Source organism: Telmatherina bonti (assembly GCF_933228915.1).
Source record: "Telmatherina bonti genome assembly, chromosome: 8".
In the NCBI taxonomy this organism is placed as follows: Eukaryota; Metazoa; Chordata; class Actinopteri; order Atheriniformes; family Telmatherinidae; genus Telmatherina; species Telmatherina bonti.
The window spans coordinates 11,279,625-11,423,803 of record NC_136626.1 but is presented as its reverse complement, the minus strand read 5'-3'; the positions used below and the strand labels follow the sequence as shown (position 1 = coordinate 11,423,803).

Here is a 144,179-nt window from a genome sequence, read left to right as displayed (position 1 = left end):
TCTTGGCATGGTTCTTTCCCTGGTAGTGAGCCTGTGCAACTGCTAGTGAACTGAAGGAGGCATCGCACAATTTACAATAGTCGTTCTCTGTTGCCAAGATGACCCGGGGCGCCCCCTTATATAGTGCCTGCAGACACAGGACAAAGCAGTACAGTGTTTGTTCTTTGAGGAGTTAGGGAGTAAACATTGAGAAAAAAAAAAAATATTAAGGACTACTGAGGTTTTCCATATGTCATCCTGATTTTAACTAGAAAATGTCTTAATGTTATCAGTTTTGTCGCTTTGGACATTTATTTTGGAGGCTTATTTCAGGTTTAAGATAATCTGGATTAAAAATGTGCACCTTGTTAATGGTTATGAATGTGTAGAGAGAAGGATGCGAGTTTCAGCTGTTGTGGGACTTTCCAGTTTCATCCCACCTCCTCACAGGAAACAACATCTATCAGCGCAGAGATCACCCTGCACCCACGTCCCCTGCTAAAACCGTAACATTCAGGTAGGTCAGAGCTGAGAAGCTGAGGTTTGGGCCTCACCTGCCTTCCTACGTCACTATCACCAGATCCTGAGCTGACAGCCATCTGGCCGGCCCCCTCCAGGGCTTCTGGGATCCTGATGGCTGGTGGCTGCTGACTGCCAGCGTAGAAATTTCTCAGCTTTTTACTGTGATTCTTTCCCTTAAAAGAAAGCAGCAAAATGTTGTTTATGTGGCTTAACATTTGTTGCATTGCACATATATGCATATGGATTTCAGCTGACCTGGTAGTGAGCCTGTGCCTGCTGAGCAGAGTTGAGTGTAACGTTGCAGAGTTTACAGTAAAGTGGTTTACAGAGGTCTTCCAAGCCCAGAGACTCCTCCTGATCCTCCAACCCCAGAGAGGAGCCCTCATCCTGGGACTGTTCACTGGCTGGAGCTGCTTGACCTGTTAGGGGACCACAGATGAGGCTGGAAACCGGGGCTGGCAAAACAGAGGGTCCTGGGGGCCTCGGAGGCATCTGTGAAGGGTCAGGGCCTGGAGCAGGAGGCGATGATAAGGGACTGGGAGGGAGGGTAAATCGGCCTGCTCCAGGTGCCACTACAGGTGGGGGAACCAGTGCCTGGGCAGGGTTCAGTAGTGAAGGCCCCAGTGGCGGTGGGAGGTCCATGGTGGGTGGTACTATTGCTTGAGTTGGATCTACAGGTGGGGGCCCCAAAGTGTGTGCCATTGGTGGAGGCCCCAGTGGTTGAGTTGGAGGCATTGGTGGGGGAGCTAAGGTATGTGTTGGTGTAATAGGGGGAGGTCTTAATGTATGAGTAGCAGCTATATGAGGAGGCCCCAGAGTCTGGGCAGGAGACATAGTTGGAGGCCCGATTGCCTGACAAGCAATAGGTGGAGGGACGAGAGGCTGCGTAGGAGCCATTGGTGGAGGTCCCAAATGGTGCAGAGAGTCCATGTGTCGGAACGGCTGCTGGGGATGACTGAAGAGACTTAAAGGAGGCTTCAGAATGGTGTCTGGACCTGTGGGTATCAGAGGCAAGGCAATGACTTAAAGCCAGTTGGACTCTGTAATAAAGAGTTTTTAATTTTTTAATTTTTAATTTTTGCATTTTTTAATACTTAGGTGGTCTTTTAGCAAAACAAGTTCATTCATATAAAGAGCATCTCATAAATAAAAGCAATTCGGCAATTAAGAAGGGCATACAAAACTCATAGAATGTATAAAATCATATTAAAGAACTACATTAAGATTATTAAAAGCAAACAGCAGTCTAGATAAGTAAACATATAATGTGCAGATTTGTCCATGTCTAGTCTGGACTCTGGTCTGGACCAGCTGACCTGCATTTAAGACCTGCAGATGTTTCACACTCTTCATGGGAACTCCAGTTATCCAGTCTACTGGAGTTGAGCACACGGATAAGTTTTTCCTGATCACTTTGGAAGACAAAACTTTTAATTCATTTGATGTTTTTGAGCTGATAAGAAGCTGCCTTGTTGAAGTCTTTGATGATGCCATAATGTGGCTCTTGAAAATTAGATGTGAGTCTATTAAAACTCCAAAGTTACCAGCTTGGTTGGTGACTTTAGGACCTCGAGTTTAAAGGTGTACAAATACCAACCCTCTTCTCTATGTCACCAAACAAAATAATCAAATAATCTCAATTTTATTTTCAATTTTAAGCAAAAAAAAAACCCAGTCATTTAAGAGAACATGTAATCATTTTAAGCTCCACTTTTGGAGTATTTTTGTCCATATCAAAATACATTGTAGTTCCAGAACAACCTGGTGATGTGATTGTATTTATTTTGTTTTAGAACCATCATAAAGCTGTGTTCTCACTAAAATACTCTCACAACACTTAGCTCAGATAATTGTGTTCCTCCCGGGACGAATTGTGCTAAATTTGGAGCTCTACTGGATTTGAGCGAACGTTAGAGATGTGACTGTAAACTGAGACGATCAACAAAGTGAACTTTGCACTAAATATACATTAGTGCTTTACCATTTCCACTGCGAGCATGCTGATGCTGATGTTATCGTGCAGCTCTTAGCACTGCTGCACTTAAGTGCAGCCTTGTAACACAGCTACAGTGACTGTGATGCTTATTTGGCTAAAAAACACACACACAAAGGCAAATATCAAGGCTTTATGCTAAATTAGTTCTACCGATATTCAATAAGTCAGAAAAGGCTGAGCCAAATGCATGATGTATTTCTTCATGATATTGAATAGGACTGATTGAAACTACAACTGAAATGCATGAAGATAATCTTTTAATGTAGGGTTAAGGATGACCTGTTCTTGCAGGTTTAAGTGCATGTTGCACATTAGTCAATGTCACCCAGCTGTGGATGCAAACATAATGCAATGTTAACTCAATTAGAAAGTTAGTGTTCGTGTCAGACTTCAGATATTGTCTATAAACAGATGTACAGTGATTAATAACGGCACAGATTTCTTGAAGCCCTGAAGCAGAAGAGATGTAAAGAGAAACACACTCTCGGACAGTGGAGCTTCACACTCCAGTGGGCATCACCGGGATCTGGCTGAGCCTGCAGTGCCTGCAGTCATGCATGCAGGACATTACATATATACACACACAAACACACACATAAGGAGAGTGACAATGAAGACCTCGCAGCCTGGAGGAGTAAGACTGCTTGGATAAGCTGATACAGACCGGGAGTGTGTGAGTATGTTCATGTACTTTGAAGACAAAGCCTGAAATCAGGAATGACCCTGCACTGAATTGTGTGTATTGTGTGATCTGATGGTCCACTGTCTCAGAGCATGTGTGTGTGTGTGTGTATCTGTGTGTAGAACCAGACACACTGTCAGGTCAGTAGAAAGCCAACAGTTGTGTCAAAACTCACTTTGCTGGAGTCTTTCATCTGGAATCCAACTGGACGCCCCAATAGCAGTGAATCATGAACCCAAAATAACTCCTTGGGGTGTTTGTGTTTCCGACTGCTGCTCGCTGTTATTTTGTCTGTCCAATGTCCAGCTGCCTGTCTGTCACCTGGTCTGGCTGACCTCAGGAGAAAGGTATGCTGGACAACACACTGACCTTACTATCAGTCATATCAACTGCAAGATGATCCCAGCAGATGTCTGGTGCCAGTGAAGTAAGCTTATGTGGCAGTCGGTATAATTAAATTTCACTACTTATTGGCACAGCACATGTTGTTTTTATATCTTGCACAGCGATGTTTTCTCATTCCTGTTTTTAGAGCACCTTATTAGGAAGTATTCTTAGTCATCCGCAGGGAGCCGGAACAGCAATTTATTTGTAGTAAACACAAGAGGGTTAGTATTGGCCACTGTGGGTGGATAGTTACAGTTCCCAGAGCTTCATTAATCAGGAGTGCACTGCAGAAACATCAAAACAAATGGCAGATTTAAGATCAAAGATGCAGGAAGAACCTGGGAAAGTGTTGTTTTGATGTTGCAATGATCCTAAAAGGAATTACATGAACACTGTAGAAATAAAAAAGTTAATGGAGTTCACAAACGCTATTACAAAAATGAATTTTGTGCTGTGGACACTGTGTACTCCTTGTTGTTGATGAATGACACAAGCTCTGCTTTCGGTCTTAACACCATCCATCCAGAGCCAGAACCACTGATCACCCTAACCCTTTTTTTCCCCCCAACAACAGCCTCATCACAAACCAACAACCCTGGCTGAAACAGCAACGCTTCAGAAAACCCTCCTTAATCAAGTCAGCATATACAAACACATACAGACAACATTAATAAGTATCCAGCGAGATGGACTTGATTTTCTCCATGTCACCTTCAATGTAAGACGAGCTGGTGAGCATTGCTTTAAAGTCTTATTTCATTGTGTTGACTTTTTGATGACCTGCTCTCTTTCTCCTTTGAGAACCGCCTCGTATATTCAAAGTAACTTTACACTTTCATATCATGTAGTTGATACTGTGTCTAAAAACAAAATAGAAGTCAGGCAGGGTCAACAGGAGCCAGCCATTTTCACCACGATGGCCTTTGAAACAATCTCATTTTACATTTTCATCTCAGTCAACATTGACAACTTTATTAAGAGTAGCATTCCACCATTTTGCTCATGTCACACGTCTGCATAAATATTGAGTGTTCATTTGCATGAAGTTTCAGCTTGTGCCTGTTTTTCCTCAGCAGTTTACACTCTATTCGTATTATATTACAAGCTCTAAAGACCCCCTAACATATGATCACATGTCACAGCCCTGATAGTCAATCTGCTTTGAAATTCATAAGATAAAATTGTCAGCTAACATTATTTTTCCTGCTATGAGGAAGAAACCTGAAATCAGTCGCACTAATGCTATACACAATAACTATAGGCTATGTTTGTGAAACCTGGAATGTGCAGCCAAAATGATTGATAAATGCAGAATTTCCTACTATCATAGTACAAAACAGCAGTATTAGAGCAAATATTACAAGCAAATTGTATCTTTAATTATAGAAAATGTCTGTTTTTCCATATTTTCTCTATAAATATTGCAGAAATCAAAATTGTCCTCTTAACTTTGTTTCTGTTGGCATCTTATAGATTTAATGTGTGCTAGATGGGTCAAGGTTAGCTTCCTCCTCTCATGGGAGACTTGGACCTGGATCTGTGGCAACGCTGTGCAGTAACAGTAGCAGAACCTATTCACGTGGCCACAACTCCAGACCTTGCTGCAATGTCAAAAAGAAAACCAGGAGCCTTTTTTTTTATTTAATAGTTTAAGAGGGAACTAAATAATTTTTGTGAGTCAAAATCATCCTTCTGCAATTTCACCCTAAAGCCCAAAGCAGCAAGTCAGCAGAATATTTATAACACTGTATTATCTGCCACATATTTTGTCTGATATTGTCCTTAGATGCCCCAAAAGAGGCAATCAGAGTTGAAGAAAAAACCAGATAAGTATTACTTGATTTTAGTTCAGAGGTGATTCATGAATCAGACAGTTGTCAGATGTTTTGACACAAGAGTTTGTAATCTGCTGCTCGAGAACATGGAAACAAAACACTCCTCTTTTGAAGCCTTTTAATTTCATGGCCTCCACGGAGAATTTTTAAATAGGCCAAGTGTTCATTTTCTCTAGAGTTTCTCTAGCCGTACTGTGTTGTGTCACATCAATTATGGAGCGATGAGAAGCACATGCCTCCTGCACTTATTCCATCTGCTTCGCTGGGCACTGGACAAGAGCAATTCACAGCAAAAGAAACAAATATACTTCACTGCATTTGCAATTCACTCACTGTATCACTGAAGCTAAGTCCAAAGCTTCAACTCTTATATCTAAATAGTTCCTTTATCTTTCCTCTATAAGGTGTAAACCTTAACATAAAGTGAGAGCTTTTCCTCTTTCAGGACTCTGAACACAAGTCACCTGGTCTATTCTTTATGCTGCTGTGATTATATTGATTAGAAACCATTCCCCACGTACAAAACATTTCTAGCAATCTTCCTTGTGGAGGGTTAGATGTCTTGCAGGGAAGAACATTTACTACCGTTTTTGATCGTTAGGCATTTCCTTTAAAAGCTGATTTAACATTTAGACTGCGGCTACAACCGAAACAGATAGAACTGATTAGAAAAAAAAAAAAAAAAATCACATTTTAAAAGATTCATTCAAGAAATGCTGCCAAGTTAAGCTCCTTGAGTGACTATTGGAACAGAATATGGTTTATTTTCTGATGACTCTCTCACTATTTGATTTGCAGAAGGGGTTATACAAGATGATAGATCATTCTGAATGAAGGTGACAAACCCTGCAATGGCATTAAAACGACCAAGTGGATTGATGAGTTTGCTGTTGCAGATTATAATTCGCATCCTTCCTGCCAGCCTCTTTGCAAGTGGATGAAGAAACACTTTCTGTATAATTGCTACATGACGTCGTCAGCTGTGCAGATCAAGCAATTCAAGGGGCGCAGAAACGATTTCTTCACTTGTTCTGACCACTTGACCTGCCGGCTTCCATGCTTGTAGGGAAAAAGATCATTGCATTGGGGTTATTTCATATTAAAGTCAGATATCCAACCAGGAGTATCCCAGAGCATGACACGTAGGGCTCTCCTGCAGTGCAAGAGACCATCACACTATATCGACAACCAGATTTTGCATCGCTGCATCTGTGCTGAACAGAATGGTGGCTGGTGCACCCCTCAACATGACACTGTGGTATGACAGCTGCGCCAGGGCAACCCGTCTCAACACCAGCCTTCCTCCGGACCATCTGCATTTGTCTCGCGTCAGATTTTCTCAATCCTTGCACATTAACGCATGACACTCCTGTCAGTCAGATGAGGGAAGCTCCGGATGGCAAACCTTTTCTTACCTGGCAAACGTGCAAGATAATGGCTGCTGTCACCGTAGCTGACTGGCGGTGAAGTGTAGTTTCTGCAGTATTCTGCACTCTGGTAGTATGCTGCATCCCCGCTCCTCAGCTGCAACGCCATCATCACAGACACATCCCTCTGCCAACTTCTCCTCTCCAAAAAACCGGTCGGTCAGGCAGGATGACAGTCCCTACTAACGCGCAGACACCGAGGCTTTCACCGGAGGGGAGACCTCCGGAGGAGAACAGAAACCACAAGGTGACAGGCAGAAGAAATGCAGGTTAATCACCAGCTTGGAAACAAAGTGCATTTGTATGTTCACATGTAACATCGACGAAGAGCTCGACATTCGCCAGATGAGATTTTTTAAACTATTAAATATTGTCTGGGTTTCCTCGGCATCCCTTTCCCCGTTGGTACGGTCCATTTCCGATGCCACTGCTGCTTCTTTGCATGGATGGCAATAATGATACAATATATAAACATGTTACACCTTTGTGGTACACGCAGATCAGCCGAGCTGGCAATCTGAGTCAAATCTGCATGATAAAACAGCCGGGGTTGGGTCACTGGAGAAAATGTAGCTTGCAACTACAAGTTAAATAATAACAACAACAACAACAACAACAACAACTAATAATAATAATAATAATAATAATAATAATAATAATAATAATAATAATAATAGTTCTATCATATTACATTTTACTTTTCTGTAATAAAAATATTTTTATAATATGTTGAATCAATCAATCATTACAGACTCAAGGTCCAAAGTTCTACAGAAAAAGAGCAAAGAGTTGGACTCAAATGGATCAAATCAAATCAAATGTTATTTCTTAAGCATTTTCATGCACAAGGCAATGCAACATGCTTTACATTATACAAGTAATTCATGCATATAAAGCCTTCACACAACAGCAAATTTTAAACACACCAAATTTCTTTCACAAAAAATAGCAAATACACACACACACACACAGTGGTGTAGTGGACCCTCAAGAAGTGGGTATACTCTCAATTTTTGCCCTTTTTTAAAAACAGAAAAAAGTAGCCTAGAAAAATGCTGTTTCAGAAAAAGTGACAGGTAAAACTACTCTATTTAGTTTACTCCAAAAATCCATCAGTATATTTGCTCCTTGTCACATAATTATAATAATAATGTGTAAGGATGTTTGTAATTGTAAAAGCAGCATCACAGGAAGTTTAGAAGTGAGTATACTCAAAGCTGACTGAAAAAGAAGTAGGTATACTCCATGTACCCACGCATACCCTGGACTACATCACTGCACACACACAAACAAACACACACACATGTGCATCCACTCACCCACCTCTACCCCATTTTCCATCAAATCCAAATCCTCATTATTGAGTGAATTTAGGTATAAAAGTATCATTAGAATAAAAACATTTGGCTTGGCGCTGCTGTGAGGAAACTATATCTTGGGGATCCATTCACACCAGAAACCAGCCTAACCAGCCTAGCCACGGTCAAACAGCCTCCCCACCCGACCCGCCCAGGCCAGGGCACGTTAGGGTCCACATCACAGCCACAGGGATGCAGTGTCGGACCCTCACAGCTATTCAGACCTGGACAGTCATCACAGCAACAACCCTGTATACCAAGCAGATGAAGCTACCAGAGTCAAGGATCCCCATGAGGAAATCCTGGGAGGTTTACTCACTTTCATGTACTACTATCATGTTTTAGCATGGGTGAATTATAAAACATCAGGCTCCTGGGTGTCAACTTATGAAAGCATCATTTTGCTGCCGAAAAGAAAGAAACAAATAGAAAGAGACACAAAACAAGCACAAATCAAGTCAAAACTGTGATTGGTGGCAAGTTTATGTTTATAAGACTGTATCTAAGAGGCATTTTGCACAATTCCCTGATACTCTGTGATCTTTTTAAATCCTGTTTCAAGTCCATTTTTCATTATTTGGTTTCTCATTTAAGTAATTTTATGTATCTTTGTCGTTGTAATGCATAGTTTTGCCTCTGTTTCTCTCGAAACGTTCCCTTTGTCTCATCGCAGATGTTTTTGTCTCTTCTTAACCGTAATCTTTTTCCCGTGGTCATTTAGTATCTTACAATCATATGTTTATGCTATTTAAAAACCATAAAAGTAAATCGGAATTGGTTTGAAAATGACAGGCTTTTTCATCTTCTACATGTATGTTACTTACACAATTTATGCCATTTTTCTGCAAACTCTGGATCTTTATATTACTATTACTATTAATACTGTAAAGTATTTAAATTTATATGTCCACCTCACTGCTGATCGGAACACCACAGCAACATTGCTCTATAGCAGTGTTTTTCAACCACTGTGCCGTGGCACACTAGGGTGCCGTGAGGGATTATCAGGTGTTCCCTGAGAAATTACCCAATTTCACCTAATTGGTCTAAAAAGCAGCTCTGTGTTCATCTAAACAGGCCCCAGTGAAAGACGATAAAATTCCTTTTTCTTGTGTTTATTTGATTCCTATTCAGGAGGCTTTGATGAGATGGACTTTATATGAATAATATGGACTTTAAAAAAAAAAACAACAACAAAAAAAACATTTTAGTTTGTGGCGTGCGTTGTGATTTTTTTAGTGAAAAAAAAGTGTGCCTTGGTTCAAAACAGGTTGAAAAACTTTGCTCTATAGGATGATCGGCATGTTGAGTTGTCAAAGCTCTTAAGATCTGACTCCAAAACATTAGCAATGCAAACAAAATGTCCAGTTTTGAGACGTCCTGCTAGTAGTGCACAGCCTTGAACTTTTCCATATTTATAACAGCTTATATTAAACATTAAACGCTTTGAAATAAGGCATCATAATATGTTAATCACGTTCACCTACAAATGCAAAATGACTCAAGGAAAATACCTTCAAAACATAAGAAATAATTTAAGTCCTCCCTGCATTCCTCTGTTTTCAATTAGAAATTCATGGTTTGTGCACCTATAATGTTTTCATTATATTACTACATTAGTCACAACATTATCTTACTTTTCTTTTTATATCCTACTCCTAGCACTTATTTACTTATTTGTATTTCTATCTTACAATGTGTTTATGTATATTCAATGATCTGCATTTCTTTATAGACTAAGGATAGTACCCTCCTTATTCTTGCTCAGCTCCCTTTTTAATCCTCATCAACCTATTTGTATGAATCTCTGTTTGGTGGAACATAATTCATTATTTTTACTACGACTTTTACTGCTTTAACCTGATGAGCATTTTGCACACACAGTATAAAAAGTACTACATAAATAAAGTTGAACTGAATGACTATAGTGATGGAGTGCAACATATTTTCTTTCTTTCTTGTTTTTGTAGCCTTTTTATATTTATTTGATCCGTGTCCTGTCTTGCAGTTTGCACTGTCGTAAAGATTGACCTTTCATCTTTGTGTTTTTCCCCCCAAATGATTTTGTTTTGTTGTACAACCAAGTAAAAACAACGCCCAGAAGAAACCACGTGTTTTATTTCCCCGTTTTCTATCTTGTTTCGATCGTTTCATGACATGGAAACGTGTGATTAAAAAGCTGTGGTTTGTGGTTTAAACCATAACTGAAGAGATACCTCATATCACACCGAAGGAGCTCTCACTTTCACTGCTGGCGTGTGTGTGTGTGTGTGTGTGTGTCAGAGGAAGGGAGGAGGGCCCCAGACAGACAGCGTGGCCGCATTGTCGCAGTAACACAACTTGTCCAGTCGACAACACACTTTCAGCTCCTCACAACATCCTCAGGTGGAGCCTCTCTGACTGGACATGCTGTGTTGACTCTCTGTCACTGTAAACCTTACTGTCCACCATACCAGAGGGTTTACCGTCGGCGTGGAGGAACCGGCTGCCCCCGCGGACTGCTGGCGCCGAAGCTGACCGATAACGGCTTGCTTCGCCCGGCGCCGGGAGCCTCCGTCCGGCCGCTGGGGACTGGAGGTGCTGGCTAGCTGGAAGCTAGCTGGCTTTAGCCAGGAATATCCTTTCACCCCAGCGACCTCAAACAGCTTTGACGCCTAGTCACACGGGTAATTTATTTCACCAAATTGCCTAAATTTACACCTTCCTGTCGATGCATGCTCTGCTTTGTATGTTGGGAATGTGTTGTCTAACAAGGGGATGACAGGCTTAGCATTAGCCTTTAGCTGAATGGTCATACTGGTGGATAATAATCAAAGTATATGTTTGTTAACTGGCAGAATGCTTGGACTGGTTTTAAAGTGGTCATTTATGTTATTTAACAGTATTTATTAAACACAGGATTGGTGAAGTGTAGATGTCATGTCTGAGCTGTCACTTCCAAACACCCATCTTTTGCTAAGCAGCTAGCTTGTGTGAATCAGCTGCTATGCAGACTGGTGTTGATGTTGTCTTGGTTTGTGTTTCCTCTCCTCCCTACATTTTTTTTTTTTTTTTTTTTTTTTTTGCGACAGCCTGAAGATGGATTTAAAATAAAAATGAAGGGTGGAACTGTCCCATCATCAACATAGGAGGGGTGTCTCTCAAAGGTATGTTTGAGATATTTTTGTCTCAATCACACATCTTTTGTTGACTCTCAGTAAACAAACACATTGTTCACCAGTGACAACTTCCAACTAACCAGAGGCTACTGAAACTTTTTTTTTTTTTTTTTTTTTTTTTTAAAAATGACATTACTTTATCACAATAGTGTCTCATGAACTGCTTTGTGAGAAATGTGGTGCAAATGGCTAAATCCACACATTTATTAAGCTGTATGTTGTATAGACTTGGCATATGTTTGATCTTGCCAGCCTGTCCACAGAGCTATTGTGCAGTTGTGTTTCCATACTCAAAGCAAGCTTGTGTCTAGGCCAGTGTTTCCCCACTCTCCACATCCTGTGTTTTGAGCAAGCTTCCTCTTTTGTCCAAAAGTGTTTAACTTGCATTCTGATCAGGGTCACAGATTGCAGAACTGCTCAAAGAGTGGTTTGTTTAATCATGAGGGGGTTTCTGGTGGATCTTGTTTTTGCATAAATTAAAAAATATTCAACATATTCTCAAACTGTTGAACTTCAACTACATGGACAGTGTTTCGTCGGCTGTAGCTTTTTGTCTTACTGATCACTTTCTACAGCCTTCAGTCCATTTACTTGAACAAGTCAGCTTAGTATTTACATGTCATGAGGTTTTGTATATTTTATATTACATCTTGCATTAATCACTTCATCTGATCACGGATAATTTTAACATACCAGAGTGCTGTTTTTAATTGAATATATCTGGTTTTCCAGTGTATCATTGTAGTTATTTTTCTCTCATGTTGTCTCTTGAGAAAATTAGATTAAATATTGTCCAGATGTCAAACACGTTTATGATTTCTGGTTCCGCTCATAAAACTGTTATCAGTATAGCTACTCAGAAAACAAAAACACCAATAATAACACATGCCGGTAATGTTTTAAGTTGCAATATTGTGCTTTCTTTTTTTCATCAGTGCGGGTTGTTTCCTTGAAAAAAATAGTCAGATTTTAGATTTTAATGTTTAAACACCTATTATGATCATAGCTGAGTAACCACTGACATTGCACACCCAGATACCAACTTAAAAAAAAGTAGGATAGGACATACACACATCTTTTGTCTTGATTCATAATAATATTGGTCATAAAATATATTAAAATCAAGGAACAGTCTTGTGAAAGCTTACACAAGCACACATTTAGTCATTACTGTGTATTAATCTGTAGCTGAGTCACTGTGTTTTTGTGCTTTATGAGTGTTGGACCTTAGCAGTTCGCTTTAAGTGGTTTGTCACTGAGGCCCCCGATGACTCCTCACTTCCCAGCACTTCATGACAGAAGGCTAAATGAGCTACTGTTATCGCGACTCATAAAATCCAGCTACTTTCTTTCTTGGCATGTTTTCTGTACTAATTTTGAAGTACAGATGTGCACCAATCGGTTACAACAAAATGACCACCTGCCTACCGTTGATTGGTCCGCCTTGTGCAGAAAAAAAAAAGTTGTGGACATGAGCCATATGTGTCGTACTTGAATCGTAGCAATAGGTCTTTGGACCTTGTAGGTTGTTTAGGTGAGGCCTTTGTGGATTAAGCTCACTTCCTACTGATGCCATAAGATTGGAAGCTGCGCTGAGCACTTTAAGTCCTTCCTGAGCATTTTCATTTTCCTTTTTCAACCCAGCATTTTAAAAAATTTTTTATTTTGTTGCTTCAGGGGCGGCTGCTGTAGGGAGTGTTGTTGCCATATGGAATCGGAACAGGGGGATAAAATTAGTTCCCAGAAATGTTTAAGTAGGTGGGCAATGCCAAGGAACATCCATATGAATGCAAAGTGGATTCATAATGTCCTTGTTCATAAAAATAGTGATGAAATGTTACCAAAACAATAGTGTGTTTGCTTGGACTTGGGAAACCCAGCTTTATTCATTTTACCAGTCAGTGGTTTTAATGTTTTGCCTGATTATTGTATTGTGGTATTGTTCTCAGTGCTGGCTGACAGCGTCAATATCTGGCTGATCATATAACTGATAGTACAAATCCAAAAACACACGGCAAAATGTCAGCATTGTCACAATAGATAAAGCTGAGATATCATGGTTTATCTGTGTTGTGTCTGATTTGAAAAATGTCAAGAAAATGAAACGTTTCACTGTTATTTTCTGTCTGGCATGAGGACATTATTTTGTAAGCACCATAGTTTTATTTATATGTGAATGGAGGGATGGGTGTGTGTGTGTGTGTGTGTATGTATGTATGTATGGATGGATGGATGGATGGATATAGTCAGTTAAAAAAAAAAAAAAGCTAGTTTGTGGTTCTCAAAGAGACAAATATTTTTAATGGAGACAAGTTTATTATTTTCTAATTTAGCATTCATCTTTAGAAACTCAGAGTAAGGTACAACACACCTTGTAAATTTGGATGATTTGAATGTGTCTTGTTGGGTCTGATCGAGCTTTTATTAGAAGATAAGTGGACAGACTTGCTCTTTGCTTTTACTTTTCAGTCTTTATTTATTGCCAAAACAAACTTGAATGTAGATGACTTTGGAGTAATCCTCATTGTTGGTGGTTATTTGTGATGGGTATATATGATATATATAAATAGAAACTGCAGATATTGGTTTGAGATACTTTTTACAGTTCCACCCTGATATGTACTTCTCCAAAACTTTGTCCCTGACCTGTTTTGTTATTTCAGTGAGGCCTCACTGGATTGAGTTTGTTCAAATCAAGTCAAACTTTATATTTCTAAAGCACTTTTCATTTCAGAGGCAACACAAAGTGCTTTACATGTTCTTTATAGTGTCACTTGATCTGTTATAATGCACATTATTGGATCTTTTATAACAGATGAATACATTTTGGGAACTGCAAATAATTGCAGTTGCAAGATTGATAGTTATTTTTCCTTAAGTGATTTTGTCAACTTTTGTTGTTGTTTGTTTTTGGGTAGAATAGAATACAAACAGTTTGGTTACACTATTAAAGTATCAATTCATAACTTGACCATACCTAATCTTCAAAAGGGAAGTGCCCTCTTTCCTCTTTGCATTTAATGACACAAGTCACACAGTGTTCATTGTTTTAACTTGTTTTTCTGATCAGAAAGATATGAACAGATAAATGACTCATATTTAAAACATTTCTGTCACATAGTTTGTAACAAAAATAAAGTTATTTAAAAAAAATATATCTTTAAGGATTTCCAGTCTTAACCAGAGTGACTGGTTGTAATCATAAACAAAGTTTAAGTGGCAGTGCAGCTCTTCTGGCAAGTTATTATTTTGCTTTCAGTTAGAAATACGTTTAACTCTTTAGAGGTTAAAGTGTGATATTCATCGTCTACTGATGCATAGAAAGCCTTGCTTATTTGTACACAATTGAGCATGTGACTTCTACATTTCTGTAATTTATCAGTCAATGTGTAAAGTTTTCCAGTGGTACGTTATTTGTTTCTCATCCCACAAAGAAAATTTAATAGACTTTGTAATTATGACATAACTGTCAGAGTTTCCCATCTTTGTCACTTAACAGCATAATAATGTTGTGACAAAGATGGGTTACTCTGCTTGTTGAACACATGACTTTTGTTGTACTCTTTTAGATTTTAATTTACTGAAGTTGTTTAACTTCTTCTTATGTGGTTTAACAAGTGTGCTTGCTCTGCTAAGTTCATGTAATAGTCTGAGCCATGGTGGGTACACACAGATTTAGTCTGCATTTTTGTCAACTCTTCAGCCAAAAACAATTCACGCTGGTGAGGACTCATAGTTACCAACAACCTTTACTAACTGGATCAGATTTTTTCTTTTTTAACACTTTGCTACCAACATTGAAAAAATGGCTTAATAAGGCTTTTTAGGTCACATGACTAAAACACGTACTTCCTCTTACTGTAAAAGTTGCACGCTTTCTAATGGTCTATGTTAGTTGATTTATTCTTCTTTTCCAGTGGCAATGCAGAAGAATGTAGTAGTCTCAGCAACAGCTTGAAGTAATTGTGTTAGATATTTAAACCTGACATCATCATTGGGAAAAAAGTAGCACAGAGTTTGCAAATTTCAGGGCGTCAAAATTACAACTAAGTGCTGTTATTTTTTAGGTTGTGCTCTGCAGCTAAATTGTGTAACTGTGCTGAGAGACTAAGAGGAAGATGCCACCCAGGCCATCATCAGGGGAGCTATGGGGCATCCACTTGATGCCTCCCAGGTATTACACGCTTGCTTCATTGATCATAAATACAAATCCACTTGTATTTCTGCTTCGACAAGTGCTTGATTAGCTGAGTTATTTTTCAACTGACAGAAAAATGTACAAACTAATGCAGCTTTTTCTGCTTGTTTTGATCATATGATTAAAAATTAACAAGAAATTCTCATTAAAACGACCATAGAGACACAGCAACAAAACGGTCTCTCATTAACATAGCATTGGTACATCTGCAGGATCCTGGTGGACTGCCTGCTGCCCAATGGGATGATTTTAACCCTTGAATGTCTCCGCGAGGCCACACTCAATACCATCAAACATGAGCTGTTTAAGGAGGCGAGGAAATATCCCCTTCATCATCTCCTACAGGAGGAGACATCCTACATCTTTGTCAGTGTTACACAGGTGACAACTCTAAATTGACTTTTTTCAAGAAAGCAGAAATCTGTCTGACATTTCCAGGTCAGCCTTAACTGCTAACAAAATGAATAAGTTTAGATCAGATACGGGTCTTACCGAGCAAGAAAGGTTCCTTTTTTTTTTTTTTTTTTTTTTTTTAAAGATTTGTGGAAAGCCAATGTCGAGCAACTTGAAGGCATTATAAAGTGGAACAAGTTCAGCTTTAGAAATATTTAAGAAGCGTTATGTTTTTCATTTTTCCAGCATTCATTTTGCACCTGGAGGATTTCCAACTCCCACAGTTATCCATCAGTAGCTTTCATGAATAAAAGCTAAAAAAAAATTGACCTCACCCCTTTCTTTTTCCTTCACCAGGAAGCAGAGCGCGAGGAGTTTTATGATGAGACCCGCAGACTGTGTGACCTCCGACTCTTCCAACCTTTCCTCAAAGTCATTGAACCAGTTGGCAACAGAGAGGAAAAGATCCTCAACAGAGAGATAGGTGACAGGTTCTTTTACTCATTGTACCATTATAAGTCTAAATATTTGCTCATTTCCATAACATTGAATTCTTTTTGGGAAAAACAGCATTAAAGTGAAAACTCTTGTGGATTTATCTGCAAGTCAAGTCAATACAATACTCACATCAATGTGCAGTAAAAGTGTTTATTTGGGTCTTCGTTCTACTTTTCAGGTTTTGCCATTGGTATGCCTGTGTGTGAGTTTGATCTTGTGAAGGATTCTGAGGTTCAGGATTTCAGGAGGAACATCCTAAACGTTTGTAAAGACTCAGTGGAGCTGAGGGATGCCAGTGGACCCCACAGCAGAGCGTTGTATGTTTATCCGCCCAATGTTGAATCGACACAAGAACTTCCCAAACACATCTATAGCAAACTTGACAAAGGTAGGCAGCAGTTCTTGTCTTAATTTATTAATTTCACTTCCCAGTGAGGTATCTAATGAAGTACACTCAGCTGAAATGCTACCAATGTGATGATATTCTATTACTTAGACAGAATATAAGAATTTCATTGCATTTTATTGCGGAATAATTAATGTAGGGTTGCTGTTTCTGTGTAATTCCCTTGGGAAAAAGAGTTTTTATTGACTTTTTTGGTCAGCTTCTATGCCTGTTTGTTTCTGTCTGTCTTTTGCAGGTCAGATTATTGTTGTAATATGGGTGATTGTTTCCCCAAACAACGACAAACAAAAATATACGCTGAAAATCAACCACGACTGTGTGCCGGAACAGGTAGGATGGAAACACCATCCATCATAGCTTTTTTTTATTATTATTATCTTTGAATGTTGAAACACTTGGTTATCTGTTTAAATATATTCACGCTTTAAGAAAATATACTGAGCAAACCACCAACACTGCCGGTCCAACTTCTAATGCCTGCGTCTACATGTCCAAAAGGTGATTGCAGAAGCCATTCGAAAGAAGACACGCAGCATGCTGCTGTCCCCTGAGCAGCTGAAGATGTGTGTTCAGGAATATCAGGGTAAATACATCCTCAAGGTTTGTGGCTGTGACGAATACCTGCTGGAAAAGTACCCCATAAGCCAGTATAAGGTAAGAAACTTTAGACTTATTTAAGTGACTTGTCATTTGTGGCTTAAGTGAATGAAAAGTGTAGAATCTGAAACGTAAGAGACACGTGGTCGGACTTATTTGTGACCCATCTCTGCAGAGACTCAGAAATCTGTCAACTATGTTCAAATGCTGCAGTTCAATAAAAACAAAGTGGCCTGTTATTACAGACTTTTAGGATGATATATACCAGAAATTTCATTTTCCATCCCTTATTTCTGCTCAGCTGTTGTGTTTTTTGTTTGCATTGAAGTGCCGGAAACATTTGCTTCTGTGCAGTTTTAAAAGCTCAGAGCCATATCACAGACATTTACACGGCACTGTTGACTTTATGGTCACTCAGCAGCTGCTGGAAAATCATCAGTTGACATTATTGATTCCAGGTTAGTCACAGTGTAACTCAGTCATCCCTGCATAAACTTTATATCACCTGTTCTTGTCTTTGTCTCTCCCTCTAGTACATCCGTAGTTGCATCATGCTGAACAGGATGCCTAACCTGATGCTAATGGCTAAAGACAGCCTGTACTCACAGTTGCCTACAGATAACTTTGTCATGCCATCCTACTCTCGACGCATCTCCACGGCAACGTCATATATGAATGGCGAGGCAGCTTCCAAGTCGCTGTGGACCATCAATGGGACTCTACGAATACGAATTTTGTGCGCCACATATGTTAATGTGAATATACGGGACATAGACAAGGTGGGAACATCCAGTGTTTACAGAAAAATGCCAGAATTTTATCAATCAATTAAAACAAGAGATGCTTGATGCTAGTCTTTACTATATTGATGATATTCTAATATGAATATAACATGACAAGATCAGGAAAAACCGTAAGGGCTTTATTTTAATATTAAGTAACAAAAAAAACGTTATATTTGTTGAACTTTTGTGAAAATTCACAGATAAAGATGAGTCTCAGAAATACAGAAACGTGTTGAGTGAGACTAAAATGTTTTGTAGCTGTATCAGTTTGTTGTTTTTTCAGTTGTTCTCTTTCCCATCTTCCTACTTCCTCACATCCTGTAAAAGCAAACAGTCATTGTTGAGGTGCTCTGTGAACAGCTTAAGCAAAAGGAAGCAGTTGTGTTATTTTATGCTGGTTTGTTTTCTGGAGATGTTTTTAAATGGGACTCAGCTACCAGACTGAATACAGCTTAAAAGAATGAAGCATTTTGTGCGGCATCTGGTGCAGATTCTAAGTATTGTATTTCCAGAATAAAGGACAGTTTGAATTTTAGAGATAAAATCATATTTTCTTATTACTCCTAATATTCCTTCAAATTTCTCTTATTTTTGTCTCATCTTTGCTTACAGATATATGTGAGGACTGGGATTTACCATGGAGGTGAACAAATGTGTGACAACGTCAACACTCAGAGAGTACCCTGCTCTAATCCCAGGTAATTTATCATCCTTCATTCAATTCAGTTCAAGTCATCTTTATTTGTATGGCGCCACTTCACAACAATGTTGTCACAGGGAACTTTACATACACATCATTTTAAGCCAATTCATACATATCCTATAATAGAAACCAACTGATTGCATCGAATCATGACTTTGATCCAATCCCCCATCCTGAGCTGGACGCGGCAACAGTGGGAAGGAAAAAACTCCCCTTTAACAGGAAGAAAACCTCCGGCAGAACCCGGCTCAGGGAGGGCAGCCATCTGCCTGGACTGGTTGGGGTGGAGACGACAGGAAAGACAGAACAACATGTACAACTGCACTTATTCAGGAAGACCTGCGGAAAAAAGGAGAAATAAGTTAGAGATGATCATATTGTCATATATTTATTCATTAATACATTAGAGAAATAGAGCGAGGTACTTCTCAGTGCATCAGGTAACATCCCCATTGCTACATAAGTAATGAATGGCTAGACTACCCATAACTATAAGAGCAAAGAGCATAACCTGGATAGTTGGGACCCGTACATGCAGACTCCAACTCAGGAGATGCTGATATCCTAACTATAATAATCATGAAAAAGGAAGGTTTTCAGCTCGATCTTAAAGGTGTGGAGGGAGTCTGCCTCCCGAACCCACAGTGGGAGCTGGTTCCATAAGAGAGGAGCCTGATAGCTAAAGGCCCTTCCTCCCATAGTACTCTTTGAGACTCTAGGAACCACCAGTAAACCTGCAGTCTGAGAAAACAGTTTCACAACAATGAATTTTAAAAGACAGGATACTTTCCTCTCCAAAGTTGACACAGTTTGTTGATTTATTTATTTATTTATGTTTTCTGATATGTCTTTGTTAAAAAGGAACAAAAGCACTGCAGCAGCCCTTTGTTCTTACATTAGTTTTTATACAGTACCTCCATCCGAGTGGATCGGTGGACACTCAAGTGGATCAAGTGCTTTTATAACCACAGGAAGATTTTTTTCCTTAATATGCACACTTAAAATGCATGACCTTTCACTGATTACAATAAAAATAGCAAAAAGAAATCAAGTAGACCAGAAAAAGGAACCGAAAGCTTTTAACATTTCATGTTATTCTACTGCAGTAATCCTCTTTCCAGTCTGCACCACCAATTTACATTAAGCAGTCGGAGGCAGGAGGGTAATTTAGGAGTTTATCCCTGGTAGTAACACTAAACTGCTGTATTGTATTACTGTTTAACCTGTCTGGATTGCCACTTACACTAGAGGTAAAGGACATTCTGTTGTGGCAAATGCCCAGTCGGACAGTCTCTGATTAAAAGAAAAACTTGTGGAACTTGGAAATGTGAAATTTGTTTTGCAGAGTGTTTTGTAGTAGAAAATACACAGCGGTCAACTCTGCTCAGGCTAAATGTCCACAGTTGCAGAGTTGGTGAGCATTCAGTTTAATTTTAGGCATTTCCCTTTTTTATTTAAATCACCCTACCACCCTTCTGATGGCATGATCTTTTGCACTGTAAAGAGATTCGTCTTATTGATCATCTTTATGTCTATAATATCTTTTCCTCAGATGGAACGAGTGGCTCACCTATGACATGTACATCCCAGAAATCCCCCGAGCAGCAAGACTCTGCCTCTCAATCTGCTCTGTCAAAGGCAGAAAGGGAGCCAAAGAGGTAGGATAGAGCACATCGAAAGACTGGCCACCTTTCTCAGACTGCGTTGTAGCTATTACCACCTCAGTAAGATTGCAGATTTGTTTAACCAGTGGCATCCTAATTCATAGATCCATTTATATCTTCACAGAAACATCTGTCTGTCTCGCTCACAGCCCCACACTGATGGGTACTTTTTCAGTGCAGATTGAATGACATGCAGTCTAAAGAATGTAAAAGTCCAGACTTTGCAGACAGCTTGATGTATTCTTGGATGCTGACAGTAACATAAATAAGAGAGAAGCATGGAGGAAGTGCTGAGACCACAGCTGCACAGGGTTATCTTCGTTATTTCAACGCTTAGGTCTTTGTCTACTTTAATTTCTGTTTTACACAAAAGAGCAAAGATGATGGAGAAACAACGAAACAGAAGCAAGAGCAGCCCACATCTTAGACTGTTCTACATATTTCTCATACTGCCCCCCAGTGGAAACAAAATGCCAATCCTTAAAGACGTGTGTGAAGCTAAAATCTTTTTTAAAAAAAAGAGAAAAAAAAAAGTGTCAAACTATTTAAAGCTTTAGATGTTTAGCTGCCATTTGTTTGTGTTACATGTGATAAAAACTCCACGCTGTGTCTCAGTCTGAGTGTATGCGTCCGAGGTGAATGGAAGCCGTGGTGTCTTCTTTTGGCTCTGTTTAATTACTAATCAGTCATGAGCTCCGTGGTGGCAGAAAACATGGCATGAGACGCAGAGAGCAGGGTGTGCAAGCAGCGGATGGCTTTGTTGTGAATGGAAAGAATTTACCTAAAAGCTATTTAACCACATAAATGACAGCAGTCAAAAGGAGTTTGATGAAGTTTGATAAATTTATGCTGAATGTCACATGTGTGAGCGTGTTCCTGTTATCCGGTCTGATATTTGAAACGGACACCCCTGGTGGTTGATTTGTCTTTCATCCGCATCTGTTTGGAAAGCTGTAAGGGAAAGGTGTGTGTGTAACGTATCAGTGAATGCCAGTGATGGATATTGTAACAGACACCTGGGGTGACTCCTGTCTCCTGACGCGCAGTGCTAGGTTGATGTCATGTTAGCAGGTGCTCTTTCGTGCCCCATTTGAATAAAAAATAAACGTAATTCTTTCGCAGCCTTTTGTTCGAACACATGCTGATGGAGAGGCACATTTTGACTTGCCATCTGCATGTAACTCTGTCTGTTGCTCTTTTGGCCTGTGGTATCTGTTTTCATCTCTGTCCTTAGGTGAAAAATCACTTCCGGATATCTAAAGCAATTTCCAGGCCTTGTTAAGATTTAAAAGATGACTTTGATAGAAACGGATTACTTTACAGTGTCTCACACACAGATAAGCCGCAACTTTCCTTGACATTTATGGTCCATTGTTGAAGCTGTGTCAATAATTATGATGTGGACCTCTTATTTAAACTTTCAGAGGCTTGACTCACAAAATAAAGTAGAACTGGTTTGTAGCTTGGAAACTGGAACCAAAACACGTCCTTTTAAAATGGTTTAGATGTAATAAAATTTATTTTGTGCATGCAGATTATCACCAACTTTCAAAACATCTTACAAAGACTTAGCATCCACTTATTGCTTCAATAGTAAAGATGAAATCTTATCTTTGGGGACTGGGAGGGTGTTAGCTTGGAAAGTAAATTATTATTTTAAAGACTTACTGAAGAAACTAATGAAAAAGGTAGGAAAATCTACAAATCTTATCTTAGAATGTGTTGTCTGAGTTTCTTCTGTGTTGTTGAATTACTTTTAGAACAACAGATTGATTCTTATTATTTATACGAGTTTCACTGAGAATGATTAGTGTAAAACTTTAGTTCTTCCTTCAGAAAACTTAAGACTTTCTAGAAAATTTTCTTATGAAGTCAACATAGTGCACAATAATTTACTGTCTGGGTTTGTGTGTGTGTGTGTGTGTGTGTGTGCGTGTGTGTGTGTGTGTGTGTGTGTGTGTGTGTTGTTTTTCAGGAGCACTGTCCACTTGCTTGGGGTAATATCAACCTGTTCGATTACACCCATACCCTGGTGGCTAACAAGATGGCGCTGAACCTCTGGCCCGTCCCACATGGCCTTGAAGACCTCCTAAACCCCATTGGGGTCACTGGATCCAATCCTAATAAAGTATTCATATGTAATACCTTCTCTTTGAAAGTAAAACAAAACAGATAAATACATGTAAAAGACTAAATTGAAATAAATAAATGAAATTGCTGCACATTTGTTACAGTGAAAAATTGTGCATAAAGAAGCGAAAGCTTTACTTTTTAAGAAATACTTTTATACTGGTTTATGAAAGACGGCAAATAATTTAGTTTAACTACATTTTTATGAATATATGTTGTTCAGGAAACGCCATGCCTGGAGTTGGAGTTTGACCATTTCAGCAGTCCCGTCAAATATCCAGACATAAATACAATAGAAGATTATGCAAACTGGATCATCTCCAGGGAACTGGGGTTTAACTACAACCTCTCAGGGCAGGTATAATACATTTTTGTTTCCATCTAGCTGATTGAGTGTTTTATAGTTTTTCTGTATGAAAGAAGGACCAAAGCACACAGATGTGAGGCTGCAAGACTTTTTTTTGGAGTGTACAGGTTGTATCTTTTGTGGAAGACTAACACTGATATTATGTATCAGACAAATGATATAGGCCAAGCATTTTAATTCTAATATAAGAAATCCATTACAAGTGTCAAATATCTGTTTTATTTTAGTTAGACTATTAAAATTTCTCAATAAGAGGGTTGCTGATAAAAGGTCTTCGAAATTTCCCTTTTCTTTAGACTTATTTGCAGATTGATCTGTTTTGCCTGTTATAACCTGTGCTGTTGAAGACATTGAATGCATTTGGATGATCTGTTAAATTAGACGTGATCGTAGCCTGAAGATATTGTCTCACTCCACATTGCATAATAAGGGCGCTCCCAGCGTTTGACACACTCACACAAGATGATTAACTCAACACATCATCTCACACTATTTACAACCTCTCACATGGTGCCGTGTAAGCACAGATATTTGTGTTGTGCATGACACCCACTCTCATGTAATTATAGTAGAGGTGGTTTTGCATATGTAGTGTCTTGTATTAGTGTTTCATATGAGATATGTGTTCACAGCCTTCAGTTACCATGACTGTAAATATGATTACATTTAGCAGTATAGACTGTCTAGAAGTTATGGCGGATGCTGCAGCCAATTGCTTTGATTTCAGCTGCTGTTTTTCCACGGTGTGTTAGGTTTTATCATGATGAAAAGCTGCAACTATGAAAGCCACTTGTTCTTTAAAGCTCTAAACCTTCTTAACTCCAAATCACAGAAATGGTGAAATGCAACGAACATACAGACAGATTTCTGTAGTTACTTTCACAGATGACGTGTTGAGGACAGAAGGGGTCGGCATTGGTTGTCCGTGAGTTTTAGTGTGGTTTGGAATAGCTGTCTCTGGCCATCCTCTCTTGACTGGAAAATCCCAATACAAACCCAAACACTGAAGTCTTTATAGTTTACTTTGGGCACTGAATTGATCGATAATGTGCAAATAATGGGCTTCATAACATGGACTGTTGTCAGATCAACAGTTTACTACAGAACTTCACTTTTACTTGAACTGAGTTCCTCTCCACACTTTGTTCGTGACTCAGTAGTGCCAGTATAAGTTACTGTCTTCAGTTACTCATGATGGTGTAGATGATGCTGTGTCTTATCAGATTTCTAGATGATGTGTTGCTTGAGAGCTGTGACTTCTGTGGTGTTAATGTGACATGCGGTTGAATATAATTTGCCATGTGAGAGAATGTGAATAGTGCAAGTTGATGTGTTTAACAGTTCAAGCTGTGTGTATAAGGAAGGTCCATCGTGTGCTACATAAAGTGATGATATTATGTGGCTTTATAAAGACTAGAAAAATGTTTGATCTTGTCTCAAGTATAATTAAAATCTGGATTATCCTCTTCAAGCAGGAGGCGACTACTTTTATAGAAATGTGGCTGGTTTGGGGATATTTTGGTGGGGAAAAAAAAGTAAAACAACATTAGAAGGTATAAGATAAACCATGTTGCTGCTTTGTGTTCCAGCTGCACTGCAGCATCGTCTCACAGAGCATATAAACATGACAATAGAAAAAATGTATTATTGTGTTCATTTAGATCAAGACTTTTAAAGTACTTGAAAATATATTAATCATACTAAAACTGTATTACACTGTAGCTCTCAAAACCACACAAGATAAAACAGTTTTAGGTTGACTTTAGGGCTGTGACGATATGCTTTTGTCCCGATTCGATTCCAATTTTTTGGGTGCCGATTCAATTTAAATTGCAATTATCACAATTCTTAAATATTGCTGATTTTTGTAGATTAAAATAAAAAAACTGAAATGTATAAAACTTTTTTTTTTGCTTCTCATTTTTCTTGATTTCAGTGAGGAAAAAACAGCACAGTAGCCAGACCATCATTTTGCTGCGATAATGCCCAGAAGATACGTAAAAAGATCAATTAAAACAATAACATTGACAAAAAATTCACAATGGATTATTTTTATTTATTTAAAAAAAAAAAACAATTTTTAAAACTATGAAGCAAAAAATCCCAAATTTCGATTTTTTTTTTTTTTTTTTAAATCTATTTTCCCACCCCTAGTTGACTTACTCCTGCAGATATGCACTCATCTAGACTCAAAAGTACCTACGTACTCTACACATTCTTCAAAGTTGTTTTTATTGTGTTTTCTGAAAAAAGGAAAGTTATTTAGTGTGTACTACTATAGCCAAATCCCCAGCAAAGCTTCTCTCGTGTACATATTCCTTTGTTTCATGGCTAAATGTGTCAAAAACTGAGAAAAGCAATCCATTTAGCTCACCTGTCACCATGCAGCCCCTTAAAGCATTTTGCTCAAACAAAATCCTGATTTTTGTCCCATTGTATTGTTTGACAAAATCATGAAGTCACTTTAAGATTATGTAAAGTCACTGATGTTGGTTCTACTTGCATGGAAGAGGATTCCTAAAAGATTTTCACACATAGCCCACAACATATTTTCCACTGTAGATATTTTGGTCGATGAAGTATGAAACAATGCTTTCGGCTGCTTGTAGTTTTCTCTGTTGGGGCTCATTTTAAGTGGCTCTGACACAATGTTCTCTCTCTGTTGTGTACTACTGACTGTTCCAGTGTGGATTTATAAAGCTGGTCATGTAAATAAAAAGTGTGTCGCATTTGATTTCTGCTGTGTTTCAGAGCAATCGTGTGGCCAGAGATCACGCTCTGACAGAGAGTGACACTGAACAGCTGAGACAACTGAGTAACAGGGACCCTCTGTCAGAAATCACTGAACAGGAGAAAGACTTTCTCTGGAGATACAGGTTTGGAAACACACTAATTAATCATATAGCGCATAATTATGCTTGGTCTACATTTAGCCGGAGGAGTTAAATACATCCGTGATCTAGTGCTCCACATGTAATAGCAGGACGAGGAAATAAAAGCAACTCAAAGAATGCAGCATATAGCACTCATCTGCTTTTTCTTTCATTGATAGGCACTACTGCATGAACATCCCTGAGATCCTTCCCAAGATCCTTCTGGCTGTCAAATGGAACTCCAGAGATGAAGTAGCACAGGTAATGCATTTTATACATGCATATTGTATGAAGTCTCCGTCTCTTTCTGTCTATGGCTGTACACATACATACATACAGTTCTAGACAAAAGTTTGGACACAAATACTCATTCAAATTGAATGGGTATCCAAATGTTTTGACTGCTACAGTATATGCATTTTTTTTTTCTTTCATCACTTATGTCAGTACTACCATGGGAAACCTCTTGTCTATTTTTTAACCCTATTTCATGACTGGACATCTATAAATATGCTAATCTGCCCGTATCTGTCTCCCTCCCTATGTTCCACTCTGCTTAGCGCTTTATGGAGGTCATTCAGCCATAACTATTTGAATAAGAGAATGATTTTCAAGAACAGTAAGCTAAATTATACAAGGTTACACGAGACCAGAGCTATATTATAATTGAAATGAATTAATTTCCTATTGCTTTCTACCAATGAGATTCCTGGCCAACCGCTTGGAGGTCGGCCAGCTCTGGCCCTGGTGACTCTTCTGACTGATGGCTCACTCATTGCTGAGAGCTGCTGCTTTCCAGTTGGCCTTTGTTTTAATGTCCTCTCCACCTATCTTTTGCCAGCTTCTCGTGTAGCTTTTGCTAGTTTCTCATTTAATCAGTTTGATCCAGTGCTTGTAAAAAGCCCCACTCAGCTTCCTCCCATCGTCTGTGTGGAGCATACTGCCTGGGTGATGTTTCCTATGTGAGACTTTAGGTTGTTCTGTGCAGATTCAAAGCAGAAACCCTCAGCTGTAATGCTGAAAGCTGATATTGTTGAGAGCTGTCTTGTCACTCATGACAAAACATCTCATCAACTTTTAGAGGGTTACCCTGTAACTTTTGGCCACTAGGGGCTCTAAACCTGAAACTTCTCACAGGTTACACAACACCGTTGCAAAATTAGGCAATAAAATGTTCACACAAAGCAAAAACATTACTCTGAGTTATAGTTTTGAGCATTAAATGAAGCAGTAACTTGGTACAACTCATGTACATGACTATTGTGATGAAAACGTCAGCTTTAGTCGTTAGCTTATGGGACATTACATAGTACTGCTTCATACTGAACAGTGTATGAAAACCATGAAACTAAACCAGGTTTGTTGCTTATTGTTCTGTTACTTTATTATTTACATGAATCATAGAGAACAAATTTATTGCATGCAAACCAGCCCAACTAGTGCAAAATGGTTAGGGAGTCACATTAGCTTTGGTCTTTAGACAATTAGCTTCACATTGCCATTAAAAGTGGAGGGAAATAGTAGCACAAAGCAGAGCCCTCTGTGTTTATAGACAGGGAGCCGTAAAGCAAAGCGCTCCAGGTCACATGACCCATGAGAGATGGATTGCTCCTGCAAAGTTACAACGACTGGTTTCTGAAGAGGGCAGTCCCCTCGGAGCACCAACACCCATCAAACACTGTATATTGACCCCAGACGTTATCCATTTTTACTCGCATTAGGCTGATGCTTGAGTCAGCGGTTATGCAGTTTCCCTTTTAACACAGATAAAAAATTTTCCTGTTAGGGTCATTTTAACAACAGCTTTTTTAGTTTGTTTTGTGTTTTTCTTTTCCAAGAACAAGTCCGTACTACTACATGGAAAGCTGTGTTTTAGGTTCACTTTTAAACATTTTGGTTCAAATTTTAGGTAGTAATTTTGTATTTTAGTCCTTTAAATGTTTGTCAGATTAATTTGTGGTGTTTGGTTTGTGTTTTTCTCAGATGTACTGTCTGTTGAAGGAGTGGCCATCTATCCGTCCTGAGCAGGCCATGGAGCTGCTGGACTGTAACTATCCAGACCCCATGGTCAGGCACTTTGCTGTACGCTGCCTTGATAAATACTTGGCCGATGATAAGTTGTCCCAGTATCTGATCCAGCTTGTGCAGGTAGGTTTCAGTCAAATATTAATAAAATGAAATCTATACTTCACTGCTCCTCAGACAGTGCTTCATTCATGTACTGTTGCTCTCAGGCAGGAATGAAAACAGACTATAAACCAGAATCTTGAGGTTTATGGTCAGTTCTTGTGAAGTGGACACATAAAGTGGTAGTTCTTTAAGTACTTACAGGAGCAGTGAAGAAGTTTCTGAAGTTGCTTTGTGTTCAACACATCCACTCTGTAATGCTTCAGGTGTTTCTTAAATAATAAATGACTCAAAACAATCCTCTTTATTCACCATATTTTTTTCAATTTAGGTGTTAAAATATGAGCAATATCTTGACAATCCACTAGCCCGTTTTCTCCTCAAGAAGGCACTGACCAATCAAAGGATAGGACATTTTTTCTTTTGGCATCTCAAGTGAGTCATTCATTCATTCCCTCTGTCTCCATGGGAAGCTTAAAAATACGTCTCTCCATTCTTTACCGTCACTTTGTGTTCTCCTGACAGGTCAGAAATGCACAATAAAACTGTGAGTCAGAGGTTTGGGTTGCTTTTAGAGGCTTACTGCAGGGCTTGTGGCATGTACCTCAAACATCTGAGTCGGCAGGTAGAGGCCATGGAGAAGCTCATCAACCTCACTGACATCCTCAAACAGGAAAAGAAAGATGAGACACAAAAGGTAAGATGAGGAAACTCCTAAACACACTGGGACATGTTCATTTTCTGTCTCAAGACTGTTAAGTACGTTGCAGTCATGCTTCATTATGACATATGGCTTTTGCATTGCTCCCTAGTAAAGCTGTCTACTTCCATACCTGAATAGTTTTATTGTCCCACTACTGCTTCTTGGATTTGTTAGTTATTTGCCTTCATAGTTTCAACAGTATGTGTGTGAATATTTGTTGTGTACACATTCGGGCTGTGACAATATGCTTTTGTCCTGATTTGATTCGATTCTGATTTTTTGGGTGCCGATTTGATTTAAATTGCTATTTTCACAATTCTTTGATATTGCTGATTTTTGTAGATTAATAATAAAAAAATGTATAAAACTTTTTTTTATTTTTTTTATTTGCTTGTCATTTTTAGTGATTTCAGTGAGGAAAAAGACAACACAGTAGTCAGACCATCCAATCTGCTGCTATAATGCTTAAGAAGACAAGTAAAAAGATCAATAAAAACAGTAAAAAAATGATGCATTTTGTAATGGATTACTTGTATTTATTTGAGAAAAAAAAAGATTTTTAACCAAAAAAAAAAAAAAATCTATTTTAAAATAGTGAAGCAAGAAATCCCGATATTCAATTTTTTATTCAATTTTCCCACCCCTCGTACACATTTACATGCAGAGGATTTACATAGTTTTGGTTGTGTTTGTGTGCTCTGAAGGTCCAGATGCGGTTTCTTGTGGAACAGATGAAAAGACCTGACTACATGGACGCTCTGCAGAGCTTCACCTCTCCTCTCAACCCAGCACATCAACTAGGAAACCTGAGGTCAGAAGCAATAAAGGAGCTGTGTGTTTTCAGTAGTTAGATGTGTGTAAACAGTGAAGGTGGAGGAAAAAAGTCAGTGTTTGTAATAACTCGGAATGACTTTCCTTTGTGCACAGGTTAGATGAATGCAGGATCATGTCATCAGCAAAAAGGCCATTATGGCTGAACTGGGAGAATCCCGACATCATGTCAGAGCTGCTATTTCAGAACAACGAGATTATCTTCAAAAATGGAGACGGTAACACACACAACGCTCAAACACACACACACACCAGCACATTCCCTAATAAACTTTGTTTTGAACTTCTGTCTCTCCAAAGCATGAAAGCATAAAAGCACTTACACATTTTAAAAAGCTTTGACTCTGTTTAAACTGAGAGAAGTTCGCTCGTCCTGATTTGTCCTCTAAAACTAGGAAGCATGTTCAACGCTAGTGTGGACACAATGCTGTTCAGAGGCTGCAGATTGGAACAGTCACAATAACTAGTCTTTACTTTGTGTATCTGTTTAATCTGTGTCGTATTGTCTTCATTGTGTGTGTTGTAGACCTGCGCCAGGACATGCTGACTTTGCAGATCATAAAAATCATGGAGAACATTTGGCAGAATCAGGGACTGGACCTCCGGTACTCATTTCACTCCAATTTCCCAGCGACAGTTTCTCAGTCTGCTCATTCTTGATGTACTTTTCAGGTCTAAGCAAACATCCTATATGTTTTTTTTGCAGGATGTTGCCTTACGGCTGCTTGTCTTTAGGGGACTGTGTTGGTCTCATTGAGGTGGTCCGCAGCTCCCACACCATTATGCAGATTCAATGTAAAGGAGGCCTGAAAGGAGCTCTGCAGTTCAACTCAAATGCTCTACATCAGTGGCTAAAGGACAAAAACAAGGGAGAGATGTGAGTTTTCTCCTGATACTGAAGGCTTTAGAGACTTGTGTTCATTATGACTCAGATTTTAAACAAAATCTTTTCAGGAACCATCTAAAACTCTAATTTATTTTTATCTAACGGTATCACCACTCTGAAAATATTTGTGCATATATCTTCCTATGTGCAGGTATGACATGGCTGTGGATCTGTTCACGAGGTCTTGTGCTGGCTACTGTGTAGCTACATTTATCCTGGGGATTGGAGACAGGCACAACAGCAACATTATGGTCAAAGATGATGGACAGGTAACACATTTTCACACACAACACTTGGTATGAACTTCCCTTTGAAATATTTCAGTCCCAGAGGGATCCTCATGAAATCAAAGCAAAGTGAGAGAGATTCCACATTGTTACACTTATGGTCTTACAAATCAAACTAACAGTGTTTAATTAATACTTTATTTACGCACCGACATGTGATGTAAATGTAGCTCAGATTTTGTGGATCTTTCGATAATTGTGGCTCATTTACCTCAGAATTACCCAGAAAATCTTCTTTTAGGAAACTTGCTTGATTCAGGTTATTTTTCTTTTTTAGGAATTATAATCTACTTAAAATGACGAGATGTAAGCCAGTTACCCAGTAAGAGAATCACTCTGAGTATAGATAAAACTAAAGAAGAAAGGATTTAAAGAGACTAGTTTGTGTCCTGTTTTTCACTCTTTCACTCCCCTTCAGCTGTTTCATATAGATTTTGGACATTTCCTGGATCATAAGAAGAAAAAGTTTGGATACAAGAGAGAGCGAGTTCCTTTCGTGCTGACACAAGACTTCCTCATCGTCATCAGTAAAGGATCACAAGAGTGCGCAAAGACCAAAGAGTTTGAAAGGTACTTCAGGCTTTTACCTCTGCTTTTCTCTTCCTTTTTGTCCTTCATGTTGAAAAGCAAAGGCTTTGACAGCCACCGCTAAGTGTTTTCACTTCCTTCAGTTACCTATGGGTCTGGATGGATAACCAGCATTATGTGGGTCACATAAAGGAAACTTTTTACCACTGCAGAGATTTTCCTCTGTCAACATTACCTCGTTTTCCAAGGGAAAGTGAAAGCAGAGTACAGGGACAGTTTGGATGAAAGATGACAGGAAACTTGGAGCCATCTGTGCAGAGACCTGCACAACTTTCCAACAAGTCAGTCGAGACATTTTCCCAGAAGCCGGCGTGTTTAACTAGTTTGTAAAAGTAAAAGTTTTATAAACACTGGAGAAACTGAAAGTCTACAAATCCCTTTAAGCTTACAATTAATGGAGCTCTGACCATTACTTCCTGATTTATGCTAAATCATAAAGAATGACTGGATAAAAGTGTGACAGACTTCTACCTTTTTACAAAAAATATAAAGAAACAAATCAATAGATGCACATTTGAAATGTTGGTTTTAAAGTGCATCTGTGAAACATCGTGCCATCTTAATTTCATCCATCTTTTCAGGTTCCAGGAGATGTGCTACAAAGCTTACCTGGCGATCCGACAACACGCCAACCTCTTCATCAACCTGTTCTCCATGATGCTGGGCTCTGGCATGCCTGAGCTGCAATCATTTGATGATATTGCTTACATTAGAAAAACACTGGCTCTGGAGAAAAGCGAGCAGGTGAGGAGGCTTTTTTTTTTTGTAATCTATTCTGTAGACTGGCCCTATTTTATTATTTTGTAGAAGTGGAGCTTGCAAAAGCATCGACGCTCCGTTGGTGATTTTCTCATCACAGACTGGGAGAAAATGTAGCATTTAAAACCTGCCTAAAGCCAATCTTCCATCAAAGCAGAAGCAGCTGGGAAGCTCCACGGTGGAAACCTGTTCATAGGAACCTCTATAAGCTGTATGCTCCCCAGAGTTTGGCTTTAAAGACTAGTGATCAGAAAACAAGTTGCTGCTTACAGAAATGCATGAATTAGGCTTATTAAAGATGAAAAAAGTCCTCTGGTCTCATGAGACTGTCTGGTCCAAAACCTTCCATCAGTCAAGAACCAGCAGCAAAAATCAGACAGAAAAATCATGTTGGTGTCTATTCTCAGTCACCCAGTTTATAGTAATCCTGAGAGTTAATATAAAGCTGGTTTTTGTTCTTTTTCAAACAAACTTTTCTTAAGGACATTAATCAAATAATTTTTTTTATAAAGCACTTTTCATATAAAAGTAGCCCAAAGTGCTTTACATAAAAACCATTCTGGCACATTGAAAACAAGAAAACAAGTCCAGTTGCCTTCAAGATCCTAAAAGATTATGGGAAATAATGGATGATGCTTAATGCAGGGAAATTCCTGCTGACAACCTGCCGCAGGGATTTTAAATGGGGATAGATGTTCAGCTTCTAGTGGGACAATAAGCCGAAGCATCCAGCTAAAGCAATGCTTCAGTGGTTTAAAAGGAAATATTGACGTGTTAGATTTGCTTCGTCTAATCCAGGGGTGGGCAAGTCCGGTCCTCGAGTGCCACAGTCCTGCAAATGTTAGGAGTTTCCCTGCTGCAACACATCTGATTCAAATCAATGGCTGATTAGCAGACTTGTGCAGAGTTTGATGTTAAGCTGTCGACGACCAGAGTTGCCCACCCCTGGTCTAATCCCAGAGTCCAATCAGGAATCTGTGGCAGTGTTGTAAACCAGTAGAACACACCCACCTTGCTTTCAACAATGGACAAAAATCCCAGTTCCTAGATGTGCAAAGCTCGTAGAAGCGGACCCTGAATGACTTCTTGCTGACAAACGGTAAAAATGCAAATCTCTTGAAAGCAGAAGGTGCAATCAGAAAATAAATAAAAATGGACACTTTTTCTTCCACTTAATTCAGACTAATCCTTTTGATAAATTTTATACAATAAACTTTATTAACTCTCTATTTTCTACATGGTGCAGGAGGCGTTGGACTATTTTATGAAACAGATGAATGATGCTCACCATGGAGGGTGGACCACCAAGATGGACTGGATATTCCATACGATTAGACAACATGCACTGAACTGATACCTCACACACCAACAGTCCTCCAGTCCCACCACCAAGTATTTATTTAACCTACAAAGAAGTGTCAAAGTCATTCAGAGACTTTCATTTGCCTTTTGAAGCAGAAACGCTAAGAGCCCTGCGATGATGGACGATTCCACTGGGACAATTTTTTTTTTTAAGCACTTTTTTGTGAAACATGGTTCCTGATGGTTTTTTTTTTTGCATTTTCATATTTTCTGGTCTTTGTTCCAATGAAGTCTTGCACAATCCTTTGCTTCTGTCAGGGTCCCCACCCTGACCCTGTGAAGATGGGTCTAAGCTGAAAGATGCTTGTATCCGTGGCTACTATGCATTTTTTTCTCTTCCTTTTTTTGTTTTCTTGTTTTGTCACCAAAAGGAACAAAATTCTCATCTTCTGCTGCTCTTTAAAAAAAAAAAAACAACAAAACAAAAAGCATAAATTGGACAAATACAACTTAAAGAAGCTGCATCTGCCAAGGTATTCATGTAGCCACAAAGTAAGTCGAACTTGCTACCACTTTGGCCATATATGGACGACAGTTGGACTCAATCTCATCGCTACTGAGGAGACAGCAGGCACAAGGAATTTATTCTAATTTAGTCTAATTTATTTTATTTAAAACAAGTGTTATATTTTGGTTAATGGGAGCTTCTCTGATGTCTTCCACCATCCTGCCTCTAACATTTGTTTTGGCCTTTATTTCCCACCTTCATGTGACATTTAAAGGCTGGAAAATCGCAGAAGAGTCTTTGGCTTGTTATGTGCCATTCTACAATCTCCCAGCCTCCCACAGTCTTCCACAGCCTCAGTGAAGCAGCACTCTAACTTCGGGATTATTGGTAATGCAGTGTTAAACACCTGCATCAATATCAGGGTGACGATGCCTCTCCATCGAAAAAAAACAGCACTTAAAAATGTTAGAATGACAAGTAGATTTATTGAATTTATTTATGTATTTAGTTGATTTCCCATTGAACAAAAACAAAAGCCGAACTCTGAAACTTGTTTGTGTGTAATTGTTGGGGAATTTTATGTGTTTGTGTTTGTTCCAGCTTCTTCCACCTAACAGCGCTGTACTCCGTTTTTCTCTCAGAAATGAAGACTGCTGATGCCTTTCTTACACTTTCATGCTTGTAATTTGGCCTTATTAGTAACCCAGTTTTTTTTCTTATTATGGCTTGTTTGCAGCCCTGTGTGGGAATAATTTGTTTTGGACAATAAAACGGAAAGGGTGGAGGTGCCAGTCTAAAGTTTAATCGGTAATGTGACCTCTGGGTGTCTCTCTTGTTCCTATGGGGAATGTCATGTCTTCCTCCTGATAAAATGCCTTGGCAGCACATCACAACACTCCACAACACTGAAACCTGTTAAGCCTGCGCAGCTCTGACCTAGGTGAATCCTAGCAAGCCGACCCTGACACGACTGTGGAGCCAAAACGTACGGCAGTGTTCAGGGACGCCCAGATTTCACTCATTATGCATTATTTGTATTGTTGATGGTTTTCAGCTTCTATTAGAATGCCTTTTGTTCATAGACAAAGTGCTTTTTAAACGTGCTTATTAGACATTTATGTCTTTTTTTTCTTCAACAGACACTACTGGCCTTATTTCAGAGACTATTTCTGCAGGGTGATGAAGTCAAACCCTACATATTATTGTGAAAAGCTGATTTATGTGTTGTTGTTTTAACAATAGAAGCATTTGAGACTCATGCTTTTGCATCATTGTAGTGAAATTGTATTTGTGGCATCATGTTAGTTGAGTAACAAATTCTTTAAATTTAATGGCGTCTCCTTTAAGTGAGCTTAGTAAGGACAGAGCCCACTGAGCCATAAGGGTTTTTTCTCCACCTAAACCTCCAGCGTCACTCACTCGAGGCAAAAAAAAAAAAAAAGTAAAATAAGATGATGGAACTACTAGTCAAAATAATGTAAAAATGTGTTGCTTGGCATGCAGCGTAATCACTCATCACATGATTAATCAGCAGTTTGTCCAACCTGGATCATCTAAATGTACTCCAGGGTTCAAATTAAGGTAATTTTGAAATGAAATGAATATTTTTTTTTTATGTGGCAGGTGATGACAGCTAACACAGGGTTACAGCTTGAACAATGCCTGGCTGTTTTTGGTATGAAATTTAGCCGACAGTAAACATCCTCCTCAGCTGCGCTGAGCAGCTCTCATGGTGAGGAGACAGCGTTTCATATGAAACGGTGCACCCTGTGATCTCTCTGTGTATGCAGAGAGACGCTTGGATGTATAAATGAAGCGAGTTTCTCGTCTTATTGACCACACAGCGTGAAAAAGTTCCAACTGATTGTATTGAAAAGCCAAAGTAGAGGTCTGTTCTGATGTGGCACGCACGTGTGATGCCATATTTGCGCTTTATCATTGGCTTGAATGTATTTAATTGCTAACATGGACCTGAAATGCACTCATCTTTTTTATGTTTTTGAACTGTTTACATCATGTTTTTCTAAAGTTGGATGCAGTGCCGCTTAACACCACAGATCGTGAGCGGAGAGCGCTTTGCCTTTTTGCTATTTTCCTCAATTAATGTGACAAAACAGGCAGCACAAAGTCCTGTAAATACTCGCTGGAGCTGCAACCTGCAGAAGGGATGCCAGTTCAAGACTTTAAAGAATGAAAAGGAGAAAAAAAAAAAAAAAAAAGCTTTGGATGACGATAAAAAAAACAACTTCTCCATGCCTTTTTGTCCAGCAGAAAACTTTAGGCCAACAGCCTATGCATGTTTCTAAAGCAGCATAACTAGTATGTATGACGATGTACATTGTGAAGCAGCATTAAGCAGTATGTATGTACAGCCGCAGTCTAATCTCTTTTCTATGGTTGGCTTAGCGTGTGAGATTCCTGTCGATGTTATCTTGTCTGTCCTTTTCCAGATGTTCTCTAAACGACTGCGTGGTGCATTTAATGTTCTGCGCAGGCAGCAGAGCTTCATTGGCAGGTCCCAATGAAAGTCCACAGTTTGTTCATGTGGCTGTGTGTGAAGAGACTGACCGTTATGGCGTGTTTAAATGTTTTGTAAACTCTCCCTCCTCCACCACCACTGGCAGGTTTATGCTAGACGAAAAACAAAAAGGAAAAAAAGGTTTTTGATTAGAAACTGGTTTCATTCATCCATAGTGTGTGTTTTACTTGTAATGTGGAGAATCAGAACCTCAGCGGTATATTCTGTCTGTTTTACGCCTGGATTGGGACGGAGCATGAAAGCAAAAGTGTGTATTTTGCATTGTTTTTGATACTGGTTGCAAAAGCTATTTGCAGAAACAGTCTTGCGTTTCTGCGAAGAATCAGCTACTTTGCAAGAAATGATGGACTAACATTGTGATCAGATGACGCGACATTTGCAACAACAAATTATCTCTAATATAGATTCTCACATTTTCACATTGTGTGTTTGAAGGTTGTTCTGTAGCTGAAGTGGTGAAAGTTTCCCTCCCTGACTGTCCCACTTTGAGGTCCCACCACATGCTACGTCCTGTTTGACCATCACAGGACCCAACAGTGACAAAACAAATTTAGCTTGAATCCGATTCAGTGCAATATCCACCCAGTAAAAGCCACCTTCCTGAAGCCTTGTGTGCTGTTTTAGGAACTCAGACAACTCGTCTCCGCTACTCTTTATTCATATAACAGTTGGGTGTTAAGGTTATTTAGCATGAAAACAAACCTTTATATGAGGAGGGAATCTTCTGGGTTTCTGTTTTACTCCTTCATTGCTTGATTTTCCTGTTAATGAGTCTTTAACAGGCTCATTAAATTCATTGTGATAATTTTGAATTCTTATTATTTCAATGGATAAAATATGGCAAGTCAGAACATTTATCATTTTATCTAATTTCCAGGCTCCTGAACTGTCTCATATCCTTAACAATAAAATGATTTGGTGATTTATTTTCTTTTTCTGGATGCAGTTATCCAAACTAAATTGCACCTCCTGACATATTCCTCCATTTGCCATGCAGTCAGAACCTTATTGGATGCTATGAAAGAATGTACAACGGGCCAATGTATCGTTTGTCGCAGCCTGCTTGCATGAGACTGACAAAAGGTGAATATTCCTTTTGCTATATTACGTTTGTTTTTGTTTTAGGCTGATAGGCAGCCATGCAGACGTTTCTACATTAATGCCTTAAGTTTGATCCCTGTAGTTTGTAGGAGAGGTTCAGTCCGACCATTTTTATTTATGAATGTGTGTGTGTTTCGTTTTGGCTTACTGGTCTCAGAGTTGAGGTTTGTACCCTGACCGACTGGTCATCTGAGTGTTCTGTAAAGATGTACAAATAAATTTGTTAAACATTCACTCAGCTGTGTTTGACTTGAAATGTTTCCATTTGCAACATGGTTTCCAGGCCTTTTGAAAAAAGAAACTTTATTAATAACGGCAATATGTTGAGAGTTTTTGGCCATATTTGTTTGAGCTTCTCTAATCCTGATATGTTTGGGTTTATTTTCAGCGTTTTTTCTGTTTGTGTTCATCTTCAGGTTGATTTAGCGTTTTATGTGTGGATTCCTGGGAGCAACTTCCCCGTAATGACAGCCAGTGTTTTAGATGCCTTTTTAATTATTTCTGTTTGCAAATTTGGTTTTTCATTCCTTCAGTTTTCAGATGTGGAAAAACATTTAAATTCACACATAAAACCAAAACACACTTTTATTTCTAACTTCACATTTTACATGTTCTTATTTCCTAGAGGACTTTAATGCTTTTTTTTTTAAACTGATACAAAGCTGCTTTTTCTTGCCAAACAAGCAATTCACAGAGAAGCTTACGTAGTATAAAGTTCAGTCGTTGCGTGGTGATTTATGAAGCGTTGCAGTGCCAATAAATGAGGTTGCTCTCCTCTCATTTCACTCCTTTTAGTAGGTTATTTTATCAACCTTTTGCTTTTATAATTTATCTAGTTAACATAATCTTAAAAAAAAAAAAAAAAAAAACCAAAAAAAAAAATCCAAGCTGACGTGTAAAACTTTTTGGTTCACAGCAGATGTTCTTATTTTTTCTTTCCTTCTCTAATGCATCACAGTTTCCAGCAATGCACTGAGATACTGTTGGGTTTTAGAGATGTGTACAAATGTACCTGTTGGATGTTTTCTAGTGAGACTGAGCTAAATAAAACATCTGCCATGTTGTGAAGATTTAATCTACAAGACAAACATCCAAATAGAAATCTGGAGAGGATGAGATATGAGATGTACTTTTTCCTTCTTCTTTTTTTTTTTTTCTTTTTTTCCCTGTAATAGGAAAGTGGCTTTTTGAGGCAAATTTAAGACAGCAGGTCGGTATCACTGAAGGCTCCATCCACAGGAGGCTGTGGGGACGTTGCCTTCGTTGGAAGCGCAGGATCGGCTGGCTGAAAAGGTTTCCAGGATTTGGCTGGGCAGTGGAAGGGGTTGTCATTCACAGCGTTGGGCGAGGCAGGTGGTTTGGAAGCGGTGGTGTCCTCCTCTGAGGACTCTTCTTTGGTTGATGCCTTTGAGGGCGATGGTGAGGGTGCAGACATCACAGAGTGAGGAGCAGTGGTGGAAGTTCTGAACAGTATGGTCCTCAGTGGAGACCAGCCGGCTGGACGGCGCTTTGCAAATAACTAAAGACAATCCAAACAACATGCATGAATGACTGGACTTCACTGAACAAAACCTACTCTACACATTTCTTCTCATAATTATTATTTCATATAAAAACCATTGAAAATCAAATTTCAATTTATGGAAAAATGTTGCTCTTCACACAAAAAGGGATAAGCTCCAGCTCTAAGTGGTATAAAAATAAATATTCAGCATTTTTACTGTTGTATGGTGTATATATGTATATAATATATATATTTATATACATGCACTGTTGGCTTTAGAGGTTAAAGATGTGAACTTTGGGCCAGAGGACAATAAGCTACATTACATTACTTTCAATAAAGAAAAAAAAAAAAAAAAAAACCACAAATAAAGAAACCTTTCCATGTAAAGGTACTGTATAAACTATTATTACAGAAATATGCAGAAATTGTACATTTGTGTTTGGGTTTTTGTTTTTTTTTCCTGTTTTACAGTATTTTTCCTTTGTCTAGCTGCTGGAAAATTACTTTTAAATCTATCTAATTTAGCGGTGTACGATGACCTTCTGCTGCAGTCAGGATTGTTTGTAAAGGGAGCTCATCCAAACAATTCCTTTGCTTGTAACTATAAAGAATGAGCATGATTTCATGGCTGATTTCTGTTGGCTTTTTAAACTGGGAATTAATGGCTTGCAGCCACAGCTAAAGAGGCTTAAGACTGAGCCATCATCAGTCTATTTCCCTGATCAGCAGTAGCAGCGTGACCAGTAACCCACCATTAAGGTTTTGTTTTCTAAGAAGGTAAATTCTGTCATTTATGCTGGTTTAACAATTCATGTTTACTTGCTCTGTTCCCCTAATGTTCCCCGTACTGCTGCAGCTTTAATGTGGATTTCACCCTCACTTCAACCTCTCCATTAAACAGCTGTTGTCAAGTCTTTGCTAATAATCCTTTAAGTTTGGTTTTAAAATGTCAAAGCACAACCGCTAATGTGGACTAATCCAGCTGCAGCTCACCTCATAAACGCAGCCATTAGTACTTTGTTACAGGAATTTAGGAAGAGAGAGAGGTGGAGAAGCATCAGAGCACTAAACACTAAGACTGTGTCCCAGAAAAGTCAGAAACAATAAAAGCACTTGCATCTGTTTGGCCATTATGTGAAACTCCACTCACCATGGGAAGTGCACCTTGTTCACACTCCACATTGGCCTCTGGTTGCTCAAATCTCCACGGCGCTACATCCACCGTGGAGTTACAGTTAACAAACTCCTGCAACACACATGACACACCATGACAAGGTCATCCAGGTGAGCAACGCTGGAAACGCTTTGTGGAACCTGGACATCACATTTACCACGTTCTCCTCATCGGGGACGCAGCGCGCGTTGAGGTCTTTGTGTTCAGCTTTGGCACAGGTGGTCTTCCTCATGTCAAATCTCAGCTTGAACCTGAACCCTGCAACCACCTACAGAGATTAAAAAAAAACACAAACACACACAAGAAGCAGAGCAGAAAGAAAAGTTTGTGACATTGTCCTCCTTCCCATCACCTCCCCACCTTTACAGCAACCTGTTCTACCTGTCTGGTGGCGAAGCCAACTTCATGCAGGGTGAACAGGTGAGTCGAGTCTGAGGCTAAGTTGTACTTGGAGATTGAAGCAAAAAGTGGGACCTTGAGATCCTCTGAGGTCTCGTCAATCTCAACAGGGCAGCCCAAACAGGAAGCCTTCTCCGAAACGATGAAGTCGTCTGAAATGAAGAAGGATAAAACAGAGCGTTGGACACAGAAGAAAGAAAGATGAGTGGAGACAGCACAGGGAGACAACCATGAGTATGTCATGTATGCAGGAAACACAGTAAACAAGACAGACAGCTTCACCATTGTCACCAAATATAAACGGCACAAAATGAATCAAACAAGAACAAACGCAAATTCAGGCTTGTACATCAACAAATGCTGCAGAGCTGCTAAAGCTCCCTGTTGCAGCTTGGGTCCTGATCTATGACCCTTTGCTGCGTATCATCCATGCTTCACTCTGCCTTTCCTTTCTTTTCTTTCCAAAAAAAACAAACAAATAAAGCCATTAAATCCCAAGAAAATAAAATAATAAATTGGAGAAAGCAACAAACAGCTTTAATCTCTGTGTAGTTTAGCAAAGAATGAGGTGCATGTTACAAAATAAAATGGGCTAAATGATTATTAATAGCTAACCCATACAGTGACATACAGTTTCTGAGACATTTGGGATCACTTTATGGTTCAATCCTGTGGGACACAATTTGATATGGTCTTCTGTTGCTTTAAAATCACCAGAAAGCAGAAGATTACACTTAAAACATTTTTGACACATCACATGGTAATAAATTAGAAATATCCCTAATAAAATGCGGTACATTTTTTATGTTAAATCATTTTAAATGGCTAAATAGACTTCCTATTATAAAACTGGAATAATCCTAGCATTTTTTCATGGATTGGGTGTTTATATGTTAACTCAGTTCACAGCTCTTTGTTTTAACACAAACTTTTATTAAGTTAAGAAGCTGAATTTCCGCCCTATGAAGAGACATGAATGTCCACGCTGCTAAAAAATGAGCAAATGCATGAAAGAGGTTTTTAAATGTTCAAATAGTTGTAGGAAAAGCTTCTGTGGTGCATCCAGTATTCAAGAGACATTCAGTTTTATCGTGCTTTGTACGACAGCAGAAACTGTGAAAATTACTGTCAGCAGCCTGAAAAACTGAGATTTTGGGTCGATGTTAGCTCTAATTGACAAGATGAAAATCAAATGGAAGCTGCAGCACGTCCTTTAAAACTAGCATCTTATAATCTCTGACTTCAGTTCAAGCAGACTGGTCAGATGTGTCATCACTGACTGGGGAAACGTATGAGTGGACATGTCTGTCTAATTAATTATTCCCATGGCTAAATCTGCATTCAGCTAATGAAGAGTTAAGAGTGATAACACTACATTTATCCTGTTTCTTCCCAGTGGAGATTTAAATGAGATGTGTTTCACATCCAGACTCTGGAGAAGCCGACAGACATGTCAGCAGGGCAACTCTTCAAATTGTGCTTTAAAAGCTATAAAGTAGAGACCAGCTGAAAGTGTTTGCTGTCCGCCCACATGGAGACTGGAAAGGTTAACAGATTAAAGTCTACATGATGATGCTGCCTTCTGTGTTGTGAAAAGTTCATATTGTGCTTTTCCTTATTTGCAGACAGAGTTGGTGTATTACACAATCTGTTTTCCCTGCACCCACAAATGCACATTTTTCTCACTGACTCACCGTTTCTGTCAATGAAAAAGAGATTTTTCTCTAATAAACAGGGTCACAGGGAAGCACCACAGACCCCTGCTGTAGGACGGTTAGTCTCCATATTGATTAAACTGCAGATATGATTGATTTCAGTCCTGATCTGAAGACATTTTATGTAATTAGTCTTAATATGTCAGTATAAATATTTCAAAAGTGGATCTAAAGAAGTTTTTATAACAGCTTATTTTAATTAGAAACCTTACACTGTAAAAAATGTGAACTGAGATTACTTAATAAAATTATGGCAACAAAGTGACACTTAATATAATTGAGTAATTTTAAATTTCTAAATTTTGGCTAGAATGTATTGAAAAAATTAACCAGATTTAAATGAAAAAATTAAGTAGATGTTATTTGACAGATCAGAGGAAATGTGTTGCATTTAGTAGCATTATGTCAAAAAAAGATGTTGAAGTAGCTTAATTTACCTGGAAATGTTACTTAAGATCTACTTAGTATCTGTGCACAATTACATTGAATACACTGAAAATCTCAGACAAATATATTAAAATTCACTAAATATCTAGGAAAGATGTATTTACAATTACTTCATTTGTTAGGAAATTTTAAATTGCATTTACTCAATTTCGGAAAAAAAAATCTCCAAAATAATTACTGGATCTGTAGATAAAATTAAATTAAAGTTACTAATTACCTGAGTTTAATTAATGATGTGTACGAGGAATCTAAATAAACAATGAACTCATTTAAATGTGTAAAATAAATAAAATTTATTGACATTTTACTTTTCTCTTGTTTAATTTAATATATATTGAGATATATTTAACAACACTGTCACTTTGTCACCATTATTTTCTTAAGTATAATTTATTTAACACATCTTAGCTCCAGTTCATTTCACTTGGGCCAGGAGTGACTATAATTTGATCATCTCTACTAGTAAGAGCGAAGCTGGCTGTTCCCTCATCATAATAAGCTAACTGCAGGAAAACTATCAATTTCCTTACATCATTTCTTACCAGAAAAACAAAATATTTCATGATTTATTTAATTCGTGTGTCTCACTGGTCTCGCTGATAGTTCTGCTGGTTATACTGGTGTTATCAATGTTTATAATGCAAATCCATCTGATCCACCTTGTTCACTCACCAAGCAGGCACTCCACCTGTTTCGTTTCAGTTTCTGTCTCTGTCATGTGGACTGTAGCGTTACACGACAGAGGCTCCTGGAGGAACAACAGGACACATCATGGTTTAAATGTTTTAGCATAGCAAACATTTAACCCTTTCATGCAAAGTGGCCCCACAGTGGACGCTTAATTACAAGCTTTTTTCTTGCATATTCATGAACGAGGATGGTAATGTAAATAAACCACTTCAGTGGATGTTAGTGAGTCATCCAACACGTTTCCACTCTCTGGAGAATAAATAAATATATAATATAACTGAACGTAATGCAAATTACATAAGTTTGCCTTTGTGATAAACAGGAAAAGAAAATGATACAGCTATATGTTATACAAGATTTACATAATAAATCTTTTTTAAAAAAATAAATATTATATAGAATACATTAAAATACATCATAAGTCATGATAAATTCTAAATATCACTAATAAACAAGAAAGTATTGCATGTTTGTAGAGGTAAAATACTGTATTTAAAAAAAAATGTTGCATTGTTTTTATTAATTCATGCATGAAAGGGTTAAGATTATTTATTCTTGATGTTTAACATAAATGAATGGAAACGTGTGTGTGTGTGTGTGTGTGTGTGTGTGTGTGTGTGTAAGGAGAAAATGAGTGTTAACTCCTCTGTTAGTGCAGTTACCCTGCGTCCAAATTGCAGATAGTCACAGTCAGTCCAGGGTGTTTGGCTCCCTGCTAGGCAGTTACTCCTCCTAGTGGAGAACTCCAGCGAATACACAGAGTCTGAACCGTTTTCTGTCTGCAAGCACACACACACACAACACACACACACACACACACAATACACACAAGCATGCGCAATCATGTACCAAAGCTCAAAAGGTCAGAGCACATTTTCCAAGAATCTTTAGTCACAATCTCGCAGTTCTTTGGTCCATGTTTTGTCATCAGTTTGCAGCCCTGAATCATGCAGACGAGTAACAGTCCCAGTTTTAGCTGCAACTGACAGATGCAGTTTTAATCAACAAACTTTAACCATTTCGTAGAAGAACAAATTTGTATTAAATTAAGCTGTGGTGACTCAAATAGTTTGTTACGAATGAGTAGTAAAGGAACAATGGATTCATTGCTTAGGGTGCCTTGAGAAGTGTCGAAATCATTATTATAACAACATCAGTGAGGAAAGACATCAGCAATTATCTGAAAGAAGAAAATATTGTTGCTGCCATTAATCTAAGTATAATAATAAGGTCATTTTTAGGTAATTTCTAATCTATTAGCTCATCATTCTACAGCTGATTTTCCAACAAACAAGCATCCTACCAAGTTCATCTCATAGTCAGACTGAGAAGTGCTCAGAAAAACGGCAAAAGACTGAAAACTTGATATTTAAGAAGAAGTCATCAAGTTAAAATAGCACAAGTCTGGCTTATTTAGAAGTGTTGCAGGAGAACTGCTTGTTTCTGTAACAGAACATGGGGGTGTTACTTAGATGTGCTAAACTGTCTCTGAACAAACCACAAAACTTAATGTTCTTCAAACTGATGAAACCAAAGAGGAGATGATTGGCAACAGCATCACGTTTGGCAAAAGCCACACGCAGCACAGCAGCACAAACGCCTCAGACTGGCTGTCGAACATGGCGGTGGAAGTGTGATAGTTCAGGTTGTTTCGCAGCAACAGGGCCTGGAGTCTTTCCAGTCACTGAGTCAATCAGGAATTCCTTTCAATAACAAAATATTCTGGAGTCATAAGGATGTTCAGACCCACTTAGGCTTGTCTGAAATCCATTTATTCAGTAAATAGTGATCCAAACTTCATAGTAGATGTACAACAATAAAGATAATAAAGAAAGGAATCAAAATGCTGCGATGTTTCTGTCAAAATCTGGACCTGAAATTGGTTGAAATGTTGTCGACAGATATTAGGAGAGCTGTGCATGAACAAATGTTGTGAACAAACAGGAGGATTTTTCTGTTTGACAAAGTATCCAGATCAGGTGACTACATGAGTCACATTGTTAGTGTAACCCTCGTACCTTCTTGGCTGATAGTATCTGAAACAGAGCCAGCGTGTAACCAGTATTTAGCTTCTTATTGAATGTCTGTATGGCGTTGCTGACCGCCTTCTCCACAGTGGGATCGTCACAGAAGATCAGGACGCCAGCCTCAGCCTTCACCACCTCCTGGACAAAGAGGAAGAAAACTGAAAACTAAAACAGTAATACAAACAGAGTTGGCCGGAGAAACCGGAGGAATAAAGTGATTAACAAGACAGACTTACTCTTGCATTCATGGGGAAAATGATGCATTTTATTTTAGTTTTACTCTTTCTAAAGAAAAAATAAAATCACCTGCAACTCAGCAGTAAACATACCACCAAGGACACTGAGTCTACTTGGCTTAAACGCAACATTTACTTTGACTCATTATTTAATTTTTACGTAATTGAAACTTTTAATGCTTTAAAATACTTTTTTGTTAAACTCCTAAAACAGATCTTACGATACTAATGTTCAATTTAATCTTCATTTAACAAAAGCCTTATTTTTGGTTCTTTAAATCCTTTTGGTGAAAAAATGATCTAATTTTATTTGTATAAAACAGGATTCATGGATTCAGTTTTATTGTTATCACATAAACAGCATTTCACAAGAAACATTTGCCTCCAATGGTGCTGAACTTTACACTAAAACATGGTATGACCACTTTAACTTGAACAAAGGACCTGAATACTTTCTCTGCAGTCCATCAATGATTATGTCATTAAGGTTTAGATCCTGCTTTTCAACAGATGAACGCCGATCCAGAACTATTTGGAAATAAGCAAATAGTTTTGTAACTTAGGTTTCAGTGCATTTAGCTGGAGGTTGAAGTATTAATGAATGTAAATGCTGCCAGTTAACTGTCTTCCTGCAGTCTAACAACTGTCCCCAGTGAGCTTCAGCAGGTGGTGGAAGTAACATAAAGCATGCATTAAACATATGGCCTGGGGCCAAAACTGGCCCCCTACATGGTCCAATCTGGCCTGCAGGGTGAGTTTGGTAAATGTAAAATGAACATAGAAAAACATGAACAACATTTTGTAAAAATAACTGTAATAATTTAATTATCCACATGATGTTGCATATTTTATGATTAGATATGAACATTTACAAGGTAGAGGGAGAATGTGTAATAGTTTCTTCTTTTATTCTGGGGGGATATGGTCTTTTCTGTTGCTGCCCCAAGCCTCTGGAACTCCCTCCCACAACACATCAGAGACCCCCCCTTACCTACATATTACTTATGTAGGTAAGTAATATGCAAAATAAACACTGTATAAAATTCATTTAAAAATATATATAAATAAAGATATAAAATAAAAATGTAATATGTACATAAAAAAACACAGTGTTACTTATATTTGAATTGTAAATAATTTATTATAATTGTATATTTTAAACATGATAAAACTATAAAGATTTCATAGATAAAATGTTTATAAAACACACACATTTATATATGTATATATTCATAACCTTTTATAAATATTAAAGGCTAAATATTTTTTATATAAATATTAAAAAATATAAATATTAAAAAATATAAATATTATAAATATTAAAGGATATATATATATATATATATATATATATATATATATATATATATATATATATATATATATATATGTATATGTGTGTGTGTGTGTGTGTGTGTGTGTGTAAAATGTGTGTATTATGAGTTTTACATGTGCTACATATCATCAACTCGTGTGTTTTATCTGGACAGTGAGATAAAGTCAAGTCAGAGCCTCGTGTCCTTGTGAGGAAGTTACTCCCTTGCTTTGATATTAGCTGAACCACATGACAACTTCTTCTTTTTTTTCTAAAATTAAACTGTGAAATTTGAAGCAACTTGACAAAAGTTATGCAATTAAATTATTTTTTAGCACATGTATGTTACCACTACTTCTGCCACTGCAACCCTAGATGTATGATGAGTTCTAACTTTGCTTTGGAAGCTGTAAATCCAGCTGGAAGCCTTTCCTTACCTGCCCAAATGCAGAGCTGTGGAGGCACAGCAGGCCCAGCACACACAGCCCCACTCCACTCCTCATGGTCTGGTCCTGATGGATTCTTGGCTCTGATTTGCTACAAATAACACACCAACTACTGAACACTTTCAGCCACAAGTAAACCAGAAAAACGCGTTTAACGTCTAAATAACAATTCTCCAAACAGAGTTGTAGAAGTAAAGAGGAAGACCTTACAGTTTGTGAAGATGGAGGCCTGCTGTTGTCCTGCTGAACTCAAAGAGGGAAAACTGGACGCCTCTCTGCTTTGCAATGGACAAATGCAGTTCTCCTGAAGCTGTAGGAAGGAGATCAAGGAAAAATGATGACACATTGAGTGACACAAACACAGAGGACAGGAGGGCACAGAGGACACACACACAATAATGCTCACCATGCTCAGTCGGTAAAAGGAGAGTAAATGTTTACTCTTTCGTTTACCCTCCTACCTGCCCCGTCAATACGACAGTATCAAAGACAAAGAAAAGATGAAAAAAGACAAATAACTTCTTTATTGTGACACCACGGACACACAAAACGTACCTATCTAAACACAAAAGCGAGTTTCACTGGTCAAAATAAACAGCAGCATAAAAATCCTTCTGTACATGTTTACAGGCCATGTTGTGCGTAGTTGGGGGTTTGTGTGTTTGTGTGCTTTAAATGGTACTTTGTCCCTGTTTATCTTTAGCCTGCGCCACTCTGATTTCCCCACAGCTCATCTGTCAAACAAGGTTAAACATGGTCAAACACATTTGTGGCGCAGTGTCACTATCTGCATGCATCAAACAGGCTTTCTGCAGGATGTCACCTGTCTTTGAGTTCACAGGGTGCCCAAAGATCAACCCAGATGTCCACACATCTTCAATTGTTCTCTCTCAGCTCATAAATCTTTCAGTCTCACCCAGAGAACATGAAATATGTCACTGACATTTTGGGAGAGTTTTAAAGTAGAGATGATTTGTAAGTGTTACTGATGTTAAGAAGATGCCATGAGGTTTCACAAAGACGTCCAGAGGGTCATGATATTAAATATGGAAAAACTGATTAAATTGGTGTCTTTTAAAGGTCAGCAATATCAATTTCAGGCTATTCTTTAATTGTTTAAACACAAAAAGTAGGACTTATTACTTTTGTCATCTCTAAAATGTGAGGTGAGAATGAATGTTTTTCCTGTTATATTCTCCCTGTTTGTGTTGCAGCATGCCAAAGCGAAGCTCCACTGAGTGGAAGCCGAGGCTGTCGCTGTGTGATGCTCGCTGTCATGTAGTAATCACTCATGATTCAGCAGCTGTGAGGTTTATTGGTTTCACTGTTAAACTGACTTTTTTTTTTACCATCAGTGGTGTGAGTGTTGACTCTGACAACTCCACCTTCATCACTTCCTTCAGCTGGTAAGTCGTTAGGTCTCACATTCACAAGTCAAAACCACATCTGCTGCTTCTTCGCATTTGCTCTCTGTTTGCATCCTCCAGCTCAGTTCTACTTTAACTATGGTGCTAAATCTTCACACAAGCCGATGGCCTCTTTTTTTCTTGGCAGCTTTTGTGCCAGGTGAGTTTTATAATATTCAGATTCTACATAATTCATCTTTGGTTTATCCTTCCTGATAAATTTCAGCCTTTTTAGTTTTAAAGGCAGACTTCTCACAGAGCAGCAGTGAGTTGATGATTATAGATGCAAGTTTTTATGCCTTACGGTAACAGATAAGATATTTTTTTATGTCTGTCACAACAAATATTCTGTATTACAGATGCAGGTGACTTACTGCTCTGGTTTCCTCTCCCACATGTTGGTTTAGAGGTCGTCAGTTGTGCTTCGTCTCACTCACAGGAAAACATAAAAAAATCGTTTCTCATGCGACGTTACTACAGTTACAGCAAACAAACTTCATCTAAAAATAACTCTGATACCCAATTGCTATGATTTTATTTATTAATTTTAAAAAAAAAAATCAGGTTTTTCTTTGTTTTTTCATCATCTGTTGTTGTTAAATTACTGTTATTGGGATTGTTTTTTAGTGCAACAACTACTGGCAGTGGTTACAAAATAACTGTCAAACACTCCGATGATAAAACCTGACTTGAGGTGAAAAATGTCTGACGTTATTTCACTTTCCATTTCACCATTCAGCTGAGGGTTTGGCTGCGTTCCCAAACCGACCCTGCTGCTCCAGCCCTGCAGGAACTCATAATTCCCTGAGTTACTGGTTGTCACTTTTCTGCATCCAGAAAAGATGACACAACACTGACTTAAAAATTTTTATTATTACTTTTTTATAGTTTAAGTATTCACTAAGTTGGAAAATTAGGCGGGTTGTGTGGCAGACAGCTCTGCAAACCAGTCAAAATGTTCTACTGGACTCTAATGTGAGCTATTACACAAAAACTGAGTCAAATCAAATTAGCATGTGGTAACTGACGCAGGGTCCAACCAGCAAACAATCTGAGGAAGTGGTTTCAGTCCATCAGCTGAGTAAAGACTAAACACAGCATGTCTATATATCGAGTGGGCCACAGACCTTGTTTTCAGTAAATGTCCCCCTCTTCCACTCTAAGAAATAGTTCCTGTAAGAACATAAAAGCTAAATTCTGCCTTCATATGTTGATGTAATTCATACAGATGTTGTCTGTAGCATGTTGCACAACTTTGGTTTGCACTTGTATCATTACAAAATTAAAATTCTGTTAAAATACTCAGGAAAGAAAGTTCCCTTGATGATAAAACATTACAAGGTTGTCCTTGTAATGTTTGGCTGTAAGTTCATGTTTGATGGGTGTATTCAGAATCAAAACAGGAAGCTCAAAATTATTGTTATTATTTTTTTTTTAAATTAAATTTTTCAAAAAGTTATGACATGGGTCAGTTTTTACAAAGTGTAATCATGAAGATGATCATTAAAAAGTAACAACAACAAAGAGATTAACCAGTGTAATACAAGGGGAATCAACCAGTGATGTAGTTGTACAGTTTGCACAGATGTAAAGTTTTAGTATGCTTTAGGTTAGTACAGTTTAATGTTTGGATCACATGAAAATAAATACATAGATCAAGAGGGCATTTTTTTCAAGTATTTCATTTTATGTATGTGAAACTGAAGCTCAACATGATGTTGGATCTTAATACATGAGCAGATTTAACTATACTTAAAGCATCTAAAAAGGAAAATAAAATGCGGAAGAGACTTCTCTACCTGAGACAGATCGCAGGGACTTCACTGTGAAAGCAGCTTCTTTCATTTTACAGATGTTTGGTTTAGTTCACCATCAGTCTGCTCTCTTACGGCAGTAAAATCCTTATCACTGCATTTTTGATGATTTTGTTCCAACATAACTGGCTCCTTCCAGACAGAGAAACTGGTAAATTGTTATTATTCTGTTTTTTAATGAAGCATCAACGAGTAGCAGCCCAGCTTGTGTCTGCTCCCCCCACTTTACCAACTCTGACATTGTGTGATAAAATATAACTCTGTTATATTTAAACTGATTACACAGCGACATCTTAAAGCTATTTGCTGCAGTACCACATCCTCACTGCTGCTTCATGCAACTTATTCATGATTAATGTAACTATAATAGTCATTACAGAGAAAGTTACTGGTCTCCTCTTGCAACAGGTGTCCACCTCCAGAGAAATGACAGCTCCGTCGAGTCTGTGTTTGACTCTGAGCTGCCTCCTGGGGCTGAAATTTACCGACCTGTTCTGCAGCCCTCTGAGTCCGTCGCTACACCGGGTACACACAAACACACATTCTTACAAGCATTTCATACGTTGAAATATGTAAAAAAAATAAGAAAGTAAATTCTCTCATTTAGAGTTGTGGGGCATAAAAACCAGCATGTATTGCAGCTAAATCAGAATATTTACATAAAATTAAAATTTTAAGTTTGACATTTTTTATTATAGATAATTCAATATTTGAGCTATTATATTAACTTTAACTTTTTTTTATTTTATTTTTATTGTTAGTGATGAGATGTGGTCAAAATGAGAGCAGGGGCCACATGAAATACTGTTTTTTTGTTTTTAGTACTGTTTCATGGCCTCAGCCTTTAATTAGTGATAAACATCATTCATTCTACACAGAATGACATTCTAATGTTGTTAAAACTGTGAAGACAAATACCATAACAATGTATGTGTACTTTTATACAGCAGATCATGAAGTTGATACTTATTCTAGGAAAAAACTGCAGTTAGTTATGTGATTGAGTTACATTTATTCCAGTGGGACTCACACATTCATACTTTGTCTTGCTTCAGATAAATAAATAGATCCAATCATTTCTCCACCTTTTTCATTTTAATAAACGTCTGGAATCCTGTGACATCATGTTTAAATATTCTGGTTTATATGTTTAAATATGACCAAAGTCAAATTAGTTTTATTGCCCCAAAGGTGAAATTAGTTTTCAGCCAGGAACAAGTTAGACATGATCACACAGACTCAAAGCTCACTGAAATATTAAATGAAATAAACGGAAATGATGAAGTGCATTTCATAAAAACTGATTAATTAAAATGGGGATGTTTGATATTAAATTTTTTTTAACCAATATACAACTTAAAGATTTTGTTGATCTCTTAATTTCCTATAATTTCTGATATCAACTGATACTGATATTTTTGGAGCAAGTTGTGCCAAACAAGCAAACATATCTGGAAACCGTCCATCTCTTATACTTGTCATTTTAAGTTTGAGATATATAATATGTGCATGTTGTGTAAAAGTTGTGCCATTAAAAAGTAAAAATCGATACAGACAATTTCCAATATTACATTTTAATGTTGATATCGATATGCCGATAATATCAGACATCTCTAAATCACACTAATAAGCTGATTAAATGGAACAATCTGTGGGCTGCAGAATTGCAGCTAATGATAGCAATCAAATTACAACTGTGATGCCTAATATTTACTCATCCAGACTACAGGAAGCACAGTAAATGTGTTTGTTTATATTTATTCATTTCTGATTTAGTGGGGGGGCAAACAGTCTTAACCTTGATGTGGGACTTCTATATCAGAGGTCTTCGTTCAGACATCTGCTTTTAATAACTAACCTGATTATGTCTCACCTCCATTTATTGATTCGCTCAACTAATTGTTATGAGACGCCTTATGTTATGAGATGGTTATTTGGAATTTACACAAAAAATATCACACTTCACATTTGATATTTGACGTTTCTGGGCTTTTATTGTGTTTGCAGGAACTTACATGCTGAAAAACCTGCTTGGCGTGCCGTGCATCAAAGCCACCATGGGAGCAGAGTACATTGTCACTGAAAGCAAGGTCCGAAGCTGCAACTTGCTCAGCACTTTGTGTGTGTGTGTGTGTGTGTGTGTGTGTGTTTGTGGTACCTGCCAGTGTTGCTGATTCAATACCATTATGTGTATTTGCTTTGACATAGGCACTTGTATTCCTCCTCATAAACTGTTTATATCAGCATCTCTTTTTAAGCTGCCAGAACTCGGTTTCACAGTTCATACTGTTAAAATCTACAAGCACTCACATCAGCATAAATATATCAAAGAAAACACACTTTACTACAACACAGTTTTTGTAGATCAGGTATAAAAGAAATATTTCTCATACTGCTTTTTCAGAACACCTGGTATTTCAACCTGGACCCATCTCGAGTTCAGATCAGTGGCTACTGTGGAAAAGAGGCGGCTGTCATCTCTCTCACGCTACCCAATAATGCTGCCAGTCTGCAGTTCACCTTCACAAAGGTACAGACGTCTTAATGGACATGCTGCACGTATTCAGGTCTGAGTGACAAACCTGTGGAATAAATTTTGGGCCACTCTGGAGTAAATCTGAATTCTTTATATATAAATGTTTAAATATGAAACGTGAACATACCAGTTTAAATTGCTTTAAAAAACTGCATCTGAATGATTGTTTTTGATATTGAATCTATGTTTTTTATGTGTATTGTTGTAGAATTGAAACTGTGATTCTTGTATTTGAAAAATTTGGTTTCCTGATTCATTTTCATAGTTTATTTTCAGTTCTTTCCATTCAAAGTCAGTTCTCAAATTCAGTCTTTTGTGCCACACATCTGGGACTTCTGTCAGGCAAATCAAGTCGACTGCAGATGGAGTAACTTCATAACGATATTCCACAAACACAGATACATGGCTGTGTCTGGATGGCTCCACTACTCCCTAACCCGTCATTTACCATACAGGTCTCCACTGTATAGCAGACAATATGGTGAACCCATGCTAGTGATTCGGACATGAAGCTGACTATTTTCACCTTGCAGCAGATCACTTGCTTACCAGCTGTCACCACGGCAACCACAACGTGCATGAAGATGTCGTTCCAAATCCAACCCAGACTTGTGTGAAAATATTTTATTTACTTGAAATGTTTTTTTCTTTTTTTTTTTTTTTTTTGCATATCTAATTTATTAAAAATGATAAAAGATTGTCTATTTTTTTTTAACTGACCTTGATGTTTGCGTTACTTGCGGGTAATTTTGTGGATAATTTTGATACACTTCTTTTTTTCTCTCTGAACATTTCTCTCTGGACATTCGGACATGGCTTGACCTCAAAGGCTACTCTATAGGGAATATTCGGACACAGCCTATGTTTATGGGTTACTCCATGTGCAATGGACTAGATTTTCCTGATGCAGGTCCCAGATGTGTGGCACTAAAGATTGAATTTCAGAATAGACTTTGAATGGAGAGAACTGAAAATAAACTACAAAAAGGAATCAGGGAACAAATTTTTTTCAAATACAAAAATCACAGTTTCAATTCTAGTACAATAATCATTAAAAACACAAAGATTCAATATCAAATACAGTCATATCATTCAGCTTTTTAAGGCAAATATTCAAACTGGTAAGTTCAGGCTCAAATTGAGTGATTCACATTCAGATGTAAATAATTCAGATTCATAAAGGCACAAGTTTTATTCTCTTCAAACTGGAGTTCATACTTTAGGTCTGCAATTTATCAAGGAAAGGCTTAAAACCTGAACAGTCAGCTCCACTTTTTTTTGTTTTTTGCATTCCCAGGAAAAGAAAGAAATCTATGTCACCAAGCTGACTGCTCACTTGCTTCCTCAACCTGTTTGCAAAGGATGCTTCAGTAAGAATACAGACAGATTTCAGACAGAAGACAGCTGGAAAGATAACATAAAAATACCTTAACTATTATTTCCTTACACTCCCCTCCGCACAGATAAGACTTACTCGGGTGTGTTGGGCCATGAGAAGCTTTTTAAAACTGCTGACGGCCAAAGTTTCTCGTGCAAATCAGAGTATCTGCTTTTGGCTTCGTCTGAGCTGCAGATCAAGCTGGTACCTCTGCAGATACAGGCCTTCAACGTGCCCAAAGGACAGTACGGAAAAGGTGACCGAGACACACTATTGGATGGATCATGAGAGGATGATGAAAGTAGCAAGAGAAAAAATGTACTAAATACCCATACAAAAGTAAAAACTTTTAATACACCAAATAACTTAATGTTTTCAGTTTTCTTTAAAAAAAAAAAAAAAAAAAAAAAAAAAAAAAAAAAAAGCGATTTTGTAGAATCACATATCGTTTGAAACTTTCTTTAAACTTGGCAAACATCTGATGCAGAATTAGTAAATCCAAACATCTAAAACTGTTTGAATTAACTCAAAAAAAAAAAAAAATTCTGTGTATTTAACCTGAATCAAGGACCTAAATTTTACTGACTCCTGTTTTCATGTTTCAGAGGTGGAGTGTTGGGCCGATTACAACAAGCGAATCATCCCCATCATCATCGGATCCATAGTGGTGGGCCTCATCCTGATCATTGTGCTGAGCTTCCTGTTAATCAGAGATCGGCAAAGAGAAGGCTATGACAGACTTTGATCTAGTTGGGAAACTGGTTGGAGATTTCCTCCATATAAAGAACTCATCCACCAGTACAAGAACCTGTATTTAGCATGTTTATGTTTTTTTTATTGGTTGGATTTTGAATTTAGTATATACTATTTTATCTATTTGAATCTTCTAATAATAATAATAATAATGCTAATAAGAGTTTTATATGTATTTTTAAGCATGTTATTGTATTTCAGAATTGCATTTGTCTGATTTTGGAAATCTAATAAAACGGGAAGGATAAAAATGAAAATTTATTTGTTGCACCTTTACTTGTACGAGTAATAAAAGTGAATGAATGAATGAATGAATAAATAGACTAAAATCAGAGCTAGACTTGTTCTGATTCATGTCCATAAAACAAAATAAGAAAATAATTAGAATAAAATTACCTATGTGATGTAAAAATACTTTATGCAAAACACACTGGATGAACATCCAGATCAAAAGAAGAAAAAATCATGTATACACCAGGAAGTCTTCAGAACTTTCCTTTTTATTTATTTATTTATTTATTTATTTTTTCTTTTTTTTTTAAAGCAAACACCACTACCTTAACACTAATTACAATGATGATGGTCAAGTAACTTTAAAAATGGGCTTAGAAAATAAGTTGTTCTTTTAAAACATACCATAAAGTATAAAACAACTATTTTAAAGCAGGTGTTTTAAGTTTTGATCTGTAATTTAAAGGCGCTGTTTTTCTCGATAAAATTATGTATTGTTTATAAAAATGTTTCTGAGAGGCTAAAAAATCATTCACCGCCTAGTTGCAGGCCACAGCGCCCCCTACCGGTAGACCTGAGCAACAGCATCGTCCTCCCCGCCTCCACATTCCGCTCTCTGATTGGATATTGCCACTACGAGTCCTCGGTTAGGTCATAAATAGTTTTTAAAAAAATGTGAAATAAAACGCGTCATTGCGTTTTGTAATAAATATTATAGTTTTCTCGTCCATATTATCTTTAATTTAAGTCTAATGCTGTTTATATTGCGAAATAGAGTCCAGCTGTATATTAAGTTTTTTTTTCTAAAATAACCACTTCGCTTTTTCCTCGTCATTTAGCCTATTAGCGAGCTAGCATCGCTAGCCTCCTCAGCTGGTAGCGATGGCTGCTGTTATTCTGACTTTTCCAACTTTGCAGGGCCTGAGGATTTTCACACAGTGAGTACACCTCTGCACCAGTTTACTGACCTGAAACAACTGTCATCTGACGGCAAACTGGTCTATAGACATTTAGCTTTCTTAGTTTTAAGGTTAGCTTTTCAGTTTGTAAGCCAGTGTTTATGTTTCACCTGAGCTAACCACTCAGATGTGTAAGACTTAAATATCTGCAAGGTTTCATGACAGGTTTCTAACAGTCTTGAAGTAGAGTTGTTTTATTCGTGCAGCATCCAGACACGGTGTAACATTTTAAATCGTGGGAGCAAGAAAAGTTAGATATGATCTGAGCAAGGTTAAATAAAGGTAGCAGACTGACAGGCAGCAGGCTAATGTGGCTGCTCCAGCATACCTTTGCAACAAGGTTACTTAGCTTGGGTTTTATGCTATAATTACTTCTGTTTAAGGTTCTTATCACAACAATGTGAAGAGTTTAATCTGTTCAGGGTTTAAGTGTGTTTCTTTAAAGTTATTATTATTATTATTATTTCGTCTCCTTAGAAAGCTGTCATGGACCAAAAGAGGCTTGAGACTTGTTTCAGGAGGTGAGTATCTGATTCTGGATACCGGTCTGAATCCAGTTTGCCTCTTATGAACAAGGATGACTGTAAATCAGGGTTTGCAGTGAGCTCCTTTATTCTATGATGAAGGATTACTGAGAAGGGATGTAGTTTGTGGAGGTAGTTATGAATAGCACATTATGAGAAAAGCTGCGGTGTGAACTAGCTAGTTTGATAAATGGACACCTGCATGACACTTTACACCAGAGATCAGTAACCCTGATCCTCTAGCGCTACCATCCTGACCCTTTTACATACAGGTGCAGAAGATGATGACAATTTGTTGGAGAACCTTTTCATTTGAAGTGTGTTGTACCAGGGAAGCACTTAAATCTGCAGGATGATGGCCTTGAGGACTGCAGTTGGTATATGTTAGGGGTGTGACAATATGCTTTTGTCCTGATTTGATTCGATTACGATTTTTTTGGCCGGCGATTTGATTCCAATATTGCTGATTTTTGTAGATTAAAAACAACAACAAAAAAAGTATACAACTTTTTTTTTGCTCGTCATTTTCCTTAATTTCAATGAGGGGAAAAAAAAACAAAAAAAACGCAGTAGCCAGACCATCATTCTGCTGCTATCATGCCCAATAAAAAAACAATAAAAATAACAAAAATCTTATCGTGCATTTATTTAATTTATTTGGACAAAAAAACCAAAAAATCAATATGATATATGTATATATATATATATATATATATATATATATATATATATATATATATTTATTTATTAGGGGTGGGAAACTCAAATCAGAAAATTGGGATTTTTTTGCTTAACAATTTTAAAATCGATTTTTTTTTTGCAAATATATTAAAATAATCCATTACAACTTTTTAAAAATTCTTTTCATTGATCTTTTTACTTGTCTTCTTGTGCATTACAGCAGCAGAATGATGGTCTGGCTACTGAGTTCTTTTTTTTTTCCAAACTGCAATCAAGAAAAATGACGAGCAAAAAAAAGTTTTATTCATTTTGTTTTGTTTTTAATTTACAAAAAATCAGCAATATTGAAGAATTGTGAGAATCGCAATTTAAACTGAATCGGCAGCCAAAAAGTTGGGATCAAATTGAATCGGCACAAATCCATATCGTCACAGCCCTAATATATGTGTGTATGCATGTATGTGTGTATATGTGTGTGTGTATATATATATATATATATATATATATATATATATATAAATAAATAATATTTTTTTGTTCATGACTTGAATAATTAGTTGCTCTTCATAATTACTTCATAATTACTAAGTAAACACTTAAATAAACTTTACAGGGGTGGGAAGGATCGAAAAGGTTCTGATCGCCAATCGAGGCGAGATCGCATGTCGTGTGATGCGAACAGCTAAGAAGATGGGCGTGCGCTCTGTGGCTGTATACAGTGATGCAGACAGACACTCCATGCATGTGGCCATGGTGAGACTGCATTGATTTATGATGTTTGTTCATACACAGCACAGGTATGAGTTCAACAGCACCGGTAGCTGCTTTAATGGCAGCTACAGAGCAGAGCATCATGATGTACATCTACTGATTCATCAGTTTTAGGCTGTTTGTTCATTTTTTTTTCTTTCCAGGCAGATGAAGCCTACCACATTGGTCCTCCTCCTTCCCAGCAGAGTTACCTCTCAATGGAGAAGGTTTTGGAAGTAGCCAAGAGGTCAGGATCACATGTAAGTGATATGGTTTTTTCTTCCTAATGAGAGATCCACATCTCTCTGTGAACATTTTTCCTCTGAAACTGCACTGCGTTATTTCTTTTTTGATTTCCACATTCCTTTTCTTGTAATGGTGTGTGTTTGTGTGTGCAGGCGGTCCATCCTGGATATGGTTTCTTGTCGGAAAACACAGAGTTTGCAGAAGCCTGTAAACAGGAAGGGATCATCTTCGTTGGGCCTCCTTCTTCTGCCATCAGAGACATGGGCATTAAGAGGTAACACATTTCTATTCTATTCTATTCTATTCTATTCTATTCTATTCTATTCTATTCTATTCTATTCTATTCTACAGTCATTTAGCAGATGCTTTTATCCAAAGCGACTTACATATGAGTGAGAACAACACAAGCACGAAATCAAACAATAGAGGACATCGTAGGAAGGTGCTAGTGGACTTTCCAGTTGGACGCATGTCCTTACATGAAGTGCTACCGTTTTTTGTTTTTTTTTTCTCGTTTTGTTTTTTGTTGTTTACTCCCTTCCCACCCATAATATTACCTATGTTATAATACAAAAGAATCAATACCAAAATATTTGTTGCAAAGAACTGGGCTAAGTTCTCCAACTTTCCAACAAATATAGCTATACAAAGTGTTGAAGTGCTCCTTGAAGAGCAGAGTCTTAAGCTTGCTCTTAAAAGCAGACAGGGACTCTGCAGAGCGGAAAGAGTTTGGGAGATCATTCCACCATCGTGGCACAACAGAGGAAAAGAGTCTGGCTAGTGATTTAGTCCCACGTATTGACTGTAACACGAGGCGTCTTTCACTGATGGAACGTAGCTGTCGAGAGGGAGTGTAGGTCTGGATTGGGGAGTGAAGGCAGACGGGAGCCGTTTGAGTTATTGTTTTGTAAGCCAGAAGCAAAGCTTTAAATTTGATGCGTGCTGCGACCGGAAGCCAGTGAAGAGCGATTATCATGCGGAGTGACATGATCTCTTTTGGGTTGGTTGAAAACCAGATACGCTGCAGCGTTCTGGATCATCTGCAGAGGTTTAACAGATCATGGAGGCAGACTTGCCAGTAGGGAATTGCAGTAATCGATGCATGAGATGACCAGAGCCTGAACCAACAGCTGAGTCGTGTGTTCTGTCAGGTATGGTCTGATTCTCTTGATGTTGTAGAGAGCAAGTACAAGGAGTAGACGTAGGCACAAGTGTGAAATTTCTAAGATGTCATTGCTGAGGACTGGAAATCTTTGCACTAGTAGAACATATGTGCATGGAAAGGATATGCAATAGATTTGCACATCCTTTCCATGTGTTAAACAGTTAAAAATGGGTACTAACAGTTAACAACAGTTAAAAATGGGTACCAACGTCACTTTGTGTGCTTTTTCAGCACATCCAAACACATCATGTCAGCTGCTGGGGTTCCAATTATTGGTGGCTACCACGGAGAGGACCAGTCAAACGAGAGGCTGCAGGCAGAAGCTGCCCAGATTGGTTACCCGGTGATGATCAAGGCAGTGCGTGGAGGAGGAGGGAAGGTAAATGAAAGCAGGAAAGCTTGAATAATGCTCACAGTGTGACTGCAGCATGCTTAAAACAACTGTTTGTCTTTTAGGGAATGCGCATCGCCCGGTCCGACTCCGACTTCTTGGAGCAGTTGGAGTCAGCAAGACGAGAAGCCAGGAAGTCCTTCAATGATGATGTCATGCTGATTGAGAAGTTTGTCGAGGACCCCAGGTACTAAAACCCTCAGCATGAATTATTTGCATTAACAAAACTATTTTTTGTGTTTAAATGTCAATCTTCTGCAGACACGTAGAGGTTCAAGTCTTTGGGGACATGCATGGTAACGCCGTCTATCTGTTTGAGAGGGACTGCAGCGTCCAAAGGAGACATCAGAAAATCATAGAGGAAGCGCCGGGGGTGAGTGATGACTGAAAATTTCCCCAGTCGGACTAAACCAAAAGTCTCCAAGTTGTAGAAAAAACTTTGTTTCTTTTGGACAAATAACCAGTGAGGTTTTTGTCTCTTTCCTGTCCTTAAATCTTGACCCAGATGAAATGTCACAATTGTAAGTTTTCCTGTAGGATTAGTCAAAGAAAAATGATGATGTTAATATTATCACAAATATTATGCATTGATTAATTTCACAACACTACGAACGTACAAAATTACATGAAAGCTCCTTACTGGTCCTAACATTTTATTTATTTTTATCTTTTGATGCAAACAAAGCAGTTTTACAACACAAAAGTTAAGAAGTCTCATTCTAACTAAATCTCTTCTGCTCTGTAAACAGTAAATAATAAATCCTGCTTACTAACTCCGTTTCTCTCAGGGCCTCCACCTGGACTGGGAGGTTTCTTCTGTAAATGACATTACAGAGATGTTTATGAACATTTTTTGTGTAAATGGTTTGGTAAACTTTGAAAAGCATGTAAAATTCATCTAGTTAGTTATTTATATTGTTTTTTACTTCTAGCTGCCTTTTAGCATAACAGCTGCTGTGTGAAACGTAGATAATCCTGGAAAGGATAAAATAATGAAACAAGAACTGGCATCTGGATTTTAACTTGGTTTCTTCTTCTACTGTCACCGCACACTGATGGAAAGAAAAAGGCTCTGACCCTGACGCTGAGTCCATCATGTCTGAACAGTTAAACTCTCCATAAAACAGTTTAAGTTTTTCAGTTTTTCCAGTCACAATTATACAAAGTTTGATAGTTGTAAACAACTCATTAACATTTATTTTTCATATTAATAATGCCAGATAAACAATGTAATTTACCACACTGTACTTAACTGGACTTAAGCCGACAAGATCAGGTGGTGAAACATGCTGGATGAATTTCCACCTTTTAAAACAACGTTTTCATGGTTTGTTTCATGCCAGTGAGCCGTCCTCCACCTGGCCATTTTTATTTATTTATTTTTTTACAGCCAACTAAAACTGACAAGGTTGACTTGATCTGTTCGTCTGGAGGAAATGACTCTTCTTGTGATGTGCATTCCCACTCCAACACGTCTCTTCTGCAACTCATATGCAGATTTTGTATAACTTTGTTTGCATTCTGTGTGCGGGAATCTGCTTTTATGGTTCAGGCATCATTTTTTTGCCGAAAGTGATGACATTCAGTTAATTAATCCTGACATTTAATATTAATATGAATTGTCTGTTAAATCAGGGTAGACACAAGGTACAAAACTTTCTTCAGGACATTTTATAGCTTTATTGAGACGTAGCATCTTGAGCTGGATAACTTAAACCTGTTGAATACTTCCTCTGTATGTTCTTCCATGTCTCGTGTCCTTTTTCAGCCTGGAATAAGCCCCGAGGTTCGGAGGAAACTCGGAGAGGCAGCTGTCAGAGCAGCGAAAGCTGTCAACTATGTCGGAGCAGGTGAGACACAAACGTCCTCGTATCATTACAGCTACTTCTCAGTGAACCGTTACCACATTGTTGTGGTCCTCTTGTAGGTACGGTGGAGTTCATAATGGATGCCCAGCACAACTTTTACTTCATGGAAATGAACACCCGGCTGCAGGTGGAGCATCCTGTCTCTGAGATGATCACCGGAACGGACCTGGTGGAGTGGCAGCTCCGGGTAAGATGAGAGAGAAGAGCTAGAAAATGGAGTTTTTATTAACACGAGTCACGCTGAAAGAAAGTGAGGATGCTTCATGAAACTCTCCTCCAGGTGGCAGCAGGGGAGCGTCTGCCGCTCCTGCAGGATGACATCACCCTAAGGGGACACTCTTTTGAGGCTCGTATCTATGCTGAGGATCCCAACAATGACTTCCTTCCAGGTGCAGGGCCTCTTCTGCATCTGTCCACGCCTCCAGCAGACCAACACACACGCATAGAGACGGGAGTCAGGGAAGGTGGGGAACAAACCCAACACTCTGGACATTTTCTAACCAGAGTTAAAGAGCAGCAGAGTGAAAACAACTGCTGTGTTTTGCTGAACGTGTATTTGGTTGCAGGAGATGAAGTGTCGGCACATTATGACCCAATGATCGCCAAACTTGTGGTGTGGGGAGAGGACCGATCTGCTGCCTTAAAGAAGCTGCGGTATTGTTTACGCCAGTACAATGTGAGACGCTCAAACGGCGATTTTTACACGACTTCCTGTAAAACATGGCAAATGTTCTGCTTCTAAGCCTCTCCATCCTCTTTGTCTTTGTCATTTCTTAAGATTGTGGGACTGAACACCAACATCGACTTCTTGCTGAGCCTCTCGGGCCACCCGGAGTTTGAAGCTGGAAACGTGAGCACCAGTTTCATCCCTCAGCACTACGCCGACCTCTTCCCTGCTCCCAGAGCTCCTTCTGGGGAAACGATCTGCCAGGCAGCCCTGGGCCTGGTGCTGCAGGAGAGGAAATACACACAGGAGTTCACACAGACCTCCACAGGTGAAGCAGGAAGGTGATGCTCCACGTGAAGGCAGATGTATGCTAACAAACTAAACCTGAATGTCTCTGTTATTTTTCAGATCCTTTTTCCCCATTTGGCTCCAGCAGCGGCTGGAGAAGCAATGTGCAGTTCAACAGGAACATGATGCTGCAGCTGGGAGACAAGAGTATGTAGCACACATATTACTTCTAATACGGCTGTACCAGGATGCAAGCTGCATAACAGCTGTGCACCTCTAGACGGACTGACTTTTACATCATCGGACCAGAGATGCTGGATCAGTTCAGGAACAGTTTCTTAAATTGTAAGAATTCAGGTGTTGTCCTGGAGGTGTTTCTGCAGACACCGGTCCGCAGAAATCATCTGGGAATTCTCTGCCCACCTCACAATCCCATCTGTGATGAGGCAAAGACATCAGGGTTGTAGGTCTTGTTGGAAAAGTCTGCAGTGTATAGGAACAGATGGAGGAGCGTTCCCTGCAGTGTCTCTTTCCTGCGGTCTGACATGCGGTCCCGTGTCCTGACCAGGATGTGAGATGCAGATCCACCTCTGGGTGCTCCAGCTTGGTCCTCAACAGTGAGAGCTGTATGGTGGTGAAAACAGCAAGATGTTCAGCAAGTATAAGAATAATAATCATAACAGAACTGGAATCGTCTTTCATTATAGGTGAAATTTTTATTTAAACGGAGGAAATTCCCTTTATATTGACAAGAACTCAGAAAACAAGCAGATTTGTACATTTTTCACATTCCTGTGTATAAAAACATGAATTACGTGGTCAGTAGTTTGTTAAAACGCTTCATGTGAAGTGTTTTTATGAAGTCATCTCAGCATCAACATGAGTGTTTGAGGTAGAAAAGCTTGAGTTTTCCCTTCATTTCTGCTGTTGATTCAACTTGTAACAAATTATTTAAAAATGCAAATCTGCCTCATTAAATACTCGACTTTCCAGTCACAGCAGTAGCTAAAGAAAAACAGTAAATACAAACGGATATGTCTACATGCGTTGCATTTTAGTAACAGGAAACCTTCGCTGTTTAAAGAATGATATTTCTGAGGTGATGAATGAAAGCTTATCTATGAAATGGAAAAGAAAAAGTTAAATGTGTCTCTGTTAGCAGCTGAGTGCGTTTGTGATGGATTCACAACGACATCAGATTTAATTAAGCTAAAGGCTGATCCAGTTTGAGACAGTTTGCTAATGAACACTTATTCATTATTCAGCTTTTCTATTAAAATGTCTCAGCAAGACCAAAAATAAGTCCTGATGCTCAGTCTGTGTCATGATGATGATCTTGTTTTTTTTTTTAAATCTTGTTTTTATCTCTAGAAGTCAATGTTGTCATCACATATAACAAAGATGGAAGTTACAGTATGCAGGTGAGCCATCATAAAATTATTATAATTTTTATTCATTTCTGAGGAAATGTTGTGTTTTCTTCTGCTTTAGAATTTCTATAAACTTTCTAATGTTTTAGTTTTGTTTTCATTTATACAGTTCAGCTAGAAAAGCATCAATAATTGTTCAGTTAGACATTATTTACCGTCTTTGAGCCATTTATCTATAGATGGTGATTAAAAGGCTGGCGAGGAATCTTGTCTCATCAGGAGTTGATGTTCCAGTTTATTATCCCCTCATACGGATCATATGAGCGTCTCCTTTCAGGTGGGGGAGGAGCAGTACCACGTTACAGGAGAGGTGGAGGTGGAAGATGGAGCTTCATTCTTGCACTGCTCGGTAAATGGAGTGAAGTCCCGACCCAAACTGGTGATCCTGGACAACACAGTGCACCTGTTCTCTCTGGTACGTTGATATCCCCGCTTCTCACCGCAGAAAAACCTGCTTCCATGTGGAGACGGATGCTTTTTTTTCTTTTTTTCTAAAAGCTTTTTTCAAAGTCCTCCTACTGCATCTGTTGTGTCATGAAAATGACAAAACATAGAAGAAGAATGTTACTCAATGCACAGCATTTCTCAAATGCCACGGTATAAATGCATAATGATAATTTCCATCTACAGGTTTGACAGCTATGTTCCGTGTGTTCCGTGCCTCTATTGCTGAGGCGGCCAGCCGGAGCTGTGGCTGTAAGGTCGTTGGTGCCTGTCGTGGCGGTAATCCCAGGACTCGTTGGTGGACACCAGCAGTGAGGGATGCCGTCAAGCTGAAGAAGGAGTCCTATCGGGCCTTCTTGGCCTGTGGGACTCTGGAGGCAGCTGATGGGTACCGGCGGGCTAAGCGGCATGCGGCTTCGGCTGTTGCCGAGGCAAAAACTCGGGCATGGGAGGAGTTCGGCGAGGCCATGGAGAAAGACTTCCGGACGGCTTCGAGGAGATTCTGGTCCACCATCCGGCGGCTCAGGAGGGGGAAGCAGTGCTCCATCAATACTGTGTACAGTGGAGATGGGGTGCTGCTGACCTCAACTCGGGACGTTGTGGGTCGGTGGAGGGAATACTTCGAAGACCTCCTCAATCCTACCAACACGTCTTCCCATGAGGAAGCAGAGCTGGTGGACTCAGGGGTGGACTCCCCTATCTCTGGGGCTGAAGTCGCTGAGGTGGTCAAAAAGCTCCTTGGCAGCAAGGCCCCGGGGGTGGACGAGATCCGCCCGGAGTTCCTTAAGGCTCTGGATGCTGTGGGACTGTCCTGGCTGACACGCCTCTGCAGCATCGCGTGGACATCGGGGGCAGTACCGCTGGATTGGCAGACTGGGGTGGTGGTCCCCCTTTTTAAGAAGGGGGACCAGAGGGTGTGTTCCAATTACAGGGGAATCACACTCCTCAGCCTCCCTGGGAAGGTCTATTCAGGGGTCCTGGAGAGGAGGGTCCGCCAGATAGTCGAATCCCGGATTGAGGAGGAGCAGTGTGGTTTTCATCCTGGTCGCGGAACAGTGGACCAGCTCTATACCCTCTTTGGGGTCCTGGAGGGGGCATGGGAGTTTGCCCAACCAGTCTACATGTGCTTTGTGGACCTGGAGAAGGCGGTCAACCGTGTCCCCCGGGGGCTCCTGTGGGTGGTTCTCCGGGAGTATGGGGTACCGGACCCCCTTGTACGAGCTGTCCGGTCCCTGTACGACAGGTGTCAGAGCTTGGTCCGCATTGCCGGTAGTAAGTCGGATTCGTTTCCGGTGAGGGTTGGACTCCGCCAAGGCTGCCCTTTATCACCGATTCTGTTCATAACTTATATGGACAGAATTTCTAGGCGCAGCCGAGGTTTTGAGGGGATCCGGCTCGGTGGCCTCAGGATTGGGTCCCTGCTTTTTGCAGATGATGTGGTCCTGTTGGCTTCATCTGGTCGTGATCTCCAGCTCTCGCTTGAGCGATTCGCGGCCGAGTGTGAAGCGGCCGGGATGAGAATCAGCACCTCCAAATCTGAGACCATGGTCCTCAGCCGGAATAGGGTGGATTGCCCTCTCCGGGTCGGGAGTCAGGTCCTGCCTCAAGTGGAGGAGTTTAAATATCTCGGGGTCTTGTTCACGAGTGAGGGAAGGATGGAGCGTGAGATCGACAGACGGATTGGTGCGGCGTCTGCAGTAATGCGGGCTCTGCGCCGGTCTGTCGTGGTGAAGAAGGAGCTGAGCCAGAAGGCGAAGCTCTCGATTTATCAGTCGATCTACGTTCCTACCCTCACCTATGGTCATGAGCTGTGGGTCGTGACCGAAAGAACGAGATCTCGTATACAGGCGGCTGAAATGAGTTTCCTCCGTAGGGTGGCCGGGCTCTCCCTTAGAGATAGGGTGAGGAGCTCGGTCATCCGGGAGGGGCTCAGAGTAGAGCCGCTGCTCCTTCGCATCGAGAGGAACCAGTTGAGGTGGCTCGGGCATCTGGTCAGGATGCCTCCTGGACGCCTCCCTGGTGAGGTGTTCCAGGCACGTCCCTCTGGGAGGAGACCCCGGGGAAGACCCAGGACACGCTGGAGGGATTACATCTCTCGGCTGGCCTGGGAACGCCTTGGGATCCCCCCCGCAGAGTTGGCAAATGTGGCTGGGGAGAGGGAAGTCTGGGCTTCCCTGCTTAGGCTGCTGCCCCCGCGACCCGACCCCAGATAAGCGGCAGAAGATGGATGGATGGATGGATGGTTTGACAGCTAACTGGTCATCTTTACATAAGTGTTACCTGCTGGTAGCGTTCACATAAAGTAATCGTGGGTTAATTCCTTCAGTTTGATACAGTAGTTTCTCATTCACTAATCTAAACAACACAACGTTTTTTTGAGTCATTCTGTTTTACTTCCCGCTTGTGTCTCAGGATGGGAAACGGGGTCCTTGTTTGTAGGAAGAGAGCCTCCTTTCAGCAGAAGCCTGGTAGCAAATCCCCATCATGCAGGACCCTTTTCATCCAGCAGTCTGCAGTGAAGTGCTGCTCTCAAAGCTGCGGCTGCTTCCAAACACAGACTCCACCTGTTGCTGTCAGGCTGTCGTTTTATTCAGAAGATGTAAACAAATGTAGTTTTCCCTCAGAGCTGAAGAAGTATTTCTTGTGCGACATACTGGCATTGGGAATGGCCACCATAGCTTTAGCTTCTTCCCTCTTATACAAAGCGTGGCGTTCTTCTCGTGAACGTGCACAAGCTGGAGAAGATGACCAATCACTGAGTCCCGTCCCCGGGACGTTACTAGAATCTCGAAGTAGAAAAAACTCTAAAACCACGCGTTTCTGTCGCCATGGAAACCGAACGGCGAGAGTGCTGGAAAGCTCAAACATGTGTTTAGGTGATTAAAAAAACAAAAAAACCCAGATCTGTTCACATGTCCGATGAGTATTTAACACTATAACACCGTAGAAAGCTCAGAAAACTAGAAATAGTATCATAAGACTGGTCCTAACTGGTCTGTTTCTGTTCCTCTCCAGTAATGCTGCATGTTTACAAAGCAAATTCCTCTTGTTTAGAAGTAAGAAAGCCAAAAGATGAATCAGTAGTTCAGACTCTGTTCACTAGTGAAGTAAATATGAAACAATCTGCTTTGAAAGAGATCTCCTTCTTACCAGCAGCAGCTCATTTATACGTAAAGCCACAGACTCTGAAACGGCCCGTCTGAAACATGGAGTCTGCAGGGAGGGGGGCTTCTATCAACTCAGAAAACACTTGGTTGGGTTTTAGGGAACCTTTAAAGCACAGTCCTACTGTTTCCATCTGTCCTGCAGGAGGGGAGCTCCCAGGTGGCGCTTCCTGTGCCGAAGTATCTGGCCGGCGTTAGCGGATCGGGAGCTCAGGGAGGAGCTGTGGCCCCCATGACTGGAACCATAGAGAAGGTGAATTTGACTTTAAGGGACATAAATCTCAGTTTCTGAGAGTATCGGATGATTATCTTGTGGTTAAACTTAGTTCTGCTCATTATCATTCACTTTGTTACGTCAACAAGTCGATAAGGACACTAAAATGTTCTGTTGCTTCACTAAAATCCTCCAAAATGTGCACAGGCACACTTTCAGTCATCCGTCGGGTCATGTTATCACAGGCGGACAGCTCTAGGTACACATGTTCACACCTGGTCATAAAACAGGTCAGACAAGCAAACCAGAGTGGAAAAACGATTCAGACATCTGGAAAATGAAAATCCTTTTCCATATTTCAAGATGGATTATCCGTCTCTTTTGACAAATGTCTGACTAGAGGACAACAACCTGAACCTGAAGTTCTGGCTTTGTCGGTCTCTCCTGATTTGTTCTCGTGTGTCAAAGAAACGATCGTTAAAACAAACAGTCTGCAGAAGCAGGTCTGAACGTTGCTGCTGAGCATTGAAAGTGCCATCATTCAGGGTAAATGCACTGCCAGCATCTTTCTGCTGTTAATGTATGCATGCATGCATGCATGCATGCATACATACATACATACATACATTAAAAAAAAAAAACAGTTTAATTGAACTTTTTTCACAATATCTGCCATGATGTATTTAAATATTTCAGATAGAAGTAAATGTAATGTTTCCGCTACAGTCAGATGTTTTCTGTTCCTCTCAGTCAGACTTCTGCACCTGTTGACAGGTATTTTGTCCCACTGTTCAACAAAAGTGCTCTAATTTGTCCAGGACCAGTTTGTTTGTTTGTTTTTCTTTCTTCAACTCAATTAAATGAAAAAAAAAAACAGTGTCTTATATTACTAAATTATATTTTTGCAAATATTTTTAGTTTTTGTTCCTTTTTTAAGTCTCCAGTTATTTGAGTGACTGTTGTAAATTCAGCCTTTTATTTAATGAAAGATATGAATACATATGAGCACAACTGTATATATAAAGTTATTTTAATTTTTAAAAAAAAAATCATTTAAGATAAATCAAAATTTGCAAACATTTAAAACAATTGACATCAGAATCACTTTGATTATTGGTTCCGAATGTTGGCATCCGTTCATTTTTGAGGTTGCATCATGTGACCTAGTTCAGTCATTGGTGAGACACTGTTCCAGTGCATGTATACTGGGACCAGCTGATGGGAGTCACTGATGACTTCTGGAGTATGACTTGTTGTTTTTCTCCACTGAAGTGGCAGCCAGTGTGATCCGGCAGCAGCAGCTGCAGGATCGAAGCGAAAAATGTCCAGACAGACTTGTTTTAAGTTACTGCTGTTTGTGTTTAGGTGCTGGTGAAAGCTGGAGATAAAGTGGCCGTCGGAGACCCGCTGATGGTCATGATTGCCATGAAGATGGAGGTGAGGGATCCATGCTGGCTCTGCCTCACACACACACACACACACACACACACACACACACACACACACACACACACACACACACACACACACACACACACACACACACACACACACACACACACACACACACACACACACACACATCTCAGGAGTCCATCCTTGGCTATAGGTTGAAGGCAGCCTGTCTACCTGCACACAGATACCTGAACCTGCTTCAAAGCTGAGGTGAACCTTCCCCCCTAGCCTCCATCTCCCTACACACACACACACACACACACACACACACACACACACACACACACAGAGTCTGTCTTTAGTGTGTAGTCACACTGACTTTGTCCTTTGTGTGTCTGCAGCACACCATCCGTGCACCCAAGTCGGGCGTGATCAAGAAGGTTTTCTTTAGCGAGGGTTCCCAGGCCAATCGCCACGCTGCTCTGGTGGAACTGGAGGAGGAGGTGGAAGAGGGGGAGGAGAGCAGCCAGTAAAACACACACAATCAAACCCAACAAGTGTTTGTTGGGGGAGACTGAAGATGGAAAATCTTGTTTCTGAGAGTTTGGGTCAGTCTGGGATGAAAACGATCCCAGCTGGTGTCTAAATGGAGTCAGAAAGGCCAAAAAGCACGACGTAAACATGCAGCATCTGATATCATCTAATGTACAGATGTCATTTTATTCTCTGCGATAAACACCAGTTTTGCATCGTGCATATTTTCAAACGGAGATCTGTTTCTGGTTTTTGTTTTTCCTGGTTTGCAGCGCGTCACGACGTTCCTCCTGCGTGTCGTCTCCGTCAGCAGTAAAGCGGGATTTTCAGTGTTTAGTTGCTGCTTCACGGTGGTTCAGAAGCATTTCGGTCCAAGCTCTTTCCTTGTCTCAACGTGAATGTGTTGGAAAATCTTTAAAAGATAAGAAAACTGGAGGCATAAATGAATTTCATACAGTTTATCACCCGTAGCTGCTGATATTGCTTCATTTTCCTGCATACTGTGTACTTTTCTTTAAACCTTTAAGTAACATAAGAGAGATACTTGTTTGCTAGTACTGGCTGAATTTTGGCTTCAACTTTTGAGCTTGAGATAAAATATCTTGATTTATGAGCTTGTTTGGACCAAAATAAGCAATGAGAAATGTTCTGTTTTTACCCCGTTGGATAAAATACATGCAATGTTTGTTTCTGGTGGTGTTAGGAAAAAACATTCAGTATTTTAATGTTTCAAACTTCAGATTCCAGACTGACTCCAAACTCTCCCTCATGCCTGACTTTAGTACGTCTCACCATGTCAGAGCTGAGCCACGTTTGATCTGGTTTCTGTGAAGGCATCAGAAGTAAAAACAAACAAAACACTCCAGTGAGATTTCAGCTCAAGTCATTCTAAGATAAAGTAGAGATCATGTTTGTGGTATTTTTGTGAGGGGATTTGTCTCTGGCTTCAAAATAACCCCCTGCATGATGAAATATCGGTCACAGAGCTTTTAGTGGACAGATGTTTGCTTCTGTTTAAATCCACCAACAAATGATTATGACGTAGACGACGTGCAGATCTCTCTTCGTACTAACGGCGTGCTCAGAGGCCTTGTAGACTAAACTGTTTGTGTTTTCTGGATTATTTGTAGACTATCTAAAAAAAAAAAAGAAGATGTTAAACTTGTCAGATACTGTAATAAATTTTCACAACCTTGTCACGTCGCCTGCAGGTTATTTGTTAGTGCATTTTTTCCCCCTTCTATCACGTGGTGCTCGTCCACCTGCAGATCCATCAGTTAGATGGATTAGAAACAGCTGCGTTATTGTGCAGACCCTGTTGGGGTCACATGATGTAACCCTGCAGAGTCTGACGGCTGCACAGCAGTGCTAAACGTCCTCCGGGCTGTTCTGCAACAGGAAGGAAGCCCAGGTGAGTTTCCACGTGATAAATCTCTAAAAAGAAGGTTTGGGAACACTTAAAGTTAAAGATAACTTTGTTTATCCAAGTTTGTTGCATGAAGGTGAGACAACGGGCTCCATTCTGCCTCTTTATATTTTAAAAGGAGAATACTCAGTTTTTCATAAATTATCCAAAAGTATCTAATCTGCTGCTGCTGCCATGATAGCAGACGGTCAAAATTTCCAGATACTGAAGAAGGAAGCAATGCTTCGAGATACAAAACACACTGACCATCTTTTCATGATTAAAAAAAATAACTAGATAACCGTCTTACATTTGCTTGTGGTTCAAACTTCTAAAGCAGTGCAGTGAGACATCTTCACAAACCATAACGACACATCATCTTTAACACTGTTATAAGTGTTTATTTAAAATCAGTAACGTTAAGGCTTCTTGCTGCTGTCTCTTCCACCTTTCATCCACCCCATTGTGTTTCCCAGTGAGCAGAGGGAAGAATAAAATCTGTTAAATATCTGTTAAAAATTGCATTAAAGCTAAAAGATCCAATCATCTTTAGACTGTAATGCAGTTTTATAAAACTCAGAATATAATTCTGTAAATGAAACAGCTGGAAATACCACCACAGGATAGCATCATAGTTTAAATACCAGCTGATCTTTCATTGAACATCTTCAGCTGCTATAAGCAACTAAAACCAGAACTTACCACACAGGCAGCAGGTAACAGGATGGCGTTCCCATCCCAGCATGCAACAGTATGATGTACTTTCACATTTTACTCTCCATGAAAAGTGATAAGAATGACATTATACTTTCTCGTCTCGTCTTCGTGCCGCTTATCCGGGGTCGGGTCGCGGGGGCAGCAGCCTAAGCAGGGAAGCCCAGACTTCCCTCTCCCCAGCCACATTTGCCAACTCTGCGGGGGGGATCCCGAGGCGTTCCCAAGCCAGCCGAGAGATATAATCCCTCCAGCGTGTCCTGGGTCTTCCCCGGGGTCTCCTCCCAGAGGGACGTGCCTGGAACACCTCACCAGGGAGGCGTCCAGGAGGCATCCTAACCAGATGCCCGAGCCACCTCAACTGGTTCCTCTCGATGCGAAGGAGCAGCGGCTCTACTCTGAGCCCCTCCCAGATGACCGAGCTCCTCACCCTATCTCTAAGGGTGAGCCCGGCCACCCTGCGGAGGAAACTCATTTCAGCCGCCTGTATACGAGATCTCGTTCTTTCGGTCACGACCCACAGCTCATGACCATAGGTGAGGGTAGGAACGTAGATCGACTGGTAAATCGAGAGCTTCGCCTTCTGGCTCAGCTCCTTCTTCACCACGACAGACAGACCGTCGCAGAGTCCGCATTACTGCAGACGCCGCACCGATCCGTCTGTCGATCTCGCGCTCCATCCTTCCCTCACTCATGAACAAGACCCCGCGATATTTAAACTCCTCCACTTGAGGCAGGACCTGACTCCCGACCCGGAGAGGGCAATCCACCCTATTCCGGCTGAGGACCATGGTCTCAGATTTGGAGGTGCTGATTCTCATCCCAGCCGCTTCACACTCTGCAGCGAATCGCTCAAGTGAGAGCTGGAGATCACGACCAGATGAAGCCAACAGGACCACGTCATCTGCAAAAAGCAGGGACCCAATCCTGAGGCCACCAAGCCGGATCCCCTCAAAACCTCGGCTGCGCCTAGAAATTCTGTCCATATAAGTTATGAACAGAATCGGTGATAAAGGGCAGCCTTGGCGGAGTCCAACCCTCACCGGAAACGAATCCGACTTACTACTGGCAATGCGGACCAAGCTCTGACACCTGTTGTACAGGGACCGGACAGCTCGTACAAGGGGGTCCGGTACCCCATACTCCCGGAGAACCACCCACAGGAGCCCCCGGGGGACACGGTTGACCGCCTTCTCCAGGTCCACAAAGCACATGTAGACTGGTTGGGCAAACTCCCATGCCCCCTCCATGACCCCAAAGAGGGTATAGAGCTGGTCCACTGTTCCGCGACCAGGATGAAAACCGCACTGCTCCTCCTCAATCCGGGATTCGACTATCCGGCGGACCCTCCTCTCCAGGACCCCTGAATAGACCTTCCCAGGGAGGCTGAGGAGTGTGATTCCCCTGTAATTGGAACACACCCTCTGGTCCCCCTTCTTAAAAAGGGGGACCACCACCCCAGTCTGCCAATCCAGCAGCACTGCCCCCGATGTCCACGCGATGCTGCAGAGGCGTGTCAGCCAGGACAGTCCCACAGCATCCAGAGCCTTAAGGAACTCCGGGCGGATCTCGTCCACCCCCGGGGCCTTGCCGCCAAGGAGCTTTTTGACCACCTCAGCGACTTCAGCCCCAGAGATAGGAGAGTCCACCCCTGAGTCCCCCAGCTCTGCTTCCTCATGGGAAGACGTGTTGGTAGGATTGAGGAGGTCTTCAACGTATTCCCTCCACCGACCCACAACGTCCCGAGTTGAGGTCAGCAGCTCCCCACCTCCACTGTACACAGTATTGATGGAGCACTGCTTCCCCCTCCTGAGCCACCGGGTGGTGGACCAGAATCTCCTCGAAGCCGTTCGGAAGTCTTTCTCCATGGCCTCGCTGAACTCCTCCCATACCAGAGTTTTTGCCTTGGTGACAGCCGAAGCCGCATGCCGCTTAGCCTGTCGGTACCCATCAGCTGCCTCCAGAGTCCCACAGGCCAAGAAGGGTTTCGATAGGATTCCTTCTTCAGCTTGACGGCATCCCTCACTGCTGGTGTCCACCAACGAGTCATGGGATTGCCGCCACGACAGGTACCAACGACCTTACAGCCACAGCTCCGGCTAGCCGCCTCAGCAATAGAGGCACGGAACACAGCCCATTCGGACTCAATGTCCCCCGCCTCACCCGGGACATTTTCGAAGCTCTGCTGAAGGTGGGAGCTGAAGCTCGCTCTGACAGGGGACTCAGCCAGACGTTCCCAGCAGACCCTCACAACACGTTTGGGCCTGCCAGCTCTGACCGGCTTCCTCCCCCACCATCTGAGCAAACTCACCACCAGGTGGTGATCAGTTGACAGCTCCGCCCCGCTCTTCACCCGAGTGTCCAAGGCATGTGGCCGCAGGTCCGACGATACGACTACAAAATCGATCATCGAACTGCAGCCCAGGGAATCCTGATGCCAGGTGTACATATGGACACTCTTATGTTGGAACATGGTGTTCGTTATGGACAATCCATGACGAGCACAGAAGTCCAATAACAAAACACCATTTGGGTTCAGAAGGGGGGGGACCATGCCTCCCAATCACTCTTCTCTAGGTCTCACTGTCATTGCCCACGTGAGCATTGAAGTCCCCCAGCAGAACTATGGAGTCCCCAGAAGGAGCACCCTCCAGCACTCCCTCCAAGGACTCCAGAAAGGGTGGGTAATCTGAACTGCTGTTTCGGCGCATAAGCACAGACCACAGTCAGGACCCGTCCCCCCACCCGGAGGCGGAGGGAAACTACCCTTTCATCCACCGGGGTAAACCCCAACGTGCAGGCACCAAGCTGGGGGCTGATGAGAATGCCCACACCTGCTCGGCGCCTCTCACCATGAGCAACTCCAGAGTGGAAGAAGGTCCAGCCCCTCTCGAGGGTACTGGTTCCAGAGCCCAAGCCATGCGTCAAGGTGAGTCCAACTATATCTAGCCGGAACCGCTCAACCTCGCGCACAAGCTCAGGCTCCTTCCCCACCAGAGAGGTGACATTCCACGTCCCTAGAGCCAGCTTCTGCAGCCGGGGATCGGACCGTCAGGGTCCCCGCCCCTTGCTGCCGCCCAGCTCACACTGCACCCGACCCCTACGGCTCCTCACGCAGATGGTGAGCCCACGGGAGGTGGGGCCCATGTAACCCTTTCGGGCTGAGCCCGACCGGGCCCCATGGGCGAAGGCCCGGCCACCAGACGCTCGCTCTCGTACCCCGCGTCCAGGCAAGGGAACATTTATGCCCAGGTTTGTCGTCGTCATAGAGGTCGATTATTATACTTTCTGTGAAATATTTTTCTAACTACAGTACTTGGGCTTTTTCAGACCCTCCACACATTTGCGGCTGTGATCTCACTCTTTTCCTTTCCCTGAAATTAAGAAAAAGTGTTGTAGCTCTTTAAAATTTACTGTGATGGTATAAAATAAATGTCTCAAATCAAAGCAGACGGTGTGAAATGTAACATGAATTTTCCTGGCTGCTGCTCTGGTGTCTTCAGTCGAGATCATCCGTGTGGGAGGATGAGAAAACCCAGGATGCCTGAGTACAATCATCCTTTTAGATTTTATCACCTGAAACCTGGACAGCTTCTGCTAAAACCTCTATACTTGCATGTAAAGCTGTTTTCATGGTGTTTTGCTCTGAATCAACCCCAGTTAGGAGCGGACCACAAATACCTGCAGGGTTAATGACTCAGATCAATTTATTCTTTGACAGAGTTGTAGAACACACACTTCAAATGAAGAAACTCCGACCCATCGGCTCTATAAAAGTGTATTTATTTAGTAAATAGAATCTTTAGCTATAAGACAGATTTACAGACAGGAGGACAGACAGGGCATCAGATGTTAGTCAACAGAAGAGCGATGACGGTGGTGTGTTGTCTGGTGCAGCACGAAGAACAACGGTTACAACGAAGCGTCGACATGACCGGCCGTCTCGTGTCTGCCTGGCTGATGAGTCACATGACATTCTGCTGCAGAAAACTAAATGTTTGACATTTTCATTTAGACTCCCACTGCTGAAGCTGATTTCATTACCAAAAACAAACAAACAAAAAACAGATTGGATAAGACGGCAACCATTTTTCTTCACCGGCCTACAGTCGTACAACTAAAGCATTTCTTCATCATAGCAACAAGGACAAATATTTATGTTGCAGCTTGAGGTTTATATGTCCACAGATGACCTTTAATAAATGTATGTTATTTCTGACAGCAGGAACACATGTGCAGACTAACAGTGTGACTGTGCCTTTTAATAAGATGCCTAATGAAATTTGGACGGTGCCTCTGATGGATGACGTGGTGGTAATCAGGGATAGAGGTGTGATGAAATATTAAATCACCATTCTGTATAATGTGGTTGAGTAATCTGCTTCTAAAACACCCTAGAGGCCTCGCATCCAAACCCGGCTGCAGCTGACGCGTAACGGAGCTCGGATGACGACAGCACTGCTGCCTTTCAGGATATCAAGATTTTTTTTTTTTATCTGTTCGGATACAAAACGATCACTGAAGTGTGACCCGAGTGGGAATTGTCTCTATTTTTAATTTTACAGCTAAAGAATCTGATAAAAATGTTAATTTTGTTCCCTGTTGTAGTTCTCTGCATTACCACAAGGGGGCGCCAGGTCTGGTTTTTCTGTTAGGAAGGACTTGTTTCCTGTCAAACATTCAGCTGTTTCAGCACTGATGTTGTAGAAACACTGAGATTAGTGAATGTCTAATTCCAAGGATGGTTTTTTTTTTTTTACAATCCTGGTAAACAAGCCAACCACATCTGCTGACCGTGACTGGAAGCTGGAGTTTCACAGTGGTTTTTCATCTCACATCCCACGTGAGACAGTTTTATAACAAACTAGAGGAAAAATATGAATCCATTCTTTCATAGAAATGCAGAAGGAGAAGAGGTCCCGATTCTGATGCTTAGAAATAAAAGAAATATCGTGGCCATGCCTGCTTCTGCTTTACAGTCTGGTCCATCTCGGTCTGTTAAACATCCTCCTGACGTCTTCTCTCCACTTATAACTCAAGTAAACGTCAACGCGACGTCATTCGGGTTAATATTTTGTAACTCCTGTCAGATAAACGGAGCTTTGTGTAAAAACTGGTGGGATTAAACAGGTTTTTCTAAACGCAGGTAGATTAGATCTAAATAAATGTAGATGTTTGAACAACAGACATGAACTCCACTGATTTAAACATGAATGTGTCGAGATGTAAAGCTCAGTGAGTGTTAGCTGCTGGATGGAGGGGTCGAGGTGGAAACATTCTTTAATTCTTCAGTATTAGCTAACATACAAACATATGTTTACAGATGCTAATTTGTTGGAAAAGTTTAACACAAACACAAAAAGAAATACAGCAATAATAATAATAAATACCCTCCCGCTGTCAGCTGGACAGAGGAAAAACGGACCGAACTGAAACTTTTCCACGACTTTCCCCTTCCAACATGACGCCTGGCAGCTCACGGTTTCTCCCTGTGTGTGTGTTCTGGTCAGCGTTGTGTGGTTTGTTGGTGTCAAGTTGTCTCTGAGGGGGGGGGGGTTTGACACCTCAGTAACCTTCTGGATTCTCCTTTAAAAGACGGTCAGGAGGACGAGCTGAGCATCTGAGACGGCTCTGACCTCTGACCTGACAGCATGTGTCCACTCGGAGCTCAAACCACTATGGCAAAACCATCGACACGCACACACGCACGCTCCAACAGCATAAACACACATGGTGAAAACAATAACAAGGAAATATGGATGATTTCAATGGTGACGGGTGAAAACATTTTCAGCAGGAAAAAGGGATTCTGCTGCTACCTGTGCAAACGCTCGGCTTTTCCTCTGCTCAGAGTCAAACATATTTATCTTGTGAACATAAGAAACATTCTGCTGTCTGGGTTAACACACACACCAGCCACCATTTCACAAAGCACCTCGCCATCACAGACCTCCGGGTAAGTACGTCAACTTTTCAGCCCTGCGTGCTGCAGGAGTATCCGTGGCAACGGTCCGTAACGCTGAGATGCTTGACGTCATGGGGCTGATGAAGAAAAGGCATTTAAATGGAACAAGTACAAAGTACCGGGTTCAAACCGCTTCAGTCCACAGTTCGTTCCCTAAACTATTACTAATATAAATCTTTAAAACGTATGGCTTTTGAGACCTCCAGCCTCGCTCGGAGTGATGCACCGAGGAGACGGAGGCCTGAACAGGTCGGACGAGAAAGCAGCACAAACAAATTCTTCTTAAGAATATAAGCTTCTGTACAGTCAGGCACAAAAATAAACACTTTTTTTTCCTTATTAACTCCAGTTTAGATCTTCTGGTCTTTGGTACCACAGCTCAGAGACAGTACAGGAGGTCTCGGAGGAACATCTGGATGCTACAGGCTCATCGGGGGTCCAGGGGTGTTTTTTCTCTTTCAGTCTGAAGGAAGTGAAGATGCAGCGGACGACTCAGAGACGTCCGCGCTGGAAGTTTTACGTGTCACTTCATGGAAACAATGAGGTGTTCTCGTCTAAGTCATCGGAGCTCCTGGTGCTACATGAAGGCCCCTGATCTGAGTCTTTTCCAAACTGTCTCAGTCACATCCAGTCATACGGTTTGACCACTGAAGACATGTTAAAGGTTATGTAAGAGCTGCACAGAGACTAATCCAATTTTTCCTGCTCGTGTAATGACTGAATGTTCTGCATCCCCAGAAATGGGACTCCTTATGCTTCTTCTAAAGTTGCTCCCATGTGATGATGCTCTCAGCCTTTCTAAGAATCGATTCACTCCGGGACACAAAAAGGTGACAGATAAAGTCGCCTGGAGCACTCAGCCGAGTCCTTTAGCTCCTTATCCTATTCGTCACTGCATCCGGTGGAGAATGCGCCGAGTGCAAGAGAAGTAGATTCAGAAATGGTGGTGTGTGGGGGGGGTGGGGGGGGGGGGTGGGGGTATGACTCATGCCTGAGTGGTAGCACGCTCGCTCTTGGCTGTGTTTGTTAAGTCAGTGGCCCTGGGAGTCAGCAGTGGGTGGCCTCGATGGGTGACAGCGTCAGGATGCTGCGATCGTTGGAGTAGAGGTTCTCTGTGTCGCTCCAAGCCCTGAAAACAGGCAGCAGTGGCGGTTAGGAGACTGGAGTGTGTTGGCAGGAGTGTGTGTGTGAGTGTGTGTGTGGAGTGGCGGTGCTGACGCTAGCCATCAATGCATGTGTGATTTTATTCTAGTCAACCAGGTTGGAAGAAGCAGAGAAGCTGGAAGGATGGATGGATGAAGAGTGTGATGAGTTATTGATGAGTATCAAAAGTCTCTCGGTAAGTCGCTGATGTCACCAGGTTCTGTTTGCATTCAGAGGATTTCACCGCCGCCATCGGCTTTGTGGGGTAAACTGTGGCCGACAGCGGTGACTTGATGTATTTACAGGCTGGTCATGATCTGGTGAAATCTGGTTTTTATTCTGACTTTTTTATGGTAAATCCAATCCATGATAACATGATTATTACATTATGGTAAAAAAACAACAACAACACTGTGTTGCTAGGAGACCTCTATTTTAACCAAATATTATGATGAAGCGACTTCCTGTCAAACGTTTGACCAATCATAGCTTAAATCGACAGAACTGTCCAATTAGGAGCAGCCAAAGAGCAACACGTCAGCAGGAAGTCTGGTCTCCATGAAAAGAACAAAACAAAAGTCCTTTATGGCTTAAATAAAGCCAAGAAATCATTTCTGATGCATGCTGGCACCCAAAACAAGCAGGGTTGGCTTTGGGATGATAGCAGATAAACATCATCATGACTAAACGCTTCGAGGCAACAGAGTGAATATTGAAATGTTTTGGTGGGTTTTGCTGGTAGCTTCATGTTTGAGGAGTTACGAAGAGACTTCATCTACTCAACACATAACCATAAATGGTGGGGGGAAAAAAACAAAAAAAACATGATTAACAAGCATCAGCATCATTCTTCCCTCTTTGATCCACTCCAAAACAACGTGAATTATTTTTCCTGCTGGTGGAGTAAACATCCTGAAAGGTTAGTTCATGTAACAAAAATATCTTTACTGGAAAAACTGGATCGGCTTCCAACATATATCTGATGTAATCTATGTCAAATAAATATGCATGTTCGCAGCTACTAACTGGCACGATCTCTTTGTTCAGCAAAGATCTCCCAGCGTTTGGTCGCGATGTGACCCGGTGAGGAGAAGCACCGATGCAGCAGGAACATCGCAGCCCGCAGCTGCTTGAGGTCACGACAAACCCAGCAGCGTTGCTGTGCTGAAACAAATCAGACATGAACTGGAGCTAATGATCAGAACTTTGGCCTGAAAGTCTCATCATCCCTTCAGCACAAAGAGGCGCTGCGTTCTGGCTGCCACACATACACCCCCCCCCCCCCCCCCCCCTTCTCATGACGACTGATGCGTGTGAACTGCTTCCACACTTGTTGAATCCGTCTCTCCACAGCTGGAAGTTTCTCTGCTCTGACTGATTCTAGTGGCCCTTCGGTGGGAAACCGCTTCACGTGTTCAGAGCTGGTAAACAGGGAAACAAGGCCGCTTCAAACAGACTCATGAGTCAAACGCTGGTTTGACTGGAGGCGCTCCCACGTGCTGCTTCAGTCAGCTGCTCTACTCTAAAGCCAGTCTCTGCTCTCCGGGTCAGGATGGACCAAAGCGATATCAGCGCCAGACGTAGCTTCAGACATGAATCAGAAACAGAACAGGTAGATTTCTGACAAGACGGAGCTTACAGGGGACATTAACATGAATAATTAGTGTGGAAGGTCAAACAGCATTATGCAGATTGTAGATGCAGAAGGACGAAGACACAAAGGGAGAGTGTGAGAGGGGCACGAATACATACAGGTATACACCGTACAAAATAGCAGAAGCAGCAGCAGCAGCCCCCATGCAGCAGGACAGAGCACAGGCGTTCTTGTTTTGTAGCTTCTAGCAGACAAAAAGAGTTCCTGTAAACCGGTAGAGGACTCCACCCAACAGAAACATCCGCAGGTAGAAAACAAGCACGCCCCTAATTATTGGCCTCTTCTCAGAAGCTCATATAAGGCTTCAGGATACAGTAGAAAAATATCAGTAGATACAGGAAGTCGTACAGAAAACAAAGAAAAAGCTGCAACTCCCTGCAGTCTGTCTGGGTTGAGATGTGGTCCAGAACACGAGGAGGCTGATAGGAACTAGCATGACGGTAACACATCAGCCAAATCGCTCCATTTTCTTCTAAATAAAGATTTCATTCAGTTTGGAAGATAAACAAAGCTGCAAATTTAAGTTAAAATTGTTTGATTTTGTGAAATCACAACTCAAAAGTGGTTTTAAACACTTTGAGGTGACATGATTCCAGTTTTCCTTTTTCTTTTTAAATTTGCACGTTTCTGCTGTTAGCTGGCATATAAAAGCCTCCTGATAATCACCTGCCTATCACGAGACAAAGATCTCTAATATTCAGACAGACACGGGCCTCTACTGTACGTTGTGTTCAATGAAAAGATATGAAAAAAACAAACAACCATATTTGTGGACTCCTGACAACCATGTGTGTGTGTTGCTTCGTTGCCCCCAGCCATGATTCAGCTGTGGCCCACATTCAACACTGCAAGCAGGACTATAACTAGGCTTCCAATAAACGCAGAATAAATACCTCATCTTCTATATGGGTTGTAAATATGCTTCATATATATTCCAGTCATTACGCAGTGATTACAGGGTGGACACGCTTCCCCCATGGCAGTTTCCTAGCATTAAGGCCAAATGTGGGCGGAGTCTCCATACTTGGTCAGTTCTTTGTAATCTATTATGTTCTCAAATGAAAAAAAAAGAGGAAGATTTGAAGAAAATACAGACAAAGGTGTGTGTGTCCTGTACAGAGTGTAAAACAGTAGATTCAGCCCTGGTTCTTTTCATTGACTGTTTCTTTCTATTCCCAGTAAAAAAAAAAAAAAAAAAAAAAGCAAACCTCTGCATTTTATCTTATGTTCACTGCTTATTTTTATCCTATGGGGGGAAGAAATTGGCAGCCATTTGCTAACTTGGAGGAATCCAATTGGCTGCTTTGTGCCAAGGTCAGAAAACAGATCAATCATCCCCACAGGAAGGAATTCATCTAAATTGAATCATGCATTTAGTGACAATCTCACCCTGAAGGTTTGGATTTCTGTGCAAGAACTGACCCCGGCAGCAACGTAAATGCATCATTTCATGATGGATATCCCACACAAAATGTTAGAAATAACAAAACACTGAGGCACAGAATACAATTTATGCTCTCAAACCTGTATATAAGTATCTTTAAGCTAATGCTGGTTTACCATTTTAACCAAGAACATAGTATTTGTTAAAGAGAGATGTCATTAATGTCACTCAGTAAGATGATTTTCTGTATCTGACTGATGACAGTCGTCCTCAGGACAACAGGAACACCGCTGCTCGCTGCCCAGAGCAGCTGAAGGGACAACAAGAAGGAACAGATCTACCTGGTCACGAAGAAATAAACATGCAAACGGCTTCCTGAGGTCCCCTGCAAAACGCTTGCATGCAGACTGCAACGTCTTCATTACCCATCTAATCTATGCACGCTCTCCCGAGATGTTTTCAGAAGTATTGATTGCTCAGCAGAAAGGACTGATCAGGTCAATTAATCAATGACCCCACAGAGTCGCTGGGATTCAGGTAAAGACAATATCACAGAAAGTGCAGACTGGGCAGACCCACAAACTGTATGCTCAGCTTACTGGTGGTTAAAGCTGCACCAGGCAAAAAGCTTTCAAAGAAATATCGGAGCGTTTGACGTTTCAGCTTTCATCGCAAAATGGATCGAAAACTGAGACGTGCAGAAAACTGACGAGATGTTTTAGCAGCGGAAAGCCACACATCACTCTGTGTGCCTGGTTAAGGGCGTCTGGGATCATCCCAAGTGGACACGCCCTTCACTGAACAAGAAGACTATCTGCTAAGCTAACAGGTTAGCTGACTGTGGCGACGTCACCTGTTCCAGAAACTGGCTGATCAGATCAAATACTCATGACATTAAACTTTGATTTTATGGCAGAATTATACATGAAAGCAGACGAGACGGACAGAAAAGACAAACAGACAACAGATCATTTGATAAGGACACAGACACACGAGACGGACAGAAAAGACAAACAGACAACAGATCATTTGATAAGGACACAGACACATGGACTAATACATTTGTATCAGCAGCAGACGAGACAGTGTGGTCCAGAGACCAGCTGGGTACATCGCAGACACAGAACATTGAAAGGACTTCAGTATAAAACAAACAAAAAGAAAAGAAGAAAAGAAAAATACTGCAACCCAAACTCTCTCATGCAACACCACACCCGTATGCCATGCTGGCGGTACATTTAATGGCTAACCTATATGATTTTGGTTTCAATACGCTTTAGAGAGCACGCTCCCATAAACATGAGGTAAAGCACACCTTTCTGTCTGGTGGAATAAACTCTCCTGACACACACTTAGGAAAAAAGCATCCTCAGTAGTGCAGTCCATTTTCACCTGATCCACACATCTGCATCATCCATCTCTTCTTTTCACTGCTAGGCCCTAAAATCAGCCTCTCCAACCTCTGAAACTTGGCTTCCACATGCGCCTTCTGCAACAAGAAGAGACTTCCGAGTAGAGTTGCAGCCCCGTCATGGACAGTAACAGTCAGGACTGCAGGCCAAATTTTTCACACCAAGAGATGGCGAGGGTTCATCGAGATTCATAATCATCGTTTCTCGTTGTGGTCGTCCTCCCCACCTGTTGCTGCGGCTGGATGCTTGGCAATTGTTGGCGCTGGCCTTGCACTGTCCGGTCATTTGCTCCAGGAGGCGGGCCAGGCGGGAACAGCCGCTCTGCCCATGCTGGTAGCAGCACATGGACTCCACACAGCTGAGGGCCTGCGCCTGGGAGGCTGGTAGAGACTGGTGGAGGGCAAAGATAGCGAGAGAGTAGGAAAAGAGCCAGAGAAGGTGAGTAAAATGGTGACGTGAACAGCAGATAGGATAAGTTGAATCAGAGAAATAAGAGGAGAAGGAAAAGGGAGAGCAGAGAGATCACAAAGAAGTGGAAGGAGAAAGAGAAGAAAAGAAATATTAAACCCAATAAAATACAAGCCGAGTGTCATTTCATTCGTCTTATCAGCGTCGTATCATCCAGTAGCAGGATGATAAGAGCAGCTGGAGGATAAACGGCATGCTGTTACAACAACTGAAAACAGGGAATACTTTCAGAAAGCATGCTTCGCTGGGGACTAAAAGGTTGCAAATAAACACAAAATGTTCCACATGAAAAACAAAACAAACAAACATACTGTACCCAGAAACTTAAAGTGGCGAAGTGAAGATGATCGGGGGGGGGGGGGGGGGGGAGATTATTTTAGTGTGTTTCTTTTGGCCTCGCTGAATTAAACAACAATTTTCTGAGAGTATAAATACATAGAGAGGTATACGACCACTTGTAAAGATAAATATGTCATTGCTTTGTGCCTGTGAGTGTATGTGCATAAGTATATGTGTATTATATGTATGTGTACGAGTATGTTTTTTTTTTTTTTGCATTTAGTGATTTTTTTTCCTATTTAAGGGGTTATTTAAACAACTATAAGGAAGAAAAGATTATAATTGTAAAGGGGGGCAGGAATACAAAAGCATTGCTTCATCCTGCTCCTTTTCGGACACCATAATAATTGCTACTTTTTTAACCTGTTGATTAAATTGTGTTATTTTGTCTGAAATAAAGATAAATAAAGAAATATCTATCTATTTAAAGTTTCCACCGTAGTCAGGCAGTCCAATCCGTCCTGGATCACTCGCCATCCTTTCACATTAATAACCACAAACCAAAGCTAGCTAACGGGAACCAAGCAAGTTTTTTTCCATTCAGTTCTTTACACTGAAATAATCCAGGCTTTGCACTCAGTGTCACAGTTATACTGATCCAAACATGCCCATGTGATAAGAAGCAAGACCATGTTGTTATTGTCTGTCCAGATCTGACTGATTTCATAGAGGGGAAATGAGACACAGAATCTGAATAGAAACAAACCCAAACCTCTGCCTCTAAACTTACGGTTAATAAGATTTGCTCGGATAAATCTGAAAGAAGCTGTTGCCTAGAAACAAGTGGGGTCAGATGACTTATGGTCGAAGCCAATGGCAGATAGAGAGTGATGGTAGAGACAAAGAGGAAGGGGTGGAGCAAAGCTACTTTCATGTAGCACTCCTTCTGATACCGTCCTTTAAAAAAGCAGAAATCAACATCCAATCACAGATTCATTGTAGACTAAAAGACCTTTAAGGTTCAGGATGACTTATGGCTACAGGAACATCTGAATCTTCCTGCAATATGAGCGCCACCCAGGAAGTTGTGTCTCTGCATTGCTTTGAAAGATCCAGCTTCTTTAGATTATGTGGAGGTAATTAAACACAAAGATATTGTTTTAGCCTGGAATCAACAAAAATATAACAATTATCTCGTAATATTTCCCACTGATTTGTGATGTTTCTCATATTTACAGTTTTGGGTTAAACCCAAATTATATTTTCTTGCGCTGCGGCAGTGCCAGGTGGTTTTTACCGCTTCTTCCAATTCAGGTGGCAGTAGGCTGGAGCCTATCCCAGCAGTACGCAGGCGAGAGGCAGGGTACACTCTGGATGGGTCACCAGTCTATCGCAGGGCCAACACAGAGATCAATTATAATATAAAGGTATACAGTGGGAAATTATAAACCCTGCTGTGACACACAAAATACTTTTTCTACTTTATAGAAAGGAAAAGATCTCCTGAAACGCTTGAAACCAAACAGGAGGGAGCCATTTACAGCTGTTACCATGTTAAACGAATCCTTTAGTTAGTAAAATATCCTACAACATGAGTTCCAGACACGGTCGGGGCCGATGTGCCGCTACATCAGAGAGCAAAACAATCAGACGACAGAAGATGTTTCACCTGAAGTTAGCGTTTCAGAAAGGTAACATTTCTGACAAACCATCACTTTTCTTTTTGGTGTGATGAGGTGATGAGTTAAATTTGCTGAGACACGAAGGCTGTGCCATAAAGTGGCCTCAGTGACGGTTTTATGGGTGAATGAATCAAAGAGAAGATTTGATGCAATCTGTCCGCTAGGCAATTACTTTTCTATAAATTGGCTTAAATGAGCTAAGTTATCATCGACTGGACTAATGTGGATCCTATAATGGATTTGTTTTATTGGGATATAAACTATAATGAACTGGATTGAACTGGACTTTATCCTCCAGAGGGCTTAGCTGTTATACAAATAAAGCTAAATGAAATTTTCCTTTGTTGACTTATTACTTCAGTAGAGTTCAGCCCAACACAGCGATGCCGGTTTAGGAAAGCAGCAGCAGCGACAACCTGGCATCATACTGCAGTCTGGATCACATAATACTGCTCATGATAAGCACACGGTGTTCACTAGGGGCGGGAAAAGCAAATAAAAAAAATCAGGATTTTTTTTTTTGCTTCACAATTTTAAAATTGATTTTTTTTTTTTTAATTTTTACAATTTTTTTTTCCCCCAAATAAATCAAAATAATCCAGACTAAAATTTTTGTCATTTTTATTGATCTTTTTACTTGTCTTCTTGGGTATTATAGCAGCAGAATGATGGTCTGACTAATGTGTTGCTTTTTCCTAATTGAAATCAAGAACGCAAAAAAACATTAAAAAAAAAAAAAAAAAAAGTTTCATACATTTTAATTTGTTTTTAATCTACAAAAATCAGCAATACCAAAGAATTGTGAGAACCAAAATTTAAATCGAATCGGCACCCAAAAAAATTGGAATTGAATCAGGACAAAAGCGTATTGTCACAGCCTTAGTGTTCACCAACACCATTTTAAGAAAGCAAACATTGTCAAATAAAAGAGAATAAAAAAAAAAAAAAAAAAAAAACAGGAACTTTATGTGCCATGAAACACCTGCAAGCAAACAACGAAACATCACTGAGCTCTACGGGAGCAGATGCTTGGATGAATACATGACAAAGAAAAGGAAGCCAGCATGCCAACAGCATTCTCTCTTTGTCTTCACGCTGAACCCATACCTGATCAATAACAGAGAGGGGTGAATAGAGACCGGGTTAGGGGAAGGTTGGGGAAGGGAGGACAGTATCAGTCACATCTGGGCTGGGAAGGATGAGGTTTTTCATCGAAGGATTGGGAGGGATGGAGTTAATCATGGTTGGGCAGGACAGTATGAGGTCATTCATGTGCCGAGGCGATACAGACAGAAAGACACACAGGAACAGTGTTATTTACATGGAAAGGAAACGGGCAGAGTGGAGCAGCTGCCACAAACAGCCATGGGATAATGATTGAAGGTGCAGGTAGTTGTAACCAAACATAAGGACATGTGCAGGCTACTGCATCTGTGAGGGGGTGCACAGGATTGGTTGGGCCTCAGGTGAATCCAGTGATAGTACAATGAGGACAATGGGAGTGAAGTACATGTATGGTACTACCTAGGGGAGCATGGGTCTGGGCCGGGGGCAGCAGGGGGAGGATAAGCAGCTAGCAGGTGCCAATTGTCCTCCCCTGGGCTCCGCTGGGCTTTAACAGGGTCATATTCTGGGCCGACTGAACCCTCACCCTCTTCCATCTGAAGAACACAAGATGCTTACAGTGAGCCCAGCTGGCCAATCAAACAGCTTATCTATGAGTCAACCAGGTAGACTGTTGGTCGGCCAGACATTAAAACAGCAACATAACCAATCACACTGCAAAAAATATCCATCTTTCTTATTTAGTCCTCTTTATAAACTTTAAATATTTGTCTAAAGAGGTGAATCATTTAAAAACTCACATCTTACATTTCACCAAAGGAAACTTAGAAGACTAAACAACTAGAGGTGGAGTGGATACGTTTTCCAGTGCTGCCACTTTACCAACCAGCAAATAAGTGAAGAAGTAGGCATGCAGCCAGTCAGTCAGCATGTCCATATGAGCAGCAGGAGGCCGGCCTACTGGGGAAAGTTAGAAGCCTCGACACACAGGGCTCCAGCGTACACGTAAACATGCAGTATACACAGACCAGAGCAATCGTGGTCTTCGGTTTTCAGCTCTAAAAACCGACCTCATCAACATCTGAAAGAGTGGGTGCAAATTTCAGGCTCACAAAACCAAGTAAGACCTTCTTATGGATTTTATAACCTGTTCTGCAGGTTTCAACCTCTCTTCTTAAAAACCGAGGGGATATCCTAGTCACTAGTGGTGGAGGTCTTTCAGAATATTTGATTGCGTCACTGAGACCACAGAAGGAAGTATCCTAAAAGCAGAAAGACCACCGAGCATGCTGGATGGAGGTCTGCTGAGAAATAGCTGGAAAACTAAGCAACAAATGGACAGAAAGAAGCTTGAAGCATGTCGAAGATTTCTCGAGGGAAGTGACGATAAGATCAAATCCATTAGATGGGAGCCAATTAACCTGCTGCAGGAACAGGGGCAGGAACACAGCAGGTAAACCCAGGAGAGGCCTCCCGGTTCTTCTGTGATTACCTTCATCTCATCTCATCTCATGACGGGACAATAATAACGTAAAAAGCAGACCATGAAAGGTACTGGAAATATTTAAACAGAACTGTATCATACAGCAGATTAACATGAATATACTGCTTTGATTAGGAATGCAGCGAGAGCATCAGTAGATGACATCTGCCTTCTTCTGTTCCCTCATTTAACATAAAGTACAAGACACTAAGAACCGAAATGTTATCGTTTGTAAATGCTGTATGAATCTGAGAAATATGATCTGCCAGCATACTGCAGCAATCTACCAGCAGAAGTCCTTCTGTCAGAGACGACATAATGTTTAGGCTTTAATCAAACAGCTACATAGAAATGTTTACAATATTTTGTCCCCTCTTTTTAAACAGTGAGAACTGATTTAAGGCCCTCAGGGCAACTCTGTGGAGCACGGCTTAACTATATTCTACATCCAGCTGCATAAATCTCATTTAGGATGACACATATGATTTATTAGTTTTAATCTTAAATATAAACTGGCAACGAGATGTACTGTAAAAATTACAGCAAGTTATTCTATCAGTATAAATGAAGACTTCTGGGTAAAAAAATCTGAGAACTTTGCTACATAGCTGGAAAAATAAAGACATGCATGATTCATAATAGCCTTAAAGATAACAGTACAAAATATTGATCCCATGTTTCTTTTCTTTAAAAAAATATATCAGCTCATGATTTTTAATAGTTCAAATAAAGCCCATTTAAAATATTAAATTCATATAGATTTTCTGGCTGTTTTCTGTTTCTATCAGCTGTGGCAGCAGGAGATTCTGCAGTCCCTGGTCTAAAATATCCAATGATTGTGCAGTTTTTCATGCTTGTAACAGGACAGCACCATGCTGCTGTTTAAGATACTTCAAGATTCACTCATGCACAGAAGGACATTATCAGTCTTGTCCTATGGATCTGCTGAAACCATGCAGGTGAGCAACTCTGAGGTGAGGCGGAAGTCTGGAGTGGTAAAAACCAGTTAAAAGGCCTGTTGACTGGGCAACCATCAAGAATATGCATCATATACGATGATGCAGAAGCAGTTTGACGGGCTGCATTATGCATCTGACTGATGTCTCCTTTTTAAAAGGGAGCAGCATGTCAGATTGTACGTTTGACTGAATAAGACAACCACAGATAAACCACAAGATAAGTACTAGAAGGCAGCCACATTGATGTGCGACGACACGGTCAGAACTGTGCTTTTAGAAACACAAACCTCAGATGAGGTCCCCACATCACAACATTGCTCCACATGATAAGAAGTGCAGAGGGAAGAGTTGATGTTTAGGCAGTGAGGGCTCCATGTGACCCAACACTCGTTTGCTCTGTCATTCACTTAACTAGTTCATGCAGTGGGTGGGTGGGAGGGGTAATGATGTACCATGCAGTGAGGAAAAGGACTCAAACACATCTATGTCAGCCTATTCCTTAATATGCAACACATGCAGCAGTTACAATGCTTTAACCCAGCAAGGCCCCCAGAACACATCTCTGTTTTCCCACCCTGACCACAGAGAATGCTGATTGGCTGTCCAGAGCATGCAAGTATAAAACCAAAGGCCCTGCTCCAAAACTAACAGCACACGACTTGGAAGTACTGCTAGTGTAGGAAAAAGGCCTGAGGAAGGCTACATAAATGGTCCAGACCTGGGAGAAAGAATATTGTTTAAAAATGTGTGAATAGATATAAATAGGAGTACTTATTCCACAAAGCAATGTTCCTTTTTTTTTTTTTTTTTTTTTTTTTTTTAAATCTCTTTTAGAATCTGTATGTTTTAAGTTTTATTTAACCGGCATTTTGTCGGTAACACAAAGCCTGTTTCAGAGACTTTAAACCTTTCTAAGAAATTCTGACTCATATGACAACTACTTGAAAAAATATGCACATTCTTTAATATTAAAGGTGACTATATTGCCTGACAGCAGCTAATTATTTAAATTCTCTAACACAAAATAAAAACATTTAGTCATCTGTGGAACAGACAGGACTGAAAACCCACCATGCAGTTGTTGTAACTGGCCAGGTAGATGGTGAGACATCTAACCTAACTGTCCTTCGTCTACAGAAAGGATTGTGTATTTGTTTAACCTGTTTTTCCAGGATCTCCAACACTATCTTTAACTCCAGTTAATACTAAAGAATATGCATGTTGAGGATTTTGAACATTTTGTCATTTTGAACTAAACTTAAATAAAAAAAAAAAAGACTTAAAGTGCTGCTAAAGTGCTGACTATGTTTGCAAAATGTAAAGAAAGATGAAGGCTGGAGAGAAAAAAAATCAACTGAAAAACTAAAATGAGTAAAAGTCACTAAAATCTTTGAACACAGGAACATTGCCGTTAAATGAAGCACTCTTGTAATTATGGACTTTTTCTTTCTTTATAAAAACGTTAAGCCCAGGGCTGAAGAAATCTCAAAGCCTCTACCTAATTTTGCCCAGCTGGCTCTTGGCTCTGGACAAAGGCTGCAGAGCGATGAAGTCATCACCTATCACCACTCGGTTGGAATACATCTACACCAGGAGAGTACAGAGGAGAGGATGAAGAACACACACACACACACACACACACACACACAGGTTAGAAATCAAGCTCCCTCTCTCTGTCAAACACACACAAATGTGTGCATTTAAACACAAAATCCATAGTAAGGCTACTTTCTGAAAGTCACACACACACACACACACAAAGACAAAACAGGACAACAGTTAGAGCACACACACACACACACGTACACAAAGACAAAACAAGACAACAGAGCAGAAACAACAAACACAGGAAGGATTGGAAACATTTTAAAGGATAACGATGACATCTATCTACACTGCAGGTGATGTCATTATCTGCTTCCTTTATGGGACTACGGAGGGAAATTAGCACTTTGCTAAACACGGTATATTCAGGGGATATTGTATGTTCATTAATAAGCCATGGCCCGTTGGAATGAAGTCCCTCCGTCTGCAGCTGGACAAACGGATGCAGAAACATCGCAGGTCTTCTGGGTGGTGATGCTGGGATTTTCCTGTCAGTGCTTCTCTGTGATCAGAGGGCAGTCATGCGGGGCGAATATGAACTCTGTGACGTTCCTCTTAATAAGTGGGTTACTCGTGACCGCTGAGGCTGAAAATAATGAAGTATTTAAACTCGACACACTGAAACGTTTCTCCTACTGTTGACACTTTGAGTTTCCTTGACAGAGTTTGTTTCCTACCTCGAGGTTCTGCTCATTTTACAGGAATTTTCATTTATACTGTTTTTTGTTGTTTTTTTTTGTTTTTTTGCAGCATGTAAGAAATAAATCAAACACTGGCCAGAGGAGATGGCAAGACAAACCACTTTCCAGTCATCAAACTGTGCTGCGGTGTGCTGGAATTAGATGCCATTTTGAGTTTGGTCCAACAGACCTTTGTAAACTAAAAGATATATAAGCATTATTTATTTTGATTTTATTGTTACTCGGCTTTGGTGATAAACTCATAAAAACCTAAAGATTTAGATATGAATATTCTTCTGCAGATACATTTCTGACCCCATATTTCATTTGCATATTTCACTTATGACTTATTTATAATTTATAATATATATAGTTTCATCTTTATATCTGTCATTTTTCTCTCTTTTCGTTCTATTCAGCCGACCTCTCATCGTCTTTTAAACTATTTTGAAGTTGCAGTTTGTTCCCCAGGCTGCCTGTGTCAAATCCACTTACACTAGAAATGTCCAATTCCAGTCCTTAAAAAAGCCGCAGGTTTTAACTCTTCCCTGCTTTAACATACTTTATTCAAATTAATGGACCATTGATAGACTTCTACAGATCTTGACAAGCTGCTGAGGATTGAAACTAGGTGATCAGGAAGACATTTAAAATCTGCAGAATAGTGATCCTTGATGACCAGAACTGGACATCTCTGATCTAAAGCATCCAGGATCCCCAAAATATTCATTTGTAGCAAACAAAGACAGTTGGAGAAGAACAAAACATTTGGTCTGATGGGTGAAAACAGCAGCTCTAAAATGTGGACAAAAAGGTTTCTGCTGTGAACAATAAAAACCACATTTACCTATGTGGACAGGTGAACACAGTAGAACGGGGTTCTTCACATCCAGTCTTTGAGGGCCACTGTCCTAAAAGTGTTTCTCTGCTTGCACTTGCTTGATCCAAATTGATGGCTAATTAACAGGCTTGTGCAGACGAGAGCTGTACATGAAATAATGACCTTCATTGCAGTAAAACCTTTGTGATGTAAACATGGCTTCCAAAACTGTGATGATTAAAAGATTGAATATATATTTTGTATGTTTTAAGGAAGATGTGACGATCCAAATGCTGCTGTGCATTCATGCCCTGTCTGCCTAAATAAATTCTTATAGCCTCTGCTTCATGTAGATCAGGGCTGCACAAGTTCAGTCCACGAGATCTACTATCCTAGAGATAGATACAAGCCCTCTCCAACACTCCTGAATGAAATGGCTGAATTTTCTCATCTGCAAGTCATTTAGCTCTGCACAGGCTGGGTAATAAGCCATTCTATTGATTCAGGTGTGTTGGAGAAGGGTTGCGCAGCAATAGACTAAAAGATGAGAGCATTGTGACAGTTGAAGGTAGTGAGAGGAGTGACAAAAACGTGGATGCAGAAGAACTTGTGGTCCCAAAAAAAAAACAAAACAAAAAAAGAACAGTACGTCCACTTTCTGGAACTATTTGTGTTAAAGGAGAAAATGAAGAATTACAAGACATGCCAGATACTTGAACCAACCACAACAGAAAACACAAAGAATCTCCGCTGCTGCCTACAAAACAACCATAAGGAGCTGTGCAACGAGTTCCTACAAGCATTAAAACAATGCTGCTACTGTGTCACGGATTTCTTCCTTATTTTCTCTAACATTGAGAGTAGGGCTGGGCGATATGGCCGAAAAATAAAATCTCCGATTTTTTTTAAACCAAATCCCATTTTAATTGATTTTTTCCCCTTACTGTAAAGAAAAAATATAATAATAAATTACAAATGTCAAAATTGATTCTTTTTCAAAAATGATTTTATTGCAGTCAGCCTAGGAGTTTACCTGAATTTAAAGTGCAACTAAACAAGCTGTTAAACAAGATTGTAAAGGGAGATGCAGGCGCTGCCGCTCTAAAAATTATGACAAACATGTCTGCACTTCGTGCGTTTCCACTGTGAGATAGTTTTTAACTTTTGATCATACATTTAAGAATAGGCCTCACTTTACTTGTGCAACTTTATTCTAAGATAAAAAAAAAAAAACCTACTAAATAATAAATGTTTTGTTTATGCGTTTCTGTGGGAAACCAAGGGGAGTGTGCTGACGTCACTATAAGGTACAGAAGTCCAAAAGGTGCTGGTGGGGCAAAAAAAAAAAAAAAAAAAAAAAATCCAGATTTTCATAACTATAAATCTTCATCAACAGCCAATACAAATTAATCAATTAAACTGATTAATCACCCAGCCCTAATTGAAAGTTAAGAGAGTCAAAAGCTTTAAAGTTCAACAGATGTTTCTGCATTAGTGTTTGGCAAGAGGAACTTCCTGAGAAAACATAGTGGCAAAAATGTTATTTTATGCAAATCATATCGTCACGGCAGCCTCCAACAGCATTATTATCGTCATGGCAACCTCCAACAGCATTATTGCATTCGGCATGTTTCCCTAATATTGTGCAGTCCCTGAGAACAAGGTGTGAAGTTCATCAGTTTCCTTTATCTTGGAAAACAGCTAAAAGCTGCAGGGCAGTGGCCTTCAAGGACCAGAGTTGAAGAACCAAGTCCATCTAAAGCCCAGCATTTTTAAGTTGGATCCTTTTATTATTCACAACAAAAAGACACTTTCTTCTTGTTAAAATCACTGGTTATATCATCAGGCTAGTTGGTTTGTTCTGGAGGCAATGGGGTTTCCCATGTCACACCAACTGCTTCATCAGGGCTCTGATGCTGAAGTCAGACAGCTGTATTCTGCTCAGAGACGCCATCAAAGTGCTTTCCTCCTGCCTGTTTACCGACTGTCACAGACCCAGATGCAGCTGAACCAGCAGCCATGTTTTACCAGATTACGCTGCATCTCTCAGAGTGAACAGAGATTTCAAGCGTCTGGTGTCTGTCGCCGTTTACTGAAGTTCATAATTACAGGAATTTTCCGTCCAACTGTACATGCATGCGCACGACAGAGCAACTTTTTGTTGATGTGATGGACATTTGACTGTCCCTTCTGTTTGTCGTGACGCGCAACATTCACGTTTCACGGTTTTTTTCCCCTTCTTTTTAGCTGTGCTTTATGTGAGCAGCTGCACACCTTTTGTTTGCTGTGATGGGTCGTCACAAATCTTTGTTCTGGCCTAAATCCTGTATGTGAACACCTTTTGTAATTACGCAGTCATTTGCTGCTTTATGTTGTGCGAAAATTGCTCACTTCCAGAACTGAGGAACGGAGCAGGTTAGGTGATGCTTGTAACAAACTGAGGTTGTTCACAATGAAACAGGCAGAGTTTCACTGCTTTTGCAACTTCCCCCTCATTACCTGACTCTTCTGCGTGCTGGTGGGCTGTAGATGTCTGTAGAGGACTTTCTTCACAACATCAGGAAAGAGACAAGTGATGACGATGATGATGATGGCGAACCAGGCCGAACCACTGGATAGCAGCTGCACAAAGACGAAGTACATGTCCTGGGTGTGCAGAAATGGCCTGGAGACAGTGAAAGCAGTACAATCATTATGCGGTGCTAAAAGAAAAGGGGAGGATAAGCGCTGCCATGCTTGTCATCTGAGGTGAAAAGCCATATGACATTTGATTAAGCACTCTAAAAACAACAATGGAGGTGGACAGCCAGAACATTTTGCCCTGTGCACTCTGATTTCAGGACTCACAAGCTGAAGTCGTGCTCTTCAAATAATTTTATTAATCCCTGACAGCAGAGTTCAACAATGGGTGTAGATGTCAGACTGCAAATACAAATTATGGCCCAATATGATCAGGGTGGCTCCTACAAGTCTGAACTGGCTGGACAGCGTAAAGTGGTTAAGATTGATCGGATCGGCCAACAATCCTGGCAGATAATTACAGCGGATTCTCGCAAAGTCTCAGTGATTTCACTGCAGTGACAAGATTGTCTGTTTCACCAAAAGCCGCAGCCGAATGCAGGAAAAAACCAGGAGAACCGCATAGCGACAACTTACACATCAGTGTGGCGGCAGGTGAACGTCTTTCCAGGAAAAATGATCACAAACTGTTAAACATGCTTCAGTACATTAGGTGGTAAATATACTCAGATTTTAAAAGGTTATCTGAGTCAACGATGAGATGGAATATATTATAATAGAAATTAATGGTTTATTTTTTAACATGTTGAAATTAAAAGCAACAGTAAATACATATTAGTCATGATAAAAAGCAAGAAAAAAATAAAAAAAATAAATTCAACTTGTTTTGAAAAGGAGTAGGAAAAAGTCTAACGTACTCTTATTAGAAGTAGAGTTAAAATCTTCACAGAAGATTAAAAACTAAATACAAACAAGCCCTTATAACGAGAAATCCTTCTCTTTATACCCTGGAAGACATTTTTAAACTGCTGCATGCTTGGAAATGATTTCAGGTCAATATTAAGGCTGTTCCATAATTTTTACCCCCCTAAAATACTAAACTATGAATTTTGAAATAAGATTTTCCCTTTAGGCGGTAAGCTCCTGCATACACAACACTAAAACTCTTAGTTTTTCTTGCCCCAGGGTTAATGCAGGCTATCCAAGAATTTTTTATTTTAAGGGTTTTCTGAAGATGCTCTGTGGTGCTCACACGGGACAGTATTTAAATGTAGGAAATCATTCTTAAAACTATGACAAATGATTTAAATAAGGAGAAAACTCACCAGATAATGCCTCCATAGAAGAGAGAAAAGATGAAATAGAAGGCAATCGAGCCCCATGTCACAAAGTGGTTCATCCACGTCCAAAAATGAGTCTCTAATGCAAGCTGTCATTACACACATGAGACACACACATACAAAGACACACAGAGACAGGGAGAAGAAAAATCAGCCTGGAATAAAACACTGACATGAGGACTGCATCAATAAACTACAGCAATCTACTGCGGTGCTGGAAAAGAGACCTTGACCCCCAACCTGTAACAAATAATCCTCTGCAGTTAATGGCTACTGACATCATCCTTTTCCCAACACACTGTATTTCACACTGGGAGTGTGAAAACACAAGTGTGTCTCTGAGGACCTGAACATGTTATTCAGCTTTTGGTTTAATGCAGATGGCAGCCGAGTGTTACCTGCCTGCTTTGTGGAAGCAAAACTCTTTTTTCTGTCCAACTGAGGACGTGATTTTAGTCAGTTTACTATTGGGGTCTTTCTATGTTTGTTAGGTTCTGAATTTCCTCTCTCATTTATAATCCCTGTATGACTTAAGCTGTTTAATGCTAGTTTTGTAACCAAATACATTTATCATACCAGCCAAACATATCAGTTTATCACAGTAAAATGTTCAAATCCTACTTCATAGTATTCTTAGAAAGAGGGACTTTTTTTCGTTCTCAGGACTGAACAGGACTTACCTTTAAGGTGACAGTGATGACCATAACAGTAAACACAAGCGTTCCAAAAGTCCAGTTCCCGAACATCTACAAATGCAAACAATGAGTCAGCTATATATCAACTAGATTATACGGCAATTGGTTATTAGTTGATAAGATTTTATGACCAGATGGAAAAAGAAGCTTTGTTAACATGCATAAACCTGGTTAGTGGCAGTTTATCAGTTTATCAGACACCCTGAGCTCACCGCCACCCTCCATTCAGTCAATCACGGATGGCAAAAAAACTAGACAGAGTAACTGAAAGTACTACTTTAGCTAAAGCCACAAAAGCTTTTGAGTCGTGACATACTGGACCAGGTAAGCAGACGTATGCTTTAGTTAGTACACAGAGGAGAGCTCGCCTGTGGTTAACAAGCCATGTTACAACGGTGTGACTACCCTTTAAGAATTCCACAGCCGTGTAAAGGCTGAAAGCTGCTGGAGGCACAGCTTTGTCGACAACCAATTCAAAACCTGGAGTCTGAACACTGAAGTTTCACAGCGAGGGGTGTAAAATCAAAACGAAGAGACATATATGAAAGACATGGTCACACCTTTTTTTTTTTTTTAACTTTCTCTTGTGGTCCTTAAAATGATTATTATCTTTTAGTCCACAACTAATCATTTAATGATATGGTTATGGTTAATGATATGATAGATGGTTAATGATAAATATAGAAATAAATAAAGATGTTTGCAGGTTTTTAATTAAAAATCCATAGTATGTCAGAGGATGGCGTACATTTTAAGCATTTGTGCTCCATGTTTAAAGAGAAATGAATGATTTAGGTGGGATACGGTAGGCCTTCGTGTTGGTGATTCAAATGGAATAGATTACGGTTGTAAATGTGATGTTTTTGCAACAGCAAAATTGGAAGAATCAGACGTTGTTATAAAAAGTTCTGCCCCTTCTAGCAGTATTATCAAAATTTTAATCAATTGAAAACGAGTTGATAAATCTTGTTGAGTCGTCTCATTAACCTCCTAGGGAGACATGCATTCAACTGTAGAACAGACTCTTACCAGCTGCCTGTTAGCTCGCAAGATCTGAAGACATGCACAGCGTGAAGGCAGAAGGAAAAAGGCGTAATCAACAAAAGATGGAAGAAAGAAGACAACCAAGAGAGCAATCAAAGTGAGCGCATTCAGAAATGGCAAATTTTAGAGAGAAAGAAAGATGTTAAGATATGCAGCAGAAAAGGAAAGAGAAGAACAGAGAAGATTTGCTCAATTGTTTAACAGAAATGATGAGAAACAGGTAGGAAGGAGGAAGATCGAGGACATAAGTAGCAAAAGTACCAGGCAGTAATCAGTACCATCAACTGCACCTAATAATCACAATATATACACAAACAAACATACTCATACAAACACAATTAGCTAAAATTTAAACCATCACTTTCCTGCTTGGTTTGAGAGATTTCTCTCTGCAACAGTTTTCAGGGTTTCCTCTACAATGTTAACACATCCAGTAACAAACTACCAGGCGTGATCAAGTAAAGAAATAGCCGTTTATGATTCAAAACTAGTCCTGAGCAATGGTTAAAAGCACGCAACGTAAGCGTCACCACATAGTTTCCCACTGTGTCGGTTTATTACAGGCAACTATTCTTGGATCTGTTATTTTATGTTGCCATAAAATGTATATAAATCTTAATTATACAAACATTCTGAAATAATTAAACCATGTTGTTTGTGTAATATGTCATTACATGTTTCTGTTTTTAAATCCATCTACCTGCCAAGGGACAAAAGGTAGAAGTTAGCCATTACCTGGTCCTTGTTCTTAATAAACAAGTTGAAACATATCATCTACATGCTGACAAACACACACCTGCCCATTGCCCATGAGAGTTGTGTCTTCTCCCATCAGTATGTAGGATCCAAAGAAGAAGACAAAGGCATGACAGAAGCCCAACAGGGTCCAGTACAGGAAAGTCCGGAAAGACAGCAGCGAGTTCTTGCTGATGTCTCTGTTGATGATAAAAAGATGCTTCATTATTAGATCATTGCGGATGGAAAAATCCTGCCAGAAAGCAGCAGATTTAGCATAAAAAAACAGTTCAGCTGCTTCTTGCAAACAGTGAATGATAACATACAGCGTGCACTTTGGAGATGCTCTGTGGCGTTACCTGTATAGGCCCGGTTTACTCTGCAATACATGCGGATGGACCAGCTGCTCAAACAGACTGTACACCAGGATGGGCAGCGAGGTGAAGCAGATGTTGTACAGTGTCAGGTAAACACTGTCATACAGAGTCTAGATTGAACAAAGACATTGTTTCATTCAACACCAGACGATTAACTAAATGTGATGCCACCAACTCATCAGGGGGAGATGCTGAACTAAGTCACACAACTGAAGAAAGTTAACACACGATATGTGTACATAAAGCAAAATGAAGGTCCACACAATAGCAGCACCTCCCACTGTCACTCCTGTTTAGTGTGAAGCCCATTTCACACATGAAAAGAACCATTACCGGGTTCATCAGTCTGTTAAAACGATGGCATTCAGACCTTCACACATTAGTCACTTTTCTGTTACCCTTCATTTAGACATGGCTGTAAAAGTGATGCAAAGAGCCAGTGTGTGAGCAATGTTTGAATCAAGTATGACAACATATCATGTTGCCACAACAAGTCATATTAGCATGCAAACCACACAATGGTTCATGAAAAACAGCCACAATGGACAGAAGCAGCTAAAAAGTTCAACTTTTTAACATGTTTACGCTGATTGAACAGTGTTGTACTCATTTGGGTTAGACAGCATGACAGTAAACAGTGTGGCTGACTTGAGGGAGGGGGTGATAATCATTTTATCTGAGAAGACCAGAGCTTCCATACCAGCAATGCTGATTTCATTCATGCATGACATGGAAAAGTTCAGCTGCAACCAGTTAATGGAAAGCAGTGCATGTGTGAAAAGTGCTTCACTTCATCCAGAATTATTTCATTTCAAAGCTGTGAAATATTAGTTTTTCCAGAGTAAAATGAGGAACATGAACAGGATAGCAACTAAAAAACACTGGGTTTACATCAGATATTTGTTTGTTCTTAAACTTCATATCATCTCAAAAAGAGGAATCATAGAGGATAACAACGCACAAACTCACACTGAGTTCTGCAAAAAATATAAAATCAAAGTGTTGAATTGTATTGTACAACCAACACACAAAAACATCCAGTAAATAAAACATTAAGAGCAAGCACAAAAACAGTGACATGGATCAAATGAAATGGAAATATAAAAAGACTTACTTGTTGTGAAAACAAACAGAAGAACTGGTATAAAAACTGGGGCGTGATAAAACACACATTCTAGAAAAGAGTGTGAAGGAAAGACATTAAAAACATGTGAAAGCAGACAAGCAGCTGATATAAAAGCTTTTCCATAATTTAACATGAACACTCGGAACCATCTCAGACTGCAGCCAAATGTTACCTTGTAGAAAAAGTACTGCACTAGCGTAGCTATTCGGATGTAGTAGAAGTGACCGTGGACCAGCAGTAGTTTAGCCAGAAACCTGAATCTGGCAATTGCATAGTCACTGTTCCTCACGGCCTGACGACCCTCCTTTCCCATGATACCTGCAGACATCCGCGCGCACAGAAACGTAAGAGGTGATGGAGAGGATGTGTCTGAGTACAAACACAGTGGCGTTTCTGTCTGCGTAGCTACAGAATGAGTTTACCTATGCCCACATGAGCTTCTTGTATCATACTGACATCATTGGCTCCATCTCCGATGGCTAAAGTGATGGGTTTTTCTGGTGAGGTCTTTAAAAGGCGTACCACCTAAAACACAGAAAAGTACCCCTGTTATATGAATGATGTTTTTGTCCTAAGTCAAGACAAGAACACATACAAAATATTAATAAAAAGTGAAGTTTCTGAGCTCAAGAGAAGATCATTTGAGACAAAAAGAGCATCTGTGTCACCCCTTATTATGAGTCCAATCCAATCAGAGAACACAGCTTGCATGAGAATAAAATAGCAACAATATGTCATGAAAATCTGCTCAGCCAGCATTTCATTGATTTTCAGCTTGATACATAGCTAATGTGGTGAAACTAATGCAAGTTTTGCTACTTTAGATGCAGTCGGGGTTTTGACAGCGTCTCAGACATTGTAGCTACATTTACATGGAGAACTTCCCTCTAATCAGCACGAGCTAACTTTATTTATAAAAGAACTTTCCGACACAAACAGCTGAACAAAGTAAACGTAAAAATTACAGTAAAAATATTGGAAAAAATAACCATGATTTTATATATATAGTGTGTGTTATTTCTGTGCCTGCTGGAACCACATGGAGGTTCTGAATTATTACACACTGCACATGTTAAAAGTGTTTGGATCTTATGAAGTTTTTTCCATCATGTAAACACACAACTGAATCAGGTCACTTCATGTTGTTCCTATCCATTAGATTGACTTCAAATGGATAGGAGAAGCAACATGTGTCCACGTCACAATGCTGACCTTATTTTAATGATGGTTTATTTATAGCAATGTTCAACTTTGGGGGAAGAAAAAAAAAAAACTCAGCAAAAACCTAAAGCTCATGTTTGACCTCACCTAAATAAACCAATGAAGTCACAGGGGGGTGGAAAGAAATAATCCACACTGAGCCTTCACGCTGCTCTGGAGCCCACAGACAGGATGAAATAATAAATGCACTGTATTAATATGACACTTGTTTATTTTTGCTGACCTTTTTAAAGTTTTCTTATTGCAAGTCATATTAGCTCATTCAAGCAGTTTTTTTTCAAAGCTTACACAGGCGCAGCCTCCGCAGCGCTCTGCTGTATCATACACATAATCACACACAAATGAACTCCATGGGGTTATGCACTCCAAGGACACTTCACCATGTGGACTCTGGATAGGACAGATCAAACCACCAACCTTCCTCTTAGCCGTGAATTCATGGTTTTTTCCTATGTAACCTTTGAAAAAAAACTTCTGATAACTCGCCCCAGTTCCAGACGTCAGAGAGACATCTGTTTTATATATTTGAGCTATGACTAACTCTTTAGAATACCAAAATTAGAAATTCTCAGAGATACGTGATTACTTAATATTTCTGAGTGTAAAGATGGTGTGAAGATGCAGGCAGGAGGTCATCACCTTGGCTTTCTGCAGCGGAGCCATGCGGCAGCAGAGCACGGCCGAACAGTTTTTACAAACTTCCATAAACAGCTTCTCGTGTTCTCGCAAAGCTAAAGACAAACTGGCCCCATCTACAACCAGTCCGTGCTGAATGACGTGGTCTTCTTTTATCCTGGAAACAAATGGAGAGAAAGACCAGGATATGAAAAGAAAAATGGAGCAAAATAATTGCATTTTAGTTCATTATCCAGCATATTGTCATTTTACACCAAGTAAATCGAGCTTAAAAGCTTATGAATATCTGGATTATAAGGAGAGTCACACACACACATGCACACACACCTTCTGGCCAGTCTGCGGAGCTGCTCAGCACACTCATTATCTGAGCGCTGTTGCAGAAGCTCCAAGATGTTCATGGTTCTGTGGAAGTGTCCACAGGACAAGCTGACACTGACCGCTGTCTCATGTTTATCTCCTGTCAACACCCACACTTTGATGCCTGCCAGTCTCAGAGCTTCGATGGTCTCCTGGACTTTGTCTTGGAGTCTGAGAGAAACAAGAGAGAGGATGAGTAGAAGACACCTCCATGTGGGGGAAAAAAGTCAGCTGATTCATACTTAATTAGATTAGATCAATCCCTGAGAAGTGGAGGGTGAAACCTTCCTCACAATCTATGCCGTACTTATTTGTCAGAACATGGTCTACTTCTGACCACAGCTAATGTTTCATAAACCATTAATAAACAGGTGATATGATCAAAAATGACCATGCATTGCATTTTTTTTTTAAGACTAGAAACAGAGGGAAATGTTAGTCATCTCTTCTGTAAAAGAGGAGATCCTTTGATCGTGACCATGTGTTCCCCGCAAGCAATTCATTTCAGAAGCAGAAATAGGGCAGCGAGAGAGCAGAGAGAGAAACAAAGTGAGAGATGTTGAGGCTTATGTGAGGAGCAGATGGTGAGCGGATGCAAGCACACAGCAACATTCATTTCCAGAGATGCTCAGTGAAGTGACGACGGCATCTCCCTGCAGACTATACATTCTTCATTTGTTGCAGACTCTTCCTTCCACTTTGTAAACATCTTGATCATGCGTCTCCTACTCTTCAATAATGTCCCAGTTTTACTTTGAAGTCCATTCAGATAGCTAACAGAACCCTTGTTTAGAATTTCCTTCAGTTTGTTTGGTCTAAGCAACAGTTTTATTTCTCATCAACAGCAGGTGAACGTTTTACAATGCCTCACAAGTAGCAGCTTTATGGGACTGCACCTGGATGTGGCAGATAACCAGTTATCTAGGCCTGTCATGATAAATTTTGCCATGCGATTAATTGTCTCAGAAATTATTGCGATAGACGATAATATGGCAAGAAGAAAGTATGATGGAGGATAACTGTCCCTGGGCTTGACCAGGTAATGGTCAAGTATTAGTAATCAATGGTCGGTAATGAAGAGAAACATAAAAATATTATCAAATGTTATGAAGCCAAACAAGTTACAACACCACTTGGGGACTTTTCATCCTAACCACATAATAAGCCTGTTGGTTTAGAAATAAACTGAGCTTAAAACTCGGCTCAACTGAAGTAGTTGCAGAGATTCCTGATTTAAAACATTTCACACTGGACCAGAACAAAGGATAATAATACTGACAACTTTAATTACAGTGAACTACACTGTCACACTACACTACACTGCTTGACTTTATATTCTTCAATAAAAAGGGGCCCCTGGAGAAAAAGTTGGGGAACCACTGATTTAGTTGAAGAAAATTTTCACTCAACCATCTCTTGACAGCATCCAGACACCCAGGTAAAAACTGAATTTTAAAAACATCCTGAGGTTTAAAAGAAATATACACCTGGATATCATCAGCATAACGATGATGAGAGAGATCTTTAAAAGAGCCTATCGTGTCCTGCAAAGGGAGCAAATATAAAATGAACAATAACGGACCCAGAACGAACCCCTGTGGAACGCCATAATCAAGAGATGAAGGTGACGACCTGAGCTTGACAGCAGCCACAAAGAATTATCTACCAGAGAGGTAAGAAGAGAACCATTTAAGTTCAGATTCAGATACCCCAACCCAGTGTTTCAGGCTGTCTAGCAGAACCTGATGATCTATAGTGTCAAAAGCTTAGGTCAGGTCCAGCAACAATAACAATGCAATGACCTGTATCACTCTGCATCAGGATTATCATTGGACACTCTAAGCAGGGCTGTTTCAGTGGCGTGAGCCCTGCGAAGACCAGACTGAAACGATCCAGGATGTTGTGTGTCTCTAAAGCAGCTGGAAGCTGCTTAGCAACTATTTATTCTAAAATCTTAAGAGATAAAAGGCAGATTAGAGATGGGTTGATAGCTGCTAAAAACAGAGGGACCGAGCTGAGGTTTTTTAAGATCCAACGTATAGTTTCTAAAATCCAACGTATAGTCACTGGAATTGACTATTTTTTGACTAATCAACAAATAGCAACTATTCAACTATTAGTGGTTCAAGCTCCACACATTGGAGTTTAATATTGAGAAAGCTTGCAAACAAATAGGATGACTATTGGTTTTCTGGCACCCCCTCCACTTCTTGGCTGTAGAAATGCCAATAAATGTAATCTTCCATCCTGAACTCTAGTGAAGACAATTAAATATGCAAACACAGCTAACTCTCATTTTGATCTATAAGCATTCAAGCAGTTTTTCTTGCTTCTTCTGTGCTAACAAATTAGTAACAAGCTATGAATCTGACAACCGTTCCATCACCAGTATTACTCAGATTTATATTTAAAGTCTCCGTACTTGTCTTCAACCCCTGTTGCTCCCAGAAGATGCAGGTCTTTCTCAATGTAGTCAAAGGCTTCCCGTAGTCTCTCCTCCCTCTGCTGCAGCGCAGTGCGAGCAGCTGTGAGGCACCTGTCCACGTTGATGTACTCTTCTGGACTAAAGTGGCGACATGCAACCACCAGGGTACGCAAACCTTTCTACATTAGAGAAAAGTGGAAATGTAAACAGCAGAGAATTTAGAGCAATATATAAATATGTCATAATGTGGGTTAAAAGTAAAGTCAAAACTATGTGAGTAAGGGATGAGTGGCTTAAAACCAGAGCAGAAAAAAATGGATCATAAGTTGCTTTTAATTGACAGAAGCCAACTGGAGGAGATGACTCGTCCACAAATCAATCCAGTCCGGAGCACAACTTCTGATTACTGATGTCTGATAGCTTCATGTGGAAGACGGATATTGATGTGTGTGTGTGTGTGTGTGTGTGTGTGTGTGTGAGACCATTACGATGACCTATTTGTACCGTTGTGAACACAGCCCAAAATGTAATTACTGTTAAAGTCAAACTTACAGACGCAAGACTTTAAAGGTTTAAATCATTAGTCGGTGTATATATATATATATATATATATATATATATATATATATATATGTATATGTGTGTGTGTGTGTGTGTGTGTATGTGTGCGCACGCGCGCGTGTGTGTTGCTAAAAGTGCAGAGGACACTTTTTTCCATCATACTCAGAAGGTGTGAAAATTCAGAGAAAAAAGACCCACATTTTCTGTGGCAAGTGTGATGTAATACCAGGAACTTGAAAAACATCTGACATTGTGTGTGTGTGTGTGTGTGTGTGTGTGTGTGTGTGTGTGTGTGTGTGTGTGTGTGATATTAACTCACCAGGGCAAACTCGTCAACGTGAAGTCTTGTTTTTTCAATCTCACCACTCGTGGTGAAAGGCAAAATGGCTGATTCAGCCCCCTTGGTGAAGAGCACTTGTCCTCCTTTGAAATAAAACATGAATAACTTGTAAAATATACAAAAATAAACACCAAAAAATACTTATACTTATACAAATGCTGCAGTTTACATCTCAAGTAAATTCAATCTGCAGGATTCAATGCATTTTTTAATAAATTTATTTCAGTAATTTAAGTCAGTTTTTCCATAATATTGGTTTGTTTTCTTTATTAACCTATTTTTAAATTGTTTGTCTTGTGCTGTAATTGTTTAGACTGGAATCAATATTTTTTTTAAATGATGATAAACATATTTTAAAGCAGACAATGCTACCTGAGGGGTTCTGTAGAATGACGCTCATCCTCCTTCGGTCAGCATCAAACTCTAACACGTGGAGTAGTTTATACCTGAGGGACAGACATAAACACTGCTGTTGATCTAAATTTCTCACTCTTCCACTTTTCCATTGTCACAAAGACATTATTCTTACTGCATTAAGAGAATTTGTGAATTAAAACTCAGGGCGACTTACTTCTCAAACTTGCCAAATGTTTTAATTTCCATCGTTTCACCACTGCTGCCAGTGAAGGCCACACCAATCCTGAATAGGGTTAGAAAAAACACAAGACAATAGTCATGGCTTCAAGTATGAGGAAATGGAAGTCGGACACAAGATGCTTTTTCTTTTATTATCTATTATCAATTATTAATTTTCTCTTATTATTATCTTGAGAAAATTAATAAAATAATTTGTTTACAATTACTGACTGCTGAGATACGGAGGGCTGCAGTCTATGGTTTACGACATCCATTTATTCACTGAATAAACATGGCAGCACATTTAAAAGAAATGTAGATCAACAATTACAAAGCAAAGATAAGGTTGAAACAAGTTTTTGTTAGCCAGGACCGATAAACTAGAAACTAACTGCACCTAACAATGATACCTGAGATTATGTTTGTCTGAACGTCTTAGTTCCGTTTGTTCATCAACACAGACGGACAATGGAGCATGAAAGCAGAGGACCAGCGGTAGTTAGAAAAGTAATTGAGGTATGAACAGGAGTTCAAGATAGGTCGGAGATTGGAAGTTGGTTTTGGGAATGACGTCATATCAAAGTGAAGCGTCTTATTGTTTGCAAAGTAGGAAAAGTCAGAATACCAATGTGGTGACAGGCAGGAAACTCTTTGTTTTGCTTCTGTTTATATGTGTTATCATAAATCCATCAAAGCTGAAATATTTTCTTAGTTTGGTCATAAAAATATATAAGAATTTGACTTTAAACATAGACTTGTAATACATTTGATTTTTGTATGCTGCAAAGTATCTGTGCTTTACGCAAATTATAAATGTCACAGCAGAAAAAACAGAAACTTCACAATTGTACATGCAGACCATGTGAGTTTCAGGCCAGAGCGGGACAAAACTGCTCTTATTTTAATCAGTTTTCTCTTGTTGTAAAGAGGAATAAAGAGGCTAACCACATTATCCAATGTTTTGTTCACAGCAAAACCTGCAGATGTTGCATTATTTAGTGTTTTAAACATGGACACAGGCCCTGTGATGGACTGGCGACCTGTCCAGGGTGTACCCTGCCACTCTCCCAGTGGTTGCTGGGATAGGCTCCAGCTTTATGTGACCCTGAATTGGACTAAGAAGTTAAAAAAATGGATAGATGGAACATGCCCACAATTTGCTAAATAGTTTACAGGTAAAGTTGAAAAGAAATACATTTAACATTGATTTATACACACAAACAACCACGTTTACAAGAAAATGACTTTTTATTAACTTTGTTTTGATTTGTCAGCAGCCATCTTTAATGTGTGAAGTTGCAGTTGGTGTGTCTGTCCCTTTCTGAGTTGGATAACTCTGGTCATAACTACTGAATACTTATAATACTTCTAATTGCATTAATCTCAAGGTAACTTCGCATTTCTCAGTATCACCTCCGTTGACCAGTGTAAAACTTTGATCAAAATTGACCACGACTTTATTGATGATGGAGCTGATTCCATTGCCATGAAATCTTCTTGTTGCTCCTTGTCCTCCGTTGTTGACATGACAGGTCCGTTTCTTTCCAAACCTTTTATTTATGAATTCTGCAATGTTTTCTTGGACTATTAAGTTGATTTTAATCTTTTTTTTAAAGGTTCAACGCCTTCAGCTTCCTTAAATCATACTGCTGCAGCAGATTTTGTCCAAACTTTATTAATATTTTTTACCTTTTCAAGCCATCTTTGATACAGGATTGCTGGAAAGGCTTTTTACTACTTCCAGGACATTGAACTGCTGCCTGCGCTAAACTTCCTGTGAAAGAGTCTGAACTCCATAAATGTTTTAATGTCCTCTCTAATAACTGGCACTAGAAGAAGTGCTGTTCACTTGTAAGAATTTAACTTCGGGTCAAAATCAAGGAGGTGAGCGTACAGACATTATGGCCAGTTGCTTCTCAGCTTCAGCAAAGCTAAAGTTCTTCTCTTAAGTCTGAACAAGAAAGATGTTAACTTTACCTCTTTGCTGCCTCAACTAAAGCTTTCTCATCTGGTGAAGAAGCGTAGTATTCCATGTTAGAGGAGAAACCATTGGCTTGTGAGAATGGATCTCCTCCTGCAATCAGGCAGTCTGGCTGATCGTAGCTGATCTGAACGGTGTGACACAGTGACACCGCCTTGAGAAATAACAATTCCTCTCCCATCTGGATAAAGACAACAGGGAAGGAGAGAGGAAGAAACATCAAACCTTGCTCCAAACAGTAAAGCACTGTGCATTGATGTGATCATAACTCATGCGATTCGCAGGTGAAGGCCATTCACATTCTGTGCAAAATCAATATAATGTGTACAAAGAAGCTCTTAATTTGCAGTAAAATTAGAGTAATGAAACGATTATGCTTCTGTACTATGAAAGTGCATTTGTATGTTTCTGTATCAGTGCATGTGCTGAAAGATCAAAGTAAATAAATGAGAAAAAGACAGCACAGCTTAAGTCCAACATAGGCAGGATCATGAAGTCAATCCCATACATTTACTGTCACAGCCTGAAACACCTCAATCTTTGCTAATCTTAATCTGATGTTCCACAATCTGGACAATGCACTTTACACTCCTAAACAACCCACATGCACTCTCCCTTTCAGCTCTAATCCTCCAGTCTTCTCACACCATCTACACACGACACTCTTCACAAAGCATCCTAAAATTGTTCTCATAACCACCAAGTCCCAGCAGTAACTTTGTGAAACAAGCTTGGTGTCTTGTCCAGAGACGCGTACGGATTTACCATGGAATGAATGTTGCCACTGGTGGACAACTAGCTCTTCCCTCTTAGCCAAAACCATTAGTGATGCATGCATAGTGTCTACGTGTTGTTAAAGAAACTCAAAACATGTCATTTATGTTTCAATCTAATTTGACATAAACTCACATTCTGTCTCTCTGATGTTAGAAGTGACAATAGTGTATTCAGTCTGCATATGTCTAAAGAAAATTAATGCATCATACATACATTAATAAAATATTTAGTTACCAGGTGAGCTGCAGAACCATCTGGAGAATCATCTGTCATTCCCTCTGGTACCAGTTTCCCATTGACTTCCCGGTACTTGATTCCATTTATTGAACACTCGCGGAACTGCATTTCATTTTCTGTTAGCGTACCCGTCTTGTCAGTAAACACATACTCCACCTAACACACACAAATACACACACAAATGCATATATTACTAAATGTGTGCTTGCATATGCAAGTGATTTTATTTGTATATTCAGTCATACCTGCCCCAACTCTTCATTGAGGTCAGACGTGTTGACCTGAGCTTTCTGGTCAGTTTCCTCGTGGTAAAGGTCCAAATCCCAGCCAATGAAAAACGAGCCCAGAAACTTCTGCATCTCCACAGTGACGTACAGCGAAATGGGAATGATGAAGTTATAGAGGACCAGAAAGGCCAAGAAGTCTGAGATGAACTTTAAAATCTAAAGTACAAGAAAATAAAGAAAATACATTTTATGAAACAATAAACCAGGGAGAGCACAATGGAATAAGCCTGATGTCTGATATCACACAAGGAGTATGAGGTCAAGGCAAATAAGACTTACAAAAGGACCAAACTAAAATAAGAATCAATAAACTGAATAACCAAATTAAAATAATTCACAATTTTGCATTTATTTCCTAACTTTGCATTTATACATTTATTTACACATATTTAAATATTTATTATTACTGATGAGTGTTTTCAACCTCATTTCAAAGCAAAATTAGAGACCTGTAAAAATCAGTTCCGTCCAGTTCTTACAAGTTACTGTTCTAATAATAAAAAAATAAAAAAAACACATGCAAATATAAAGAAAGACAGACAGACGAATTGCGATTATGATACATTTAGTCTGAATGAATCTGAATTTGTTAAGTGTACAAAAGAATAATATTTTTAAAAACTGGAGGAAAATATGAAGGTTTTCAGTCAGAAAAAGTAAATCTTAGCCACACACAGCATGATGGGAAGCTCAGCACAGATCCTTCTAAATTAAAGCAGGCAGAGTGATTCATTCTTATTAAAAAAGATAATTACTTCAGGTGACAGCAAAGGAGAGGGAGAGCAGACTGAGCGAAACATTAGCAGCACCAAAAGTCGTCTTCATGTGACTAGACATGAACTCCACATGCACACAATAAATAAACCATGACTGTGACCTGAAGAAAACAAAAATACCTGTTGAAAAAAAGGACATGAAATAATGCACTATTTTAGAAAAGTGTTCTTGAAAGGTGTTGAAATCTCAAGGCCATATTAAAGAAAGTGGATTTTTAAAGCACCAGAACTCTTTGGAGCACTGAGTTAAAAATGATAAAAGCTGTAGTGGTAAAATATGTTCCAATGGGACTAATGGAGGTCAAGAACACCTAATAACTAAATCTTAGGAGGATTTTTAATTTATTGGAGGCCATTAAGGAATGAATGGCTTGAGCACAACAATATCTGTTTTGTCTCAATAGAGAGACAGCTGGTCTTCCTGACGGATTGGTTTTGGCAGGTAGGCTGCTGCGACAACAGATTGGCCCAGTGATAGGCACTTCATTCTTGGTTCTTATCACACAATCTAGAGACACTAAAACTGTCCCAACAGCACTCCTCTCCGTGTACGCGTGCACGTGTGGTTTTCAGCTTGGCCTCATCTTTAAACTTCTACCCATTCATTTCTATCTACAGTAAGCAGAACATTGGTGATAAAAGACAAAAAAAGAGAGACATGCAGGTTAAACAAGACATGGAAGTGAAATACTAACTAAAAAGATATATATTAAAAAAAAATCTTATCTTTGTGGCTCACAACAACGAACAACAAGAAAAAGTCAATAAAAATGCATTCCTCTGACACATAAAGCAGACTAACCGGACTGCTGTTTCTCTCTTGTTCAGTCTTTTGATTGTAGAAAGGCTCGTTCCATTTCTCCTCAGCCTGCCAGGTGTACTTCAGGATGGTACTGAGGATGGCCTCGAACAGCAAGATGACCAGGTAGATGATGAGGAAGGTATTCATTGACCTGACATCAGGAAACATTTTAGTATTCAGGGTTTTATTCAGCACAGCATTAAACAGAAATATTTTGGTAACCTAAACAAATAAGCCTCCTTACTTCTCTACCGCTGAGCGCTTCTGAGACTTGCACTTATAGTTCAGAGCCATCTTGGATTCCATCCCTGTGTAAACTGCAACACCTGCAACAGCACAGCTGATTTAGGCATTACATCAGGCTTGCAGATTGTCACCTGATCAGTTTATGCTTGTAGTCATGGCAACATAAAGCACCAAACTGAATTTCCTGAACAATCCTGGTAATAGGCTTCATTTCTTCATGCAAATTAACTGCAGTTTCATGTGTGCAATTAAACTATCCGAGTAGTCGAGAGGGTCTGAAGAATGAGGCTGGGCTTGATATTGGACGGTGCTGGAAGTCCAACCCTGCCCCCTCAACATTTTTGATTGGTGGCCATTGCTAACCCTAACGGTGTGTTCAGACCAAACGCGTTTTGAGCATCAAGAGCGGCAGGTTTCCATGTAAAGTCTATGTGGAGGCGCGGCAAAGGGGCGTCAAGCTTTCTCACGTCGCGTTTTCAACGTGGGGCGTCAACCAATCAGAGCGCTCAGCTCGCAGCTGCTGGAGGATTTCTGTGGTGAACCCAGACACGGGGCTGAGACGCCATTACTCCATACAATATTTAGGATAAGCATTCCATGCTAAAAAGCTGAATGTTACTGATTTGGCAACGTAGCAGGATACGTTGCCTAGCAAAGCTTCGTTTATTAAACGCTTTATTTATTAAATAAAACCAATCCATCTCTCTACTGCACCGCCATCATTCAGACTGACCGGAAGAAAAGCTCCGCCTTTCCCCCTCCCTTTTCCGCCCCTGCCGTGTCTTCCGCTTGTCTGGATCGAGCGTTGGGAGCGTTTTTGGTGTCGGACACAAAAGTCGACCAGCGTCGAGCGTTCAGCGTTTTGAGCGTCAAAAACGCTTGGTCTCAACACACCGTAACACCCATTGCCTATCTTGCCACGCCCATTTGACATCCAACCACGCCCAATATCCAGCCCCGCCCCATTCCCCAGGCTGCAGCCTCGGGTTATCGGAGTAGTCTGGCACCATCATCAAACATGCACTGTGCTCAGTTAGTCACATTCCACCTGTGGCATTAACAATGTCCCAACTTAACTGTGGCACCACGGTGATAATCGCTGAATGTTGTCATTTGCTGAATTTTTGCTCTCATTCTCATATTTCTGACTCACCGAAAATCTCTTTGGTATTTTTCAACCTGGCCCCTCGGAGCAGCAAATTTTCTGGACCCAGTGGTCTGACATATGAAACAAATATATACAGATCAGATTATTGATATTTGAAGGGATTTCATTAATAAATGAACATCTGAAAAATCCATGCAATAACAAAAACTAAAGAAATAAGAAAACATGTCCAAATATAATCCTTTGTATGTATAATTCTGGTACCAATAGTTTGACCATTCCCAGTTATACTGAGGAAGATTTTTTTTTTTTTTTTTTATTGACTGGTCTTACCTGACAATTTCTTCACCATGCTGAGTCACAGTGATACGACCTACAAATCTGGGAGATACCACATAAATAATGGTTTATTGCACTGATGAAGGCCATAAATATGTTCAAAGGGTATTCCTCAGATGACGAGCATTAGCAGATTAACTGAGGAAGGCTTCTAAATGGGCATAAACAAGCCATAAGTGACTATTTTACACAGCAAATCAAAAGCTATAAAACGCATTTGCTATTGGAGTTGCTTTTTGGTTTGACGTCACTCTTATCTGAAAATGTTAAAACAATAACAAACAAAATCAACACATTTTACATATGGGGTCCAAATCTGACTCAAGTTTAAGATCTTCTGAAAACAATTACGCATCATGAGAACACAGTCAGAGGTCAAACTCCAGTCCGAGAGGGCCAGTATCCGGCAGGTTTGTTGTTGTTTCTCTCTACCAACACAGCTGATTCAAATCAAATGGATCCAGAAACTTCTCGTCAACCTATTTATAAATTTTGGTTGGGTGTGTTGGAGGATGGAGAAAACAAAAACCTGCAGGATACCGGCCCTCAAGGACTGGGGTTTGACACCTGTGCCTTACATGGTGGAGGACTGCTACTACAGCAGTAGGAAACAAGACTATTGATGTTGCACATGCATAAAGTACATGGAAACCCTGTGGGGGAAAAAAGGTGACAATTTTTGGAATGTTTTAATCGATAAATTACAATTAAGAAACCAAACTGTTACTGAGGAAAGCAGTGAAAATGGAAAGCTGAGCCTGCACAGCGTTCACAAGACGAGGTCCAGTCAGGTAAAACTTATTCCTGCCCAAAAGGGCTCATGTCACTCTGCAACTAATCCCACTTCACTGGCTTCTGGTTGCAGCACGCATCAAATTCAAAGCTTTGCTTCTGGCTTACAGAACAATAACCTTAAACGGCTCCTGTCTACCTTTACTCCTTAATCCAGAGCTACACTCCATCTCCACAGTTACGCTCTACCAATGAAGACACCACCACAACGCAGGACTTCATCGCTAGCCAGATTCTTTTCTTCTGTTGTGCCACAATGGTGGAATGATCTTCCAAACCCTGTCCATCCAGCAGAGTCCTTGTCTAGTTCTAGGAGCAAGCTGATGACTCAGCTCTTCACTCACTTCACTTCCATACTTCGTTTAAATATATTTGTCAGGAGGAGTTGGAGAACTTAGTCTAGTTCTTTGCAACAAATATTGTGCTAGCCATTGTTTGTATTTTAATATAGGGAATATTGTGGCGTTGGAAGAAAAAACAAAAGAAAATAAAGCCTCTAGCACTACATGTCAACACCTGCATCCAACTGGACCCCAGTAGTACACCAGCACCTTCCTATGATGTTCTCTACTGTGTGATTTCATGCTAGTGTTGTTCTTACTCTAATATGCAAGTCATTTTGGATAAAAGTGTCTGCTAGATGACTGTAGAATAGAATAGAATAGAATAGAATAGAATAGAATATCAACAACAATCTAATGACTAGAAGTCTGGAGCGTAGAGGAGGTAGGAAATGATGTGAAATGCATATTAAGTGATATCAACATTGGTATTCATGTATTTTGACACATCTATCAATAGAGGTCATATCAACGAGTCTTCCTCACATACCAGCTGAAGTCATGGAATTCATACTTTTCCCTTTGTACTCTTTATAAGATAGCAAGGCGAATAACTATTACTATGCAGATGACACTCGGCTTTATCTCTGAAGCCTGATGAAATCTACTGAATTCTTCGCTGTGTAGCTGAACTAGATTTACACCTTATTCTGTGTGCACATGTGTGAAGATTACCTATACAGGTCGGGTTCGGGTTGTTGACACTCCACTACAGCCTGCAAAGCCTCAAGTTGGGACACTGACTGACACACTGATGTCTCTGGCACAGAGAAGTGGGTCTAAAAATGAAACACAAAGTTTAATATTGATGGTGAAAAAGCATTGTTTAAAATGAAAAAAGATGGTTTACAGATAAAAAGAAGACACCAATAAAAGGAAAAATTAAAAATAGAGATTGACTGAAAAGCTTTTAACTGTTAGAAATGGTTTTATCAACTGGGATTGCTCTGGTGGGAGGGAAACAGTTAGAATGTGATGAAGGATTGCTGTATCATATTGTAATCATATTAGACAAAAAAAATAGACATGTATTTATCTGTCCAAACATATTAAAACACATAAAAAGTGAACAATCATTTGATGTTTTTCACATATACAATGTATCAAGTTGTGGCAAAAAAAGTTTAAAGTGTAAAACTACATGTTCAACTTTTCTTTTAACTGGATAACCCTGCATTGACAGTTCCACTGAATTTCTGGTCCTGCTCTTCTCTTCTGTTTGATCATGCAAAGCTTAAAATGTGGGGAGAAGAAAGGTCCCAATTCTAAAATGAATAGAAATCTGATGCAAAATATGCTAATTTTAAATCATTCATTAGTAAATACACAATATTCACACAGTACCAAGAAAAACTTTTCCACTGAAAATACACATGAGCATAGACATGTGACGGACTGCAATAGACTGGCAACCTGTCCACAGTGTACCCTGCCTCTTTCCTGCTAATGCTGGGATTGGCTCCAGTCCCCCGCAACCATGAACTGGATTAAGCAGTATAGAAAATAAATTAATGAATGTGTCCACACTCAATCAGACACTTGCACAAAAAGCTTACAATACTCCTGTAACCCATACAGACAGAACAGTTTTTTCTTAACTAAATTAAAATAAATAAAATATAAATAAAAAAATAAATAAATAAATAACTGCTAACCTTTTCTATCAAGTTACGTGTTAATGACTGAAAGAAGATCTCAGAAGATACACATCTTTAATTAAGTTCCACTAGCTTTATTATCTAGCATTATCAGAATACCATCAACCCACTCCTCCTTTGCATCCACCCAGCTCTCTCTAGTGAAATCAGGCGTACAATTTCCATTTGTGGTAGCGCTGCGGATCAAAATGCAGTAAAGTTAAAATGTAAAGTAGAATTTCATGTTTTTCAGTTGAAGTTCTTGTCTAATCTGGATACGCATGCCTGCATGGTAATGACATGATTAACATAATGCACACAGACCTTAAGGTTGGTCTCTCCATCTAGGCTGGCTGTTGTGATGTGACATGTACCATCTACACGATCTGACGACAGCAACACCAGATCAGCTGGAAACGTCTCATCTTTAGCCACACGAACAATGTCCCCCACCTGAACGCAAACAAGGGGAGATTAAGGTTGCCTTGTTTTTTGGAAAATCACCTTCAAGTTAAAAAAAATAAATTTAAAAAAAAAAAAGAAAGAAAACCCCAAGAGTCTAGTGTTAAGCTGGTTTAAAAGATAACATGAATACATCTTCAAACTTACAGTATTGTTAAAAAAAAAGGCTTAAAGGCATTTCTCTTTTGGTTTATTTTTGGATAAAATTCCTTCTGAGTAACTGAACATGATCCACACGTCATTGGTTAGTGACCTTTCCTTGGAAGATGTGCGATTTATTCTGTGACAAATGTTACAACATTATAACTCACACTCTGAGACTGCCACCAACACACAGTCGGACATTTTTGCACCATTGTTTTTAAACCATTTCACCTTGTTAGCCGTTTGTTTTCAGGCTGTGAATGCATTCATATCACATGTACCGCCTAACAGACTCACTTGCCTTTTAGCTAAAGCACACACATCATCAGTGCAGTGTTGCATTAGCTGCAGACACATAAGTTCCAGAGTATCTGAGGACTCTGACCTCAGAGGATTTGTGTACTCTATAATGTTCTGAGTTAGAACCATATCATGGCATCAAAAACATTACGTCACTGAGGCAAGGAAACAGCAAAACTTGTTTGTACCAACATGTGGGAGGCAGGTTTATGAATTTCAATTTTTTTTTTAAAAAAAAAAAAAAAAAAAAAAGGGAAACAGCAATAAGCTAAAAGCTAATTTTCCTAAATGTTATCAGTGCCATTTGTGGACATGACAAGAGGAGCCTGCGGGACAAAAGGACATGGGGTTTTAATACAATCAGGTAAGACTAGGATGAACCACTTACATCTAAGAATTACGATAAATGGATAACTATTTTCATGAAGACGCTGTAAGCCACAATGACAGAGAAAAAAAATGCAGCAGCTACTTCCAGTGGTGAATTAAGCTTAAGTTAATCATTTTTCAATTATGCATTAGTCACTGCAATTTCCTTCTGGGATTAATAAATGATGTTTCATTTAATTTCAGTCTGAGAGTGAGATGTTTAGAAACAGGTTATAATCTGCAGTGAGTGAGAACTCATTGCGTAAACCTTGCAGGAGAAATTGAATGAGCATGAACACAACCAGTTGCATTGATTTGCTATTTGTGTTACAGCTACAAAGATCCAACATTCCATACTGGTGCATTTCCAGAAACCAGTATTAATGTATGAAGGAAACCTTTTCTATTAAACATTATTCATTAACTTTATTCTAAATGAATCCCCAAATTGTATGACAAGAAACACGACGTAGACCACAAATTGGAATGCTAAGCTAAAGTTAGATCAGTTTTTTCAAGGTGCAAACATGAACTTTCCATAATAAGATATAATCAGTCCATGGAAGGAGCAGATAATCTGAAAAAAAAATAAAGTTGTTTCACAGAATTGCTTTAGCATTCTTACCCTGATGTTTTTGGATCTCGTCTGGACCAGACTTCCACTGCGAACCACAAAAACTGGAGCACCATTCACCTCATTATCAGCTTTGTGTCTCAGCCAGTCTTCATAGCCCTGCAAACCGTCAATAAGTTACATGTGAAATACTGAAAATAACAGTTTAGTAACATAGTTTTATTCACAGACATGATTATATAATCTAAAAAAGCACCTCTTTTAGACTAAATGAATAAATAGTTTAGGCAATAAAACAATCACAAATATCTAGAGAGTTTTTGTTTTTTTATTCTCACAAAGTAATCAATTAAATTTACTGGTCACCGGTTCATTTTTTTCACCTTCTCATTTGGGTTTAATAATACATTCAAGTGAATATGTAACTAAGTGGACTTTAACATGGGCTTTTGATGAGTTTGTGCTGAAAATAAAATAGTTGGTTCTACTTATTCAGCTTGTGCAGAAGGAAGCCTATCATGTTCTTGTGATCTCACCTGTTTTATTGCCGTTACTGTGATCACAAAGAAGAGAGGGAGCCCACTGGTGACTGGGGAGGTTGGAGTGTCTATCATTAACTGCAAAGAAAAATACAGAGAACGAGGTGTAGTGATGTCACAAAGTTTGAAGTGAAAAAAAGAAAAGACACAGTTGAGTCAAAGTGGGTGTGACGGCGAGAACACGACTAGAAAGAGAGAGAAGTAGCGATTGATGTGTCAAACAGGAAATACATCTAACTTCCCATAAAGGTTAACTGTCAGATCACGTTTCCTTAACGCAAAGTAAAAACCTGTTCTTTATTTCCCCCCCTTAATCATGACTGAATGCCAAACTTTATTGTTAATTCTCTTCTTTATCTAGATCATCAAACATGTTTGTCACACTGTAAGAAAAGTCTGAAATGTGCTTTTTTTTTATGCATTTCCACACATCCAAGATGTTAAACTTAAAAGTTGTTCTGACATAAAAAAAAATACAGCCATGCAAATGCCCACAAATAAACAGAAAAGAACATTAGCAGCTTTAAAGACAACTTTTACTACAAACATGTGGAAGCTGAACCTTAATTAACTAAAAATGCAGGATCTTGTCAGAAACTTAAAAACTTCCAAGCATAATCTTTAACTGCAACTTAGTTAATGTTGCATGAACTGGAACATTATTGGCCTGTACTGCTGCTCTGGTTACTGGCATTACAAAGCACATCATTGAACACATTTCTGCTAATTCAGACGCTAAAATCTGCAGATAATTTTGAGTGATGCCAACGAGTAATTGATTATGTCTTCTAAAAGAAAGAAAGTTATTACACACTGAGGTAGGATATGCAGCCCAAATTACAGTAAAATATCGTTGTGGCCTCTGAGGTTGGGGGGAAATGCATTTATCAGATGCCATTTTACATGTTGCATTGTTTAAAAGGTGGCTTTAATGGCCAAAGGCAGAAAAGATTTTCTGGTTTGCAAGAACAGATAAGAGGAAGGCTGCTTAAAGCTATACATAAAACCAAACAAAAAGGGTTTCAAATGTAGGATTTCAGTTGTACAAAAGGTTTTATGCAGAAGAAAAAATGCCAGCTTTACATTTAAATTACATTCAGTTAGCTTTAAGCGACAGTGTTAATGTAAAATTAAGGTTTCAAGAAATCAAAACGTTAAAAAAAGTACAATTTATCCAAGCCTCACTGTGACCACTTCTCCCGTGTTTGATGAGATGACAGTTCATAGTAGGTTTAGAAGCCATCTTTCAAAAAGGTCAGATTGTTCCTCTAAGAAAACGTCTTGTCCATCGTGTCAAGATAAGAAAATGTCCTTTCTTGGGTAATTTCAACCTTAGCTGACTTCAGCTGTGCTGACAGCTTGAGTGGATGAAAAGACAGCCTTTTCAGACAAAGTCAAGTCGATTGCTTTGGCTTCAGTACACGGTCCCAAATACATCAGATGATGACTGAAAATCTGAAAGCCAAATCCAACTTAAACACAGGATGACTGATGAATAGTGAAGGCTCAACGCTTTGGGCTGGCTGTAAAGACACACATATTGCTAAATGTGCGGGTGTAATGTTTTAATACTGAGGCAGACCAGTCTCTCTTCTGGTCCATAGAAGTTAATGAGGCATTCACTCATGCAGAAAGAGACATGCACACGTTCGTATGTGGCACAGGAAAGCTGAGGTCGCACATGACTCATCATCAGACGGTGAAAACTGCATACCACAAAAACTGTGTGCCTGTGTGACATTACCTGAACAAGGAAGATAATGAGAAAATAGAAGTTTGCTATCCTTCTGAACTGCTCAAATAGATTTTTGGGGACAAAATTCCAAATTGTGTACTGAAAGAGAAAAAAAAGAAACAAAGGGAAAAGGTCAAAGACTAAACAGTTCATTTCAGCTGCATATCTGTATGATTCAAAAAGCCTTGCAAAAGGCTTCTTCTTCAGTTTATTGTCCTTCTGTCCAGTTAGCCTTCCAGCTGACCTGCCAATTCTCTGGAGAACAAAAGCTTTTTGTGTGAGCTGATCCTATCACCACCAAATCAAGCTTGAAAATTTTCTCTTCAACCACATTAACAATTCAAATCTATTCATTTTAACAAAAAAGCAAGATGGTGGCACAAATCAGTTTAAAGTTTTGAGTTTCTCTGGGTGACTAGCTCACGCATTGCTTCTGTCATTGCTTAAGCAAGTGTTGTGGTTTAGTACCGCATAACTTATTTTGAAATCCCACGCTGTGAGAAGCAGCACAAAAAAAAAAAAAAAAAAAAATCAGTCAAATTCTTTCATACTCTACTAGTTTGTAAAATGGTTAATCTTTGATAAGAAATCAGATAAACCAATGCTGGTCAACCTAATTTCAAGGTTTTACAACTGTGTTTTAGTAAGACAGCTCATCTATTTGAGATCTTAAAACACACCAACAACACAGGCTTCAAGCAAATATTGTTACCTTGGATGAAATGATTCTGTTGTCTGCAAAGCGTTGTGGTATGTAGTGGCCATGCTGTGGAAAACGGTTCGCCACATATATCGTCCTGGTCTCGCTCTGATGAGGGGGGTCGAAGCCCTGAGAGAAGACAGGGAGCAGAGATAAGATGCGAGAAAAGATGGCAATGTTACTTACAAAGGTTCAAGTGTTCTGCGAGTCATGGACATATAAGAGATGCATTTCTAGCAACAACCTCAATCCCACCACAAATCATTCCCAAGAAGTCGCCTGTTGTCATGATCCCTTTCAAAGAACATCAATTTTGTTTTGGTAAAAATTTAAAGAGTGCTTTTACCCTCTTTCTCAAAGCATTTCTGGGGGCAGTGTGCATTTAACGTTTTATAAATTTTTTTAAATGTTTTTAATCTACAAAAATCAGCAGTATCGGAGAATTGTGAAAATCGCAATTTAAATCAAATCGGCACCCAAAAAATTTGGAATCGAATCGAGACAAAAGCATATCGTCACAGCCCTAATATTCATGAATGAGAATGTTATTTTGGTTAATAATTCATTTTGGTGGATGTTAAGGAGTCATCCAATACGTTTCCACTCATTGGAGAATAAATAAATATATGATATAATTAAACATAATGTCATTATGCAAGTTTACCTTTGTATTAAATTGGAAAAGAAAATGATACAGCAATATGCTATAAAAGATTTACATAATATAATAATGATTACATATTTTATAAATATTTTCTTTTCTAAATATCACAAATAAACAAAAGAAAGTATCATTGCATATGTCTGTAGAGGTAAAATATTGCATTTAAAAAAATGTTGCATTGTTGTTTTTTTTGTTTTTTTTTTATTAATTCATAAATGAAAGGTTGAACTAGGGATGTGTGATGTTCAATTTTTGGCCAATATCCAATATGCTGATATTTCATTTGGTTATTTGGGCAACTATAATATTTTGAAGCCATTATTAGCCAATACTGATGTACCGATAATATCACACACCTCTAGTTTAAATGTAAGAATGTTTTCAGCTTATTTGTCATAATAACATCGTTGGCATCTAAATATGCTACAAAAGCCATAAAAGGTTGACATTTTCCAACCGTCATAAGTAGGAATGGTTATCTGAACAAGTTTAAAATGGAATATTTATGGCAAACAGAACTTCACTGTAGATCAATGACCAGAGTCACACTGGAACAAAGAAACTTTTCACTAATTCAAAGTAAATGGATGATCCCAAGCTAAATCTTCACACTCGTGACCCCACTGAGAAACGTGCAACGTTTTACAAGTTAAAGTCAACAAAAGACATGAAAAAAATTACTAAAGGAATATTTCGCTAACTGAGGTGCATAGACAGTAAAGTTGCAGATCCATAATTAATCCAAAAATGCGATATTCAATGAACATGGTCTCATTTCTAATTGATGGTGATTCATTTGACTGTATGTTTCACTGCATTTAACACCATTGCTGCGCATTAACACCAGCTTTTTTTTTATTTAAATCCTAGTCAGTTTGCTTGAAAAGTTTTCGTCATTGAAGTGACTGAATGTTCAAACAAACTCAGTTTCTGATGAAAGAAGTGGATTTGATCCATCAACAAATCTGGGTCTCAGTCCACTTAAGTGGAGCAAATACAAGAAGCCTAAAAAGTTCATTTTGGTTCATGGCATCATGGGTAAAAAAATCCCAAACATACGTGCATAAGGGATGATAGGCAGCTCAAAACAAGAGAAATGGTTTGCAGTTTGATTTGGACAATCTCAGTAAAAGTTTTAATAAAAATGCAACATGATCAAGACCTCTAAGATCTGATTCAGCTCCATATTTTGTAGTTATGTAGTAAGAACAGAAGTTGCTCTGTATTAACAATAAAAGAACAACTCTACTTCTTTGCTGTCTCATGTTCTCCTTCAGTAATTCTTATGCTGGGCGGACACTGTGCGATTTCGAGGCGATTTCACCACGATTTTGCTGTCGCAGACCACGCTGCGTCATCGTGGAAACATCGTAGCGTCGGGATGTCCGGTCGGGAGGTCGTGAGCCGTACAGTGTGGGAACACTCACGAGGAAGGATTAATTGCTGCTACGTTCTGACGATGATGCTGCGACCTCCCGATCAAACTTCTGGCATGTCAGAAATTTTCGCCGTTGCTCGTACAGTGTGAGTGGTGTTACGTCACGATTCTACATTCACACCTGCGCAGAAGACACCGGTGGAGCTTTAAACAATGTCGGGCAACCCCAACTTCAGACGTGTGCGGTGGACACAGCTGCTAGAAGAGAGATTAGTAGAGCTATGGAGAGAACACGAGGTTTTCTTTTGTTTTTTGTTTCAGCGCACAAGACAGCGCACACAACTGCAACAGCTTGCTGCCTGCTCGCCATTTTGTTGTCAGGCATGCTGTGGTTGTCATAGGAACTAGGAACATTTGTTTTTCGTTGTTCACACTCGAGCACGTCGTGCAGTCACACACCGACTGACACCAACAACTAGTCGTGGTTGTCAATAATCGTGGCTGACAGCAGTCATACAGTATGAGTACACATGTCATAGGGTCAAATAGAGTACGAGGGACAAACCCGGTCGTGCAGTGGGAGCATTTCCCCGACAGTCAGATTTCTAAAATCGCACAGTGTCTGCCTGGCATTAATGTAGTGCCAGCTCTGGTGGTCAGTTGAAGGCGTTATTTAAAAGGTCCACTTTGTTTGAGTAGGGCATCGTGAACGCAAACTCAGTCTGACATAATGCTGCACCACTCCAACAGACCTGACTCCCCAATCGTACCAAGCCTACTGTACTACCATGGTGTGAAACGCATCCTTAGGTACTGATTTATTTGACAATAATCCCAGGTGCTATTAGAAGTCACGTTTATTGGTCACACCTACACACTACAAAACATAAAACCACTCATTCTTACATCAAGCTATGGATTACAGAGTGATTCTGTCATACTACTAAATTACATCTATTGCCACTCTTCCTCTTCACGACATCTTGCTGCCATCACTCATTATAAATAACAAGGCAGATCTAAACAGAATAGCTGTTTGAAGACTCATTTGTAGCGCGAGAATAAATGAAGTGCCACCAATACCCTACATACCTACCTACCTACCTACCTACCTACCTACCTGCTGCAGCTAAGACAAATATGCATAATCCTGTTATTGTTTACCATTGTTGGGGAGCCCATAGCTCAGCTGCAGTGATAGTTTTCAAGCTACAAAGGCATCATAAGTTCATTTTCAAAAAATAAATAAATAAAGATACCAAGAGGTCAGAAAGTCAGCTTTTAAGACTAGAGATAACCACATCTAGCGAAACAATTGTAAAATCACTGGAATAATCAATGAACCATCAAATCCTCGCTGAAATAAATGGCAACCCATTATATTGCAGCTGTATTCGATTGCACAAAGAAATCTTTAATGTCATTACACAAGACTTGCCATTCATAAACACCTTTTTCAGACACAAATGCATGTGAAATTCAGGCTTAGCCCATAAGTCATCCAAGTTGCTTAAGATCAAGATGAGAAATCATTGTGTTTGCACACATTAACCTGAGCAACTGTTGCCTAACACACAGACCGCCCTGTGTAACTGGAACAGAAATGCAGCCTTATGAAATCATAAGAACCACTTTACTCAATGTTTCTTTTCTCCTATGTTACAAATTCAACAATGCCATTATTATCTGTGCTAGAGGCCAACACTCATGACACCTAAAGATGGTTAATTATCTTGTTGAAAAAGCAAAAACTACTAAAAGAAAACCAGAGAAGGAGTGGACTGATTAGAATGATGGCAAAAACTTTTTGGACCTGAGTATTAGACTCAATAATCCCCCTACACTGCCTCATCAGAGTAAAGAAATATGTTCACGGTTGAGCCTAGCAGCTGTTGTGTAGTGTGTGTAATAATTATTGTGATACCTTTACAACTTGACTGGAAAGCAGCTTCTACAACATGAGACCAATTTAACCTATTTGAAAAAAACCCACAACTCTTCTTGGGAAGTCTCGCAGTTGAGTGCATAATGGCACAAACCGAGCCACAAGGGCAAGAGAATCATCCAGAGGCATTCAAAACAGAGTTGTGTCGCAGTAGATGATGATGGAGGAGCACAAGAACATTTCTGCTGCACTAAAAATGCCAACGACCGAAGCTGCATCAATCACTCTCAACTGGAAGAAAAGTGGAACCATGAAAAGTCTGGCCAAGGCTTCCCTCATGGAGATGGAGGAACCTCACGAAAGTTGAAATATTGGAAAGACAAAAAAAAAAAAAGAAAAAAAGACATCTCATAATTTTAAGTCTAAACTTTTTCCAGGGTGTTTAGGATGTCTGGTTTAAAATAAAAGGTTAACAAATCAACAAGGCAAAAAGCCATAGCACAGCACCAAATAAACAGCCTCAGGTAAACTGTCAAATGCCTGGAGGGACATTCATCCCTGAGTAACAAGCCATCAAGTGATTGAAATTAATGTTCAGTCTCCAGTGATCTTGTACTGCACCAGGATTCAGGAGACACGGTTTGGTATCATTTTTAACTACTACACAGAAAAACAGAGATAACAGACAACATTCTCATAATTTATTTTGGAGAATGTTTACAGTGTATTTGATGATTAAATATGTCATGGTGTCTGTGTAGCTTCCAAGGACAACAAAAACTACTGGACGAAAACTATTGAAGATCATTGATACTAGGGCTGTGACGATATGCTCTTGTCCCGATTCAATTCAGATTTTTTTGGGTACCGATTCCATTTAAACTGCAATTCTCAGGATTCTTTGATATTGCAGATTTTTGTAGAATAAAAACAAAACTAAAAACATGTACAAAACCTTTTTTTTGCTAGTCATTTTTCTTAATTAGGAAAAAAACAACCGATGAGCCAGACCATCACTCTGCCGCTATGAATGCTCAAGAAGTCAAGTAAAAAGATCAATAAAAAAAATAAAAATAAAAAATACAAAGATTTTATAAAGGATCATTTTTACGGGAAATTTTTAAATTGTGAACCAAAATATCCAGATTTTCTATTTTTTCGATTTGAATTCCCACCCCCTAATTGATACGCCCCATCTACAAAAGCTGCCCCAAGCAGTGGTCCTGGGATGGAGCCAGTTCAAAGGCTACATTCACACTGCATGCCAAAGGGGTTAAATTTAACTGTGTTGTACATGTGCCCCATTTCTGATCATTTTTAATGACCGTCTGAACAGCATCAATCCAATTTACTAGTATCTGATCAAGGCCATTTCAAATATGGTACTAAATCAGACAAATACCCTCCGAGACCAGTCTGAACTGTCAAGTCGAATGGCTAACCAACAGGTCTCTGAAGCAAGTTAAACATCAAACTTTTGTGTCAAAGGAGGAAGGATGCAGCAAGATCACATGTATACAATGAAGGAAAAAAAAATCAGCTTCAGAAATTATACAAACACACCAACGTGTAACATGACATCACATTTATGTCTGTGCATGCGTGTCACTTCAGGGCCATTGACTGTTCATATTAAGAGTCTGATGGCAGCCACATTAAATTATAATGTGACTAACCATGTGAGAAAAGGCAGATCTCAGCTAAATGTAGCATGACCGTAGCTCAAGTTACTTCTTGCAAAAAACTGGTTTAGTTACATCTGTGAAGTGAATTGAAGCTGAAACAACTTTCCATTTTAGTTTCACTCACTAAATTTGGATTAACATTTGAAGGATCTGACAGGTGCCATATGAGCTAAAGAAAGATGTCAAAGCTTTCAGACCAAAGGAAACTGGTTATATTTTAAAAGGCAAATAAAAAGCACAATTATGAAAACAAAAGTAAAATACAGTTACATCAGCAGTGGAACATAGCTAACTTGTCAACACAGACTGACGCTGGAAATCAGACATATTCTATCCACTACACCCTTCAAACCACATGAAAACAAATAGGTAAATACTTCCTGCATTTAGTCAACTCACACAGTGCTATGAAAGAATAGCTGTCCTTAAAAATAAGATACAAGACAACAAAAGCGGCACACTGAGTTGCATAAAAGACCAAGAGACATGAATGTGATAAAACTAATGACACAGGTGCACTTGCATAAAAAGAAAGCTCCAAACAAGAACTGTCAAGCAAACAGGAAGACAGGCAGTTCTAGTAAATAGACTGATGCAGTCGTCTTGACTGTATGATGGATGACAACATCGATAATAACATGATTCCAGGCACGCCTGACCAATACCTATCAACATGTGACAAGACTTGAACAGTCAGTAGCAAAGCTGACAGAGGAAGGAATTGTATCACCAAGGGCAGGACAGGATGATTAATTATCCCATGTTTTACTGCCTTGTGAGAGTGGATTATTTGGGTTGCTGCAGCAATGTTCACTTGGGATTGTGAATTTCCCACTTCTAATATACAGCTATAGATTCACTACAGTAGGATTGGCAGCAAAGGCCAAAGCTGTAAACGTAGAGTAGGAGGAACTCGGAAGCCTATATCCAATTTTCCAAATAAAGCTTAGATGCAGATATAAGCAGATACAAGGTATCAGAAAGAGATTTAAGAATGTCTGCCCAGAACACTTGTATGGTGCAAATGCAGAAGTACCAGCATGATGTGAACACTGCTTATGAAAGAAGACAGAAATTTAAAGTTGACCAACCTGCGACCTTATATCTTTCCTACTTTCTTATACAAAACTGAATGAGACCAAATAAATATCACTAGATTCCTGTGTAGTTAATATCAAGGCCAGAAAAATGCCCTCCAACAAACTCCTGCATTAGGCCAGGTGTATTAAGATGGGCATTAATTACACTTTTAATTAACTAAGGAGGTCAATTATATGGGATGGGTCAAATGAGCTGAGCTACTGCAAATTAGGTGGAGGCCACCCGTTCTTAATGGACCCAAACTCCTGTGGTGTTCCTAAAAGGTAATGGTCCAGATTCATCTCTGAAAGCAGAGAGAAAACTTTTTGGACTCAGAGAGTCTGCCAGAATCAGACAAATTAGCATCACCCTAACCCAATCTCAAATAGATGGAGCACTCCCAGTTACTGGATATGTGAGTTCAACTACACCTTGACATTGATTAAACGCAGTTGCTAAGGTGACATCAGCAGTCCGTATGTGTGACTTTACTCTCATAATACACCCCTTATGTGCTCGCACACCAACTCTACAAGTCATAGCATTATTATTTACTGGACAATGAATGCCTTGGCAGATTCTTAGGAAGCCACAACTTACTGCAAAAATACTATCTGTACAACCATAACCCCTGCGCCAATGCAACAATTCACTTGCCTAATTAAAACTCTGCTGCTGTGACTCACTGCCTGCACTGGCAACAGCACTTAAAATCTGAAATGAAAAAGAAATATTCCCTGAGCACAGACAATCCCTGAGGTTTAGCAGTACCTACTTTTACCTATTAATGAGTAAGATTATCATATAGTGTCACTCACTGATTATTCTCTCTTTTGGATTACTTTCTTTTGAATTAACTAATTGAAAATGTTGCACCATGTACTCACTTTATATATAAATAAAAAAAATAAAAATATATTTAAATAATAATGTAAGTATGAATATATATATATATATATATATATATATATATATATATATATATATATATATATATATATTCAATATTGCTGAGTTTTGTAGATTTAAAAAAAAAAAAATGTATAAAATATTTTTTTGCTTGTCATTTTTCTTGATTTCATTCTGCTGCTATAATGCCCAAGAAGAAAAGTAAAAAGATCAATAAAACAATCCAAATTACAACATTTTTTATAATGAATTATATTAAACTTATTTTGAAAAAGAATGCATCACCATGCAGCCATGTTTATGCAAACAGGTGAGCAGCAAAACCAGGATGTTAACGCAGGGATCAACACAAACTCCTCTTGAACCAGTGTCTTGCACACCTCACTCAAATGAATAAAGCTTGTGCCGAGCTGGACAACGACCATTTAGAGAATAATTTATTTTTAATCTAGAGTATCGTAGCAGAGAAACATGTGAAACCTGGAGGACACAGGACCAAGAGGTCCAGACTTGGCGACCCCTGCCATAACATTAACTTTGAGCCTTACATGTAGCCTCACATTAGGAAGTAAAAAACCAAAAAACAAAAAAACATTCAAAGTCGATCCGGCGGTGGTTTTAAGTTAAAACAGATTAACCCAATTTAAGTGAACGCAGTTTGGGGCTGAAGTTAGTATCTTAAAGAACTGTTCATGTTAGTTTAGTTCGGTATGAGCAAACATCGGCTCCGTCTTACAGTAACAACAAAAGTATCACAACTACAAGTTTAGCCAGAAACGCAGTTTGACTTCATCGCATTTACTTTAGACGAGTTAGCCATCTAGCTGGTGTTTAGTTAACTTTCTGGTTAATATTTTAACAGGAGCCCATTCAAATGCGATTACAATTCAAACGAACTCCAAATCAAACTAAATGTAACTAAACTATTGTCAGTTTTTAGGATTTAAACTAGTTACAGCTGCTACCAGCTAGCAGCTAGCCGGCTATCGTAACGTTTACCTGTCATCAAGACGACACACACAGCAATGTTTTCAACACATCGGCAATGGCTAATTGGCTAGGTTAGCTCGCTAAATTTAGCCAAAATAAAGTTCTCACAGATCTCCCTGTACTAGATTTAGAGCTATGTTTGGCGAAACAATGAAGGCTAGCGTAAACAGAAAGGTAGGAGAGCAGTTTTACCAGCTGCTGTCGGATCCACCGCAGCATCTTGGCAGAATCCGCTCCAAGCAGCCAGCCCGGTGGTTAGCGCTGTGCTAGCAGTAGCTACTCCAACAAACCTGTCCCGAAACAGAGATATGTCCCCCCAGATGCAGCTGCTCTCAGGCGCATTGCGCGGCAAGCTCATACGGTGCGACTATTTACAAAAAAATTAGATCCAGTCTTTCCCATGGTGCGTTAACGTCACACAGATAATCACTGGTAAAAGTGACAGACAGCTGACCACGGAGTCCCAGCGATCTCCGCTGCTACATCTCTGCTCTGCCACGATCACTTTCTCACTGCCAGCAGACACACGCACACACGCGCGCGCGCGCGCGCATGCATGCACGTACAGCCCTGTGTAGACCCTGCTGCTCTCTGCGGCCTTTCTACGCCCCCTACCTGCCTGCCTTTAATAATAGATAGATAGATAGATAGATAGATAGATAGATAGATAGATAGATAGATAGATAGATAGATAAAATGTAAAATTTCTCCATAGTTTGTGAACAATATGATGTTCATATTTTGATGAATGAAAGTGAATGAAGTTAAAGTTTACCATCCACAATTTGAGCTGAATTTGAACACACACACACACACACACACACACACACACACACACACAAGGCCAGATTATTCAGTGGGAATTATGGGCACAGGCCCAGGGCCCCCCGCCCACCTTGGGCCCACGTGGGTCTAACGTAGGGCAAACACCAGCAGTTTAGACATGAAACGAAAGTGTACAGAAAAGCCAGATAGTTACACCACTACCAATAGTGTTTTGATATTGGTACCATTGGTTGTTAGAAATGTCGTTTCACAGTGTATGATTCACAATATTCACAATAATGCAGTGGGGAATGGGGTCCCTGGAACACTCTGGGCCCAGGGGCCTGTGAACTTTTAATCCGGCCCTACACACACACACACACACACACATACACTGAGAGAGAGAGAGTATATTTCATTTTTAAATTGCAGAGTTGATCATTTTGCAAATGGCTGCATGGATGATGCAAGACCCTGAGTGAACTCCAGATCGCTTACTTGGATTTATTTACTGTATTCGTAAACTTTCTGATGTGCAGTACGGTGGATGATGAAGTATATAATTTACCTTTAAATGGCTTGATACCTGATGGCAAGGACAGTTTGTATCTTATCCCCCGGGTGCAAGTCTAAACACGATGTGAAATTATTATTTTTTTCCCCCCAGTCTTGTAAATCTTGTTTTGCTGCTTTATGGATGTTTCATTGTTCCAGAGTTTCTCTTGTTAGGCCAAGGTGAGGCCATCTAAGTGTTGGTATCTCTCTCTCACTGTTATGAATCCACCGCCAACCCCTTATAGACTTGGCTATAGTAGGCTACATTCTGGTCAATCAATAATTTATAGAGCAACTCATACCACACAGGGATTGAAAATCACAGTAAATATCAGTAAATTTAAATAAATGTATTCTTTTCTTTTAGTTGATTCTTTATGTTGTGAATAACTGAATGAACATGGTATTTCCATCAATGGCCTTGGGAGCAAATACTAATGATTGTGTGTAATCAATGTGTGCCAGGAGCTATATTTGGAGCAGAACAGCTGCAGCTGCCTCGGCATTTTTCCTCTCTCTCTGTCTTGCTGTCCGGCCTTCAGTGAAAGTGAAAGACACGTAATGGATGCAGGTGTGATTCAGATGCTTCTGCTAAACCTCATCTTCCTACTGGCCTCTCAATTAAGGCATTCTTTGTATAAAACTGAAAAAAGGAGAAAAGCTAAACCAAAAAGCCACCAATATGCATTTATCTTGAGGATTAAGTCAGCTTTCGGCCTATTTTAGAGTCAGCAAACTAACATGCAGAAAGTGCTTGGTGTTTGTTACACCAAGGTTCAAAGCTCTCCCCATCACACAATAACTGGTGTCACACTTTCTTTCATGTGCTTTTTCATTTATTTATTTATCTTTTTTTGATGGCAGGGCTTCCCATAAAAGCAAAAATGCCATAAATGCATATTAAAAAGACAGATTGTCTCTGCAAATCCAGTGGATAATCCGCTGCCTGTCTGTGCTTGTGTGAGTTCACATCCCAGTGGTTCTCCCCATGTGACTGTCAGCGAAAATCTCTAGTTTACACTCACTTACATAATGCCACTGCAGCAGCAACATCTGGGAGCTCAGTCCTTACAGCTGGATTCCAAACTGCATGCCAGTTTTTAATGTGAGAGGTTGGCAGGGACATGCCGATTGCTGTCCTTTGATATGAAAATAAATAAAAGCATCTTTATATAAATAATAAATACTTTTTTTTAAAACCCTGTCCTATCCAGCATCATAGCATACAGAATGGCAGTGTGTGTGCCATATTTAGCCAGACAGATTTACTCTACCAAGGGAGACATGTCTTATATATGGCTGCCCTTAATAATCTGAATATTTTTATTATTATATTTATTGTGATCATCAGTCTTCGGGCAAAAGGCAGGGTACAACCTGGACAGCTAGCCTGTCCTACTACAGGATACCCAATATAGAATAATAATGATAAGTAAGGACACACGTAAACATATCTGCATGGAACCTGACAACACATAAATTTCAGAAACTTTCAGTAGAAAGCAGATGGAAAAAGGAGCAACTTTGTGGGCCCGCACGTGTCAATGTGTATGTGTGACTAGCCTCTAAAATACCTTTTAGAGGCTGAAAAATACCATCAGTGAAAAATCTGGGCAGCAAACAGTAATGATTTATTTGACCAAACTTCTTTATTTACGTTAAAATAAACCATCCTCCCAATCCATCATTTGAAGTATAATCCTCTGAGTCAAACTACTTGTAGCCGGCTTGATTTCATGTACCACTGGCTTTGTGAAGCACAAGTTAAATCATGTATTGTGGTCACGCACAATTGCTGCCTGTGGAAATGTGTTTAATGCACATCTTTGTACCTGTGACAGGAGATTGCTGGCCAGTGATCCACAATACCCTGAATGTCTGTAATGGAAATGGATGGGAGCGAACAAGATCATTTCTGGCATCCTTCCCGGCTTTGTTTCTGAATTGAATTTATAAGGCAATCATGCAAGTGCTGGGAAGAGCTTTGAGCAATTAGGTTAAAATTCTTTGCTATTCTGTACATCAAGAGTGCCCAAGTCCAGTTCCCAAGAGTGACTATCCTGCAACAATTAGATGCGTCCCTCCTCCAACACACCTGAAACTAATGAGTGGCTCGTTACCAGGCCTCTGCAGAGCCGAATGACATGAAGATGAGGGAATTTGGCCGCTTGTTTCTGTTGTGTTGGAGAAGGGATCCATCTAAATGTTGCAGGACAGCTGCTCTGGGGGGCCTTGGACACCCCTGATGGACAGTGAAGAGAAGACAACACTTAATCTGCAGGTGTTGCTACTTTTACTGACAGGTATTTATATGGCTGCATTTTATAAGACATTTTGTTAAGTGTAATTTCAAATTGTGAGACTGATGCATTGCATAACACAGTAGTATAAAGCGAATATACTCTAGTATTATGTGAGTGAACTTACGCTGCACTGCTGTTTGTGGCTGTTTCACTGTAACATGTAACGCTGGCTTTAATAGAATATATGTGTTGGATGTTACTAAATGTAGTTGTACAGACACTCCTCACAAAGTCTATATTTTGGAGAAGAAATGTAAATAAGATGAATGTATAAAATGGTAAAGGGGGTTATTATGTCCATAAGGCATAAGAGGAGGTATGTTTGTGTTCTGCAACCTTGAAATGATTAGTTTAAAAGCTTAGAAAAAGTTACATTAGAAAATGTTATTTTAAGACTTTTTTGTGCTTTCTGACAAAGGTTCCCGAGGACTGTAGTCCTGTATGTGTTGGGAGTGTCCTGTTGTAACACACCTGACATGCATCAGACTTAATTAGCAGACTTGTGCAGAGCTTGAAGTCAGACTCCACACAATGCTGCTAATTACCCATCATTGTAATTATGGGTGGAGTGTTGTAGCAAGGAAACTCCCAGCACGTACAGGACTGCTGTCCTTGAGGAGCAGTTTCCCACCATAGGTTTTAGACTTTACAGAGAAACTATAGAGAGAAGAAATGTGCGTGTGTGTGCACATGCACATGCAAGTGTGATCTGCAATGATCAGTCATAATCTGTTGCAGGTAAAACCTATTGGAAGAGATGTCAAAATGATAAGTTTGGCAGTATTTTGTAAATGGTTCCAGTCATTTGTTGCTGCAAAACTTATTGATTTGTGGCCAAAAATAGTTGTTTTTGAACAACAAAATTATGTCATTTGTTTCACCTTGAACTTTGTACTTCCACAGAAGGTAATGCTGGGCTTGTGTGATATGCATTTGTAGGCAAGATGCAGAGATGGCAGACGTGGTGATGTCATTCCCAGGACCATCTCATTGACTAGGAGAAACCAGCAATGGCGCTGCCAAGGAAAAAGGACCAATCCACCAGTTTGTGAAGATCACAGGTAAGTGTGAAGGAGTGCGTTGGTGGCTAAATGAATAGCTGAGTGTTAAAGAGTCTGAGAACGGTGTGTGTTGTCCTTTTGTAGATGTCACTGTAGTCCAGAATATAAGGGTCAGGGCTAAATGAGCCACTAAGTTTGACCCAGAAACTTAGAATATGTCTACTTTCTGAACCCAAACTGGAAGCTGGTTTTCTTAAAAAGAAAAGAGCCTGATAGCTTCAGTGCTATGGCCTCTGTAGGAACTGTGAGATTGAAGTCTGAGAGTGAAGTGTTCTGATTATGGGGGGGGGGGGGGGGAAGTCAAATTATGGGATGTTTAAGATAAAATAAAACTGGGTTGGAAGAGTAATTTTCTGTTTTTGAATTAGAAATTAAATGAAGTGAAGAGAAAACTGGACTTTTCCAGCTAATTCTCTTCAGAGACCTTGCTGCAGCATTTTGGATGAATTTCTTGTAAATGCGCCAGTAATTGTAAGGTACACTGTGTGTGTGTGTGTGTGTGTGTGTGTGTGTGTGTGTGTGTGTGTGTGTGTGTGTGTGTGTGTGTGTGTTAGTATTGACAGCTTTTAATCACTTTCTGAAATTCAACTGTTAATACATCACAGATTTTTATTTTTTGTTTCATTAAAACAAAACCTTAAAGAGGAACTTAATCCTTTGCACCTTCCTCGTGCGTATTTGAGGTTGTTTCTTCTCCACATGCAAATGGTTCCCTCTTTTACACATACAATTTAAATGCAAATAAAGGATGCTCTGGAAGGGCAACCTGAAGCATGGTTTTTCCTTTCCTTGTCACTGTGTTCGACAGTGTTGGACCGTGTTCGTTTATCCAGTTAGTTTAACCACGGCTGATCCTCTTGGTAAATACACCAGCGCTAAGTGGCTTTCAATCATTACCCCTGAGTGTCTGTAATAGTACTAATAGGCTTAGGGCAAATTCTCCCTCTTACACTCCCACCCCCCTCCTCCATACAGGGCTTCCTTGCTCAGGATTCAGATGTCATTTTGTGTGTGTGTGTGTGTGTGTGTGTGCATGTGTGTGCACATTTGTCTGATTGTGATAGTACAAATATCTGTCTCAGTGACAGTGGAAGGACTCTGGAGAGCTGAAGTGGATCAGTATCTCTGTTACTTAAGGAAATAGAAAAATGAATGGATTAACTTTTAAACTGGACGGCTGAATCAATACCAAATGGCCATTAGTAAAATAAATAAATAAAACTTTGCTTTCAAATCAGGACAAGCATTAAAGCTTTATGGAAGTGGTTTTGTGTGGGGTAGACTTCCAAACAGCCAGCAAGGGAATGAAAAAGTTGGTTCCTGCCTTGTTAATTTTGGATGGGCTCACTGGTGTTACTTTGCAGTGAAAGCTGTGCTGTGAGCTGAGAAAGTGGTGCGAGTTCTCCCTCTAGAGGATAAACTGAGGCCTTGCAAACATGAGATTTAGTTTCCAAGCATTCAATACAAGTTTGGTTTTACACCAGATTTTGCTGTTTTTGTTTCATTTCCACATCAGATCTATGTACAACTTCAGACTGGTATCGGATAACATTTTGAAAACACACGGTCGTGTGTGTGTGTGTGTGTGTGTGTGTGTGTGTGTGTGTGTGTGTGTGTGTGTGTGTGTGTGTGTGTGTGTGTGTGTGTGTGTGTGTGTGTGTGTGTGTGTGTTAATGAACCTGAGTCTTTATAAATAATCCACAAATGGTGCAGAAGGTTTTAAAGTTCACTATATTGCCACTGCATTTCTTTGTAAATTAAATCTATGAGAAGGACAAAAGAAGCGAAAACTGTCGAGATGCAGACTTGAAATTCTGAATGTGATTTTAAATGGTTCTGTATTCACTGGACCTTTTTAAGATTACATCTTTCTTTTGTTTCACTCATTTCCAAAAGCTTGAGTGTATTTCAGAGCTTTGAATTTTGAACATTAAAATGAAACTAAAAATATTGTTTCAGCTCAGATTCATTAGTGTCAAATATTTCTTTCTATGCATTCTTTCTTCCTGCTTAATTTCTGTCCAGACAATGGTTGCCTGAAAATGTGAAACCTCATTCTTTCATTGTCCTGACAAGCAGTTTTAGTGAAGTTCTAGATCTTTCTGTATATATCAGACATTTGGAGAGGGGAGGGGGTCAACAGGATGTGATTTTACTAAGATTCCCAAGAATGACAAATTTGCATCAGAAGTAAAGAAATAAAGCTGTTGACAGTTACAGCAATGAAAGCATTTGTTTTACGTTTTTTTTCTTTTTTCTTTTATAGGTTGGACTAAAAAAATAGTGGCTTTTGTTCACCCTCTCTGCTCACCATTTCATTTTCTAAATGTCCAAGAAGAGGCTACTTGTGAAACGTCCCTCCCATACGTTGTCAGTTGGGGGGGGGGGGTTCTTAAACTGTTATAAAACGACCTGTAATGACCAGAGACGTACTCTTGTAGGAGTTTCTGTTACTGTGGTTACACCGTAGCTCACAACATGTATATCTGCCTGCATTAATGAATGTGAGTGTTTGGCGTTGCTATGGTGATGTCTGACCTCAGTGATCTTGGACTTTCAGGGGCCCCTATCTGCTCTGTCTCTTCCTGTTGAGGCTTCCCAGCTTGTGGCTGCCCGAGTGGCAGCTGGTTTGGACGGGTGTGTCTGTATGTGTTGAGACATGCTCCCGTGTGTGTGTGTTTGTTTGTGTTAGCAGATGGCTAGCTTAGCAATAAGCTGTTTCCATCAAGTTAGTGATGAAACATGTTCCTTTTTTTTTTTTTTTTTTTTTTTTTTTTTTTTTTTTTTTACTAGAAACTAAAGTGAGGAAAATATTTTAGGATATCTTTCATATGGTCCATCACACCATATCACAGCATTAAAGCTACATATTTCATCCATATCCAGTGAGACCGTATTATTTAATGGACAGGGTAATAAGTTGATGATGGGCAGCCTGTCGAGGAACGGTCATCTTGTTCTGCATCCTGCTGCTACATCGCTGATGGCATCAGTCTTGTCAAACTCGCACAGATCTTTTTCATTTCTGCACACAGTATTTCCTATAAAACACGGTGGTATTATGTAAAGCAAGTAAAAGTTGGACTGTGATCTGTTCATTACTTACGCTGTATTTTAATAAAACAAGAGTTCACAAAGCAACATCAGATGTTAAAAAGAAATGATAAAAATGTCTTTGCCATCCATCTGTCCAGGGTGGCCAACTTTGGTCCTCAAGAGCTCCAGTCCTGCACATGTTGGGAGTTTCCCTGCTGCAACACACCTGATGCACATCAGACTTAGCAGACTTGTGCACAGTTTGTCAAGATCTGCAAATGTCTGTTAATTAGCCATTATGTCAGGTGTGAAACCCCCCGCCACCCCTGATCTAGTCTATATCATCATAGTTGACATTTGCGAAGTGCACCAGATGATGTCATTCATTATTTTCAAATTAAATTTCACATTTTTATAAATTGTAAAGAGTAAAAATTCATGTTTGTTCATATTTTTCTCTAGGAAAGGTTGAGTTTCTAAACTTGCATTTGTTTAAGTGTGTCCATTTGCATTTCTTATTGAAGTGATCCAGAAAACCTTCTCACATTTAATGACAAGAAAATCAGTCATTGCTACGCCTGGTTTTACTGTTTGTGTGTAAATGTACTGAAGTACCTTTTTTTTTTTTTTTTTACACTAGAAACTAAAGTGGGAAAAATATTTAAAGATATCTTTCATATGGTCCATCACACCATATTGCAGCATTAAAGCCTATTAATCCTAGTGAGCTGCATGACCTGATCAGTCGTGGTCAGTGGTCAGTAGGTTACAGGTGTGCACGTGCAACGGTGTGCATTTTCAAATGTTATCATGAAAACCTCTGACTGAACTCAGTTTGCAGATCCAAACTAAGAAAGCAGGTGAGTATTCAAGTTCGTACCTCTGCCCCATCCTATAATCAGCTGATTTATGTAAATCGGCAATGCTGTATGTACAGATACTATTTCACCTCCATACAGGCCATTGATGCATCTGTGCCTGAGGCAGTAAACCTGTCTGTCCATGAGCGATTATGAGCCTTTTAATAGCTGGTTCTGTTAAAATGACGAGCCTTTCATGTGTCTGCTCTCTCCAGCTACATGACTTTAATGGCCCTGACATCATGTAAGCCGCAGCAGCTGGCTGCCGAGGAGCATGAGTGTTTGTAGGTGGGTGTGTGAGTGCAGACGAACGGGGAGTTGTTGGTACCTGCATGGCGGTGTAGCTCTAATCCATGTTTGTTCTGCTCCAGCACCAGGAGAGAATGTCCCACACACATACAGTTTTGCACACCTGCAGACACACACACTCTCTCTTAATTCTCGACATTCATGGCGCACGAAGAGTAGAAGTAGTTTTAACATCCTGTTTGTGCAGCAGTAGTTGTTTTATCATCAGAGACGGTGATTAGGATCAGAGGCATCAGCACTGTGCTCGCATTGCTCATTTCTCTCAAACATGACCTGGATTGTGTCAAAACCATTTGCTCAATTATCACTTAGATATGAGTTAGAATTATAGCAACCTAAACACTTGATGTTTATGAACAATATCTGGTGGATTGCAGCTAAAATGAAGGAAAAAAAAAAAAGTGATCTCGCTAGAAACCCACTAACTTTGGAATTGCACCACTTAAGTCAAATGTACAAGAACTAGCTAAAGCTGAAGTCTGGCAATTGACATACCAGTCAGTCAGTAGGCTAATCTGAGAGGTAGCAGTGAGGGGGAGAGACCACCAACATAGTCCATCTATCTAAAACGGTGTGTGAGCTGTTATCGCTCCACACCTTTTGATATGAGACTGAGTCGGAGCTGAAGGGTAAAGATTTGCACAGTTCATTTCACAACTTCTCTTATCTGCACTGACTGAGGTAATGCCTGATACTAGCATAGCTGCTGCTACTGTGTGTGTGTGTGTGTGTGTGTGTGTGTGTAACTGAACAGCCACGAAGTCTTTGGGGACAATGATAACCTTATTTTGAGGAAGGGATAATAAAGCCTAAACACTCCGATCCAGGTGCTGGCTCAGATTGACCTCACACTGATGTCTGTACAGATTGGGGGAGGGACCTGGCTGGACTTGTAAGGCTGGGTGAGACTCGGCTGCATGCATGTTGTTTTTTTTTTGTTTTTTTTAAAAATGGGAAATGTATAAACGGTGACAGGCAGAGTGTGCAGAATTTCAGCAGGGAGACTTGGAGACATGTTTGCGCTGATTTACAAACCTCTTCCTTCCACATTTTTACTCTGATTTGCACATTTCTGCCAGACTGAAAATAAAGTGTGAAGCTAGAGAGAGATTTGTAGTTTGTAGTTAAATGAATGTGAATAGATGATCAGTGTGAACAATAATTAAGTGTGCAGATTGAATAGAAAGCAAAAGTATTGCACAAATAACATAATGACCAGTTTCAGTGTTTGTTTTTTTTGTTTTTTTTTTTTGCTCAAAATTCTTGACAAACTTGAAGCAAGGTGGCTGCTCCTGTTGTTTTAAAATTTGTTTCTAAATAGAGATTTTCACATGGCTAAAACTAAGTGAATGAGACTAAATCCAGTTAAAAAAAAAAAAAAAAAGGCAGATATAAAGGCCTGATGCCAAACTAAAACAACAAACTGTTAAGTTGTTGGTACATGAAACCCCATTTTTTTTTTTTGCATGTTTTCGTGACAGCTTCTTTTACATTCATGGTGCAGCCCGGTTTGAACAAGAAGCAATCCAGAGAAGGACTTTACACAAACTTTGTGGTGGATCTTTGATTTGCTTCTGCAACATGATTCAGTTTAATGAATAAAGGTTGAGGGGAGCGCCTGTTGTCAGGCATCCTCTCCTCTCTCCGTGTGCTACATGTGGAGTCAGGTGAGTTTGGAGGCAGACAGACCAGCATGTTTATCTGAAGCCTCTATCAGGCACAGACCAAACATGTGCCTTACCACCTCCTTCCTCTTTTTCCATGTACCCCCTCTATCCCTCTTTCCACCCTCATATCTTTTCTTTTGAAGAAGCAGCGTGCCACTAAACACCCACAGCAATCAAAGACAAAGCAGGGAAGTGAGGTGGACCGGGCTTAATGAAAAGTGTGTGTGTGTGTGTGTGTGTGTGTGTGTGTGTGTGTGTGTGTGTTTGAGGAAAGAATAAAGACTCAAGTCTGTCAGAAGTAAAAATATTTCATATTGCAGGTTGTAGTGATTACTTGATCTTGTGTACTGTGAGTAGATGTGTGACTGGATTTGACTGATAAATTATTAAAATGATTTTTTCAGTATAAATCACATCTAAGTAATTTAATGTTTGAGCAGGAAGTGGATGTCATAAGTTTGTGCCAAATGCATCATTTCCCTGTTTGTTTATATTCAACATGCGAACTGAATATATGCATTTTAAACTAAACTAGCTGAAGTACATTTGTGTTGAATTGTTTTAAAGATTCGAGTGTTTAAAGAGAACTTACAGCTTATAGAAGCAAAAACGCAGAACTTCAGAAAACTCAATGAGCAAATGACTAACACCAAAATGTTTAAATGTTGCTGCTTTATGTTCGGTTTGTATGCCTAATGCATTGTGTTATAGAAAGACGTTGAGACTTTGAGCAGATCTTTGAACAGTGGCTTTACTTCCTCCACGTTGACACATTAGTGGAGAAAGGAGTGAGAATTTGAATGTTGACTGAACTGTGATTCTTCAGCTCCTCAGTCACCATAAAGCAAATTGTGTTCTGTTAAATTAAAAACTTACTTTCATTTTCAGAAATGGATTTAATGAAGCAATGTGGGTTTTTTTTTTTTTTTTTTTTTTTTTTGATACTCCTTCCCACCACTAGATGGTAATATGTGCTCGGATAAAAGCACAGCACAGATAAGCTCCAGAGCAGGACCCCCTTTTTTTTTTTTTACCTCACTCTTCACTTTAGCAGTTTTTATTCTCCTTTCTTTGTCTCTTAATAAAAGTTTGACTTAAGTTAGAATTAGTTTTTACAACTTCAGGAGCTACATCTCTAAAAATTCTAAATATTCATGACTAAACTTTGACCAAAACATGTTTATTTGCAGCCATGATTTCTCCATACCTTTTTGTTTCTGCAGTGTTTACACCGCTCCTCAGTCTCCAGTTGTTACTGTACACCTGTAGATTTCTGCTGTCTTTACATTGGCTTGTTCCTACAGGGCGGCAGACAGGAAGACTGAAGACTGGAGCAGCTGCTGTCTCTTTTATGACGTTAATCCCAGGTCAGAATTTAAACACAGGTACAATACTCACAGCCCCTGAATCCATCAAACTTCATTGACTCTTTTCAGACTGAGTAAATATTTGCCTATAAAAGCTTCAAAACCTTTTTTTTTTTTTTTTTTTTTTTTTTTTTTTAAAGCAGTTTTTTCCCCCACCAGCAGGACCTTACAAAACAAATGTTTTTTCTCTAATAGAGACAAGGGGGGAATGAGCTGCTGTCATGTTTTAGACATTTTGATCATGTAAAGCAGGGGTGTCAGAATCCAGTCCTCGAGGGCCGGAATCCGGCAGGTTTTTGTTGTTTCCCTCCACTAACACAGCTGATTCAAATCAATGGATCCAGCAGCTTCTTGTCAACCTGTTTGAGTATCTGCCAGGTGTGTGTTGGAGCACAGACAACAAAAACCTGCAGTTTGACACCCCTGATGTAAAGGTTTCTTTCTATGTTCCATGTCTTTTTTTTTTCTTTTTTTTTCCTTTAGGTAAATCACTTTTCTGAACTGCTGCAGTATGCAGATTACAAAACACACAAACCCAACAGAGCATTGGCAACTTTCTGTTCTGTTTGTGCCTTTAGTTTGTTTTGTGAGAGGCAGTATATTTGATTTAGATTATGTAGAAATCCTAGAGGTGACTTTTGGCAAGAGATTATGCTGAAATTGTACAATTTGTCACTGAAAAAACCTTTTTCCAAATGTTACTGGTAAAGATGGGAGGGGGGGAAAAAAGAGAACCCCCAAAACTGTTGATTTTAAAAATGCTCAACCATTGTGTGTCTTCTGTAAAATGAGTATCGTATCTGAGTAGGCTGTATCGTAGGCTGAAACTTATCAGTACATTATCACACAAATGGCACTTTTTTTTTTTTTTTTTTTTTTTTGTCACTTCCATACATCTGCTGGTCTTAGGTTGTGTTGGAACATTGTAGGTGGGAGGAATATATTTGGTGGAGACTTGGAAATCAAACACTTTTTTTATTTCTTCCAATTTGATGCCGTTGTAAACACCTTTGTCTTTTTAGTTTTTTCAGAACACCATGCAAAATACAACATATTAAAGGACATTTACTTGGACATTACACCAGGTACGGCGACATCTTGCATGAACAATTTATAGTGAATACACCCAAAAGCTGATTGGGCAAAGATAAAATTCAAGTTAAAAATAGTCCATGTTTGTCAGAACAGTACATATTTAGAGAAATGGAAGACAAACTTGTCACCTGTGTTAAAGCTGTGGAACAGGTCGATTGCAACTCTGCTGGATGGCCAGCGTACTCATGACATGAAATGTTTTTTCATTGTTTTGCACATGGAAAGAGGGGGAAAAAAAAAAGATCTTTTTTTTCTCTTTTAGGGAGGGGATTAAGGAAGTCAATGCCAGTCAATGAATCACATTTAAGTCCTGCTACTTCCAGCAAAAATAACATCTAGGTTCAGGAAAATGTTTTTGTAGAGCTTAATATTGTTGATCTAAAAACATCCACTGCACCTAATAAATGAAAACAGTTTCATGTTGCTTCCAAGAGCTGCTTTAAATGCAGCATCTGCATTTCATCCTGAAATGTATGCATATATATTTACATGGTGGTTTTTCTATTCCACCATCTTCATTAAAATGCTTCGGAAATAACATCTGCTTGATCCACTGCAAATAAAACGCTTCGTCCAGAGATTTAATCAAACACTGTAAATATACCGTTAAGGTAAAAATTCCTCCTAACTTGTTAGTGAAAGAAGTGGGATAAAGATTTTAATACGTCCAAAGTTTTTATTTTACTTTCTAAAAAGCTAAAAGTATGGATGAAGAGTGTAATCTGGAACTTGTGACAGCTAGCAGGGGAGAATTTTGGAGGTGGTAAATAAAAATGGTTAGAGAGGTGTGTGTGTGTGTGTGTGTGTCTGCTTGTCTTGCTCCCATCTCAGTCTATCTTCTGTCAGTGAGAGCTTTCACTTTGCTTTGCATGATGTGTGTGTGTGTGTGTGTGTGTGTGTGTGTGTGTGTGTGTGTGTGTGTGTGTGTGTGTGTGTGTGTGTGTGTGTGTGTGTGTGTGTGTGTGTGTGTGTGTGTGTGTGTGTGTGTGTGTGTGTGTGTGTGTGTGTGTGTGTGTGTGTGTGTGTGTGTGTGTGTGTGTGTGTGTGTGTGTGAGAAACTGACAGTGTCCAACAATCTACTCCAGTGCATGAGTGGGTTGGAGCGTTGCCAGCATGTAAAACCTAGCAACAAGATTTGACTTGGCCTGCTGAGAGGGAGAGCTGGCATACACACAGCATGGGCATATGGATCTTTGTTTGTCCGTTTTGGACCATTTAGTCATCCTGCCACTCCAACTGGACTACTTAGCGAATTGGTGCTACCTTTGGTTCTGAAGCACACGCATTTGCATCAAACACACACGTGGGCACGCAGAGGACGGACTCTGCAGCTCTCCAGTCTGCTGCTGTTCACAGGCCCCGAATGA

At 39.8% G+C, this 144,179-nt stretch overlaps 4 protein-coding genes across 6 annotated transcripts; 2 read left to right on the top strand and 2 right to left on the bottom strand.

The window, feature by feature from the left end:
* The first annotated feature begins 10,710 nt into the window (after positions 1-10,710).
* LOC306759751 (phosphatidylinositol 4,5-bisphosphate 3-kinase catalytic subunit alpha isoform-like) lies at positions 10,711-35,802 on the top strand. The gene is made up of 26 exons (XM_079245477.1): positions 10,711-10,852; positions 11,258-11,332; positions 15,412-15,518; positions 15,755-15,923; positions 16,293-16,419; positions 16,612-16,821; positions 17,075-17,169; positions 17,338-17,493; positions 17,970-18,215; positions 18,834-18,919; positions 20,477-20,582; positions 22,564-22,716; positions 22,942-23,076; positions 25,837-25,961; positions 26,138-26,219; positions 27,942-28,106; positions 28,417-28,520; positions 28,611-28,782; positions 29,493-29,599; positions 29,716-29,837; positions 30,146-30,224; positions 30,326-30,496; positions 30,657-30,774; positions 31,211-31,362; positions 31,962-32,124; positions 33,386-35,802. Exons 3-26 carry the CDS (start codon positions 15,463-15,465, stop codon positions 33,491-33,493), a joined length of 3,207 nt encoding a protein of 1,068 aa, XP_079101603.1. The 5' UTR covers positions 10,711-10,852; positions 11,258-11,332; positions 15,412-15,462; the 3' UTR covers positions 33,494-35,802.
* Positions 35,803-38,787: 2,985 nt separating this feature from the next.
* kng1 (kininogen 1) lies at positions 38,788-47,619 on the bottom strand (the record flags this gene model as incomplete). Its single annotated transcript, XM_079245188.1, has 8 exons — positions 47,537-47,619; positions 45,540-45,686; positions 44,184-44,300; positions 43,504-43,579; positions 40,652-40,821; positions 40,428-40,538; positions 40,247-40,342; positions 38,788-38,994 (listed from the first exon to the last, which is right to left on the bottom strand). Exons 1-8 carry the CDS (start codon positions 47,600-47,602, stop codon positions 38,788-38,790), a joined length of 990 nt encoding a protein of 329 aa, XP_079101314.1. The 5' UTR covers positions 47,603-47,619.
* An 8,711-nt stretch (positions 47,620-56,330) lies between these two features.
* mccc1 (methylcrotonyl-CoA carboxylase subunit) lies at positions 56,331-71,579 on the top strand. Its single transcript, XM_079245572.1, has 19 exons — positions 56,331-56,601; positions 57,100-57,143; positions 58,441-58,580; positions 58,742-58,837; positions 58,976-59,097; positions 60,220-60,367; positions 60,445-60,566; positions 60,641-60,752; positions 62,148-62,229; positions 62,307-62,434; positions 62,528-62,711; positions 62,814-62,923; positions 63,026-63,242; positions 63,323-63,409; positions 64,574-64,623; positions 64,910-65,047; positions 68,386-68,493; positions 69,820-69,891; positions 70,251-71,579. Exons 1-19 carry the CDS (start codon positions 56,546-56,548, stop codon positions 70,380-70,382), a joined length of 2,148 nt encoding a protein of 715 aa, XP_079101698.1. The 5' UTR covers positions 56,331-56,545; the 3' UTR covers positions 70,383-71,579.
* Positions 63,418-130,168, bottom strand: atp11b (ATPase phospholipid transporting 11B). Of its 3 annotated transcripts, XR_013771433.1 has the most exons (31): positions 129,987-130,168; positions 121,216-121,332; positions 120,513-120,602; positions 118,766-118,846; positions 118,281-118,388; positions 116,705-116,833; positions 115,419-115,522; positions 113,605-113,652; positions 113,317-113,381; positions 112,162-112,243; positions 111,918-112,068; positions 110,298-110,495; positions 110,050-110,208; positions 109,035-109,219; positions 107,053-107,121; positions 106,854-106,927; positions 106,461-106,564; positions 105,578-105,759; positions 103,123-103,326; positions 102,799-102,952; positions 101,361-101,463; positions 101,111-101,256; positions 100,927-100,986; positions 99,795-99,922; positions 99,497-99,635; positions 97,642-97,707; positions 96,947-97,050; positions 95,601-95,766; positions 91,495-91,580; positions 84,287-84,450; positions 79,509-79,596 (listed from the first exon to the last, which is right to left on the bottom strand). XR_013771433.1 is itself a non-coding variant. In XM_079245571.1 (30 exons), exons 1-30 carry the CDS (start codon positions 130,011-130,013, stop codon positions 63,814-63,816), a joined length of 3,420 nt encoding a protein of 1,139 aa, XP_079101697.1. In that variant the 5' UTR covers positions 130,014-130,168; the 3' UTR covers positions 63,418-63,813. The 3 variants fall into 3 exon arrangements, 2 of the variants coding, with proteins under 2 accessions (XP_079101697.1, XP_079101696.1); XM_079245571.1 differs by lacking the exons at positions 79,509-79,596; positions 91,495-91,580 and adding an exon at positions 63,418-63,826; XM_079245570.1 differs by lacking the exon at positions 91,495-91,580.
* Between the last annotated feature and the right edge of the window lie 14,011 nt (positions 130,169-144,179).

What these genes read in the sequence shown, in the direction of transcription:
- LOC306759751 (XM_079245477.1), top strand. Translation starts at nt 15,463, where the DNA reads ATGCCACCCAGGCCATCATCAGGGGAGCTATGGGGCATCCACTTGATG. An exon ending in ATCCACTTGATGCCTCCCAG is followed by an intron (nt 15,519 to 15,754) that starts GTATTACACGCT and finishes GTACATCTGCAG; the next exon opens with GATCCTGGTGGACTGCCTGC. An exon ending in AAGACCAAAGAGTTTGAAAG is followed by an intron (nt 31,363 to 31,961) that starts GTACTTCAGGCT and finishes CCATCTTTTCAG; the next exon opens with GTTCCAGGAGATGTGCTACA.
- mccc1 (XM_079245572.1), top strand. Translation starts at nt 56,546, where the DNA reads ATGGCTGCTGTTATTCTGACTTTTCCAACTTTGCAGGGCCTGAGGATT. An exon ending in GTTCACACAGACCTCCACAG is followed by an intron (nt 63,243 to 63,322) that starts GTGAAGCAGGAA and finishes GTTATTTTTCAG; the next exon opens with ATCCTTTTTCCCCATTTGGC. An exon ending in TGATTGCCATGAAGATGGAG is followed by an intron (nt 69,892 to 70,250) that starts GTGAGGGATCCA and finishes GTGTGTCTGCAG; the next exon opens with CACACCATCCGTGCACCCAA.
- atp11b (XM_079245570.1), bottom strand. Translation starts at nt 130,013, where the DNA reads ATGCTGCGGTGGATCCGACAGCAGCTG. An exon ending in AAGCGCTCAGCGGTAGAGAA is followed by an intron (nt 112,069 to 112,161) that starts GTAAGGAGGCTT and finishes TCCTGATGTCAG; the next exon opens with GTCAATGAATACCTTCCTCA. An exon ending in ACGTTGACGAGTTTGCCCTG is followed by an intron (nt 105,760 to 106,460) that starts GTGAGTTAATAT and finishes TCTCTAATGTAG; the next exon opens with AAAGGTTTGCGTACCCTGGT.